A 144,179-nucleotide genomic window follows, 5' to 3' on the forward strand; every position below is an offset into this window, starting at 1 on the left:
ATTGGCAGATTAATTTGTTTTACAAAAAATTCACTTAATTTAGAATTATTTCTGAAAACTGAACAATTTTTGTACATATTTACTAATTTGATTGATATGCGAGTATGTCTAGAAAATGCTTACTGATTTAGTTTGATTTTAATTTAAATAGATGTTTTAAGTTATTTGAACTACAAAATACAATATGAATTTTTTTCAGTATTAACATTTATATCCAATTAAAAAAATGTATCTTTATTGTCACTATGTTTGTCTGTTTGGCAGCGTCTTGAATAATGATAAAAATAAGTATGTTATTGGCTACTTTCAGCTGCTTTTGTTTCTGCCAGCCCATATTAATGTTTTGTGTCTAATTATTTAGATTTGTGGCAAGTAGTCATATAAAAAGTTGGATCAATAGGAAGTTGTTTCTGCAGAATAATATTTAGAATTGTCTTAAAACATATATTTTATGATGTAAGCAACACAGCTACAGCGAATAAAATCGATAATGTGTGTTTTAAATTTATAGTGTGCGAATTATCAAGGATTGACGATAATTTGTCATATTGTTTGCACCAAGGGGGCCCCAAATAAAATCCTGCTTAGGGCCCCCTGGAGGCTTGGGCCGGCCCTGACAAAACAGCTCCAGAATCTCTCCCAGTTCAGTGCCTTAGTGGGCGGGGCTACAATCCATCAAACTTTTTGACAGGTAGTGCCCCATAAGTCTCTCTCTGATGCGCAGTAACGAACTTTTGTGATCTCACAGGGGGCGGAAGTATTTTTTGTAGTCCCCAAAATTCGTTCATTGTAGGCATTGTAGCTAACTCTGTAAAAACCAAGGTCTCCCTTTGCATTGAACTTAGAACTTTTTACATTCTGAGATGTTGTTTATGTTCACACAGCTACATTACACATCAACTAAAGTTTAAATTATGAGATCGTAGTGGACCACCCACTAAAAAAGGCCAATAAGGATACAGAATGCGGCACCATTAGTTGTTTTCCGGATTTTACACGAGGTGTTTCAGTGAAGTGTAGCAGCGCGATCTCTCGCATGGATTTGTGAACTGAACGCGGTGATTAAGTGAAGTGCAGCGGCGCAGCGTGATCTCTCGCATGGATTTGTGATCGAGCACGGTGTTGTGATCTCCATGGAAACGATATATAATCTTTTAGACTATTTCTATCGATGGATTTATGTAAGTAAAATCAAAACTTTAATTTGCATTGACTACAAATGCATTAGACATTACAGACTAAGTTTATTGCACTTTTAGTTAAAGTTGCTAATAGATATAGCAATCTACATATACACTATTAGCATTGGAGTGTTGCTAAAATATTTGCAGAGTGCATTTTTAATTTAAAAAAAAAGGAGACTGAGAAGGATATGAAGTGAGAGATTATCTTTGCCTTTCTGGAACTTTCTGTGAGTCAAAACAATCTCCTTGGTGAGTAAGTTTGCTTATTAAAGTTGCAAATTGAATCCTTATATTTGTTCTAGGAAGAAAAATAAAAGTAATTAAATATATAAGTGTAATTTGTGCATAAAATATGTATGTAATGACGTAATTAAGTAAATGGAGGAAGAAAATAACAGCCAAAGACATTGTATAAGTAAATAAATGTTCTTTTTTTTCCCTGGATTCCCTTGAAATATTCAAGTCATGTTAGTTCTTTATAAAATGTGTAAGGTGCTGTATTAACAATATGGAGTTAATGAGTTTAATGTGTTAACTATATTGTATTGTGTTACAATGAAGATATTATTGATTGTTTGTGACCTTGTCTGTTCAAGGTCAGTTTTTTTTTTATTATTATTTTTTTTTATGATTTGATACATGTTGGTGACGTCTGTTGGATGCGATATCTGGATCTGTTCGGGCCTTCCATAAATTCTGAGGAGGGTTTGGACTGGCAAGCCTCCCCTCATGAGTCTACTCTAGGATTTTCTGTGGAAAAAGACTGGTTTGTGTGCTTTAAATCGGTTAGAAAGTCAAGTGACATTTCTCATTTCTCTATTTTCTCTATTTTTTTCTTCTCCTCAATGATTTAAGAGACATTTAACTCTCTTCATGGACATTCTATTGAACTGGGTTTTTTGAAACAGAGAAAAAAGGAACTATATTCTGCATCGTTGATCTATTGCTCATATACAAGTGACTGTAAAACTCATTTTGAAGGTTTTTCATTTCTTTCTTTGGAAATCTATTCTGTGAAACAAAAACAAATCTGAAAAAATAACTTTAGGGGTTATATGATAGTTTTGATTAAAAAGTTGAAGATTGTGTGGTGGGAAAGAGCTTAGGTTGTTGAAAAACAAGGATTTTATACCTGAAGAACACAACAATTGAGATTCAATACCCAAAATTTTAATTTTAGTCTCTTTATATACATTTTTCATTTTTATTTTATTGATTTAATGCAAATGGTTGTGATTTGAAAAAATACAAGTTTTATGTTACACTAATCCTCAGAGTTTGTCTGTTCACTGTTGTTGTGGCATCTTTCTCAGTAGTCGAGTCTATTCTTCTGGGTCGTTGGTCCATAAAACTAAATCAGATTTCTTGTTTCCGCCCAGCTGGTGGATGCTGTGATCCTGTAACAGTTCATCACCCGCCTCGCCTCCCGAACATCGGAGTGGGTCCACTGCCACCAGCTAGACGATCTGGAGACGGCCTTCTGGCTGGCGGAGGATCACCTGGTGGTGAGGTCCAGGGTCGGCGAAATAACCTCTCTCTCTTCTCCCTCTCTCTCTTCCTGTTCCCAGACGGATGTGAGTGCACTGATTTGCATCTCCGCCACACCAATCGCCGCCCCCGGTTGCGACGGGCTACACCGGATACCAGTGAGTATAAAAGGGGGTACAAATCAAGCTTTGGTGGATTCGGGGTGTAACCAGACCTCCATCCACCAAAGCCTGCTTTAAGACCTGGCATTGGATACAAGCTGCTCGGTAAGGGTAAGATGTTTGCACGGGGATGTAATTTACTACCTGCTAATGGCAATAGGTATTCAATTTCGGGGTAATAAGCATAAAGTAGAGGTAGCGGTTAACCCGCACCTCAAACACTCACTAATTCTGGGAACCAATTGGCCTGGATTTAATAGATTATTAGGAGTCTTATGTGCGGGAGTTTCTTGGAAAATGGAATCGGCGGATAGGGGGTGTGTCACTCAGCTGGGAAAATCCCAAGCAGTGACATCACGTGCTGACTCAGGGGAAGGGCTGGGAATTTCCTGGTGTAAAAGACTTTCCCCTGGAGCAGTCGTGTGATGACATGCTAAAACATGCACTTGAAAGAGTGCAGGTTATAGATGGACAAAACCTCCAGTCTGATCGGCCCCTCTCCTATACGTATTTTGCGATCATTAATGACAGGGAGTATCGAGTGACCCAAGAGACTCAGACAAAAGAAGATACAGCCCAATTATTAGTACCAAAGAGTCGTCGGGAAATGCTTTTCCAGGCGGCTCATACTAATCCTATGGCCGGACATTTAAGGCAGGCGGCCACACTAGATCGCCTCATGACCCGATTATTTTGGCCGGGCATTCACGGTGATGTCAGCAGATTGTGTGCTGCATGCTGTGAATGTCAGCTGGTGAACCCACCGGCCACCCCAAAAGCGTCATTGCGCCGATTTCCAATTATGGAGATCCCCTTTGAGAGAATTGGTATGGATCTCAACGGGCCATTAGAGCGATCCTGTAACGAAGTGGCTGACACAGAGGGATCCATTTGCAGTATTTTTATTAAACACAGTTTAATAAAGAATAGCACACAGATGTTGTGCGTGTGCAAACTCACATCAATCACTGTAGTATGTAGTCGTTTGGCTGGCGGCAGGTTAACACAGGATGAGTAAGCAGGCATGGGTCAGAGACAGGCGAGTAGTATCAGAGTCGGTAAGCAGGCTAGAGTTCAGAGGCAGGCGGCTAGGATCAAAGTCAGGATTCAGGCTGAAGTGCAAGGCAGGCGGCAGGCAAGACTGGGTCAATAAACGAAGCAGGATCACAACGGGAAGGCAGACAAGGATGAGAACGCTCAGTTGTGTTAGCCGGGGCAAAACAAGGCTTCGCAATGAAGCATTCTTCTTCTTCTTCTTCTTCTTCTTCTTCTCATGAGTTTTATTGGTGGTTGGCATTCAACTTCTAAGTGCATTACCGCCACTTGCTGGTTAGGAGTGTGGACCATGATCGCACTATCTATCCATCTTTAGAAAAAAAAAAAAACCTACACCACTTATATCTATATTCTTTTATCTAATTTAGACATTTTTAAAAAAAGAATTAAAAATTCTATACTGTCCTCTTCTGACTTGTTGTTTAGTATTTTAAAAAAATTAAAATTCATATTAACTCTTTTCAAATTTAAAATAAATTCTCTCCTTTCCTATTGTATTTTGGACACTTCATAATAATATGCTCCACGGTTTCTTCTTGCCCACAATAATCACATTTTCTAGTCTGATGTTTATTAATTTTGTACAATGTACTGTTAAGTCTTGTATGTCCAAATCTAATTCTTGAAATTATCCCCTCTTCCCTCCTACTTACTTGTTATTCTTCCTTTATCCACATTTCTTTGTATATTAAACAGCCACCTACCATTTTTTCCTTCCTCCCATTGTTTTTGCCACCTATTTTTTCAAATTTGCTTGATTAAAACCTTCATCTAACTTTTACTATATTTTATTTCCATGTCTATAATTGATTTTCTTGTAGCTTCTTTAGCGCCTTCTTCTGCCAACTCATTCCCTGTTATTCCACTATGCGCTGGAACCCAACAGAATTTAACATCTAATCCCATCATCTGAATGCGATATAGTGTTTGCAATCTCGATCAGTATATATTTTCTGCTTTCAGAATTTCCACTCTCTACACTCTTAAAAGAAACGGTTCTATATAGAACCAAAAATGGTTCTATCAAGCGCTTCATATATGGAACCCCAAAAAGGTTCTAAATAGAACCATTTTAAGGGTTCATTAAATAGAACCCCAAATGGTTCTTTCACTCTTAAAATAAACGGTTCTATATAGAACCAAAAAAATGGTTCTTTCAAGCGCTTCATATATGGAACCCCAGAAAGGTTATAAATAGAACCATTTTAAGGGTTCATTAAATAGAACCCCAAATGGTTCTTTGAGTTCAAGTTACATGGTTCTATTTAGATCCATTTGAGGGTTCTTTAGTTATTATTGAATTAATGTTTTTTATTATTGAATAAAAAATAAAACCAATGCAGAAAATTCAAATTGTTTAAATTTATTCAATTTGCTTAAAAAAATAAAGTTTTAAATAATGTTTAAAATTGCACCTCTGCGTACTTTGTATAAGATCTACCTCTAAACATTTTACATTTTTACTATTTAATTAGTAAACATAATTAACAGCTTAATGACATTCAACAATCTAATTCTAATGATTTCACTTATTAATAAACATTTGTAAGCTTGTTTACTGATTGAACAAATACAAAACTTAACTTTCAAACATCTCTAAAATGTTGAAAAATATATTACAATGCAGATCTATTGAATAACACTACAATTTCAACAAGTTGACGGTACTTGTATGTATTGGTCATGGCAACATCCATTTTTATACATAATTTTCAATAAAAGTTATTGAACAAAGAGCTTAATCGCACACAAAACTTTGCAAAAGACAAAACATTGAGAACAGCCATTCCACAACCTGTAGCATGTCCATGTTTGCCGGCCTCTCTTATAAATAGTTTTGTCCATGGGTGGCACAGTGGCTCACTGGTTAGAACTGTCACATCACAGCAAGAAGGTCACTGGTTCAAGTCCTGACTGGGTCAGTTGGTGTTTCTGTGTGAAGTTTGCAAGTTCTCCCAGTGTTTGAGTGGGTTTCCTCTGGGTGCTCCAGTTGCCCCCACAGTCCAAAGGCATGCGTACGGTATTGGTGAATTGGCCACAGTGAGTGAATGTGTGCAGGTGTATGAGAGAGTGTATGAGTGTTTCCCAGTGCTGGGTTGCGGCTGGAAAGTGAAGAGTAATTGCTAATTCATTCTACTGTGGTGCCTCTGATAAATGAGGGAGCAGAAGGATAGTGAGCGAGCGTTGGCCATCGTAATGCTGACACTTCAAGCCTTGACGGAATCAGGAGAGCTGTTAGGACCTTTGGATTTCTGTAAAACAATATTTCAATTTTGAGTACTTTTAACCAACGAACATAAGTCAAATAGAATTACAGTTATAATTAATACAATTAAAGTGTGTGTGTGTGTGTGTGTGTGTGTGTGTGTGTGTGTGTGTGTGGGGGGGGATTCTGGATTTTGTGTAGTGTAGTTACCTTCTGTGGTTTCCTCTGCTGGTCCAATGAGACTAGCATGGAGCACTTCATTCTTTCCTTCCCTTCTTTTGGGCCATTTCTTTTAAAGATGTTTATGTGTTCTTCACTAAGTCCTTATATGCAGCATCCTAAATTAAAACATTTTGTTTACTTTGTGTAAGTTTCCAAGTGACACATTTTCAGCAATACACTATACTTATACTTATACCGCAATACAGTACTTTAAAGTCATCAAAAACACAGAAATACAGTGTAGACAGCTGTAATATACTTTCTATTTAATCTGCATTTCATTTGTTACAGAATTTAATGAAATTGACATTTCTGAGTGACCTCAAATCAGTATGTACATTAAATAAAACATTACAATTAGAATTAGAATAAGAACAAAACAAAATAACTGTATATCAGATAACATACATCATATTTGGCAGATACTTTTATCCAAAGGGACTTAGATTGTGTTTAATCTATACATTTATTAATATGTGAGACCTGGAACACATTTGGCATTGCTAATGCATTGCTTTACCAAATGAGCTTTAAAATGTCATATACACAGATTTTTCATATCTATTTGGCACACAATGTAACAGTGTTTGGTTACTCACAAGCTGTGGCACTCCAAGAAGAAGAAACTGCTCTATTAGTTTTGCAGACCCCTCCATAATCTGTACTCTGGAAAATAGTGCGTTTCATTTGGTTCTTGACTTATTCGTAAACGGTGTCGCATTCTAGGTCCATCACAATCTGAGGTAAGAGGACAGCATTTGTAGAATGTGTAAATATGAATTTAAATCACAGAATTATTCTTGACATAAAATGTATTGAAATGAACTTACCTTGTGTTAAGTCCCTCACAGTCCAGTTCACTTCCTTTTGATCCCATCATTATGAGCTCACCACTGAAATCCTTTAATTTTTACATTTGTTTTGAAGACATTGCAACAAGGTATCCTGTAGGCAAATTTACACCTTTCAATACATATTTCTTCTCTGCAGGACTTTTTATTAAGCAACGACCTTAATATTCTCACTGTATTAAAACAGCAGCAATAAGTAATAGAATATTTTTGTGATAAATATATTATTTCAGTGCACAACAACCAACAAGTCTGAAATATGCATGTTATAAAATACAATACTTTACCAGGTGTGCTTGAAGATGATGTCAAACAATTATGGATGTGACACATTTTCTTTAAGCTGGGATCCTTGTTCTTCAAAGCTACTTGTGTCCTGCAGACCAAAGTTGGGAACTTAAAATGGGTCCCATGACACTTTTCTGTAATGATAAATACAATCTTGAAGTATTTTATAATATTCATTTCATTTTACTGACCACAATACAGTTTGTTCGGATTTTAAAACATTGATACATACCAAGCACAAGTTTTATGATGCAGTTCAGTTTTCAGGCTGTTTGAGGAAAAATAAAATATACATTAAAATATTTCTTTTAAACTTATTTAGCACAATATATATATATATATATATATATATATATATATATATATATATATATATATATATATATATATATATATATATATATATATGCTTAAAGGTTTAATATTTCACAATACAATTAGCCTGCATTTTTGTGTCCTTTATAAATAACACCTGATCTTTCATCTATGGATTGTTAAAATATGTTAGGCTTTTTAAAGGTTTCAATAATATTCACCGTGACTGGCCTCCCGCGCGTGCACAGACTCGGGCACGAGTTTGCACGTGCGGGCACGAGCACTGCTACCTTGCGATTTTATGCAGACTAGCCGGAATGTCTCAACAGCGGGCAGTAATGTCCACTACTTTGCAGAGTTTAGCTCAATCACTGATAAAACACACACGAACCAAGCTAAAACTGAGCGCTTGTTCAAGGTTGGAGCTAAAAACAACACGAAAAACACGATGAAATCGGCTCATATCAAGTTACTTTTAAAATAGCGTGCACATGCTTAATTCACGCTCTCCCTCGAAGCTCGCCTTCAAATAACACAGCTGTGTATTGTTATCGGTAATTGAATTAGTATTGACAAACAAGTATAGCTGTATTGTAACTTATTTTTAATAAAAAGCAGAGAAAATTCAACTTAACACAGATTTCTGAACCGAAGGGTGACGACCGAGGTCATCAAGCACAGTGTTTATTCATATTAATGCTAAAGTTACCCCCATTCAATCTGTATCACCATATTTTCTATCAAATAGAAACATTAACGTTACTTCATAATACAAAATATTTCACTATATATATATATATATATATATATATATATATATATATATATATATATATATATATATATATATATATATTAAATGTACTTACATACCTGAATGATGAAGCTGAAATAGTGGACTTCTCCTTTCGAAAAATTAACCATCACTCTCGAAGCTCTTCGACCAGTCCATGACGATGTCCTTGTCAATGACGTCACCAGAGGGCTTTTTTATGATTATTAGTTTAAAATAATTTTTTAAACCATAACAACGTGTTGCTGCAGAGTCTAAATAAATTGGTTATTTTATTTATTTCACAAAATAATTTGTCAAAAATGTTAAACATTGAGTATATATAAACTAGGCTATAAGTTACCTATATAAGTTACCTATAAGTTATATTTTAATGTACAAACCTGCTTTGTCTCTCTGTGTTAGCTTATAATTATTTTATAATCTTTACTACATAATTATGTTATGATAAAAAAAATTATAGAACCATTTTAATCAAAAAGGTTCTTTGCACTCAAAGGGTTTTAAATGGAACCATTTTTTGGGTAAAAGGTTCTAATGGCCAAGTATAGAACCCCAAGGTTCTATATAGAACCTCAAGGAACCTTTTTTTTTTAAGAGTGTAACGTCATCAGTGAGGAATTTGAGTCTGTACATATCAGTGCTTCTAATGGTCTGTTTTCTTCAACCCATTGAAGTGCCATTAGTATTGCCACCATTTTTCCAGCATAAACTGATAGATCGTCTGAGATTCTTTTAATAACTTTTATTCTAAAATCTATTACTGAGTATGCTACCCCCACTCTGTTTCCACTATCTTTAGATGCATCTGTATATATTAAAACATGATTAAAATATTTGTCTTTAAGATACATTTGCACCAATTGAATATTAAAATTGCCCTCTGCACTCTTATCTCTTCTCTTTAACAATGATGTATCAACATTGGGTTTTGGTAGTAACCATTCAGGAGTAATTGACCAAGGTACCGTTGGACTGATGAACATGTTTTTTAATTTCATTTCTTCCGCCTCTTTTGGTACAATCCACCCAAAACTCTTGATTTCTGAATTTTCTTTTTCCCAGCAGGGTTTTAACACTTCCTTAACTGGATGATCAAAGTTATGTCCCTCTATATTGACCCAATAGTTCATTGTCAATTGAACTCTCCTAAGTTCTAGTGGCATTTCCCCAGTTTCAATCTGAAGAGCTGCTGTAGTGGTAGACCTTATAGCCCCTGTTATTAATCTTAATGCCTTATACTGAATTTTATCTAGTTCCCTTAACATACTTACATTAGCAGATTGAAATACTATACATCCATAATCCAGTACTGATCTTATTAAACCATTATATTTTTTTTTCATTGCAACCCTTTCAGCTCCCCAGTCTTTACCCAGCAAACATCTCATTACATTCTGTGCTTTCCTGCATTTATCCACAAATTTCTCAATGTGTACTTTAAAGTTGAGCTTCTCATCATACCATACCCCTAAAAACTTAAAACATGAAACTCTTTCTATATCTTGTCCATATAACTTTAAAATTATCTTCTTATTATACTTTTGCTTTGAAAAAAATACTGTCTTTGTTTTTTCAACAGAGAATCTAAACCCCCACTTATATGACCATTTTTCGACCACTTCTATAGCTGTTTGCATTTTCCTTACCACAAAATCCACATTCCTTCCACGTTTCCAGATTGCACCATCATCTGCAAACAAAGAACAACCTATTCCTTTCTCAATATCTAAGAATACATCATTAATCATGAATGAAAATAGCAAAGGGCTAATTATGCTTCCTTGAGGAGTACCATTTTCAACACACTTGTTCTCAAATACACTTTCTCCAATCTTTACTTGTATAGTTCTTCCAATTAAAAAATCTTTAATCCATCTTACCATGTTTCCATCAATCCCTGTTTTCTTTAATTTAATTATCAACCTCTCTCTCCACATCATGTCATAAGCTTTCTCGATATCCAGAAAAACAGCTACTACCTTTTCTTTATTAATCTGTGCTCTCCTTACTTCATACTCTAAACATACTGTAGAATCTATAGTACTTCTGCCTTTCCTGAAACCATTTTGATAATTGATAATATATTGTTTAGTTTCCATATAGTATGTTAACCTTTTATTAATCATTTTCTCCCTGATTTTACATATATGAGAGGTTAGTGCAATTGGTCTATAATCAGTTGGCTTATCACCTCCTTTCCCTGCTTTACGTATTGGAATGATTATTGCCTCTTTCCATACTCTAGGTAATTTACCAAAACTCTCCCAAACCTTATTATAAAAATCCAATAAAATATCTTTAGATATCTCACTTAAATTAGACATCATTATATAGCAAACCTGATCTTTTCCTGGTGCAGACACTCTATTGTTCCTTAGTACATAATTTAACTCATCAATATTAAAAGGTAAATTCAATATCTCATTTACATTTTCATGATCATTACAATCTCTATATTTTGAAAATGTTTCCTCACGTCCTCTTTTTTCCTTTTCAGTAAGGTTTTCTGTACTATGAATTTTAAAAAACGATTGCGCTAGCATTTCTGCTTTTTTGTTTTCTGTAACAGCTATTTTTTCACTATCAGTTAACGTTGGGAAATTATACTCTCTCCTAATACCATTCATTTTCCTAACCATACCCCAAACCCTTCGAATATCCATTTCTCTACCCACAGTATTACAGAACAATCTCCAATACTTTTAGCTGTCTTAATTGTTCTTCTAACCAATGCATGTGCCTTTTTAATAACTAATTAATTCCTCAAAATTAATGGTTCTTTTTAGTCTTTTAAATGCTTTGTTTCTTTCTTTAATTGCTTTTCCACATTCATCTGTCCACCACGGAACAATTCTTTTTTTCTTATTTCCTACTCGCCTTGGAATTGATTGCATCGCAGCTTCTATTATAGCTTCACTTATACACTGATTAATTTCTTCTATTTCTTGAGTACTGTTGATTTCCACCATCAGCTCCTCACTAATTTCTCTAAATTTAATCCAATCTGCTTTATTAAATATCCACCCTCCAGGTTTATTTATTTCATTGGACTTCACTCTCACTCCTACTTCCACAAAAATTGGGAAATGATCACTCCCAACAGTGCTTTCTTTTTTAACTTCCCACCAACAATCCCCAGCTAATGATTCAGAAACAAGAGTAATATCTACCGCAGATTCTTTCCCATTTCTAATGTTTATTCTGGTACCATCTCCATTATTAACGCATACTAAATTTTTCCTATCCATTATTTCCTCTATAACCTCTCCGTTTATGTCATTATAATTATCCCATAGAGTATTATGACCATTAAAGTCTCCACAACAATAACTTTACCTTCAAGTTGGGCAGTGAGTTCCTGTAGATTTTCTAAAGTAAATTTTTTGCATGGATTATAAAAAATTGCTATTTTGAAATTACCCTCCTCTGTCCAAACCTCCATTAAAATAAATTCTAGTTCTTTACCTCTTTCCAGTAACCTATATTGTATATTTTCTTTAATAAATATTGCACATCCTCCTCCACTACCCTTATCTCTATCTCTACGTATGCTCTCATATCCTGCAATTACATAATCTAATGATGGTTTCAGCCAAGTTTCCTGAATGCAAATTAGATCCGGTTTTATGTTTAATTTATTGATGAATCCTTTGAATTCTTGACCATTAGCTATTAAGCTTCTGGCATTCCATTAAATAATCAGCAGGTCCCTTGCCAACCCTGACTGGCAGCTTTACTTTCCAGCTCAAGTCTTTTATTGATATGTTTCCATCCAATGTGTTTGGCTGATAAAAATTTCTTAGCACCTTTCACTATCACTTTAATTTTCTCTTTTTTATGTCTCACCTGATCAGCACAATTGATGACATATGATATGAACAGGATTAAATTCTCCACACTCACTGAAATGTCTCTCGGTTGCTTTTGTTCACCCATCCTGATTCCTTCACTCACCCCTTCCATATTTCCACCTTGTTCCTGACTTTTTTTTAATTGCCTCTGCATAGCTAATGTTGTTCTTCGTTTTGATTTTTTTAACTTTCACTGCTCTTTTCCTAACCTCACATCCCCCATATGCTACATTATGGTCTCCTCCACAGTTACAGCATTTTGGTTTAACATTGACTCCACATTCTTCATATCTATGTTCTCCACCACATTTTGGGCATCTTTGTTTACCTTTACACAGCACAGCTATGTGCCCATATCTTTGGCATTTGTAACACCTCAGTGGTGGCTGAACATACTCTCTTACTGGGTAACTGACATAACCCACCTTGACCCTTTCCGGAAGTGTATCTTCTTCAAACTCAATTAACACAGACAAACTCGCAACTCTTTCTCCTTCTACTGTTTTATTTAGTCTTCTTATATTCTTTGCTTTTCCTCCTTGAATGTTCTTTTTAAAGCTTTCAAAATCCTCTTCTTGTGGAATACCTCATATTACTCCTAAAGTTCCTTTCCTTCCAGTTATTACTTTTTTATCCACTACCTTCTTTTTGCAGATAATCCCCCAGAAGAGAAGTGCCTTCTTTCTTTGTTCTTCAGATTTACATTTTATCATAATGTTTCCATCTCTAAGTATTTTTGCCATTTCTATTTCACCAAGCTTCTTTTTTAGTTCTTGTGTAAGTGCAACTGGGCTTACACGAATGTGTTCATCTTACTTCCTAAACATAATGATTACTTTGAAATCTTCCTCATCCATTTTCCTTCTCACCATGTGCTCATTTTCCTCACTACTATTTTCCTCCAGACCCCTCTTTTGGCTTATATTAGTCCTTTCATTGACCCCATCTCTATTTTTTCTTCCTTTACCTTTCCCATTTCCAGCTGCCACCCAGTCATCACTATCCCCATTGTCCTCATTTTCATATCCAGATCCTGCCATCATGTCCCATTCACTAACCGGCTCATGCCAACCGCCTCCTTCTTTCCACTCTCCGTCTCGATTCAGCTTGTCTTACTGAATCTTTAGTTCAAATAAAGTCCAGATATCCAAGCAAAAAAAAAACACTATAGAAATAGTTGGTGTTTTGCACCAGAAACCATGCGTCTCAACACAAGCGTACGGTCTACTTCCGCCTCCCCTTCGCAATGAAGCAGCGTGTGTGTGCTGCTTATATGTGTGTGGAGTGTGATTGCTGGATGCGTGTCAGGTGTGTCTGCAATCAGTATAGATGGATTATGTAATGTCAATAGTCTGGTGATGATTACCTTTGCTGGCCAGCAAGGGGAATGACTGGGACCGAGTCGGTGACAGATCCGCACACAGGCACCAGTTTGCATTAGTCTTAGTGGATTATGCAACCCTGTAGCGAAATTAGCTCAGTTTATGAATTATTTGAATTATTATGTTATTATTAAATAATAATATTCCGGTTTAACCTTTAGTCAGTTTGGATAAACAAATAACGTTATATAACATGATTCCACCTGTTTGTCTGAGCAGACTCTCAGATTATGAATATTAATAACGAATTATTATTAATCATTAATATTCTGAATTAACTTATTGTTAATTTGACTAAATAAATATAACCAGACCTCGCCCGCTCGTCTGAGCAGACTCTGTAATGATCTATTTACTTAGAAAGGGAATTATTACTACTCCTTGTGAAGTAGATTAATCATATATAAGTTTTAAATAAGTGTCATGAAACACCAAAACACATTTTTTGAGCTGTTGACAGTCGTATATGTGTCCCACACTGATAAAAACACTATTAGGACACCTATATTTCACTAAAAAGTGTAAATTGGTTGTTTTTGCATTATTTGAAGCAAATTCGTACTTCCTGTTTGAAACGAATTTTTGAAGGTGCGTCACGGTTATGACATAATATCGTTGTATTCCAGCGTGCAGACTGGGCGTCTGTGCCAGAGTGAGTCTTATTACGTCTAACAGTGTGATGCATTAATGCATGAGTAAGGCTTGGTTCAAACCAATCAGCGCGCTCTATTGTGCAACTTCATTAATATTCATTAGTGTCACCGTGTTTACACCACAGAGACGCCACGTTGTGTTGGCAAAACAAGCGTGAAGTGTTGCTTTTATAGTTTGCTGCCATTAAGTTTCGTTTTCATTTTCTCTCTGTGAGAGCTCATCTGGATCACGTGTGGATTAAAAGTGTACGCGACGCTCGACAACAATAACTTACGTGTCTAAGGAGGATAATTGTTTACCTGAGAGCTGTTCTCATCTGCAAACGCTGATATCCGGATTTGCTTGTAGTATTCTCTACATAAAGATGCAGCTCTAGTTGCTGGGGGTTGTCCTGTCTCTACAGATTTGGTAAGTGAGCGACCAGTGCTCTTTGTTTATTCAGTTTGTTCGTATCGAATTAAGTTAACTAACATTATTGCACTGAGTGCAAACATGTTAGCACCGCATTTTGTGACAGGAATAACACACGCGGCTTTCTGAAGCTACCTGCAGTGTGCATCTAAGTTTCCGGGAAATGCTGAGTTTTTTTTTCTCTCATTCGCCGTGCGGTATCAAACATTGCATGAAAAATACACGCTTAGAGCAGTTCCTCGAATCAAATATCTCGTTTGTTGCGAGGGGCATGAATGAATTCCCTGAATGAAAGAGCCAAACTGCAGTTAAAGTCCAACATTTAATAATTTGGCAAATAATTCGACTACAGATGTCCATGTAGGTTAAACACCATCCCTTTCTCCTGTGTGTATTTTGACTGAAACTCGCGCGTGCCCAAATAGACACTCCCACACCCTCCCACTTTAGTTCCTCCGACACTCTCCCCTAAACAGAGCTGGACACGCCCACTTTTCTGACTTTTTCCAAAGTAGAGGTGTGAAAACACCCTGCTGAAACGAGGGGGTTTCATGGCCCTTTAAAATCAGCTTGTAGCAAGGAATCAATCATTTCAGGGACTTTTTCTGTGAGGCATCCAACGTGATTATAATGGGATTTATTGACTAGTCTGACATATAACAAACATAACATCAAACAGAACAAACGTATACTGAATATCGATAGGCTATATATGGATCTATAGAACATCTAACAAACAAAAAGAAACAAAAGCGAGGAAATAGAGCGTTTAGATAAAAGATTGGCAAATCTACCTCAGTTCCACACACTATTAAGGATCACCAAGAATATAAAAACACCTTTTAGAACAGGGGCACAGCGTTAATGCATAACCAAACACCTGGTGCTTCATGTACGAAGACTTGCGTGGAAATCATACTAAAACATTGCGTACACACAAAGCTGTAAATGTGCACTGTTTCATACATCTGAATTTTTTTCTGCGTACGCTGAATCCAACGCATGTTATTTGTACATCCGAATGAACGTGAAACTGAGCGCAACATGCATGAGCGCAAAACCCCTCCCTGCCTGCTCTCCTGTATGAATATGCTAATGACTCTACTTTGGCAAAACCAAACGAAAAAGTAATGTCAAAAGCAAGCAAGAAGAGAAACTTTGAACAGACTGTAAATTGGAGGTGCTCCTTTCGGAGGTAGACCGGAGAAAAACGGTGTTATTTGCAAGTTAGCCTGCGGAATTAATAACAGTAGAAAAAAAGTGGGAGAGTTTAGCTGATGCGGTTAACACAGTTGGGTCTGAACATCGCACCGAATGGATTAAAAAAGAAATGGTGAGATCTATAGGTGTAAACTGTTGTAGTGTTATTAACAGCCTGATTGGTGCAGCTCGTAGAAAGCATGGTAACATGTTTTGACACGTTTGAGCATGAACTGGTTTGAATCTTCTTCTTTTTTCCCCCACTACATATCAGATTTTGCCTACTATTTATCACGAGGAAAACAAGTAGGAATCAATAATAAGTCTGTGCATCATATTTTATTTGCACATTTATTGAATGGAAATGTTTCTGATTCATGTATGCAAATTCATCTTCAGATGGTGCCTTTATAGCAATGTGTGAGCAGTAGATTGCTCCGATTACATTGGGAAAACAGGCGACCGCTGCAAATTGCACTTTAATGTTTGCCATGTCAACTACATGGTGTGGAAACCTTATAAACCTGCTAGACATGCAGATGAACCCGTCATACAGCTGCCATAGCAGATTATTAGGAGTTGATACATGAGGCCCCTGGAGTTTTAGGATTTTTCTCTTTTTGTGCGAGTCTCTCTCTGCTGCGTTAGGAGATTCTTTGGAGTGCTTTGATGTCCTTTCTTGATGCGTGGAGTTTGCAATGCAGGTCGGAGGATACGCGATCACAACTTTAAACTTTGAGTTTTACTTTGCCGGAAAAATAAGAAAACGTGGGCTCGGGCGAGCCACCCGGGTACAGAAATGCGGTTTGCCACCTCAAATCGCACCTCTCGAAAAGCTTCTTTCGGATCTTCTGCGCAGAGCTGTGCGTGTAGTTTAGTTTTAACTGTTGGTCAAGTCACACCCATCTCTTACTAATTGACCTATGGTTTCGTAGCAAAGTTTTAGCGGGAGATTTTCTTTGTCTCTGGACCGCTCCTATACATAATGAGTGACCTCCTTCAACACACAGATTGACTTTAAATATGAGCATTAAATAAATGCAAACCGTACAAGTTATTATCATGCACTCAGCATCATGTTTTGTAAAATAGCAGGAGAAACATGACAATGATAGTATACAAGACACACTAAACACACATTAGCTAGCATCTAGGCATTTCTACAGTGTATAAGGCTCAAAAAGGACTTTATAAAAGCATGAATATAATGTTTTAACTATTTTCGCCATAGGGTAGAGTATATAGATTGTCAATACACATTACATATGATTTGGAGTGAGTTTTTGACTTCTAATAGTTCCTTTCAATAGTGTGTGTTTGAGTTTGTGCATGTGGGTGTGAAAAAGGTAGGGGTAGTCTGTCTCGGGTTGCACAGATGCACCCAAGGGACAAAGGTCCTCCCCTCTCCCCATCTCCAACATCGGCGAACTTTACAGATTATTGGGCGTTAAATCTATTCGCACCAGCGTCTAACACCCACAAACATATGGGCTGATGGAAAGGTTTAATCACACGCTTAAATCAATGATCCGTAAATTCGTTCATGAGGACACGAAAAATTGGTATAAGTGGTTGGAGCCCTTATTATTCGCTGTGCGGGAGGTTCCCCGATCCTCCACGGGGTTTTCCCCCTTTGAGCTTACCTACAGCAGACAGCCTCATGGGATTTTGGATGTTGTTAGAGAGACTTGGGAGGACGAAATTTTGCATAGCAAAAATGAAGTTTAATATATCCTGGAACTACAAGCAAAACTTCACAAACTGGAGCGGCTCTCTACAGAGAATTTGCTCAAGGCCCAGGATGACCAACGCCGGTATTGTGATAAGGGCTCTAAACTACGTAAATTTTCACAGGAAGATAAATTCCTTGTACTATTACCCTCTTCCAGGTCCAAATTACTTGCCAAGTGGCAAGGGTCGTTTGAGGTCACACGACGAGTGAGTGATCTCGATTATGAGGTAGTATGTTCGGATGGGCTGGTTGACGTCAGATTTGTCACATTAATCTGCTAAAGCAGTGGAGTGAGCCGGAGGAGGTGATGCTGGCTACACTGGTTACAAATGAGGAGCCATAGAGCACCAGGCGACAGCCGCCGGGTGCTGTGCTCACTGGGGGCGATCATCTCTTGGCTAGCCAGCTCATCGATATCCGGCACCTTTAACGTTAGTTTTCTGATTTGTCTTAATTTGATTCAGCGCCATATCAAGACCGAACCGGGCATGGTCGTTACGACCCGGTCGTATCACCTGCCTGAACACAAGAAAAAAGTGATTCAGGAAGAATTGAGTAACATGTTGAAAATGGGTGTAGTAGAAGAATCCCACAGTGAATAGGCCTGCCCGATTGTCTTGGAACACAAGATGGACGGCTCGGTCCGGTTCTATGTGGATTATAGAAAAGTCAATGCTGTGTCGAAACACGATGCCTATCTAACGCGTATTGACGTTTTGCTCAACCGGTTAGGTGCTGCTCGGTATTACTCGACATTGGATTTAACAAAGGGATATTAGCAGTTCCCTTTATCTCAAATATCCCACGAAAAAGCAGCCCTCACTATGCAGTTTGGATTACACCAATTTGTGACAATTTGTGGGCACCGGCAACGTTTCAGCGTCTGATGGATAAAATACTCGGCCCTCACTCAGCATATGCCACTGCTTATTTAGATGACATCATCATTTACAGTAATGATTGGCAGCACCATATGCAACATCTGAGGGCAGCATTGTCGGCGCTGAGATGGGCCGAGCTCACGGCCAACCCACGGAAGTGCGCAATTGGGCGAGTTGAGGTAAGGTATCTGGGCTTCCACTTAGGTCACAGGCAGGTGCAGCCCCAAATTGATAAGACTGCAGCTATTGCAAACTGTCCGAGACCTAAGACCAAAAAGAAAGTGAGACAGTTTTCCGGACTGGCAGGATATTTTAGGCGTTTTGCTCCTAATTATTCGGCCCTCGTCAGCTTATTGACTGATCTCACTAAAAAGGAGGGACCAGATAGCGTCCAATGGTCAAAGCAGTGCCGGACGGCTACCCGGCCTGAGGCGGGCAGTGGGTGTATGTGGAAAGGTGAACATGATCGAACACCCAATTGGGGGGAGAGCATGCTCAGAGTCCGGCAGCTAATCATCAAGTCAGTCAGAAATGATATATAACACCTGTCTTTCTAGAGATTGGGCCAGAGAGACTCCCTTCTTAAGGAAAACGAGAGGAGCAGTCGAGAGAGGAGAGAGCACACACACACAAGCAGCTACAGTGTTGTGGTGTTAATAATTTAAAAAAAAGACATTTACTTACCTGAATCGCCAACCCTGTCTTCTTCCTACAACAACAACAACGAACCTTACCACACTATTTATTTAAATCAGAATTTACAACTGTCAATAACCAAAAAGACACCATCAAAATCTGCTTTAAGTTAAGTTTTACATGCGCAAATTACACCTTGAAAATAAGATATAATTGATTCACATAGGCAAACAGATATGAATAAAAGCGCATACTAATATATTTCTTTTAGATAATTTAAATAGAATAGTAAACAGTGTTGAGTTTCAATCACTTTTCATGATGCACTGCATAAACAATTTAAACAATAATATTTTAGAAATTTAAAACTATTCTTTTTTATTTACACATAATCACAGAATTATTAGTTGGGTAAGTATAGACCTGTACATTTTTTTTTCAACACCCATGGTTCTTTATAATGTTAAGTTAACTCAGAAATAAAAGGCACATGTTTTGCCATGTTAGTGTTAATGGATTCATCTACAGAAACTATTTAACATAATGTTAACATACACACCAATTCGTTCCAGTCATGTTTCTTTAAAATAATTAAAATAGTTTTAGTTACTAAACACGGTTGCAATCTAACATTGCAACCAGATCTTTGTTTGTAACATAACGTTAGCATACACATCAATTAGCTTCAGTCTTGTTTCTTTAAAACTGGATCAGCTGATACCAGAAAAATCTACTAAAGTACAGTAACAAAGTATTTGTACTTCGTTACTTCCCATCTCTGGAAATAACAAACTTCTTGAGCTGATAATAACGTGCGATTGATTATTGATTATTGCTTTTGAAACCCAATCCTATCAGAAACTGACAAACGCGAGAGTGACATGCGAAAAAACACAGAAGAAGCCGGAAAAAAGGAGCACATTATTTTTTCAGCAAACGTGAACTGCCATGTTTAACTATTACCATTACATTTTGGACTATTATAAACTCAGAATGATGGAATTACTCTCTAACAGAGGCTACATGTGCTGCTGAAGATTAAAGACACAAATGAGAGGTCTGCTCTGATTGTGGGCTATATTTTGTGTTGTTTTTGAACCTAAATAAGGACTAAATTTCATCAACTGAAACTTTTTGTCATACAACACGCACACCAAAATGGAACCCTTGGTAGTGGAAACACAAACATGATAAAGGTGACCCGTACCAACCCGCACCGTAACGTACTGTACCAGTCAATGAAAACATGCCATAACCCTACCTAACAGTAAAGTTACTAGCTTCATTGAGTGCATTGTGTCTGACATTGCATCTCTGAGATATGCAGTCGGAGGCAAAATGTAAACATTTCAACAAGTAATATTAGGCTAATAGCTTGCACACAGACCAAACAGTTTCAGCACATTCTGGTGACACACAATACCTATTGTATAAATTTCAAAATGTAAAAATAAAAGAAAAAGAATAAAAAAATAATTAAATGAAACAAGCAGCATCTCTGCATATGTACAGTCTGCTGTACCTTGCTCTCAGACCTCTCAACCCATTGGTCCCCTCTAGTGGACTCCATGGCTCTTGACAGCGAACTCAAGCTCCTCAAAACCATGTGATCCATGACCAGACTCCTAGTTCTGGAAGCAGCCTGCTTCTGCTTCTGTTTTTTTTTTATTTTTATTTTTTATCCAGAACCAGAGCTTGAAGCTGCATTTGTAACAGAGACCTATCCACACACGAGAAGAGGTGTGAATGATTTTTTTTTTTTTTGATGCCCTGTTCTAAAGCTTCTTGCTGTGAATAGATCAGATCCACACAGTGCTTTCTGCAGTGACTCACAGCTTTCAAGTTTATGTCTGATTTTCATTTACCACCAGAATTAGGTTATCTTTGAGGAAAAAGAAATAAAGAAAATAAAAGATTATATTTTTGCATAAGTGCAGAATCAATAAGGAAATTATGTCTATTTACACCATGCTGCTTGCCCGAACAGGATGATGACAACGGAGTGAGCTGATACAACAGTGAGCTGAATGATAAAACTAGAGTCTCCTGTTGGGGGTATTTACCACTTTGAACATTTCAGTTAATAAACTGGTTAATTAATTGATTATTTAATTAATTTAGGTGACACATTGGTGCAGTAACGTGCCTAAAGGAATAGTTAATCTAAAAAATGTTATCTTTGTTCTTAATCTGCTTGACTTTTCTTTTTTTCTGTTGAACATAAAAGATGTTTTGAAGACTGGTAACTGTTGATTTCCAGAGCATTATTTTTTCCTATTATGAATGTCAATAGTAAGGGTTTCAGCTTTCTTCAAAATATCTTTTGTGTTTAACCGAATAAACTTGAGAATGAGAAAATAGGGTGTTTTTATTTCTGAACTATCCCTTAAATATACTTCAAATAAATACTTTAAAGCTAAGCATAGCTAATGACTCGTAAATGACAATGGCAGAGAAATTGTGGACTATCTAAATAACGATTTACTGGCAATATACTATTTAGTGTTTGATTGAGATGTGTAAAAGAGGCAGTTTAAATGCATAATTAATACAAAGACATTCAACTTGCCTTACTGTATAGGGTTGATTAATGGTATATTGGATATCATTCCATTTCCCTATATTTAGTTCACCAGCACAGAATCCTGGTATCTTTCAATGTTACTCAAATTATCTGAACATTTGCTTTAATCCAGGGATTCCCAAACTAGGGCCACCGGGCCAAACCTATCTAACATAGTCATATCATGACATATCAGTTGTTGTGTTGAACAAGCTCTTTCTATCTTCTTTATTTTTTAAAGTGACCAGGTAAGTGTAGTTGTCATGGCAAAACTCAGTAGTTCTTTTTCATATTTATTAAGTGATATCATTGAGAAATGAATGACAACTAAGAATTTCATATTTGAAAGCACCAGAACAAACACACTTATACCAAACAAAACCAAGCCTCTTTTTGATATATTTTCTATAGTATCTACATGCGCCTTACTGCTAATTGGCAACAAGTGTCTTTTGGGACTGAAACCAACACTGTGGTTAAAAGCATTTTTTTTTTCAAATTAAGCTTACTGCTACACCTTTAAGAGACCAAATGGAAATCCTCCATCAAATTAATTTACAATACGTTTGTTTGATAATAACATAATTTTCTATTTAGTCTGCAAACTTAAATTAAATTAAAAAGGTTGTCGGCACATTTTAGACATGTTTATATTCATTATAAGACAACACAATCCTACTAAATAAATTCATATTATGTAGAATAACCTACTTAACTGAACCTTGAATCTTTTTTAATGGTTTTTGTCTCTTTAAATGTGGTGTAAGCGTAATACTACATTTAAGAAAAAGAACACCATACCAGCAGTAAAATGTGGTGCGGTAGTATGTTGTCTGGTGCTGTTTTGCTACTTCAGGAGCTGGAGCACTTGCTGTAATAAATGGAACCATATATTCTACTGTGTACCAAAATATCCTGTAGATGAATGTCCGGCTATCTGTTCATAACCTCAAGCTGAAGCAAACTTGAGTTCTGCAGCAGGACAATGATCCAAACACAACAGCAAGTCAATTTCTAAATGGCAGTAGACAAACAAAATGAAAACTGTGGAGTGGCCTAGTCAAAGTCCTGACCTGAATCCAATTAAGATGCTGTGGCTTTACTTTAACCCTTGAAACCCCTCAAATGTGGGAATTACAACAATTGTGCAAAGTGATTCAGAATGAGAAATATCATCCTGAGAAAATTCCTCTACAGCGCTGTAACAAACTAATTTCAAGTTATTGAATACTCTTGATTGCAGTTGTTGCTACCAATGGTGATCCGACCATTTATTGGTAATATTATGGGTCAAAAACTTTTTTCACAAAGGGCTATCTAGTTTTGTATTTTGTTTTCCCATAATAATAATCTTAATTTCAAAATAGTGTTGTGTGTTTACTTGTGTTTTTGTCTAATATTTCAATGTGTTTGATGATTTGAAACATTAAATTGTGACAAACAAAAAAAAAAATTAATTAAGTGGCAAACACTTCTTCACTCCACCATATAAATGACCTTATTTTTATTTGTATTTAGACATAGAATAAAACAAAGTTAAATATTTTACTCAAAGCCCTAATAGATGCATTTAATGCATACAAATTGAACATTTCCAATTGGTCTTTTAATTTCCTAAAGGTATCTTAACACTGACCATAACTCAGCACAGTATTTAGTAAGACTTTGGTTAGACAATGGCAATTCGGACTAGTTCAGAATGAAACAGTTTAAGGAATGTAGCCAGTTATCTACCTGAGAAATCATGCAGTCATTTACTCCCACACCTCATGCAGTTTTAGATTAGAATGAAGCCACTTTATCGAGTATTCCATGTTCACTACATATTTTACTAGATAATTATAATGTAGGGTGACGCGGTGGCGGAGAAGATAGCACGTTCACCTTACAGCAAGAAGGTCGCTGGTTCGAGCCTCGGCTGAATCAGTTGGCATTTCTGTGTGGAGTTTGCATGTTCTCCCCATGTTTGTGTGGGTTTCCTCCGGCTGTGCTGTTTCCCCCACAGTCCAAAGACATGTGGTACAGGTGAAATAGGCATGCTAAAATTAACCATAGTGTATGAGTGTGTGTGAATGTGTTTATGTTTCCCATGGGTTATGGATGGAAGGGCATCCGCTGCGTAAAAAAATATGCTGGATAGCTTGGCCGTTAATTCCGCTATGGCAACCCCAGATTAATAAAGGGACTGAGCTGAAAAGAAATGAATGAATTATAATGTAGCTCAGGCAGTTGGAAAATGATCATACTGTCATGCTTTGGCAAGGATGATGAGGTCATGTTACAGATAACTAAATTAAATTTTACACTTTACTAAAACAGATATTTATTTATAAACAGGCTACAGTGAAAATATTTCTATATGAGAAGGAGACCTTTGTGAACAGATGATACACAATCTTGAAAGACAACCAATTGTATTATCCCCCCAAATAATTATATTTGTGTATTCATAGCAAAAAAAAAAACGATTTGGACATAATATAGTACAAAGAACATCACGTACTTTCCTGCGTGTATATTTATTTAATTATTTGTTTATTTATTTATTTGCTTGCATACATTTCTGATGTGAACAGACTCTTAGTGTCCACTAGGAGGCTTGACTAACAAGGTATTTGTCTGGACGCAAACATTTATGGCGTAAACTGAAAATATAGACGAAACCATGCATTAAAGGACACGAATCGTTGCTGTTGGAGGATTCGGCGTTTGTTGGGTGAGACTGGGTCGACATGCTCATATATAATCTGCAAACTTCTGTAAAAATGACGGAAAAACAAACAAACACTTGGACGAGCTAGGCTAAGCTAACACGGGTTTGCCGTATTATCCCGTCTCGCCATTTCTGTTTTAGAATAGAACTGTTTGTATGCTGCACAAAATAACAATTTTATTTTAATAGACAGATATATGCGCTTTAAATTATATATTGAGGATGAACATTTTAGATCGAATATTTTTTCTTTAACCATAAACAGTCCGTTAGCCGTCATTAGCACGTTAGCTCTGCCCAGCGTTGCGTGCTTAATAATAAAGAACACAAACGCTGCCAGGAGCATGAAAATAACGGTCGTTGTCGAATAAAAAATGTCTAATAATACTTTTTTTGTTCTTAGCCATAAAATATCAGTTACAGGTGGAGTTGACAAACATTAGCGCTGATAGTATCAGTTCTGGTGATTATAAGGAACAGATTCAGGCTGCGTCCCAAAGCCTTATGAGCTTCCTATATAGACAGCATTTCGGGCGATATGGGCGTGTTCCAAGTTTCGAACATAGTGAGCTGCTTACCTATGCTGTAGTATAGGACTACTATTGATTGATTTAAAACGTTTGAATGCTATCGTAATTCCGCAATATACTGTAAAAGAAGGCAGCTTATTCGTTTTTTGTGACACAGCCTTAAACATCGGCCTGAACTACAGAAGGATAAATAAAACTGTAAAAGCAGACAAAACGTTACGTTTTTTTTTCTAAACTACACATCACGATATATTTTCCATATTTTCAGAGATATTTAAGATGAAACGCTTTTGAAATGGTGGATATTGTGAGTATGGCATATGCTTTTTTCCATTCTGGCCATTTTGGGATTTTAATGACATATGAACGAATATGACAGAAATCTTTTAAAACTCTCAGCGTATCTTGTCTATAAGTTCCTCTTTGTGTACATTTCTCTTTTTCAGAAGATAATCAAAGATCAACAGTCTCCCCTGTATTGGCCAGTCTAGTGTGCATCTATGAACTCCTTACCGCCCTCCACTTCTGCCGTCAGTAGCCCTGTCAGCTCCGTAGATTCGCCACTGTCAGCCGTCAGCTCGTCCATCGGCTCTCCTGGCGTTCCCGGCACCCCATCCATCGGATATGGACCCATCAGCAACTCTCAAGTGAGTTGCATGTTTAAGTTCTTCTAGAGATCTAGTAGGGATGTCCCGATACAACATTTTAACTTCTGATACAATACCGATATTGCAGCCTTCAGTACGAACCGACACCGATATAAATCCGATATCAGCACAAATCATGAATACTTTTACCTATTTCGCTGAGTTGAATGTAAAAACGGCTAGATCAAACTTAGAACAAAAGTCAGCAATAGTATGGAAATAAACAACCAATTTATTAACTACTGGTTGCATAAATGTGAACCTTTTACATAAGAATACATTTAAAGTAATTAAAGAATAAATATTAAGACCCTGAAAAATATCCTAATTGAAGAAACAAAATATTATTTTTTAAAGTGCAAAATACTAATTAAAGGTCACTTCAGTTATTTACTTTTTTACCATCACCAAATGGTAGAAACAGCTGAGAGCAGGAATAAATAAATAAATATGGGCAGTATGGTTAGTACAAACATTTACATGATCAGATCAGATGTTTAATCTGTGTTTGTATCATAAGAAGATTATGGCTGTATCAATGTTCCCAAAAAAAACATTATAATTTTATAATAAATTATATTCCACATATTATCATTTATATAAATATTTTTACAGTAGCTGGATTGAAACACACCTTTTGCCCACAGCACATACAATAATGTGACTTTAAATAATAATTTTATTTATTAATATGCATTTTATTTGCATAATATATTGCACAGATTAGAACCTACTACCCACATGGGTAAAGTAGACAATGTAAAGACAGACAGAACTGTAAACTGATGTGCAAAGCTGACACAGTTTATCAGAGCACTTTATCTTTCTGAGATTTTAAAGGAGAGTTAAACATGGGAATGCCTCTAATTAAATTTTACTTCTGCCAAAAAGTAATACCATTCTTTCTTTTAAACTGTAATGGCCCTCAGCAACAGAATAATTTCTTATTCTTATTTAATAGACAATTAAAACAACAAAAATGTTTAGCATTTAACACCTTTTACATGACAGCTATAGAAAACGAAAGCAGAACCTGGGACATGTTAGGCGATTTAGAAATCCTGGCTGAATGTATTTTTAAGTCTCAAATAGAGGACATGTCCAGGAAAAAGAGGATGTATTGTCACCCTAAATAATGAACTGGGTCAGTTTATTTATTAAAGTCTTTTCTTCGCGTGTCATCGCGCTCTTCTTCAATCGACTACCAAAGTCAGAAGTCCAGCGCGTCTCTAAAGTTTGAAGCAGCAGAGCACCCGAGTCTGTTTAGTTTCTCACGCACACAGAACCGGGCCACTGAGGTAAAGTCTTGTATGTAGGAAGCGCTGGTGTTGAATTGAGTATCACACTGGATGAACCACGATATGCCATGACCGAGTTGTAACGTAAACGTTTTAAATGAGGTTCGCATGCTGTGCGGTTCATCGCCATTCAGTGCATTGCTTAGCAGCGTATACAAAACAATGTAACTTAAAGATCGCTAACGGAGTTTAGAGAGTATCTGAATGCTTATATCGGAGATTTTCAACGCAGTCCTATATAATTTTTTGGACTGATATCGGACAAATTCCCGATATCAATATCAGATCGGGACATCCCTAAGATCTAGTCATTTTCCCTGTTGGATAAACAGCCTGTTTGCTAGTATTTTATTGTGTTTCTGGTGTTTTGGTTTTCTCATAGCTATCTGGGATTTTCTTTCTTGCAGATAAACTCCTCGATGTCGGTGTCTGCATTACATGCTGTCAGCAGCTCTGATGATGTGAAACCCCCCTTTGGCTTAAAGTCTGTCAGTGGCTCTGGGCCAATGCTCTCCCAGAAACGCATGTGTGCAATTTGTGGGGACCGATCTTCGGGTGTGTACTAAGTAATAGCCCCTTCAGATTACCCGTCCAATATTTGAAACTGAGATGAACAATTTATTTTGTCTGAAAAACAAATGTTTTTTGTTTATTAGTTTAACAGATGTCTATATGCTCTTCAGGGTGACTTGGTTTGCAAATGAACAAAGTTTACATTTTGCTGCTGTAGCATAAATTTTGTTTATAATTTGATTAGATTTGATGAAGAATAATTTGGTGTATATATATATATATATATATATATATATATATATATATATATATATATATATATATATATATATATATATATATATATAGCAGGTACAGTACATTATAACACATTACACAAATAATACATTACACAGATACAATACAGTTAATTGTTACCATATAAACATTCAAATGATGGCTCTAATAATAAGCAGTTTTCACAACAACTTCATTCAAATATATAAGAAATAATGAGGACATCACTCAGGGATGAGAAAAAAACATAAGAAATATTTTAAAAAGTGCATGTATAGGGATCTATATTTTTTTGGACACCATTTAATATAGTACATTTTAGAAATTAAAGCATAAAAAGCATGCAGACTTTATAATAAGTATGCTTTTTGCTCCTAAATATGTACAGACTTCAGTGTATTTTAGCTTTTTGATTATGTGTGCAGCACTACTTTTGATTTATTTATGTAAAATTGGCCAAATTCTGTGACTGTTTTCAGGGAAAAAGCTAATTCCAAAATTGCATACACGTTTGCAAAATTTTGAAACGATAGCGTTTTCTATTTCAACACTGCAATAAAAAAGTCTTCCTAAAATTGACATTTCATATAGAATTGTGTAATGTAATCTGGCTTTTTTTTCTTATAAATGTATTCAAACTGCAGGCATACAGCACTTTTAGCAAAGCAAACAATTGAGTAAAATGAAATGCTAATCACGTGATGACATTTGTGAAATAATACCATATACTCTCAAAATATACATAAATGCCATAATCTTTATACTAACAGTAACTGTTATTGAAATGGATAAAAAAGAAACTGCGCAATAATACAATTAATACAAAGAATAAATTCCGAAACTGTCACAACATTTTAGAAGATACTTGCCTTTTTTATTAGTACTAATTTTATAATAGGGTGATGTGGTGGCGCAGATGGTAGCACAATCGCCTTACAGCAAGAAAGTTGCTGGTTCAAACCGTGGTTGGGTCAGTTAACATTTCTGTGTGGAGTTTGCATGTTCTCCCTGTGTTCACGTGGGTTTTCACCGGGTGCTCCGCTTTCCCCCACAAGTCCTAAGACTTGTGGTATAGGTGAATTGGGTTTGCTAAATTGGCCATAGTGAATGTGTGTGATTGAGTGTGTATGGGTGTTTCCCAGTAATGGGTTGCAGCTGGAAGGGCATATGCTGTGTAAAACGTGCTGGATAAGTTGGTGGTTCATTCCGCTGTGGCGACCCCAGATTAATAAAGGGACTGAGCCAAGAAGAAAATAAATGAATGAATAATTTTAAATTATTTTTATACACCCAAATACCAGGTTTGTAGAGTGGGTATTTTTGTTTCACAGTGAATGTTTTAAATAGTAATCACAATAATTTTATTGCAGCTCAGAGATAACGTGAGAATGATTTGTGTGTGCAGGGAAGCATTATGGCGTGTACAGCTGTGAAGGCTGCAAGGGTTTCTTCAAACGCACAGTCAGAAAGGACCTGAGCTACACCTGCAGGGACAACAAGGAGTGTCTGGTTGATAAACGTCAGCGCAATCGTTGCCAGTACTGCCGCTATCAGAAGTGCCTGGCCATGGGAATGAAAAGAGAGGGTGGGTACCTGTCAGTCTTTCAATGAAGACACATCACCTGTAACATGATGAACTAGGTCAGCTCTCTAAATTATAGGTGGAGCCATGTAAAAGCAGTGTCATTTAATAAAAATAGTGTGTTCTTAATGGGAAGGTGGTGTCAATCTTAGCTCGTATTGGTGATCATCTGAAGCAACAGTGACAGCAGAATAATCATTGGGTTTAGTTAAACAATGTACAAACTATGGGTGGAGCGAACCCGAATACTCTATTCGTGCCTTTCCGAATTCCATGTTTTTACAAATACTTATTTCGAACAAATACTTGAAAAATTATTTGTATTCGGGACCAAGAAAAACACTGTATCAAAAAGCAGCGTTTCCTCATTAGACCACAGTGCATGCCCGCGTGAGTGAGTGAGAGAGAGTGAGTGAGACGTTTAGGAGTCAGAGGGCGGGGTGGAGGTAAAAGATGTCTGGCACAGGCTTCTCCACACAGCAACAGACATAGAAGGCTCGGCTGAGCGAAAAAAAATACTTCACTGCATCACTATTTTTGTTAAATAGATTTTTGTACCTTAATTGGGTTTCCAGAGGCAGTTTATAAACTGTAGCGGAGTTTGATCAGGACATTCCATTACGCTGCATTTTTGACAATTGCAATCGGGTGCTCTCTGTTTACGTAACATTAGCTCTGTTAGCGCAGTAATTTAGACGATAGACTGTTGACAGAGTAACGTCAAAGTTCATTAATAAAGGTTAAAACGATGCTTGTGTAGTTGTGTCGAATTGTATGCACTTATGGGAGTTATATGGTACGTTTAAATCACTGTCTTTTGCAGACAGCAAGATATATGGCTATAGGCTAGTTAACCTTAGCATAGCTTCCCGTCACTTTTTGTTAACTTGAAACTCCTCAAATACATTTGGGCACCCAAATAGCCCAAATGTATTTAAGGAGTAGCCAAATAGCCATTTCTTGGTCCTCCACCAGTCAAAAAAAAAAAAACCTTCAAGTTCTGTGTGGAAGCATTTTACAGTCAGTGGTGCTGCAGATAAAACAAAGTAATACTGTATGTAATGTGTGCAAAAGCGAAATCAGCAGAGTCAGTGATATTAAACATCTGTCAACATCTTCTATGCATAATCATTCATTAATTTCTTTTCGGCTTAGTCCATTTATCAATCTGAGGTTGCCACAGTGGAATGAACCACCAATTTATCCAGCATATGTTTTACGCAGTGGATGCCCTTCCAGCTGCTACACAGCACTGGGAAACATCCATACACTCTCTTTCACACACATACAATAGGGACAATTTAGCTTACCCAATTCACCTGTATTGCATGTGTTTGGACTGTGGGGGAAACCGGAGCACCCGGAGGAAACCCACGCCAACATGGGGAGAACCCAGTCGAGGCTCGAACCAGCAACCTTCTTGCTGTGAGGCGACAGCGCTACTCACTGTGCCACCGCGCAACCCTCTATGTAATGTATTATCACATGCACTAAAAGCATCCTCTCCTGATACTGTCTGCCAACCCCTCACATACATCAATCGCCTCATCAGCTCAGCTATGTTCTGCTAAATCCTCCACATGCACCAAACCATCAACACAGCCACATTCTGCCCCACCAAGTCAGTTTCAAACATTAAAAAAAAAAAAGTAAAAATAACAAACAAACTTTGTGTCTGTTTTGTGGCAGGCAGATGACAATAGCAGGGCTGTATGTTTTAGTATTATATAGAATACTTTTGTTTTGCCAGATCTCCCAGTCAGGGGTTTATTTAGATTTATTTAGTTAATTTTAGTTTTTGGAATACTGTGCATTGGAAAGAAGTTCTTTCAGAAGAAGAACAGTTTTTTGAAGTATTATTTGTTTTTATTCTGTCTATTCAGTGTCCTTCAACAAGAACGGTGGTGGTAGGGTTCTTAATATTCACAATGGTTTTTTATTAGTTGTTGGTTTAACCATGGATGAGGTAATGGCTTCTATGTTATTTTCTTTTCAATGACGTTTCTTGTCACATGTTCAAAAACAACAACCAATATTGCATATCTATAATTTATATAATGGGTATAATTAAACAATCCAGTCATGTAGCTGGAAACAGCTATATGCCGGTCCCAAGCCCGGATAAATGGAGAGGGGTGAGGAAAGCAATGGCAAACTACCTCACAATTTTTGCCAAAAAACTTTATGGATCACAACTCAATGCTTTCAAATATGGTGCTGGAAGGTAGGCCCCCTGGGCTGGAAGGCATCTCACGACCTACCAGGGAAGAACAAGGGTGTTTTTCAAGTAGCTCGGGCATTATTGACGCGGATTGGACAAAGCCATCAGGTCGCCGACTTGCTGATGCTGCTCCAGTTGAAAGAACTCATCTGCGTTTTAGGAAGGTTCATAGCATCGGAGCTTGGAATGTCCGTGGCATGAGTATGGGCAAACTGGAAATCGTGAAATCTGAAATGGAACGTCTCAACATCGACATTATCGCCATTAGTGAGCTCCATTGGACAGGCAATGGTTTTTTTAACAGTGATGACCATACCGTCTACTACTCTGGGAACAACAACATAAGACGCAATGGAGTAGCTGTCATCTTAAACAAGAAAATTGCTAAAGCTGTTCAAAGCTTCAATGCTATAAATGGCCGAGTCATATCCATCCATTTCCATGGGAAGCCTCGCTCGCTCACTTTCCTGCAGGTATACGCGCCTACTACTGATGCGAAAGTAGAGGATATCGAAAAATTTTATGCGGATCTCCAACAAGCAATTGATCAAGCACCAACAAAGGACACCATATTTATTGGTGGGGATTTCAACGCAAAAGTAGGCGCTGATGAAGAGCAAATGATCATAGGCAATTTTGGTTTAGGGGAACGGAACGAGGCTGGTGACCGCTTGATCCAGTGCTGCCAAGAAAATCAATTAGTGATTGTAAACACCTGGTTTGAACAGCCGAAGCGTCGGTTATACACATGGACGGCCCCAAATGGATGTCGCAACCAGATTGACTACATCCTCTGTCAAAAACGCTGGAAGAACTCAGTACAGGTAGTCAAAACGCTTCCTGGTGCAGACTGCGGCTCTGACCACCAGCTACTCATTGCAAAAGTCAAATTTCGATTCAACACCATCAAAAGGCTTCCTACAATGCGCCGTTTTGACACCAGTAAGATCCCAACACAATATGCAGTCGAGGTAAATAATAGATTTGAGTCACTCGCTACAACTGAAAGAGCTCCAGATGAACTATGGGAAGAGATAAAATTGATCATAATGGATACAGCAAAAGGATGCATCCCGTATAGGAAATCAGCAAAAAGACCACCATGGCTCTCAGACTCATCGATTGAAATAGCCAATAAGAGACGGAACAGCCAAAGCCACTGGCAAGAGTTTTGAATTCAGATCTCTAAATGCAGAATTTCAACGGGAAGCAAGGCGGGACAAGGAGCGCTACTGGGATGAGCGGTGTTCAAAACTGGAAGCTGCTAGCAAGAAAGGCCACACCTGTGAGCTTTTTGACCATGTGAAGCAGGGGCGGGCATCATTTGCGCCCCGCAAAGCAGCAAATGTCAAAGATCGGAATGGTAAAGTACTACAGAATGAAGACCAAATCAAGAGAAGGTGGCGAGAGTACACAGAAGAATTATACACGGGCAATCAACTGAGTCATTCAGCCAATCAGGAAGACCCCAAAAGCGAGCAGGAACCAGATATTCTGGAGGAGGAGGTAGCCTGGGCCTTGAAAGAACTACCAAACAGGAAAGCCCCAGGCATTGATGGCATACCAACTGAATTACTCAAACCAATTCCGATTCATGTATTAACAACGCTGTGTCGACAGATATGGAAGACCAAATCATGGCCTAAAGATTGGACAAGATCAGTCTTTGTCCCACTCCCTAAAAAAGGCGATGCACAAGAATGCTGCAACTATCAGACAATCGCGCTCATACCACACGCAAGCAAAATCCTGCTGAAGATATTTCAACAACGCATGGCCTCATACATCGAGAGGGAGCTTCCTGACGTCCAAGCCGGTTTTCACAAAGGACTTGGAACCAGAGACCAGATTGCAAACCTGCGTTGGTTAATGGAGAAGACGCGTGAATATCAAAAGAACGTGTATATGTGCTTCATCGACTACAGCAAAGCTTTCGACTGTGTCAATCATGGCGAGCTATGGAAATGTCTGAAGCAGATGGGCATCCCGCAGCATTTAATAGATCTGACACAATCACTCTATAAGAATCAAAAGGCCACGGTCAGGACAGCATTTGGCAACACTGACTGGTTTGGGATTGAGAAAGGTGTTTGACAAGGATGCATTTTATCGCCTACCCTGTTCAATCTGTATGCTGAAGTGGTCATGAGGCTATCCAATCTGGACGAGTCACCAATCGGAGTTAAGATCGGCGGGAGAAACATCAACAACCTAAGTTACACCGATGATACGACCCTGATTGCAGAAAGTGAAAAGGACCTTGAATATCTGGTCCGAAGAGTAAAAGAAGAAAGTGAACACATGGGACTGTACCTCAACATCAAAAAAAACGAAGGTAATGACAGTAGCATGCAGTGGTACAGTCCACATAACAATTGACAATGAGGAAATCGAATCAGTCCAAGACTTCATCTTACTTGGATCCAAGATCGACCACAATGGTGAGTCAGGGCCGGAGATCAGACGAAGAATCGCACTTGGCCGCAGTGCAATGCAAGGAATGGTGAAGGTATGGAAAAGCAAGGACATCAGCATTGTAACAAAGATCAGAATAGTCAATGCCATTGTTTTCCCAATCTTTATGTATGCATGTGAGAGCTGGACACTCAAGAAGAAAGACAGAAGGAAGATCGATGCTTTCGAGTTGTGGTGCTGGAGGCGAATGATGCGCATACCATGGACGGCGAGGATCACAAACAAAACAAACCTGCAGCGTGTCAAACAAAATGTATCGCTAGAGGGCAAAATCACAAAGCAACGGCTCTCGTTCTTTGGTCACATCATGCGAGCCAACTCTATGGAAACAGCTTTAATGCTCGGTGCAGTCAGTGGATCAAGAAGAAGAGGGCGTCAGAGAACACGATGGCTGGACAATATCAAGACGGACTTGAACTTGAACATGGAACAACTGAAAGAAGCGGTCAGAAATAGGAAAGCATGGCAAATCATGATCCATAAAGTGGCCGAAAGTCGGTGTCGACTGATTGGCTAATCATCATCATAATTAAACAATACTTACACTATAACGTAAATTAGAAGTCTAATAGAAAAAAAATATGTATTTTTACACCATTTAGAATTTTACTCTAATACAAATACTTTCCCCCCCTCAACAAATACAAATTCAGATACAAATACCAGCTGTTCCGCACATCCCTAGTACAAACCAATAGTCCATGACAGTTCATTGAAATCTGTCGAATGTGTGCAGAAAACCACTAGCAAAAAAAATGGGGTATACATTTTTGATTGTATATCTTTATTTAACATCTCACTCCACTGAATCCTTTGTCTGATTCATGAATTTTTCACTGACTAACTGAGAATTTTGCTTCATGATGTGTATTAGCTTCATGTATAATTACTGTTAATTGCAGACTGCTTAGTGCTTAACAAAAATGACAACAAACAATACACTATTCTAATTATTAGATTTGCAATGTTGGTAATTTAAGTGAAAACATGTTAGATCAGTCGATTAAAAGGTTCGTTGTTTTTTAAATAAATAAAACAAATAAATAAAAATCAGTTTATAGCTGACATGTATAAAAATGGTTTTATACATTATTAATTAACATTTTTTAATTAAATTTAACAAGCATGGACACTCTTTAAAGGGTCACGAAACACCAAAACACATTTTTTGAGCTTTTGACAGTCGTATATGTGTCCCACACTGCTAAAAACACTATTAGAACACCTATATTTCACTAAAAAGTGTAAATTGGTTGTTTTTGCGTTATTTCAAGCAAATTCGTACTTCCTGTTTGAAACGAATTTTTGAAGCTGCGTCACGGTCATGACATAATAGCGTGTATTCCAGCGTGCAGACTGGGCGTCTGTGCCTGAGTGAGTCTTATTACGTCTTACAGTGTGATACATTAATGCATGAGTAAGGCTTGGTTCAAACCAATCAGCGCGCTCTATTGTGCAACTTCATTAATATTCATTTGTGTCACCGTGTTTACACCACAAAGACGCCACGTTGTGTTGGCAAAACAAGCGTGAAGTGTTGCTTTTATAGTTTGCTGCCGTTAAGTTTCGTTTTCATTTTCTCTCTGTGAGAGCTTATCTGGATCACGTGTGGATTAACAGTGTACGCGACGCTCGACAACAATAACTTGCGTGTCTAAGGAGGATTATTGTTTACCTGAGAGCTGTTCTCATCTGCAAACGCTGAAATCTGGATTTGCTTGTAGTATTCTCTCCATAAAGACGCGGCTCTAGTTGCTGGTGATTGTCCTGTCTCTACAGATTTGGTAAGTGAGCGACCAGTGCTCTTTGTTTATTCAGTTTGCTCGTATCGAATTAAGTTAACTATAGCACTGAGTGCAGAAATGTTAGCACCGCATTTAGTGACCGGAATAACACACGCGGCTTTCTGACGCTACCTGCCGTGTGCATCTAAGTTTCCGGGAAATGCGGAGTTTTTTTTTTCTCTCATTCGCCGTGCGGTATCAAACATTGCATGATAAATACACGCTTAGAGCAGTTCCTCGAATCACATATCTCGTTTGTCGCGAGGGGCATGAATGAATTCCCTGAATGAAAGAGCCAAACTGCAGTTAAAGTCCAACATTTAATAATTCAGCAAATAATTCGACTACAGATGTCCATGTAGGTTAAACACCATCGCTTTCTCCTGTCTGTGTGGGTGTGTATTTTGACTCTGAAACTCGCGCGTGCACAAATAGACACTCCCACACCATCCCACTTTAGTTCCTCCGACACTCCCCCCTAAACAGAGCTGGACACGCCCACTTTTCTGACTTTTTCGAAAGTAGAGGTGTGAAAACACCCTGCTGAAACGAGGGGGTTTCATGGCCCTTTAAATTTTAAGAACTGTCATAAATAAATGCTACTCATTAAGTGTGATTGGAATTTAAATCAAAACATTTAATTTCTTTATGCATTGTATGAAGATTCCTAAAAGGTTGGTAATGGTAGTTTTTATTAAAAACCAAGTGGTCATTTTTGGTGATAATCATTATTTAGAATTCACTTTTATTCAAATCAATTTGCAGTACACTTAGTTCAGAAACATTAACCCTACAGCTGCATTTCAGTCTTTCTAGCTTAGGGACACAATGGTGGTTGTTTTTTTTGGGGGGTTTTTCAGGTGAAATCTTGAAACTCTTGGCAACACCACCAAGTGTTGTGGAGCAGATGGCCTGGGCTGCATTACCTAAAAGCATTATAAGGCTAAGTATAACAAAAATTATTGTGAAACTGATCTTTATAAACAGTGTGTTTCACAAAAGCTTGAAAATTTGCATTGATCTACAAAGTGCTCCAGTGCAACTGTTGAGCCCTATGGGCATTATAAGTAAACTCTATTATTCAGACTCCTATATTGGACATTACTTAAAGATAACCTGTCGTTCTTTTATCATTTTTTTCCTAGCCTTTTGTACTTGAGTCTACAAATAGGTGGTTAATATAGACTTGTCTTGATTGCTAATCCACGAGAGATGACAGTTACTCTGTTATATGTTCAGGATACAACTCCATAAGGTCATATTTCAGCACTTTGGAAATGAACAGCGACTTCTATGTAGAACAAAGTTCTAACGCAATCCCTTTTGGGAAGCGTACGTGAAGTTGCCATGAACATTCGTAACCTTTCATGTACAGAAAGCTCTTACAAGTCAAGATGCATCATTATCAGGAAATCCGTCCCTGGCTGATTCCTTTACATTTGTGGGTTTGCTTTTTTGTTCCCCCAGCTGTTCAGGAAGAGCGTCAGAAGAATAAGGAACGGGATGGAGACTATGAATGCAGCAGTTCAGCCAATGAGGAGATGCCTGTGGAGAAGATCCTGGAGGCCGAGACAGCTGTAGAGCACAGAACAGACCTGCACTCTGATGCCACTGGTTCAGTGAGTGTGCCGCTTTGTGTCATGAGTTTTATTTAGAAATTCTACAAAACTAATAGTCTGGCTTCTTTCTGGAAGGAATCTGAAAGGGGCTTGGTATGGTAGTTGGTGTTGACAGTGTTTTTAAATTAACTGAAGCACCAGTTGTGTCACCTGCCACTGTGTCACCACCACCATAATTTTCATAAATGAAAAATCCCAGATACACTTTCTATCACAGATCAGCAGCAAGGTTCATATTTAATTGATCAGTAAAAGACGGGCCATTTTCAGACAGGGCGCAGGAGTCTGAAGACTTGCCACACTATCAACATAGTTATAATCAACAAGGTCATATTTGTATCTGCTTAAATCTAATTAGAATAGCTTGTGTTTCTTGTGTTGCTTTGACCAGTGTATTTTCTTGTCAGATACAGAATTTTGCACATAATATTTGTATTTTTATCTGGCAAGTACACTAGTATGTACACTCAAGCTAAATAATTGAGTGCCACAGACCAAAATAATAAAAAATATGAATTTGATTTTATAAGGGTATAATGATAATATAGGGGGAGCTGGTCATGTTACTCTTTTGTTGTTGTTGATGCAAGCAATTGACACCAATTTATTTTTTACAATGTCATTAATTTGAAAGTGAAAGGAAACAGCGCACAGAATTTATACAATATTTAAAAGCACCCAGTCCCCGGTGATGATGCTTTTATCGATGTGATCATCGCGTGCCGGATAATAATTGTGAAAAATATGTCATATTCACAACCCTAATGGAAAAGAAACTCTTTGTTTCATGAAAGAGTCAAAAAGCATTGTGATCTTTAAATGCTTAACACATTGTTATAATGATTGGTAGGGTTCTATACTATCTATGTAGATTTTGTTTTAAATATTATATAATAAAAAGTTGATTTAGTGACAAATCCAAAATATAATGAAAAATAATAATACAAATTATATCAAAATACTATTGAAGTTTAAGTCTAGTGTATCGGAATTTTCTGGACTATTGTCATCTTTACTGTCATTCACCCTGGATGTCCAGTTATTTAATCTGACTTGAATTAGTTTGGACCAAGCAACATTAAATGTGTTCTTGTTTTGTGCAGTTACATTAGAAGTGTAACAGCAAAAATGTAGGATCTGAAAAAGCAGTATGAGTTTGTATGTTTCACGTTGATAATTTGGAACACTTTGAGATTGTTCTTGCTTATTTCAACATCTCTTCTTAACTAACAAATGCAATACTTTGAAAAACAAATAATTACATTGTGACATAAAGATCAAAATATAGGGTTTACTAGTACAATGTGTCATTTTAGTAAACTGAAACATTAGAGCTATCGGTTTATTAGTATATCATGCTCTTTACCAGTAGCCAGTCTAGACACATTAAGATGATGGCTGCAGAAGCTGGTTAAAAAAATTAGAGACAACTCATTTGCCAAGTTTTATTAACTGTTGTCTGGCAAATTCAGTTTCCTGCTGGTATGTAAAGCTGTTTCAATTCTGGTGTTTCAGAGTTGGATTACAGATAAACAGATAAAGCATTCAGACATTTATCAGTTCACAGATTTTCTTTATGTTGTTTAGAAGTGCCAGAGGCCTTTGCACCAGCTCTCTCCTCCACTGACTCTGTGACTTCTCTGTTCTCCAGCCCAATGATCCAGTCACTAACATCTGCCAGGCTGCTGACAAACAGCTGTTCACTCTGGTGGAGTGGGCCAAGAGAGTCCCTCACTTCTCTGAGCTGCCGCTGGATGACCAAGTCATTCTGCTCAGAGCCGGTATGACTGTCTGACTTTTTCATTCACATTTTGCTGTAGTCTCATCAGTTCTCCCTGCATTCGCATGGGTTTCCTCCGGGTGCTCCGGTTTCTCATTCATTCATTCATTCATTTTCTTGTCAGCTTAGTCCCTTTATTAATCTGGGGTCGCCACAGGGGAATGAACCGCCAACTTATCCAGCAAGTTTTTACGCAGCGGCTGCCCTTCCAGCCGCAACCTATCTCTGGGAAATATCCACACTCATACACTATGGACAATTTAGCCTACCCAATTCACCTGTACCGCATGTCTTTGGACTGTGGGGGAAACCGGAGCACCCGGAGGAAACCCACGCGAAGGCAGGGAGAACATGCAAACTCCACACAGAAACGCCAACTGAGCCGAGGTTCAAACCAGCAACCTAGCCACCTTCTTGCTGTGAGGCGACAGCACTACCTACTGCGCCACTGCCTCGCCCTGCTCCGGTTTCTCCAGTAGGCTAAATTGTCCGTAGTGTATGAGTGTAAATAAGTGTGTGCGGATGTTTCCCAGGGATGGGTTTAGGCTGGAAGGGCATCCGCTGCATAAAAACGTTCTGAATAAGTTGGCGGTTCATTCTGCTGTGGCGACCCTAGATTAATAAAGGGAGTAAGCCGAAAAGAAAATGAATGAAGATTAAGTTTTAGTGTCCTATAAGTAATAATTAAACAGCTATTTATAATTTAATAGCTAGTGATTTAACAATTAATTTAAAAGATTTTTTGGAGAAATCTATTAGGGTGTACTCATTGATGATGAGCACTGTATACTTGAAAAATTAGGCTGAAATAATACTTTGAAAGATAGTAGTGAATAGAGCTGCACAATTTAGAGAAAAAATAGAATTGCTATATATCTAATCAAAATTGCGATTTACTATCGATTTACTATTTACTTTCATAAAAGAGCGCATTGACAGTGCAGTGACAATGCTTTCCATACACAATTTAGGCTTTTACTTCACAGCACAAGAATTCTTGTATTAAAATGTAGAATTTATAAAAATGTATTAAAATGTATAAATATGTAATATATTTATTATGTATTAAAATGTAGAATTTATAAATGTATTTATATATATAACATGTAATACAATCTTGTAATTTAATACAAGCAGTTAAATATATGAACTGTACCTTTAATTTTACAGATGTAATAAAACACTTTTTTAATGTATCAGACAAAACTTCAGTACATGCACAGAACAACATGTGCATTTATAGCAAATGAATAAATGTAAATAACATCCTAATTGCCTTTTGAGCTTTGTCAAGCAAGTTTTTAAACACCTGTGATTGATCGATCGGTCAGTCAATCGGTGGGTTCTGCTGTAACAGTTGTCTGCTTTGAAAGTAACGTTAGTTGGATTGTTTTAAGTACTCATGCTCACCTCCCTCGCCATAGTAATAATGGAAATAATGGCAGCTTTTGCGATATAAAAATCGCACCTTTTCAAATCACGATTTCAGTTTAAAGTCGGTTAATCGTGCAGGCCTAGTAGTGAATTATCAAACAGGATGTAAGAATTTTGGGGCTGAATTGTTCTTCATTTGTTTTATGCCATTAAATAAGTCCTGTTCTAAATATGCTTGGTTATTATTTTGACCTTTTTGGTTTACAAAAAACAAACAAACATATAAATATATATTTATATATACATATGTCCTTACAACAAAATTATACTGATATTAGTCAGCAAACAATTCAGTACTTTTAAGTATTTGAACTTGTTAGTTGTCATACATGTAGCCTGACATGATGTTAAAACATCCACAAACCAACCATGTGTGGCATGGTTTTTCTTCCAGGGTGGAACGAGCTGTTGATTGCTGCCTTCTCTCATCGCTCCATCAGTGTGAAGGATGAGATTCTGTTGGCCACAGGTCTCCATGTGCCCAAAGAGAGCACTCACAACTTGGGCGTGGAGGCCTTTTTTGACAGGTCACACTGAAGTCTTTGATTCCAAATGTTGCACAATAGAGTAATTTTAGTGGCTTAACATGTTTGTTTTGTCTGTACAGGGAGAGTTCACACAGTGCAGAGGTGGGAGCCTTATTCGACAGGTAATGCATACGATCACATCTTTGTTTTTGCTTTTGGAATTGTGACTATTCCAGTAGTTCTGATGCTAGGGTGATTTAGCCCTCATGGAGTCCTCAATAAGTTTATATCATATGCGCAGGGTTCTTACTGAGCTGGTCTGCAAGATGCGTGACATGCAAATGGACAAAACTGAACTTGGCTGTCTGCGTGCCATAGTTCTGTTTAACCCAGGTAAGCATTTATTTTAGCTTTATTTAGAAATGGTTCATTTTAAGAAATATAAAATTGTCAGTAGTACTACTGCAGATCAAATATTTCTGTTTCTGATTGAATGCTTTTTGAAGATTTGGAAAGGCTATTATTTAATTCATCTTTTTGTTATTATGAACCTGTTGTACAGTTTTTGTTTCTTTTTACACAACACAAAGAATAAATTTGTGTATTTGAATTGGCAGTTTAATAAAAGCCCCAAATATGACTCCGTATCACTGTACATAAAAAAAACAAACAAGCAAACAAACAAAAACGATCCTCTAGACATATTTAATTTTTAGACAAAATGTACTTTTGAAAACCTAAAAAGGGTGTAATATTTTATCATTGCCTTACCTTGTTAATTGTTATCAGATCATAAAGAATTTAAAGTGTTAGTTTATCCAAAAATGAAAAGTCTGTTATTAACTAATCACTCTCATGTTGTTCCCAAGAGCTTTCTGTTCCTCCATAGACCAAAACTTTCCAAAGTCCAGAAAAGGAACCAAAAACAGTCAAGACATTCCATGTGACTTCCGTGGTTCAACTGTAATCTTACAAAACTCAGAGAACACTTTAGTGTGCACAAATAAAAAAATAAAATGGACAAGGAAGATATGAACAAAGTAGCTTCATATGATAACAGTTTAACCTCACATGGAATGTTTTGACAATCTTTTTGGTTTTATATTTGTTGTAAGATGAATGAAGGTCACAAGGTATAGTAACGACATGAGGGTAAGTAATTAATGACATAATATTAGGGCTGCACGATTAATCTTATTGCTATCACCATAACGATATTTGTGGCCCACGATCAATAAATAAATATCGTCACGATTTTACAGTACAAAGACCAAGCCGTTATTTTAATGGATGGAGTTTTTGGATTGTACCTCATCACAAGCATGAGGTGACTGCGTCTAGCTTGCAAGTGTTTCTTTCAAGGAATGCAATGTTGATCAGGTAGCTTAGTCTAAAGTCTCCAAGGTACACGATAAACCTTTATTAAGTACATTAAAAGCCATCACAAAGTGGCTTTTATTAGTGAACTAATTAAGGTACCTGCAGAGTCTTAAAAAGTCTAAAATTTAAAAATCAAAATTTAAGGTCTTTAAAAGTCTTAAATTTGCTGTTCTAGGTCTTAAATATTTTGCACAGGTCTTATTTTTGCAATGTCCATGTAACGCTACATCTAATGCTAATTTTAATTATTTTTTGTTGTTGTTGCTAGGTTTTTTGGGTGTTGTAGTTGTTTATTTCACTAGTCAAATTGTAATTTGCGGTTACAACTACAAAAAGGTCAACTTGCAATAGCCAATCAGCTTTCTGTTATAAAGTGTGCATGGCGAATGTGATGTCATCGCTGTGATTGCGGAAGTTGATTTCGGCTGGCAGAGTATGCTGTTATTTCACCGAAAAATGACGTAGGCACAGTTTTGTAAGTCGGGAGCGCTGTAATACGAGAGAGCGAATCTCTGCTCACACACCGATTTCCTCTGTTCGTGGACAAAACTGCTCGTGAGCTCCACAACACTGACTGCTCACGTGCGAATGATCTGCTCTCGCTCCGTCGGACTCCTTTCATGCTTATGCTCTCCAGAGATGCTTCAGCATATTGTAGTATTAAGAATAGTGAACTGATAAAATGAAAAACAGTGTAGTTTTACTACAGTAAAGTGTGGTGAATTGTAGTATAATATACCCTATATTGTAAAAAAAAAAAAAAAAAAAAAAACTAAAGCACCGGGTAGTTTGTTTTATATTACACTTCTTGTGGTATTTTAGCAACTATAGTATTACCACAACATATTAATTGAAGTACTTTACTGTACTTTACAAAGCACTGTACAGCAGACACTAGTTCACTTTTAGTTGCCATGATAAAATGAGATTGATAGTGAGATTTATTTGAAGAGAATAGTACAGTAGGCTATAATACTTTATTAATGTGAGTCATGGGATGGCAAGATGGCGACAGTCATTTGTACCTGTGAAACGCTGCGGGAGATAAATATCAAATATCTGGGGTTTCAGACGTCTGCAGGTCTGTTTTTTACCAGTTTGACTGCAACCATAGTGTTGCTACTGTTTCACGTGCAACTGCGCCGTATAATATGGGACAACTATTATGTTTGGACAACAAAAATAACTCCAAAGACCATAGTGCTACCTATGCATGGCGAAAAACACCTATACCTGAACTGGCTTTTTTGTTTTGTTGCCGCTGTCGCCTACCTGCGTGGAATCCCTATATTGCACAATGGTGTTCAAGTCCCAACTAATGTGTCTTGCCTCGAGAGAGCAGCTGAGCCGGGTTACCTGGATCGGAGGTATGGCAGGGGCGTTGGAACAGTATCCTGGCAGATTATCATTCCAGCGCGTGAAGTACGGCCGTCTCGTCAGTTGTGCGGGACTGAGTCGAGTATACCCTGCATTACTATAACTGTGCCCCTGTCGGGAGACTCGGTGAAGGCGGCGATAGTTTCAGATGCATCGAGTGAAATAGCGTTACCCCCGAATCTGCGAGGGGTTGCTGTACCCGGTCTCGGAGAGCGAGCCTGCTTTTCCCGACAACCGGGATGTCTATTTTTCCATATATGGCTTAAGGATTTCCGGAGCGTGTCGTCCCGTCCAGTTTACATTCTGCACGATCGGGTAGTCATTTCAGCTCATGCTGTCGTCTTTCACCGGTGGGTTAATGACATTCATATTAAAGCATCTTGTTCAAAAGACACGACTAGTCGACGCCAATTTTCACGGCTTTTATTGATTGTGCTTTTATTAATTGGAAATATTGAACTGAATCCTGGTCCTGACAAAACTGTTTTTATGTCTACCTTTTTATATTATCTGGGTTTTTATTCCTATGTTTTAAATAATATGCTGAGCCTGGGTCCAGACACAAATGTGATAAATGCGGACTTGTCACAACCTTTAGGCATTCAACAGTCTTCATTACATTTTTCTGAGGCTCTTCCTGCTCCTGTCATTTCAGGTTCAAATTATAAACATGTCAAAGTTCATAAAAAATCAAAGACAAATCCTGTCACACTGAGTCAGCTTGGTAAATTTAGAGGTTTCAAAATTTGTCATTTAAATATGAGGAGTCTTGTTCCCAAACTGGATGAATTCAAAATCATAATTGCTAAAACTAAAGCTCATGTTATGGCTATATCTGAATCATGGCTAACCTCTGATATACCAGACTCATTTCTTTCAATAGAAAACTATTCATTGTACCGTAGAGATCGGACCGAGAAAATGGGTGGTGGAGTTGCAGTTTATGTAAACAAAAAATATTCTCATTCAATTTCAAAAATCTCAACTGACTCAGAATCGTTACAATTAGTTGTCAATCTATCAAACCAGCTTTCAGTTACTATTATTGTCACTTACAAGCCCCCAAATGTCAGTGCGGCTACATACTTAATGCAGCTTGCTGACATGATAAAATGTGTTAAAAATAAGGAGCTTGTAATTCTAGGTGACATTAATATGAACTGGATTGACAACTCATCCAAATCTTTGAAAGCCTTAGCTATAAAATTGGGCTTACATCAATTAATTAAGGCTCCAACTAGATTTGGTAAAACCCGTAATTCTATTTTGGATCTTATATTTACAAACCAGCCAACTAAGTATGGTATATCTGGAGTAATTCACACCTCTGTTTCCGACCATTCACTCATATATGTCATAAGGAAAACTTTTAAACACCCAAGAACCCATAAAAACAATTATACATCAAAAATACCAAACTCCAAATTACCTCAGTTTAATGCTGAATTTGGAGATACTGATTGGAGTAATGAGATGTTATTGTCAAATCCTGACTACATCCTGGCAAATTTTTATAGCAAAGTGGAGGAAATACGGCAAAAGTATACAACTACTTGCAAAATGTATGTCAGACACAACAAAGTACCTTGGGTAAATTCTGAAATTTTACAACTTTTAAAGAAAAAAGCATCCTCTCTGAAGGCATACAGATTTTCTAAAACACATGAAAATAGGCTTATTTTTAGTCAATACAGAAATAAATGTTACTCTGAATTGCGTAAAGCTAAACAACTCTATTTTCAAAATCAAATTAATCAAGCTGCTACCAACCCAAGAGTATTATGGCAAACTATTAAATCTATAACTGGTGAAAATAGTTTTAAAAATAACAATAACTTACAAATATCTATAAATGGTACTCTTCTCACTGATCATGAAAAAATTGCTAACTCATTCAATGAGTATTTTATTTCATCTGTACAAGAGCTGTCTTCTAAATTTTTAGCTTCTCCGGTGCTTCAAGTACCACCAAATACATGTCAACAGTTTTCTTTTTCTGAGATCTCACAAAGTGAGTTATCTGATATTTTGAACTCTTTTAGAATTTCTCATGCCTGTGATGTAAACAACTTAAACATGCATTTTATGAAAACTCATGCTAGTACTCTTATACCACTTTTCCATCATTTAGTTAATTTGTGTATTAGGCTCCATAAATTCCCTGACACCTGGAAAACTGCTCAGATTATTCCAATATTCAAATCTGAGGACCCAACTAGTGTCTCTAATTACCGGCCAATCTCAATTCTCCCTACATTTTCTAAGTTACTTGAAAAGGCATTGTATAATCAGTTAATTGTTTATCTTGAAGACAATAAGTTGCTTAGTGATAGCCAGCATGGCTTTAGACCATTGCGCTCAACCATGTCAGCATTGCTTTTATTTACTGAACATATACGTAAGGCACTAAATAAAGGACATGTCACTGGAGCTGTATACATAGACTTTAGAAAGGCCTTTGATACAGTTAATCATAATATTCTTTTAAACAAATTGATCTCATTTAATCTCTCTTCTTTTGCAATAGATATGTTTTCATCATATTTATCCAATAGATCTCAGGTTGTTAAAATTGGTACAACAATTTCTCAGGCATTAAGTTGTTCTATGGGGGTTCCTCAGGGAAGTATTTTGGGACCTTTACTTTTCCTGATGTATATCAATGACCTCCCTCAGGTAATTAAACATTCAGATTCTTTATTGTATGCAGATGACACTGTACTTTTTGTGTCTGGATCGAGTACAGACACAATTAACAATAAATTAAATACAGATCTTCAGCATTTACATGAGTGGCTGCAAGACAATCATTTGACTATTAATGTTAAGAAAACAGAGTGTATGTACTTTTATTCACCTAGGAAAAAATTATCCATATCCCATCCCCTCACTTTCTCAAATCAAAAACTTTCCATTGTATCCACATATCAATATTTGGGAATCAGTCTGGACTCTCACCTCACTTATTGTAACCATGTTCAAAATGTTTATAAAAAGCTGAAACAAAAGCTATTTGTTTATGGCAAAATTAGGACAAATTTGTCTTTTTTTGTTTCAGAAACTTATCTGCATGCCATAATCTTGTCTACCTTGTCTTACTGTCTGCCTATTTGGTCTCTCACAACAAATTACATCTTGGAGCCAATAGCTAGACTATACAATAGGGCCTATAAGGTACACAACAGACTTTCTGGATGGACACATCACTGTTTTGCTCTATCACTTTCTAAAGCTTTAACATTTCAAAACTACATTATGAACACAGGTATCAAACTGTACTATCAAATTTTAAATAGCTCTACCTCAGCAGCCCTTTGTGCATTGGTACCTAAACTCAACACAAGGACTGATCGTTCCACCAGATCTGTAACAAATGGATGTTTGCCAGTACCGGCTTTTAAAAACTGTTATGGACAGAGATCTTTCTTTTATGTATTCACAAGAGTCTGGAATGAGATCCCACAACATCTCAAAACAATACCAACACTGAGACTTTTTAAGAAATCCCATGCTCGTCATCTGATGGTCAACTATCGCTGTAGCCACTGAGATAGTAGCCTGCTTTTTTTCTTTATCTTAAATGTTTGGTGATTGTTTGTACTGTGTTGATGGATGAGATGTTTGTCTGTTTTTATGTTCTGCAGAGCAGGAACCTGCTGAAAAACAGCATTCATGCTGAGTCAGGCCTGATTATCTTTTAATCTTTTCCTGTTTAAAAATTAAAAATAAAAAATAAATAAATAAATAATTAAGTTCCCTATTTTCTATCACACTTACATTTCTGCTTACTTTAGTTATATTTACTTTTTTTTTTAGAATGGTGTACCTTATGAATGTCTAATATATGTTTTAAAAATAAAACTATTCTCTGTATCTTTTAGTGTTTGAAACTGGAAATTTCTCATCACGTAACATACTGGTTATTGATAATAAATAGTGCACTAATATAAGTCAGATCAAAAAACATAAAAGGAAGATTGAACAGTGTACTGAGAGTGCGCAAAAAAAATTGTGCATGAGCAGTGCATATTTGAGAGTGAGAAAATTTTAGCAATTTTGTCCACAAACAGGACATCGATGCAAGAGCAAATAGATACACTCGCTCGTAATACATGAATGCGCTTGACTTGTAATACTGGCTCATGACATTTGTCAGTGAAATAACGCCATAGCAGAGCTAAAGAAGTTTTTTGAGACTCGGGTGAACAGTTCGTGCGGCGCCCCATTTGATTTGGGTTGAGTATGAAACACTTTAAAGAGATTTTGTCTGAAACAGGTACCTCTGTACCGACGTCTTTATGATCCGTCCATGCGTGATCATAGGGAGAACCAGATGACCAATAATTCTTGGCTAGAAATTGCAACAGCCATGGGATAGGAGGAAAGTTTTTGTAAAAGTTTGGAAAAACCTGAGGTATAAGTTTGTTAAAAAAAAGATGCACCCAAAAACATCTTCAATGATAATGATTTTCTTTTTATCCATCTTATTTTACTGTCTGTTTCTTTTGACCACCCCTGTCATCTAAAAGAATATCTCAATGGTGAACGCGTCAAGTATGTGGAGCCAGGTGAAAGCATAAATCAGCATTAAGACGTTTGTTTTTTCTATAGTTCAATAGTGCATTTAACCTGTCTTAGTACTGTTCAATTTAAATAACTTTTTACCACTAATTTTGCGATTTTACATTTTCTCTCATGTGTTTTTGATATTGTTATGTAGGTCTCAAATTTAATACTTAATGGTCTTAAAAAGGTCGTAAAAAGTCTTCATGTTATCTGCAGATTCCCATGTTAATGAGCTCAGTTCAGTTTTGCTTTGAGTTTTTCTATGCATTACTAACATTACTAAACCAGATAACATTTTTTTAAAGCTAACCAAATACTCTCTGAGATTCTGCAGTTTTTTTTTCATGAAATTTTTTGCATCAGAAATTGGTAAAAACAAATCAAAATTTAAATTATATAACAAGTATCAGATTCCAAGTATCTAATGTGTATATATATATATATATATGGCTGATTCCAGCGTTATGGACGTGACATTTGCAGAAAAAAAATTAAACGTATATACTCGGAGAATGTATATGTTAACAGAATATTGAAATATCTGTTTATATTTTTATTACCCCTTAACCATGGAGTTTAGGCATCAAAAAAATATCAGTCTATGCAGGTGTTTTATATTTAAAATGACGGCAAAATGAATGCGTTACGGACGTGACAAAAAAAAGACATGAGTTTTGTGAGTCGACATACTTGGTTAAAATTCTGTGAATAAAAATGCAGAAGCCAAAAATATTTATAACAGTCAAAAGGATAAGGGTTGGCTCTGCATGGGACATATATAATTCATTTTATTTACTTTTTCATTTTTGCATTAATGAGGAAAAACTATCGTTACGGACGTGACTTATCTTCGTTACGGACGTGACTGCTCTGAAATTGACAGTTGACACATTATGAAAATCAGATAAATGCTTTCAAAACTTGACAAAAGACCTATTTGTGGATATCTGTTGGGTGTGTAAACCAATAAACTTTAACCTCTGAGACATCTGAATGGTAAGGTTGCACAATTTATCAAACTTAAATAGATATCACCTTGTTATATTTAATTCGTATTATGGCATGTGTGTTGTTAAAGGTTAACGCACGTTCGAATGTTCAAAACTCAATTCGGAAACAGTGGTGCATGCTAACATGGTGCTTTTATTCTCTGAATAATATAGAATTGATAATAAACATAATCAGCTATAATAGGCCTATGTTTATCGGGCTCCTTTCCAGACAAACTTGAATTGAATCTTTGCCCGACTGTTAGTGCGCAAGACTGTGTCTACGTGGCGAATATTCAAAATCTAGTTGTGTCACAGTTATGGCAGTATTATATTTGACAAAGTTTATTTTAGTTTATTCTAGTTAATGTGTTAGTCGATTGAATAAATAGCTTAATTTGTCCACTCGCGCTTGCTTTCTTTTTCTCGTCGGCAGTCACTTCAGGACAGGTTGAAAAAATTTAAACAGAGGACCAGGATGAGAGAGAAAACTTTATTATGAAAGGTTTTGTGAAAAATAGCCATTAATTGCAGGCATGTACGATGGATGACTATAATGTTTATATTTTTAGGCTATAGTTTATAACCGATTGTGTAAAATATTGAATGACATTACAGCTGCAGGTGCTATCGATTTACTAATAAATTAAATACTCCTATAATGTAGTTAAAGCTTAGATCAATATCAAGATTTTATTCTTATTTTGCCGCCTGTAAAATAATTTTAATAAGCACTCAAGCACATTTGCCGGGTGCTTGAAATCTTTGAAAATGTTTTCATTTTAATGTAGGCTATAGCCTATTTTCCAGCTTTGAAAGTGCTTAGATTTTGGATAAAGGGCTTGGAAAATTAATTGTGTCGCTATGATAATTTATCTTTATAAATAGTTATTTAATTAATAAAATAAAAAACATATTTATGCTCTGCATGAAATGAAAACTCCGCTGTGGCCTGTGCAAGTGCCTGCAGCCTGACCCACGGCGTGCGCATTTTGAGCAATGGGAAAAGACCAAATGCATGGAGGTTATTGATTTTGCGCTCTGCATGCGCGCCTCGCGTTTTGCCATTGCCCGCTTTGTGAGCTCCAGAGGAAAAGCATGTTACCTCAGTGGCGTCTTTCATTCTTCAATCAAATGAAAGCAGAGGCGGGGTTTCCTTTGAGGTGACAAAGTGTGTTGTCAAGATACGGCGAACTTTTTAATAACGGAGTAGAGACTTGTGGTCGCTCTTTTAAGTCATCCAAAGTTGTATGACTTTACAAATCTTGAATTTTATAATATTATTTTAAAAATTAAATTATGACAAAATTGACAGCAACATTAGCGCACAATAGACCAGCTGATTCAGTTGTTACCAATAGTGACATACAAAAGAGCACCGTGCTCCTTTTTTTCTTTTTAATATAAAATGCATTGCGGAGCGCCTCACGTCTCTGGAATAAAAAAGCGCGTTCGTTGTGATCGGCCTCTATGAGCAACACATATTTGTTAACTCGCAGAACAGTAACACGTGCAAACACGTGCTTACAGATGTATTTTGCCAAAGAAGCAAAATGAAAGAAGGATATTCTGGCCACAGTTTGACACAGGAGTTGACACAGGAGTTGACGAACCAGCGCTGATGCTGGTCGTCTGTGCAGCCTGGAGCCGCGTCATAAACTCAACAGCTTATAAAACATGTATGCAAATTAATACAGTATCACATGTAAATAACAAAATTGTTATATCCTTAGCCTATATTTAACAAAAAGTATAGGTTCAAAGCCTTATGGTTCATTGTCATTATCTTTCCTTATACTCAGCGCGCGCGCGCACATGAACCGCAAGTAAGACAGAGGAAATAGGCTAATAAATCATAATTAAGACATAATCTTTAAAATGACTTCTATTAAAAATGTTGACAGGCTTTGTAATATTATAACAGCGGAGCATTAATTGAATGCATTTTTTCCGTAAAGCAATTTATTTGAGCTAGCCTAATATTTTTTAATTGACGGAAGAAAAAAAACACGATTGGACAAACAGTCTATGCCGATTCTTAAAACGCATTCATTCATGTTTTCGTTTTGTAATCTTAATTTGTCATTTAAGTAAAAAGGTTTAGAGCAGGATTTATTTTATTATTTTTGTTAGTTTATTCAGTTATTCTGTGCTGCTAAAAAACACTGCAGGTGCGTGAAGATGCTCCTTCTGTATGCTGTTTGCATGTTAAAATAACCTAAATCAGTATTTTAAAATGCAATATTTAATGTGTCAGACAAAATAGGCACGTCAATTTTTTTTTATTAAATAATATTTTGATATTAATCTGTTAACGGTTAATATCGCTTAACGAGCGGTTGTTGATTGGCAAAATCAATCGAAATCAGCATCCTAGTTTGGCATAAATTGTATCTTAACTATTTGATCTATTATTTGACGGTCAGTTACCCTATCTACAAAAGAAACAAGAAGTGCTTCAACACAAGGTGCTGCATCGCCAAAACACCAAGATTATGCGCCAAGATTATGGCATGTAAAATGTTGTTCTCTTTATTAAACATTTATTTTTGAAATGTTACTAAAATGGTTCATAGCTAACTGAAATGTTCAGTTCTTGATATAACATATGGATGTTATGTAATGTAAGTCAGTAATTGTAATGCAGCATCATAATGAACAAATATGCGCTAGTCATTGGCTTATATTAATAAGGAGTTCAAAAATGGTCACGTCCGTAACGCAAAATTGTAGTTGTTTAAAGCAAAGACCTGAGATGAGTTGGCGATCATAATTAGTATGGACATATTTTGGCTTTGTATACAAAGTTTCATATTATTTGTTATAATATTTATTCCACAATATAAACTTTTTCATTAAATCGTTACGGACGTGACACGTGACCGAAGCTGCGTGATGTCTTAAATATGTAGCTCATAAATCAAAAGGGCAGTAATGTTATGAAAAAGTAAGGGTAATTATTTATACTACAGACTCCAATCCTTCTGCAGAATGATTACTGTTAACATAAAGCATGGAAAAGGTGAGTCTTTAATCCCTTATTCTAAACCACGAAATGTGGTTGGATTATAATGAAATTTACCATTGGCACAATCCTCATATTTCATGGATAAACAAACCAATTTCCTTAAAAATTCAACAAGAGCACATCATTACAATAAAATATAGACCTTAATGAGCAAATTTAAATAGGTTTTGTTATTTTGGTCAAAAGTTAATTTTTTCATGATAAGGTTGACATTTTCATGGAATTGACCATATATATATATATATATATATATATATATATATATATATATATATATATATATATATATACACACACACACAAACAAAGGATTAATTGTCATTATTAATCGTGATTAACAGTTTGAGCAAAATAATCATGATTATAATTTTTTTCTGTTATCGTGCAGCCCTACCTAATATTCATTTTGGGGTGAACTACTCCTTTTAGGAAAATAATAGACATAAATACACCTTCATGGGCATCAAAACAGAAGGACATCCCAAAGAATGCTTACATGTTTGTGCTGAATGTTTCCAATATGTTTTAGATGCCAAAGGTCTGACAAGCAGCAGTGAAGTGGAGCTCCTCAGAGAGAAAGTGTATGCGTCCCTGGAGTCCTATTGCAAGCAGAAGTATCCAGATCAGCAAGGGAGGTTAGTGCACTGTACTTGTATACAACACTGAATTGAATAGTTTGTGTTGTGTTAAAATGTTTAATTTACCAAGCAAATACAATCCTGTTTTAACATGCAGTTCATTCATTATTTAAGAATGTGGGTGGGTCTTTAAAACCATCAACCGTCTTTGCCCACTGCTCCGCTCTTCGCTCCGTCTTTGCCCACTGCTCCGCTCTTCGCACTCTTACTTTTATATCTTATACCCTAATTTTAACTTAAACCTATCAGCACAGTGCTCAAACAACACGGCTTGAAGTTCAGCATTGATTCTACAAACTTTCTGGAATATAGCTTTACTAACAAGAGGGAAATTATCGTCTAAACAATCCTCCCGCTACGAGCTACCAGCTGCTTACATTCCGGAGACAGGAAACCACGGCTGTAAAAATGCCTCTGGATCGGATTAATTCAGATTCTCACTGCTGTACAAACTGCCACAAACTTCTACAAAAAATTGCAGTTCTTGAAACGAAGTTGCTTGCGATCAGACCAGAACTTCAGCTTCATTGTGGATTTTCTCAGCACACAGCTGGTGAGTCCCATAAATCTGTTCCTGCTACTGTTTTGAGCACAGAAAAACAAAAAAAAACTGTTGAAAATGAGCATTGGCATAAACAAGGTGCGAGACCAAAGGGTACTCGAGGGGTCAGATCATACGCTGCCGCATTAGCATCTTCTACCCCAAATACAGCTCGGACTCAAATACAGCTTCAGAACAGATATGAAGTTTTGAGTAATATGGGTGAAGAATCCCCAAATGCAGTCAGACAGAGATCGCATGATTCAGCAACTAATTCTGCATAAAAAAAAACAGAGGCTCAAGGCCGAATAGACAGCGGCATTGTGCTCCGATCACACCTGAGATAAGAACACTAGTCGTAGGAGATATAATATCAAGAATTTCAGGAGCAAATCTACTATGACATACTGCTTTCCTCATGCAACAGTTTCTGATGTAAACAAAGAACTTGAGGAAATTCTGAAAAAGCACAGTACTGCAAAACGGATTATCATCCATGTGGGGAAGAATGATATTCGGAAGGAACAGTCAGAACTGCTCAAGAAAGATTTCTGTGAGCTCTTGGAAACAGTTGAAAGATTGAAGGTTCAGCCATTCATAAGTGGACCACTCCCTGCAAGAGGGACAAATATGTTTTCACGGCTTCTTGGTCTAAATGTATGGCTACAGAAAACATGTAACAAGAAAGGACTGAATTTCATCGACAACTTCAATCTCTTCTGGAACCAAAGACAGCTGTTTACATCAGACGGCCTTCATCCAAACAAACTTTGTGCAAAAGTGCTAAAGGACAATATTTTTTTCTCCCTCAATCATCCATCAGCTGTGTATGCCACTGAACTAAATTGCAAACACACACCTAGCAAATGTCCAGATGACCACAGGACCTCAAATCAGCTCCTGAGTGGACTTGTGGCTGACGAATCAACCAAGGACAGTAATAATGCCACGCGGCCAAAACACCCAATGTTGATAGAGACACTATCAGTTGCCCTCTGCTCAACACAGGCAGACTGTGACGCATCAGAACAGCATCAAGTCTCGTCACTCAAAAATGATCCTCAGGAAAACATATTTCTGCAGACAGAATCTCCAGATGCACAGCCTCTGTCACCGGACACGTTCTCATTGTCACAATGTTCACCACTCTTGGGTTTTTCAAAAAAGATGGAGGAACTAGTGTATGCTGGAACTAAACTTTCACACTCCATTGCCGCAAGCCCCCAGTTACCAACCAAAAAGCGGCCTGCTTCACAACCACAGCCCACCTGGAAGAGCCCTCCGATTTTTGCCACACCGCCAGGGCCCAAACAACAACGCCCCATCTTCAGCTGGTGAACACAAGAGCTCTCTGTGATGTGTGTCGGGGACCTGCTTAGATAACAGTGTCTTTATCAAATGTTTTCAGAACAAGCAGGAACCCAGTGTGTCTGTAGCTTTCTCTAAGCAGATATGTTGTGTTAAGTGACAAAAAACCAAAGACTTCATCAGGCCGTATAGCAAATCATTCAAATCTGGTGTCTATTAAATGTAGATCTGAGACTACTATAGAAAAAACAGCTAAAACTGTTAAGTTAGCGCTTTTAAACATCAGATCACTCAACAATAAGTCTCTTTTAGTCAATGATTTTATCAACACAAATTGCCTTGATTTTATGCTTTTAAATGAAACTTGGCTAGATGACAGTTGTAGCGCAGCAGTTCTGAATGAAGCAGCTCCTTTAAACTTTGACTTTTTGAGTGTTTGCAGAGTTAATAGGAGAGGTGGAGGCATCGCTGCCCTGTTTAAAGATGTGTATGAATGTAAACAAATGTCATTTGGTGACTATTTGTCTTTTGAATATCTGAGTATAGCACTAAAAGGTGCTCCACGCATCTTACTGATCATTATCTACAGACCTCCAAAATATTCTCCAGCTTTTATTGAGGATTTTACAGAGCTGTTATCAATTGTAACCTCTGAATTTGATTATTTTAGTATTGCTGGGGATTTTAATATTCACATTGATAATCCAGAAATCAATGCTGTAAAAGAACTGATGACTGTTTTTTACACTTTTGATCTGACTCAGCATGTTCAAGGACCCACACACAATCGTGGACACACCCTTGATCTACTTATAACTAAGGGTTTACACATTTCATCGACTGTTGTTAAAGATGTGGCACTATCTGATCATTTCTTTATTTCTTTAATATATTGATTACTCCAGCTATTTAAGACAGATCTGTCTCTGTCAGAAAGAGTTGCATAAATGAGAACACTAGTGAGCAGTTTATGAAGGCCATATCGCTAGCACCAAGCATATCTGCAGACTCTGTTGATTCTCTCCTTGATTTGTTTAATTCTAAAATTGAGAATGTCATAAATGACATCGCTCCTGTTAAACTCAAGAAGATGACTTGCAGGCAAAAGGGATCTTGGACAAGGTCATCTAGAGTACAAATGATGAAAAGACAGTGCAGAAAAGCTGAGCGTATGTGGAGAAAGACGAAACTAGTAGTCCATTATAATATCTATAAAGACAGTCTTCATGCCTTTAATATGGAACTAAACACTGCTAGACAGACTTTCTTTTCAAGCCTTATAAACAGCAACTTAAATAATGCTCATACACTCTTTGCAACGATAGAGACTCACAAACCCCCCAAGTCGGATTCCAAGTGAGCTCCTCTCTGAAAGCAAATGTAATGAGTTTGCTCATTTCTTCACTGATAAGATCAATAATATCAGAAAGGCAATCAGCTCATCCAATCAGTCAAGTTGTGTCGATATCAAACAAGCTTAAGCACAACTTAAGAAATCAGACATTATGTCTGATTTCATGGCAATTAACGGTAAAATCTTAGAAGAGATTGTGCAAGTTATGAAAACATCAACCTGCAGTCTTGACACACTCCCTACATCATTCTTCAAAATGGTATTTACCTGTTTAGAAATGGATCTTCAAAAAGTGGTAAATGCTTCTTCTTTCAGGGATTTTTCCAACCTCACTTAAAACTGCAGTTGTTAAACCCCTCTTGAAGAAGAGCAACCTGGATAACACCCTATTGAGCAATTACTGGCCATTCTCAAATCTCCCTTTCATTGGCAAAATCATTGAAAAAGTTGTTTTTAACCAGGTTAACAAGTTCTTATACTTAAAGGGGTGTTTAGACAAATTTCAATCTGGTTTCAGAGCACATCACAGTACAGAGAGCACTCTTATAAAGATAATCAATAATATACGCCTAAATACAGATTCAGGTAAAATAACAGTGCTGGTATTGTTGGATCTCAGTGCTGCATTTGACACTGTCGATCACAGCATACTTCTGGATAGGCTGGAAAACTGGGTTGGGCTATCTGGCACGGTCCTCAAATGGTTTAGATCTTACCTTAAAGATAGAGGTTACCATGTCAGTATAGGTGACCATAGGTCGAGGTGGACACCCATGACGTGTGTAGTCCCACAAGGCTCAATTCTGTCACCTCTCCTGTTCAACCTTTACATGCTCCCTCTAAGCCAAATAATGAGAAAGAACCATATCTCCTACCACAGCTATGCTGATGACACTCAGATCTACCTAGCCTTACTGCCTAATGACTACAGCCCCATTGACACCCTCTGCCAATGCATTGATGAAATGAGCATTTGGATGTGCCAAAACTTTCTTCAGTTAAACAAAGAGAAAACTGAAATGATTGTGTTTGGGAACAGAGATGAGGTTCTCAAGGTAAATGCGTACCTTGGCACTAAAGGTCAAACGACAAAAAATAAGGTCAAGAATCTTGGTGTGACTCTGGAGTCAGATCTGAGTTTCAATAGTCATCTCAAAGCAGTCAGTAAATCAGCATACTATCATCTCAAAAACATAGCAAGAATCAGATGCTTTGTTTCTAGTGAAGATTTAGAAAAACTTGTTCATGCTTTTATCAGCAGCAGGGTGAATAACTGTAATGGACTCCTCATCTGTTTAGCTGTGCCTTTACTGAATGAGCACTGTGCTGCGTCCGACAGATTGCACTATCATGTTTTTCTCTTCTTCTTCATTCTTTTATATCACATTTTACCTGTTTTTATGTTTTGTTTTGTTTTGTTTTTACGCATTTTTATTATTTGTTTTTATTTTTAGTTTACTTGTTTCTTTTATTCTTGTTTATGTAAAGCACTTTGAATTGCCACTGTGTATGAAATGTGCTATATAAATAAACTTGCCTTGCCTTGACATCATACCTAACTAACCAATAATAACCCATAGTGGGAATTTAGTTTTTTTTTTTTTTAGATACAAGTTTTAGTGTTTAATTTTAAAGATAATTAGTGTGCTCTTATAAACATCTGAAGCTTGCAGTTTGTCACTTCTGCCTAAATGGATCAATGTTTTTGTTACCTCATACTTCAGTTTCTTATTAAATGCTCTTTATTATCTGACAGGTCATGCCCTCTTTGAGACTCTTCTCGTTTGATTTTTGTTTGATGTGCTTGAGCTCACTGGTAGAGCTGTAATTTGTTCTGTTTAACTGTTTTCTTGCTAGTGAAGCATTTAGTTTTTCCACTTACAAAGTCCGCCATGTAAATAGCCAATGCGCTATGGCGCTATGCAACTGACTCTTAAAAAGAATGGGAGATGAGACTCTGATTGGTTTATTCTCAAAACACACCTATAACTCATTTAGGGAATAAGCTTAACCCTGTTAGACCATGCTCTGGGGCGCAAAGTGGATTTTTTCGTCCTTAAAATAGTAAGTTTATTTCTGACATGCCCTTAATGGTTTTGCGCCCTGCACTTTGGACTTTGTGCCAAGATCGTTAAAATAGAGCCCAAAAACTAAACACTATTTGCTGTTTTTTAAAGGGGAAGGGCTACACTATGTCCCACACTCTCCTATTTCAGTTGAGATTATGTCAAACATCAATGAAGCTGAATTAATGAAAATGAAGGTAATTGTATATGTAGTGCACAGAAATAACTTTTTAATCGTGCTCAAGAATCAAGCTGTTTCTATCTAAAGGTCAAATCTGTTAATACAGAAGTGGGCAACTGAATATAGTGTGGAACAGTTGAAAAATATATCTAGCGTCATGCAGAATACAAACTGATATACTGATGTTTTGTGTTGAGTATTGAACAAGGTAACAATTCCACTCATTTGCTTACTCGTAGGTTTGCCAAGCTCCTCCTTCGGCTTCCTGCATTGCGTTCCATTGGCCTTAAGTGTCTGGAGCACCTTTTCTTCTTTAAACTGATTGGAAACACCCCCATTGACACTTTCCTAATGGAGATGCTGGAGTCGCCCCACTAGTTGCGTCAGAGGAAAATTGGGAGATTTTCTGCCCTAGGTCCTGGAGATAACTGTGACTGCACTTTTTATTCCCAGAGGAATTACAGCAATTGGTCAGCCTCTGGTCTGGGGGTAACTTTTTTTATTTAATTTTTTTTTTGTTATTTCTTTTCATTTTTTTTTTCTCTTGACTATCTCTTAAGTGCACCATAGAGTCTAGAGACCCAAAACTTGCCATGAAAAATTATTGGTGCTACATTTGAAAAGTAAGCTAATTCTTCATATATATATATATATATATATATATATATATATATATATATATATATATATTAGACAACAAGTTTAAAATGTTTTTAAGTATGGAAGCTCCAGTTACCTGACTGGTTTAGATAAGTGGGGTTTACATTTTGATAGAACCATTTGAGGCTTTTAAAACACTGTGGATGATAAGCTTTAAACGTATGTAAGTGTGCTTCACCATCTCTTAAGTTTGGGTGCTTTCTTCCTGTAAGGCTAATTTATTTTGCCCCTACCTGTAAGGACTGGTCTTGTGGGCAGAGGATAGATAGATGAATGAATTGGTTTGGTATTTTAGGTTTAAATTGACATTTACTTTGCTAGCGAATCTGGCAAAGCAATCTATATGCAATGAAGCTTGAAACGATGCAAAACACGAAAAGACTAGATGTTTAATCTCCAAAAATATTTGCAATTTTTACGTGATATTGTGCAATGTTAGCCTAAATTCAGAGGTGGATGTGGATTTTATCACGTCATGAGTGCCTAACTGACATATGCTTGATATATGTTTTTTTATTTAACGTTTGACAGAAGAATGGAAAAACGAAAAGACGAATCTCTGTTCTTGTCATCGAAGCAGGTCGATTTTCTTTTGCTCTATTTTTGTTTTGCCTGAAGTATCCTAGGCTGAATTTGTCTTAAATCTGCATTGGTTTTAACTAGTTAACCGTCAGTTAATAATACACTCTCTTCTCTTATTGCGTATCAGGTAACTGTGTAAGAGTGATAATTCCTTAAGAAAACTGCACTACACACACAAAAAAAATGTCATTCCTTTTATTTTTTCCTTTTTTTTTCGGACCAGTGTCAGATTAAAAACAACAACAACAACAAAAAATAATTAAGTTGGTGCTTCGGAATCGACATTTGATATTACAACCCTAAAAAGTGCACAGGTAAAACTGCAAAAAGGAAAAGTACAGCTATCTTCAGCTTTATAGAGATACTAAATCCGAGCAATATGAGTTCATTGGTGTGGACTTGCTGTTTGTATTTGGAAAACCTTCCAACTTGAAATTTCTACAATTAATTTCCTCTAGTACTGTGCAGACCCTATTGTTCAGGGACATTGTGTAGCTATTGTGTAGACATAGACAGGATCAATATATATATATATATATATATATATATATATATATATATATATATATATATATATATATATATATATATATATATATATTTCTCTTGCTTTTATCACTTTCTTTAGTTTGTAGTCGACATACAACTTGCAGAAAAGACATAGTTTGCACTGGATTTTACCATGAATCCTAGACTTGGATTTTGTCTTTTATCTCCTTTCTGTGATCTAAGCTTATTTGCTTTTCGTTTTCTTTTGACCTACCATTGAGATTTGTTTTTCTTTCTTTTCTTTTGCTTTTCCATGGCATCTTTTTGTCCTTGCAGAGAAAGTTATGAGGACAAATGCAAACTCACTTTTGCCATAGATATATCTAACAAACAAACAAGGTTGTTTTTGTATGGTCTTGTACAACCAACATCTTTACTGCATTAGGCATGTTACATGTCTGTTGTTGCACTAAAATTGTCATACAATTATGATTGTAATGAGATTCCATCAGTTTCGATGTTGTCACAGCTCATTTTAGAGGAGCTCTGTGACACTGCAAGAAAACCATCTGCTGTACATGACCCTAAATAAAGGTGGTGATATGTCTAACAACTCTGTTCTTGGAGAGTTTTTTTTTTTTTTTTTTTGAGGATTGAAGAAAGTAAAAGCTTGGTGAGTGTAAAACTCAATTTCCATTGCAAATTTGCAAGCTAGTTTTTACATTAAAAACTATTATAAAATAACCATTAACCCTTGTTGTATGATTAAAAAGCCTCTTGCTATGAGTCAGGCAATAATATTCAGATATATTGGTTAAACGATCATGTGATTTGGAACAGGTAGTAGGTGCGTTCGACTTCATGCAGCGCTGCGCAGATCAATGTCGACTGTCACATGTGGCATCAAAGCTCTGAGATCAGACGGCAGACTTAGACCGTGCAGCATCTGAAGAGCGGCTGCAGGAGCTCTGATGACGACACCGATATTACACCATTGGCCGAGTTCACCACATGACAATAAACACGTGTATTTCGGGTTTATTATTGGACAAATTGCGATTCAAAAGTTTCAATACAAACAATTCACTTTTCATCTCCTCTCTATCTTGTACACATCATGCTTATTAAAAAACTACAAATATTTTACTGCAGTATCATCTTTTGTTAAATAATCTGGTTATAAAGGCTGGCTTGTTTGCAAAGGTTTATTTTCGACCTTTTTATACAGACTATTTACTGCATTCAGCTCCACAAACAATTTTAATTATATATTTTAGTGAATAACCTATATATGAACTCAAATAAGTCTTACAGACTATAAATAAAATAATTATCATCATTGATCCTGCCACCCTAAAGCTTTCTTAACAAAAATCTTAGAATTCTGAAGTTTTCCTCAGAAGTTATAAAGTCAGAAATAAAATTGTGTTTGTTTCATGCAATTCTGAGATGAAAACTTGCAATAACCTTTAAAAAAAAAAAAATTTGTTCAGTGGCAAAAACTGGCTTTCCGTACATTAATACTAATCAGCGCAATCTGAAACCAGGTGAGTTTTGAATTCCAAAATCCATTGCATTTTTGAACTCATCATAGCTTTTTGACACTGGCAGTTTGATTGTGTTGGCACAGGTGCTTGCAATGGGAAATTTAGAAGACCTTTCAAAAATGAGTCTGGGCTGTGGCACAATTGTTGAAGGAGGCAGTGAATCTAATCCCGTGGCAAACATCAAAATGTTCTGGAGGGAGACTCCTGTTTCTTGTTCTGAAAAGATTAAACAAAAAACAAAAGAATATCACAAAATTTGTTATCAACAACAATAAAATATAATGTTCAATCCTTTATCTCCAGTGTCAAGCAGATAGTCTCTCCAGTATCCCAGTATTCTTGTTTCTTCTTGTCGTCTGGTGCTACCAGGTTCACTGAGCTGTGGCTTGAAGACATCCTCCAGAGATACAGATGTTAGACTGTCAACACTGTAGCACATATAGGGTCTGAATGCAATAGGGTGTTGTTCCAGGGCATTAATGACATCCAGGGTGGAAAGCCCATCCCTAAATCTATAACCCAAATAGAAATCACAAAGTGATATCACTTCACTCATAATTATTATATTATCTCAAATTAGGAACAAGACTTACCTTTGTACAGAGTATTGGTTTCTGTATACAATGTACCACAGTATGAAATCCTTCACAATGTTGTCTTTGCCTTTTACACTTTGTGGGAAATCAAAACACCCAGCAGTCTGCAGCAAGCTTTCATACTTCTCAATCAGTGCGTGCAATTCATCTAGTGATTCTGCACTTGATATCTGGGGTAAATGGTTGCAATTAGATTACAAATAACACACACACACACACACACACATATATATATATATATATATATATATATATATATATATATATATATATATATATATATATATATATATAGCAAAAAAAATATATATTGTGCCTTTAAATAAACAAACAAATAAATTACTTAAAAGAAACTTGACGCACCTCAATTAAAGCTGCCTTCATGGTTTCATCTGTTACATCCTCAACTGTTCCATTAATGTCAGTCCTACCAATGAGGTAATCATACAGCATGTTCGATAAAAAGCGAGGACCTGGACCACCATGTACAATAGAGACTGCAATCATCCGGCCAGCAAGGAAGTACTCATCTTCTCTGAAAGCTACAGGAAAATATATTTTTTCTAGACTAAGTGAAAAAAGACAGTAATGTAAATTATTAAGCAGTTACAAGCTTGGAGTAAATAATTTACCTGCATTATTAAAGGTGAGAAATCTCCCGTTTTCTGGTCCATCAAAAATTCGCCGTGCTTTTAAACAGTCTATTAGGAGGGTTAGAAACTCACGTTTTGGACCACCTGTGTCAACTGCATCTTCAGTTGAGCCTTCATCACCTGTGAATTTGACAAGCATGTCATGCAATGGATCATATGATGCACGTTTAAAACCACGAACTGCTCCATCCCAAATATTTGCTCGATTTATGTTGAATCTACTGCAAGACGTCCTTATGATCTTCTGTGAGAGATCTGACACAATGTCTGCAGCAGAGATTGCATCTGAGCTGTAAAACACAGATTTCGATTAAGCCAATCAATCATGATGCTATAAAAATGGAGTGAATAATTTAGAAACAACATAATTAATAAATTACATCCATTCCTCTTCAACATGTTGTGTACTCTGGTCTGACCCTTCTGAATCACTTTCAATCACTATTGGTGCATACAGACGTGTGTAATTACTGTAAAGACAGCATAAAATGCATACAAAATAATTGTAGACTAAAACATTAAAATTAGTTTAAAGCAATTTATTTTTTAACTACAATCTAGTTAAAAAAAAGCTATTTAACTACAAACTTACGTGTAGCATTTTTGTTGGTCACGTACATGTTCTTGTATGTTGGTTCTGATTTTTCCTGCTTCCTTGATTTGTCAGAAAGAGAACACATTTTTAAATTAAAACCTGTTTTTAATTAATATTACATAAACCACATAAAAAAATGAATTTCGGATTTGTTGTAACAAACTAAAGGCTTGTGCACACCAGGCCAACTTTCACTCATGGTTATGACCAATGCCTTATGACTAAACAAAGGGAGACAGTTTTTTTTTTTTCTTTTTTTTTTGGTTTGCTTCACAAACTGCAGAAAATACTGGTCAACCAATGAGCTTTGCAATTTGGTTCCAATGCTTGGACCTGCTGAACTTACAGCAAATCATGACTTGTAGATCATCAAGCATAAAATGGTTTTGTGGCACTCTGCTCTGTCACACATTGAAAACTTGCCTGTTCCTTCTGAGGCCCTTATACACTCACAAAAAGTACTGCATTTACCCCCAGAAAAGCCTGATCTGAGGCCAGTATGCAGCAAGGACAATTCTGTTAATAATGCACAAGCAGTGCTTCATGCTTGCAGTGCAGAGCCCTGAGCGTATACTATACCTTTGTTCAATAAAAATTTGAAAAAGTGGAGTGTGTTGGTCTGAAAAGATGTTGGTAATGGGATATTGTTACACTGCCTGCCTCACTCCCATTCAAATTATACCACAGATAAAATAGGATTTGACTGCAAGTTTTATTTTACCTTTCTTTCATACACATAGGCTGACAAACAAGTAAATACATTTGACAAACATCAATATGTTTTAACGAATGAGTAAAAACTGTCTTTCTTCTGTATGACAAGTGATTGTCAGGTGTAATGGGATATTTCTGTTTTTCATTAAGCAACTTTTGTTTGCACATTCACTTAGCTCAATGCCAGCAAAAATCACTTAGGTATGAATACCTTTTAGGTATGAAAACATCTCGGAAATACACTAAAAATCGTATTGGTGTGCATCAGCCTTAAAGTTGTAATGTACATAAGTTGTAACATAGGTTAACTTACTTGTTCCTGAACAGGCAAAGAGTGATCAGGTGGTCTAAAAAAAGAACAACCAAAGATTATTTTGTGCAACACTTGCACTTCAGAAAATGTCCTCTTAACTTTACTAAGGTAATACTGGTGTGAGCTGCTTCCTGCTTCATCCGCACTATCCCATATCTGTGTAGAGAACAGAAAGCAGGAGTCAAAATGAGCTACAATTAAATGTTATATTTATGTTAGGAGATATGCAAATAAATGACCCACCAAAGTGTCATTCTCATCATGTTGACTGTGAGAGGTAAATTTTACTTGCACTACACTGTCTTCACTTGAGGAATCCTCATTACAGTCTTCAAACAACAAATATGAACATAGTAAAATTTTGATTCAATTAAAAAACATGTATATGTCATGTTTTATACATTATTTTTATTAGATTTCCTTTAAAATAAATATGCTCACCAGTGGCAAAAAAGTCTTCAACTGTGCATATATACAGTGTTATTCTTTGGTAAGCCTTCCCAATTGCCTCTTTGTACAGCTGTAGTTTAAAAGGGGTGTTTGTTCCTGGAATATTCTTAACCTCTGAACCATCTGGGTACAGTAAAACATAAGGCCCATCTTCCATGTCCTGATTAAAATCTTTTACTTTCTTTTGGCCAGCTATTAACACTTGCTCAGATGTCCAGTTTGTTTCAACTTCAAGAGGCAGCCGTTTCCCTTTCAGGGGCTTTAGGACACCACAATGTCTTTCCATACTTCCAATGTAAATCTACACATGAAAAGAATTAACACAAATGTAACAAACTGGACATTATAATAGGCTTTAATATAATTGTTATGAAAAAAAAACATTAAAGACTGATTAAAGAAAAAACATGATTTTGAAAGTAGTATCTACACTTCCTCAATCTAACCCTGAACTGAATTCCTGAGCAAACAGATATTCGTGATACGAAGTAACACTTTACAATAATGTTTAATTAGTTATGGCTTTGTTCAGCATTACAAAATCTTTTTCATATGCTAATATATGTTTAACCACTTACACATACATAAATGTATTTTGTTAATGAATTAGATATCGTGACCTAACTATGAACCAGACATTAATTCAACAATGCTAAACCTTTGTTCATGTAAACTTAAAAATATAATAATGTTACTTGATGCATTAGTTAACATGAACAAATAATAAATTTTTTTTTTAAATTACACAATCTAAAACTGTCATGTTAGTCATGTTTGTGGACTCTTTACAAACATGATTATTATCAGTAATAAAGTATTTGTTTAGGGAATTAGGAACCTTTTTGTTAAGTGTACACTACTCTGTCATTATGTAATGGTTTACTAACATTTGTAAATTCTTTACTAGCATTATCATTAACAAAGCATTTGTTAAAGGAATAATGAACTTTAAAGTGTACACAACAACAACACTAGCTAATGTATCACTAACATTTAACTTTTTTAACATGATTATTTATTGAAAAAGTTATTGTTATTATTTTATTATTAATATATTTTGTTTTACTTTTTTTATTTTTTATATTGTGTTCTTTTTAAGCTGTGGCCTAATGGTTAGAGTTGGACTTGGATAATCCAAAGGTTGCAGGTTCAAAGTGCCAGGACCAGCAGGGATTGTTGGTGGAAATATTCACCTCAGTACCACGGCTGAGGTTCGCTTGAGCAAAATCACTAATTACTGCTTTGTAATGAATCCAAAGATGTTTATATACAACTGAACATACAATTACAAAAGATTCCTAATGTGCTTAAGAAATGTTGTGTTACTAATCATGTTAGTAAAGAGTCCACAAACATAACAGCCAGGGACGTTTATGTTTATGATTAATAATGCATTAACACACACACGCACCCACGCACACGCACACACACACACACACACACACACACACACACACACACACACACACACACATATAAGTAATGCTTAACAAATGTATTGTTTATTATTAATTAATGCAAATTAACTAATACAAACGTATTGTAAAGTGTTTCTGATAATACACTGTATCCTTTAATTTATAGTAATTATTAAACAGAAGTGTCTTACTAGATCACTACTGGATGTATAAGTTACCTTTACTTCTTTATCCTTCTTTGAGGCATGACTTTTCTTTGTAAAAAAGGTTTTCCTCTCCTTCTCCTTTATTGCCCTGAACTTCATAAAGCAATCCACAGAACTTGTTTCTGTTTTTCCTGCTTCAGAAACATTGTCATAAAAATCTATTGCATGTCACATTAATCAGCTAACGAAAATCTGCATTAAATATTAAAAAGAATAAAACATTCTTTAGAAATAAAACAGCATGTCCAATTAACATAAATCCTCGGGATCGTGATTTAACGAGGTGTAATGTTACAACGCTATTTTAATATATTCATCAAAAAATAATAAAATTCCGTGACAAACCGTGTTATTCGATTTCATGACAGATACGATTTATGAAATTCATAGGACCCTACAAACAATACAGCATTGTAACTTACCTCCACTGGTGCTGGGCTCATTTCCATCAGGAACTTTGCCTTTCAGAAACGTTATGTTTTTTCCACATTTGCTGCAGAATGACGGGCAACTGTCAAGTGAAGCCCCGCAAAATGGGCAATACATGATTGCTACCAAGAGCAACGTCCGAAATGAAACGAAACTTTCGAACTAAAACTCTTAAGATGGGCACACTACTGCCCGTTACCTGCCACCTAGTGGTCAGGAGCATTTCCGTTGTGTTGTGATTTTAAAGTTGCAGCACTTTTCATCTTAGTGTTGCAGCATGATTCATCTTAGTGTTGCAGCGTTTTTAACTTAATGTTGTTGTGTTTTCATCTTAAAGTTGCTGCATTTTTATCTTAATGTTGTTGTGTTTTTATCTTAATGTTGCAGCATTTTTATCTTAATGTTGATGTGTTTTTGATCTTAATGTTGTTGTGTTTTCATCTTAATGTTGTTGTGTTCATGTTGCAGCGTTTTCATCTTAATGTTGTTGTTTTGCACTATTGGGCCACCGTAGGAAACGCCTCAGGCGTGACAGACTATGGAAGCACTAATTACACCACATCCTTCTGAGGACGGACAAATCACAGCTCGCGATTAGGAGCCCACCCTCTATAGTCCACTGTGATTCCCTGAATCAGCATTCTAGCACTCTTCCTCATGAAGACTTTCCTTAAACACCCAGGCTGCGCTGCTCTGTTCTCAAACGTACCATCAAGGCTAACGTTGCCGAACGCAGCTCAGTCATATTGAATCTGTCGTGGGTTCTTTGCTCGTTACGAAGTATTTTTTACTGCTTTTACTAGCAGCGACTGATATAGCTAACGCGTTAAGGCGAGCTAACTGTGATTTTGTCTCACCATGTCTAAAGTCACGGTGGAAAAGGGGAAGGAGACCTCTTCGCGCTCCTGTCCTTCAGCGTGCGGATTTATGATCTCGGGCCGGGATTCACATGCGATGTGCATTGCATGTATGGGTGTGAAGCATGCCCAGGCCTCGTTGGCGAACACCGAAAAGGCAATGCAGATGAGTGCACTGCCAGGCAATGCAGATGAGGATTTTGGAGAGAAGGCTTCGAGTGGCGGCATCTTCCAAGGACGATCCGGTTCTCTCTGCCGCTCTGTCGTCAACTAATGACGTCAAATCCTCTCCATGGGATCTTGCTTCATGGGCGGATATCATGGAGGTAGAATCCCCTGAGTATGAGCTGCTGTTCGACCAGCAGCTACTGGCGGGCGGTGATGAGATGGAAGGGGATGAGGAGAAGGATGATGAGAACATGAGGTCATCCAGGAGTTAAACGGGATGTTACGGGAAAAGGCTCGCTCCCCAGCAAAACAACTACTTCCCGCTCTCCCAGATTGCATCACGGAGATGAAGCTGTCATGGGATAAACCCTTTACCAAACGCGTGCCTGTCAAGTGTTACTCATTGCTCGACGTGAGTGAGATGGAGGGGCTAGGGCTCTTTAACCCTCCCGTGGTCAAGCAGACGGTGGCTCTTCACCTGCATCCAAACAGGCGGGCTGCTGTTTCATCGGCCACACCGTCCCTCCCTGGTAAAATGGAACGCTTCACTGCTTCCATGTACCAGAATATATATAAATCTTCGGCACTAACAGTGAGGGCTTTGAACATCACTTCATTGCTGACAGCCTATCAAGCCGAATTATTGGAGGAGCTTGGCACGCAGCTGGACGCCGGCAATCCAAACCTGGCGATCTGGGGAGAGATCTGTAACATTACAGACCTCTATCTGAGCGCCTCACGCAGGGCGAGCAATCACTGTGGCTGAATCTCTCGAGTATCGGGGACAGGGAAAAATTGGATCATCTCTACGCTCCCGTAGACTCGAGTGGGATATTCGGCCAGTCAGTCGTGTCGATGAAGCAGAGATGTGACCTTAAGAAGAAGGATGAGGAGACTTTTGACTTCTGCTTGCCTCGTAAAAGGACATCACGTCCTCCTGTTCCTGCTACTCGGCCCATTCCTCCGACGCAGGGCAGAACATTTGTTAGTGCGTCCAGACTGCCTAAACCCCACAGCACAGAGCAGAGGGCCCGCACCCCCGCTGATCCAAACGCTAAGCCAAGGGGAAAGCAGTGATCCGCTAACCCCTCTGGCAAAAAGAAGGGGGACTCCTAGGACGCTATGCTTGGAGAGGAGAGACGGGCAGCACCTAGGGTTTTCTGCGATGTCTTCTCCACAGTCTGCCGCATTTGTTTCCCCACCCGCAAAAATGCAGAGGAGGTGGAATTTAGGTGGAGAAATGGTTCAGAGTTGTGTTCAGGCCAGTTCAGCTTCCCCTCAACACACAATATTCCGTGGATTGCCGACGGCAATTCCACAAGTTCATTTGCAGAGCATTCGGCCACCATGTGGTCTGCCGAGTTCAGGCACGCGTTCGCAAGTGCGTTGTCACAGAGCACTTCATTCCCTGTGTCTGCCGCGATCGATCTCAAGGATGTTTACTTTCATATAAGCATTTATCCAGCACACAGAAAATATCTCAGGTTTCCCTTTCAGAATGAAGTGTTCGAATTTGTTACTCTTCCATTCGGGCTCAGTCTAGCTCCGCCGGTGTTTAGCAGATGCATGGAAGCAGCGCTGTCTCCGCTGAGACACAAGGGTCTATGCATATCCGCTTACCTGGACGATTATCTAATATGCGCTCGCACAGCATTGTCTGGGGAAATCCCAGACCACAGTCATGATCCTCTAAAATCCTCGCCAGATTATGGTCCGTTTATTACTTCAGGGTTTGTTTCGTTGAGTATAAGTTCTGTTAAAGTGCCAGTTAAAATCTTATGTGACACTGGGTCTTCTGAGAGTTTTATTTTTAAGTCAAAATTGCAGTTTTCTCCTGAGTTTTTTATAGGGAGTAGTGTTCTGATCCAGTGGATTAGAAATATTCATTGTTCCTTTACAAAGGATTCAGTTGGATTCTGAATTAGTTCAAGGAGAGGTTGAAATTTGCTTTACGACCATTGTTACCTGTAGAGGGTGTTGATTTAATTTTAGGAAATAATCTAGCTGGTGATCGTGTGTGGCGGTGTGTTGTTCCACCGGTCGTTAAAACCACTACTTGTTTGTCTTTAGAGACAGATCAGAATGATCATGATTTTCCTGACGTTTTTGTTTTTTTGCGCTGTAACCCATGCAATGAGTGTTAAAGCGGAAGTTGCCCAGAATGAAGAATTAGAAAAGCGTTAATTTGATCCGTTAGCTAAGTTGCCTGTTCTTCCTCCTTTTTCACGCGACAATTTAATATCAGCTCAGGAAAAAGATTCTGATTCAGCAACTTAATTTAAGGCTGTAAAGCCAAATGATGATTTTGAGAGTGCTTCTGCTGGTTATTTTATTAGAGATGGCGTTTTGATTTGCATCATGCTGTGGGTGAATCCATCTTTCAAATTGTTGTTCCCGAAGTGTTTCGTGACATAGTGCTTAAAACAGCTCATGGTGGTGTAGCCGGACATCAAGGGGTTAAGAAAACGTACCACAGTATAATGCACTATTTATTTTGACCTCGACTAAAAAGAGATGTGGCGAAATATATTAAGACTTGCCATACGTGCCAATTGGTAGGTAAACCTAATGAGGTATTAGCGCCAGCACCGCTATATCCTATTCCTGCTGTGAGCCATCCTTTTGAGTATTTGACTGTGGAATGCATTGGTCCATTAAGTCCGTCTAAATCAGGTTCTGTGTATCTCCTAACTGTGCTGTATCAGGTGACAAGTTACCCTGCCGCTTATCCTTTGAGAAAAATCACGACTAAAGCCGTTGTGAAAGCTTTGTCTCAGTTTATTTAACTTTTTGGAATGCCGAAAGTTATTTAGACTGACAGTCACTAACTTCATGTCTCGCGTGTTTGCTCAAGTGCTAAAACAGCTGCGTGTAAAACATCATATTAGTAGTGCATACCATCCGGAGAGCCAAGGAGCTCTCGAACGTTTCCATCAAACATTAAAACAACTTTTAAGAGCATACTGCAATGAGCTAATTAAAGATTGGGAAGAGGGACTCCCATGGTTATTGTTAGCAGCATGCAAGGTTGTGCGAGTTTAAGATTTAGCCCTTGTTACAATCCTATGTTTGTCTTGTCTCATGTTTGTTTTTTCTTGTTCCTGTTTTGCTTAGAACACATCCAATTGGCCACTTCCAGCTTGCTTGATCCTGATTGGCCTACAGTGTTTTAAAAAGCCATGACACCACTTCCTTGGCAGCCATCTTGTTTTTGGCCACTTGCTTGTGTTTGTTGAAATGTTTGATTGTGGTATAGTACAGAGTTTTTGGATGTGTTAGGACTGAGAATATTGAGATTTGTGAGTACTGTTTGTTTTGTTTGACTTCTGAGATTATATTGAGAATTGTGAGTACTGTTTGTTTAGTGTTTGCTTTGTTCATGATACTTTGTTCCACCGGCTTGTTTGACCTTTGTTGCCTGCTGACATTGATTTTGGATTGTCCTTCAAATATGGTTGCCTGTTTTTGTAAATAGATTGTAAATAGTGTATATATTGGGATAGTAAGGAGTTTGACGCCATTTTCTTTGTAAAACCTTTTTGCCTCTGTTTTTGTGTTAGGTAGTTAGGGAAGTGAATTGTACTGTCTTTTCTTTTGTTTGTGTTCAGGTAAGTTAGAGATTTAATATAAAGGAATTTTTGTTTGTTATTTTGGCCTTGTCAGCTCCCGAATTCAAACCCCAATAAATCTTTGAATTAATTTTTGTTGTCTTGTCTTTCATGTTGTGCACCATCCCTAGACGGTGCGTAACATGAAATTGGGGGCTCGTCCATTGGTTATATGCTCTATTAGCTGAATTTACTTGGCTCATTTGTTTTTGCATTTGTTTGCCTGGGGTTTTTCTTTTGATAAGGGAGGAAATATAGTGATTGGCTCAACTACTTTGATTGGCATGGCATCAAAATTTGAACTTGATAAATTTACAATTGCACCAACAGAGGAGCAATTAGATAAATGTCGCAAAGACGATTTGTTTTTGATTGCAGAATTTTTTGATATAGTCATACCTCGAAATGCACGGAAAAAGGAGATCAGAGAGGCATTGTACATGGAGCTTGTTAAACAAAAGATCTTACCTGATGCGAATGTGCAGGGTTTGGGTGTTGCAAATACAGTATCATCTGAAGAGTTGGAAGCTGCTGAGGCAGAGTTCAAACCTACGGATGTTGCGAGCATGGATCCCATTAATCCGCCTTCGCTAACAGATCCACAGCTGGCAATCCGGTTGAAAGAACTGGAGGTGGAGTTAAGTCGACAGCAGTATGAGAGCCAGCTTTTACATGTTCGAGCAGTTGAGCTTGAGACAAAACGAGACATCTGGCTGAAAGAGCTGGAACTTGAATCAAAGACTGGACAAAATCCATGTTCACCTTCTTCCCTGACAAAGGGAAGCACTCCAGTGCAGAGTCCAGTAAATGCCTCCTCTCCTCTTCCTGCAGTGCCATCTGTGACACCGGTAAGTCCTAACACTGATTTTGATATTAGCAGACAAATTTCGTTGGTTCCTACATTTAGAGAGAGTGAAGTTGACACATATTTCACTGTTTTTGAGCGTATTGCAGCCACGTTAAAGTGGCCAAGAAATATTTGGCCTTTATTGTTACAGTGCAAACTGGTTGGCAAAGCGCAAGAAGTATGTTCTGCACTGACACTTGAGCAAAGTTTGGAGTATGATTCGGTTAAGGCTGCCGTGTTAAGAGCTTACGAACTCGTTCCAGAAGCCTATCGACAAAAGTTTAGGAAGCATGTGAAAAACCCCAGTCAAACATTTGTTGAGTTTGCACGTGAGAAAACCACACTGTTTGAAAAGTGGTGTGCTGCTAGTAAAATTACCACATTTGAGCAGCTGAAAGAACTCATTTTAGTGGAAGAGTTTAAGAATTGCATTTCAGAAAAGATTGTAGTTTATTTGAATGAACAAAAACTTTCATCACTATCTGAGGCTGCGATTTTTGCTGATGAGTTTGTGCTCACACACAAGGTTGCATTCACGTCCCCCCGTTCATCTCGTGCTGTTATAGATCGCAGGGGTAGCGCTAGAACAGCAGTAGCTGTGCCAAAAGATGATCACATTGCTGAATCTTTAACAGGGTCCCGAGAGTGTTATTACTGCCATGAAAAGGGGCATTTAATTGCTGGTTGTCCTGTGTTACTGCGCAAAAATCAGAGAAAAGCTCAGGATGCATCTAAAACTGTGGCCTTTGCGAGTACTCACACTTCTGAATTAGTACACTCTATTGATCCCTCTTTTTATCCATTTGTGTTTGAAGGTGTAGTGTCATTTTCTGAATTAGATCAGGAGCAAAAACCAGTTCACATCCTTCAGGATACAGGTGCTGCTCAGTCTTTTATTCTGGCAGATGTGCTTCCATTCTCTTCACAGTCCAGCTGTAATTCAGATGTTTTAGTTCAGGGAATTGAACTTGTTGTGGTTAGGGTTCCTTTGCACACTGTTTATTTACGCTCTGACATTGTGACTGGCTTAGTTAAAGTGGCTGTACATACTCAGTTACCACTGAAGGGAATTTCCCTTATCCTTGGGAATGATTTAGCAGGGAACAAAGTTTCTTGTCTTCCTGAGGTTACTGAGGTACCTTGTGTGCCAGAAGAGGATGTGTTGACTCGAGAGTTTCCCAGTGTATTTCGTTCTTGTGTTGTGACTCGTGCACAAGCTCGTAAACTTGATAAGGAAATTGATCTTTCTAATTCCTTCATGAATTCAGATTTACCAGATGTTGAGAACAAAACTGAAGATGCTTGTTTACAGAATCTGAGTCTAGAATCTAAATTTGACTTTCCTTTTGACAAACAGCGCTTAATAGATGCACAACGTGCAGATGATACGTTGAAGTCATGTTTTGCTGCTGTGATTGAGATATCTGACTTACCCAATCATCCAGCTGCTTATTTTTTAGATGGAGGGGGACTTATGCGTAAATGGAGTCCAGAAAACATGAAGGGTGACTGGAGCTCTGTATTTCAAGTAGTCATTCCAAAAGATTACAGAGAATATGTGCTAAGTGTGGCTCTTGACCATGAATTGTCTGGTCATTTAGGTATTAGGAAGACCTATAACAATCTTTTGAAACATTTCTTTTGGCCTGGAATGAAGTCTACGGTGTCTCACTATTGTCGATCTTGTCACGCTTGTCAGGTTGCTGGCAAACCAAATCATGACTGAGCCATTTGAGAAACTTGTAGTTGATTGTGTTAGACCTTTACCAAGGACTAAATCTGGTCACTCCTACTTGTTAACTTTGATGTGTTCTGCTACTAGGTTTCCTGAAGCTATCCCACTGCGTTCCTTAAAGGCTCCAACCATTGTGAAGCCAATTGTAAAGTTCTGTACCACATTTGGCCTGCCAAAGTTTATTCAGTCGGACCAAGGGTCAAATTTCATGTCAAGAATCTTCCGTAAGGTCATGAAAGAGCTAAACATTCAACATTGTCTCTAGTGCGTACCATCCACAATCGCAGGGTGTTCTTGAAAGGTTTCATCAGACCCTCAAAACCCTTATCAGAACCTACTGTCTCCAACGTGAGAAAGATTGGGATGAAGATGTCCCACTTTTATTGTTTGCTATTCGCAATACAGTACAGGAATCACTTGGATTCAGCCCAGCTGAATTAGTATTTGGACATACTCTTCGCGGACCACTGAAACTGTTACAAGAACAGTTACTTTCTACAAGTCAGTCAGTCACTACTCCTAAGAATGTATTGGATCATGTGAGTTCATTTCGTGAATGTTTACATTTAGTGTGGAAACTAGCACAACAGTTGTTAGCAACCTCTCAGTCCAGAATGAAAAGCAGATATGATAAGAAGTCTGTCCAACGCTCATTTAAGGTTGATGATCAAGTTCTGGTATTGCAGCCTTTACCCGGCTCTGCTCTACAAGCAAAATTCACAGGCCCTTATGTGATTGAGGAAAAATTAAGTGAAACTGATTATGTCGTACAAACTCCTGAAAGAAGAAGAAAGACTCGGATATGCCACATCAATATGCTTAAATTGTATGTCTCTCGCCCTGATTGTAAAGACTCTGTCAGTTCTCCGGTGGTAACTCCTGCTGTTGTAACATCCATAGATGTGGTTTCTCCAGAGTATTCTCCTTGCCTAGATGATCTTCATTTAGGAAGTGCTTATCTTTCTGGTGCTAAATTGCAAAATTCTGAAACTTTAGAATCTCTTGCCTCAAAACTTTCCCATTTGCCAAGTTCATCTCAAAGTGAGCTTGTACACTTACTTAACAAGTATTCTAGTATTTTCTCAGATGTCCCAACTGTGACTAGTGTGTTGATGCATGACATTGATGTTGGTGACCATCGTCCAGTAAAGCAGAATGCTTACCGTGTGAATCCAGTCAAACGTGAAATAATGAAAAAAGAAACCCAGTATCTAGTTGAGAATGGTTTGGCAGAGCCAAGCTGTAGTCCCTGGTGTTCTCCATGTTTGTTGGTTCCAAAAGCTGATGGAACTTCCCGCTTTTGCACAGATTATCGAAAGGTGAATCAATTAACCAAATCTGATTCCTACCCTCTTCCCAGAATGGAGGATTGCATTGATCGCATTGGAAGTGCTAAATTTGTTAGACTTGCTTAAAGGATACTGGCAGGTGCCGCTCACGGAGCGTGCTTCTGAAATCTCAGCCTTTGCCACCCCAGACTCCTTTTTACAATACAAAGTTCTAGCTTTTGGCCTTAAAAACGCTCCAGCTACTTTTCAACGCTTGATGAATCAAGTATTGGCTAATGTAAGAAATTGTGAAGCATATCTAGATGATGTGGTATGCTACTCAGATACATGGGGTAGTCACCTACAAACACTGGAGGAAGTGTTTTCAAGACTTCAAGCAGCTAATCTTACTCTTAATTTAGCTAAATGTGAGTTCTGTCATGCCACTGTAACATACTTGGGAAAAGAAGTTGGTCATGGTACTGTTCGCCCTCTAGGGGCTAAAGTTCAGGCAATTGTTGAATTTCCTGTGCCCAAAACTAAAAGAGACCTCAGGCGGTTCCTTGGAATGGCTGGCTATTACAGAGATTTCTGTAAAAAATTTTCTGATGTTGTAAAACCTCTAACTGATAACCTTCGCAAAGATGTACCCTTCAGCTGGAACTCTAAGTGTGAATTTGCCTTTGAATGTCTTAAAAATTTGTTGTGTAATGCTCCTGTTTTAGTTGCCCCAGACTTCACCCGACCTTTTAAACTTGAAGTGGATGCCAGTGGTACGAGGGCCGGTGCTGTCCTGCTACAAGAAGATGAACAAGGAATCGACCATCCTGTGTGTTTCTATTCTAAAAAATTCAATCGTCATCAGGTTAATTACAGTACCATTGAAAAAGAAGCACTAGCTCTTTTGTTAGCATTGCAACATTTTAAGTATATGTCGGATCTAGTCCAAAACCCATTGAAGTATTTACTGACCACAACTCACTTGTGTTTCTTCAGCAAATGTGTAACAAAAATCAGAGACTGATGCGGTGGGTTCTCATTTGTCAAAGTTTTAATTTACAAATTAAGTACTGACAATATAATTGCAGATTCATTGTCTAGATCACATTTGTAAACTTGTAACCATGTTTACACTTATGTGTGGGGGTGTTACAATCCTATGTTTGTCTTGTCTCATCTGTTTTTTTTTCTTGTTCCTGTTTTGCTTAGAACACATCCAATTGGCCACTTCCAGCTTGCTTGATCCTGATTGGCCTACAGTGTTTTAAAAAGCCATGACACCACTTCCTTGGCAGCCATCTTGTTTTTGGTCACTTGCTTGTGTTTGTTGAAATGTTTGATTGTGGTATAGTGCAGAGTTTTTTGATGTGATAGGACTGAGAATATTGAGATTTGTGAGTACGGTTTGTTTTGTTTGACTTCTGAGATTATATTGAGAATTGTGAGTACTGTTTGTTTAGTGTTTGCTTTGTTCATGATACTTTGTTCCACCGGCTTGTTTGACCTTTGTTGCCTGCTGACATTGATTTTGGATTGTCCTTCAAATATGGTTGCCTGTTTTTGTAAATAGATTGTAAATAGTGTATATATTGGGATAGTAAGGAGTTTGACGCCATTTTCTTTGTAAAACCTTTTTGCCTCTGTTTTTGTGTTAGGTAGTTAGGGAAGTGAATTGTACTTTCTTTTCTTTTGTTTGTGATCAGGTAAGTTAGAGATTTAATATAAAGGAATTTTTGTTTGTTATTTTGGCCTTGTCAGCTCCCGAATTCAAACCCCAATAAATCTTTGAATTTATTTTTGTCGTCTTGTCTTTCATGTTGTGCATTATCCCTAGACGGTGCGTAACAGCCCTAATGACATCGTCCTTGGGCACAAGATTAAAGGTACTTTATCACTTTTAACGAATGACCTTGTTGAAAGGGAACCACCACTAAATCTTCTAGAATATGTAAATGGGTTTCGTCGAAGGTTATATCGGGTCGGTATGTTAGCGTCTGAAAATCTTAGTAAAGCGCAGGATAGGATGAAATTATGGTATGGTTGCCGGTCTGAGCGCCGTGAGTTTGTTCCCTTTGATCAAGTTTTGGTTTTGCTTCCTGTTACAAGATCATCTTTTTTTAGCGAGATTCACTGGACCTTATTGCGTTGTAAAGCGCGTGTCAGACCAAAATTATATAGTTTCGACCCCAGATAAAAGGAAATCCACTCAACTTTGTCACGTAAACCTTTTAAAACCGTACTTCTGTCGCACACGTGAGAGCACTGTCCTTGGTGCTGAAATTAAACCTGTCACTCTGGTTACCGAGGTGAGTAAATCTCCCGTGACTACGGTTACAAAGTGTGAAGTAGAGAGCGCTCCATCTGATTATATCGTTCAACCTCGACTCTGTAATTCAGAGCAATTGACTAAATTGGATATTATGTTACAACATTTAGTTGATGAGAACTGAAAGCAATTGATTCATTTAATAACTGAATTTTCATAGCTTTTTTCATATATTCTCTTATGCACAGGTTTGGTACATGATGATATTGATGTCGGCGAGTCTTTGCCTATACGACAAAGATTTTATCGAGTTTCTCCTGACAAGCAAGCATTTTTGGAGGCCGAGGTTCAGTATTTGTTATATACTGGCCTTGCAAAACCGTCCTATTCCAGTTGGGCGTCACGCTGCATTCTGGTTTCTAAGCCCGATAAAACATTTCGGTTCTACACGGAATAAAGGAAGTTAAACAGCGTTACCAAACCCAACTCGTTTCCGCTCCCGCGAATGGAGGATTGTGTAGATTCTGTTGGTTCAGCAAAGATCATATCTAAAAATGATCTTTTGAAGGGTTATTATCAAGTTCCACTAACTCCTCGTGCGCAAGAGTTCTCTGCGTTCATCACTCCATCCGGGCCCATTCCCGTTAAAGTATTTTCCGATCACAATCTGCTCACGTTCATGAAATCTTTGCGAAGTCCCAATCAATGACTTATCTGCTGGTCATTGTTGCTACAACTTTACAGCCCAGACATTCAGCATATTCGAGGGCGAGATAATGTTATGGCGGATGTACTGAATTAAAGTTGGGTAAGAGATAAGATGTGAGTGTGTGTGTGTGTGTGTGTGGAGGGGGGGGTATCGTCCTTGTGTATTTGATTTTTGTTTGTTGCAGAGTCCTTTTTGGGGCCTCTTTTAATAGGGGAGGTGTCCACTAGATGTAGGTGGCCCATTATCTGGTATTCTTCTGGAGTTTTGAACAGGTGCGGTGTTTTGCTGTGATTTATGTTTGGACCAAGTGTGGAGTGTTACCTGTGATGTGCGTTTGGATAAAGACCAAGAGAACAGGACTGCTGGTGTTCATCCTTCCCTCTTTAGCTTTGGAGTTTTTTTGTTTTTTTTTTTCTTTATATTTATGTATTATTTTACTTTTGATTAAATATATTTAAGTTGATTTGATTTTCTGGTTTGTATCTTTATTTGGTTTTGTTTCGACTTTCTTGAGCCAGGAGGTTGTAACAGAGCACAATATCCTGCTACGTTTTCCAGGGACGTCCATGCATATTTTAACAAGACAATTTATTTTATTTTTTTTTCAAACAAACTTTTATTTTGAAAAAAAGAAATTTACAATATAAATCAGGAAGTAATCTGAACAAGACTGGAATACAAGAATATACAATTACAAAGTAATAAGAACAGTAAGTAAAAAGAAAGGAGTAATAGAAAGAAAATAAAAAAGAGAACAAAATGAGGAAAGGAGAAGAACAAAATTAAATAAAATAAAAAAAATACAGAAAGCATCAATTACTAACATACTGGAAGCATGATATTTTCATAAGTTTCTATTAACTTGCATAATTTCTTGTTGTTAGATAGATGTATAGCTTTAAGCATGGAATCAATTTGATTAGAAAATGGGCAAACGAGAAAGAGGATTTAAGTAAGTTTTGTTTGTGGATAAAGAATTTAGCATATAATATAAAGAAGTTATTTTATATATATATATATATATATATATATATATATATATATATATATATATATATATATATATATATATTCTTCATTTTTATTCTTGGAATTAGAATAATAACAAATAATTTCTTTCAGTTTAAAGATTTGTTTTGTTGCTTGGGATTTATTCATATTTGTGAGATTTTACATGTAAAAAAACATGTGTCAAAGTTTCCTCATTTTCCTGACAAAAGGAAAAAGTATCTGCAATATCAGTAAATTTTGAGACTAATACATTGACTGGGTATATTTTGTGTAGAATTTTAAAATGGATTTCCTTTGCTATGTTTGGGATTACATATTTATATGGGAGAAGCCATGTTCTTTTCCAATTAATGTCCTCTATTAATGCTGACCAATATGATTTCCCTTTTAGAGCAATTAGATTTTTTTTGTTGGAGAATTCGAAGGATAAGTTTGTTGTTGCATTTCTTATCATATACACTAATAACTTCTAATAATAAGGAGGGTTCTATGTTTTTTTTTATTTGTATATAAAATATGTTTTTTGTTGGATGTATTAATTCTTTTGGGATAGCATTTACAATAATGTTAAATTTCTTAAATGGTATTGGAAATTGATGAATTTTCATAAACTGTTCATAAGTTAACAAGTTCCCCTAGTCATCAAATAAGGAAAATAAATGTAATATATCTCTGTCATACCAATTAGAAAAAAATAAGGATTTACTCTTAACTGTAACATCAGTGTTATTCCATAAAAATTTTTTATGTGGAGAAAAGTTATAGGAATAGCATATTTTCCAAGCCAGTAATGCTTGCTGGTAAAAAATTAGCTAATTTTATAAGGAGTTTATTTGGAGCAAAATTACATTTCAAAATAAATGGGAGACCGCCAATTTTATTAAACCAATAATTGGGAATAAAGAACCATATTGAATTTGAACTAGTTAAACATCTTTGAATCCAACTGACTCTGAAAGAATTTATAGAATTTTTTATATCAATAGCTTCTAATCCCCCTTTATCTTTGTTATGTGAAATTAATGCCTTTTTTAATTTATGAGATCTATTTTTCCAAATAAAATCAAAAAATTATTTATTTATATCTTTTTTTATTTTATCATTAGCAGTTAAGGATAATAAAGGATATACTAGGTGGGAGAGACCTTCAGCTTTTGATATAAGAACTCTACTGTAAATGGATAGATCCCTTTGTAGCCATAGAATGCTGTTAAATGGTATACTAGTAAAAAAAAACTGTTAAATATTTAGGTATATATATATATATATATATATATATATATATATATATATATATATATATATATATATATATATGTATATATATATATTTATATATATATATATATATATATATATATATATATATATATATATATATATATATATACCTAAATATTTAACAGTTTTTTTTTACTAGTATACCATTTAACAGCAAGTCACTGCAATCATACAGAGTTAAGATTTCACATTTATCTAAGTTTAAATGAAGACCTAAAGCAACCTAAAATGTTTTTATTGATTTTATGCTTTGTTAATTTGATAACTTTCTTTTAAAAATAAAGTGGTGTCGTCCGCTAGTTGAGAAATTTTTATTTCTCTTTCAAAAATATGTATACCTTTTAAGTTTTGGCTATTAATAAGAGATATAGAGAGTAATTCTGTAACTAAAATAAATAAAAAAGGGGAAATAGGACAGCCCTGGCGGACACCTCTTTCTATTGTAAATCTTTGAGATGTAAACATGTTAATAATAACCGAATTTGATATATCTTTATAGAACATCTCTATTATATTAATGAATGTTGAGCCAAAGCCAAATTCTTTGTGAGACTGGAAAAGAAATTTATGTTCTATTGTATCAAACGCTTTGTAGAAATCAAGAAAAAAAATTATAGCTTTAGATTGAATAAAATCTGCATAATCAATTAGATCAAGACCAATCTTATATTGTTACTAATATGCCTACCATTTAAGAAGCCAGATTGAGATTCTGTAATCATAAGATTTAATTTAGTTTTTAATCTGTTAGAAAATACCAATGCTAATATCTTATAATCTACTGTTAATAATGTAATGGGTCTCCAATTGTCGATTAAAAGTGAATCCTTTTCTGGTTTTGGAATAACGATTCCTTGTTTCATAGTAGTTGTCACTTCTTTTTCAGCAATACATTCATTATACAGCATTAATAATATGTCTTGTATTAAGTACCAGAAGTGTGTATAAAAGTCTACAGAGAACCCATCAATACCTGGGGATTTTTTTTTTTCTTCGAGAATAGAGCAGCCTGTATTTCCTTTTTAGTTAAATCATCATCACAAAATTTGGCAAAATCTTCATCAATCATGGGTATGTGTGTATTAATTGTGTGAAAAAATTCTTCGCATTTATGAGCATCAAACTTCGATGAGTAAAGATTTTTTATAAAACGCTGACACGAAAGATGAGATTTTACAAGGTATTGTACAGGTTGAGCCCTCAATATTAAGAGCAGTAAGCGAATTTCTTTTATAATTTCATTTGTCTAGTGCAAAAAAATAACTTGAGTTAGTTTCACCCTCTTCAAGCCATTCAGCTCTTGATCTGATAAAAAAAAACCTTTAGCTAGGTCTAAAAAAGCATTGTCTAATTGAGCGTTTAAACTTTTTAAGAGCAAATCTTCATTAGGGGTCAACTTTTTTTGCAATAGTGAATTTACTTTGTCTAAAAGATTTTGAATGTTTTTATTTATGTTTTTTTTAAGGTCTTTACTTCTTTTAATGGCTATTTGTCTAGCTTTATATTTGAAATATTCCCATTTACTTTTACAGTTATTACTAGGTAATTCAGAAAAAAAATCGGAAAAAAGCTCTTTTATTTTGTCATTAAACAATTTATCTTTATGTAATGAGTTATTAAACTTCCAATAACCTCTCAGTTTAGAGTTGTTATCTGTATTACATAGCAATTGTAATTTAACCAATTTGTGATCAGTTAAAGGAGCAAATATATGTAATGACTCATATACAATTGGTAGGGCTGAAGTAGAAATTAGAAAAAAAATCAATCCTAGATTGCAATGACCTGCTTTTATTAGGCCATGTAAATTCTGTTTTGTTTGGATTAAAGAAACACCACGAATCGATTCAATTAAATTTAGAACACAAAAAAGCAATATTACTATTGAGCAATTGGTATTCTGCAGCTTTAAGGGGAAATCTATCTACTGCATCATTAACACACTCATTAAAGTCACCACCTAAAATTATTAAAATATCTGGATATTTAGAAATTATTTTTTTAAGTTCTATGGTTAATTTATTAAACATTTTACTATTATCGGTTTTATTATTATGTCCATATATATTAGAAAGAATAAATGTAGAATTGTCCTTTTTAACTACTAAAATAATCCACCTGCCCTCTTCTGCCAGTTTAGATTCCAATATATTGCCATTGAATTTGTGTAATAATCATAACTCCTGCTGAATGATTGGTGCCGTGGCTACAGAAAATAGAATTACCCTACTGATATTTCCAGAACTTCACATCAGTTTCACAAGAGTGACACAAAAGATTAATACTGCTTCACTACTTTTACAAAATAAAAAAATAAAAAATGCTTTCATTTTTATAGTTTCTCTTTAAACCCCTTACTTTTAAAGATGATACAGAAAATGAATTAAACATGTATTCCATAACTAGAACTAACACTACAGCTAAACCTACTAAACAGTAATTAGAGTAAACAGGAATAGGAACAATATGCAACTAACAACGCATTATAACATTATAACAAGAATTTGCAACTTAACATCTCAATGTATGTATACATACAAATATAAGTATGGGCTGTGGATAGTTAAATTATTGATTCATTGGAACATTATGCATATACATAACAACATTGCTGAGAATATCAACTGTCACTCCTCAGGTGTTCTCTCCCTCTTTCTCCTTGACACCATGTAATTTCAGGGTCCATTTCCAGCTGTATCTTTTGCATTCCCAGAGTTCTAGCTTCATGGATTTGGTCGTCTTTTGATTGCTTGAATCTCAGTGGTATAGCAGATAAGGATTCTTTATGTACAGCAACGTCCGTTACAAGTTGCGTCATGGTCGAAGATAAAGTTTAAATCTGTTTCGCTGTTGCTCTGGTAGATAATTCAATGGCAGATATTTTTTTTGGAGCATTTTGTCATATTTCCCGGAGAGTTCGTGGATCGCAGACAGAATCTCTGACGAGCTGTCATGGTGGTCTAACGGATCTCTTTTCGTATTTTTTGACGGGGTGTCCGGTAAGGGTGTCATGAGTAGATCACTTACTTCTGGATTTGAATCAAACCAGTTGCTGTCCTCAAACTTATCTGAAGTCTCCATGTCCTGGAGTTGTGTGTTGATAGCATTGTTGTTAGCTTTGTCATCTGAAGCCATCGTGTTAACATGTGCGGTTTTTCTACAAATCTGTTTCATTTTCTTTTTGCCCATAAATAGACCAAGGCAGTTAAAGGTGCAAGTTCAGTTCTCATTTGTCGCAAAAAACAAAAAATCGGAATTCCAGTTACATTATTGTCCTATTCCAAAGTTCCTGAAGACACCCACTAACACGCGACTACATCGCACGCAGCCATCTTGACCCCTCATTTTAACAAGACAATGTAAAACCTCATTCTACACACATTACATAGTCCTGGCTGCAGAGGAAGAAGATACAGGTGCTTGACTGGTCTGCCTGTTGTCTCAATCTGTCTCTAATAGAGAATGTGTGGTGCAGTTGCAACAGCAATGACCCGGTACTGTTGGCCACCTTAAGACTTGTTTGAAAAAATACACCTGAAACACTTCATCACTTGGTGTCTTCAGTACGTAATCATCTTTTAAGAGTAGTGAAATGGAATTGCAACATTTCAAAGTGTTAAATACTTTACTGTTTTATTTAAAACAGTAAAGTATTTAACACTTTGAAATGTTAAATACTTGTGAAAATGTGTTACAAGAACTAAAATTGGCATACATATTTTGAAAAATAAATAATAAATTAAATGATGTTTTTTGTCAGGCACGTGCACACATAGGGCTCAACCTGTGCAGTGCACATGCCCTTTTTAGTCTTGGATAGAAAGTGCCCTTCCAAAATGATCAAAAGTGCCCCCGCGACGCGGCACACCTTCGGTCCCGCCCTTCAGTAGGCGCGCGACAACGCCGCTCTTCAGTACGCGCGCATCCCCCCCCCTCCCCCCGCTCTTCAAAAAATTTATCCTGCACATGCCCTTTAGACGGTCTCTGCACGGGCCTGTTTGTTGTATTGTCTGCAATTAAATACAAGTTAAAGGACATTTAGAAATCACAACTTTATTTTTATTTGCGTTTTCCATACTGTTCGAACTTTTTCTGTGTTGGGGTTGGAATTGCAACATGACCACTTGTATAGTTATTTTATTCTTCACAGCTGGGACATATTGGTAGGGGCTTCAGATTATTTTTATAATTAAACCTTTAATAAAACCAGCCAAAAATAAATATACAGGGAACTGTTTATACAATTAAACTGAAACACTGGCCTATTTAGTGTTGGGGGTTTCATGGCTAAATTTGACCAGCCTGGTGGCTGCACATTCCACCAGTAAGAGCAGATTGTGAAGGTTTAATTAGTAGAGTAATAGCACAGTTTTGCTTAAAGGACCATAAAACCCCCTGTTTGAATGAAAATAGGAGTTGTCATTTGAGCATGCGCAGGGGAGAAAGACAGTGTGTTTAATGACGGTGAAATGTTTGATCAGTGCTCGCGACGCACGGCAGAAATGCCTTTGTTTGGACCATTTTTTACTCGAGAGTATTTCTCATCAATGGTGAGATCCGAATTTGCTGCTTGTCTCCTTTAAAAAAAGACGCAGCTCCAGTATGTGGTGATTGTCCTGTCCACAGATTCGGTAAGTGTGTGCTATCAGCAGGGACGTAGCACCAAATTCTGGGCCCTGTACCCTCTCAATGTCAGTGGGCCCCCTACACATTTTTTAAAAATTATTTGAATATAAACATGCACAAATAGTGTTTTAATCTATGATCAAATCAGATTATAATAATGACTGGTTCTTTCATTTACCACCAAATTGATGCATTTGGCCTACTTGTGCTCAAATACCTTTAAACCGTAGGCTACATCGGGTTTGTGTACTGACATTTTGATCCATGATACTGATGCAAGTTTTGATTTAAAAACATTTATTTTTGAACAGGAGAACATGAGACAACTGTACCCTCAGAATCATTAGCTGGCTTGGCCCATAATTTACTTACAGCAACAAGCACCCTGGTTGACAAACTAAGCTAACGATTTAACATTAGCATACATACATTAAAGGGCTCGAAATTAACTTTTTTACTTAGTAGCACTGGTGCTCCCAACTTCAAAAAGTTAGGAGCATCCCAAAAAATTTAGGAGCACCCATTTTCTTTTTAGTTATGCGCCAATCTTAATTCTTAATGGCTGATTTTGCTTAGCACACGTACATCTCGGAGATGTCGGAGACGTCTGCCAGACGTTTGTATGCAGCAGGTGCTTTCCAGATCAAGAGATCTTTAACAGACATCTTGCAGACGTATACAGACAAAAAATATCTAATACAATGGCATTTCAACCTTTATACCATTAAAAGGGATAAATCAAGTATATCATTTCTTATATTAGTATTACTTAATTGTTTAGATTTTTAAAAGGCACATTAACTTCTTTCACATTTACACATGGATCGATAATTGCAATAATTTGACCATAAACAGCTGAAAAAAATTTATTGGAAATAAAAATTCATTCTGTCACAAGGGGGCGCTTTAAGAGCGCTGAAATATTACGGTTTCCCTAGTAACGACTGTACACAAATCAGCATTATATGCGACCAAAATGGTCGCAATTTTGAGCCCTGCCTTAGCAGCAGCTGTCTGGAGTTGACTATGTTAACTTTAATTAGATGTAGTTTCATAACAAGCAAACTCAGTTCACCTTTTGAAAAGAAAGCAGTCATCAGTTGCTTCCCCTCATTCTTCCTCCTTCCTCCTTTCTTTTTTTGAAAGCCCGATTTGGCCTTTTTGCGCAGCATGATCAGGCTCTACTCACTGCGATACTTGTTTGCCGCCGGCTGCCGTCTATGGGCGGACTAAACCATTTCGGGGGTTGGGGGTTAGGGGGGGGTGTTATCAATATATTTTGAAATAAATAATGACATTGACATCAATTGGAGGGGCCAATTAATTCGAAGTAGGCTACAAAAAAAAAAAAAATTGGTGGGATTTCAAAGGGCCCTCTCCCTAGACGGGGCCCTGGGTAGTCAGGTCCACTTTTCCCCCCACTACCACGCCCATGGCTATCAGTGTCCTTTCTTTGTTCATTCAGATGGCAAATTTATAGTTCGTATGGTCAGCAGAATGAATGCAACACTCAGAGACGTAATACGGGACACCCAGGTACAGAAGTCCAGTCTACACGCTGGAATACATGCTAAGATCTCATGGCCGTGACGCAGCTTCAAAAATTAGTTTCAAACCGGAAGTATGAATTTGCTCGAAATAACGTAAAACAACCAATTTTCACTTTTTAGTGAGATATGTGTCCTAAAACAGTTTTTAGCAGTGTGGGACACATAGACGACTGTCAACAGCTCAAAAAATGTGTTTTGGCGTTTCGTGACTCTTTAAAATACTGCAAGCATGCATTATGTTTAACATATCAGAGTTCAAACGAGGACAAACTGCTGGTATGCATTTTGCTGGTGCATCTGTGACCAAAACAGCAAGTTTTTGTGATGTATCAAGAGCCATGGTATCCAGGGTAATGTGAGCATAACACCTGAGAAAGGTATGGCCAGGTGTCAAACTTACTGTATCCAAAAACATAAACCTACAGCTGCCCAAATCTCCTGTTTCCAACAAAACTGTTCTTGGGGAGCTCCACAAAGTCAATATACATGGCTGGGCTGCTGTAGCCAAACTTTTTGTGAACCATGCCAGTGCCAAACGTCAGTTTGAATAGTGCCAACAGCAAACATCTTGGGCTGTGGACAATGTGAAACATGAGTTATCTTATACGTCAATGTCTTTCCCACATAAAAAAAAAAGAGTTAGAGTGTGGATAGGCCCCAAAGAAGCATACCACCCTGGCTGTTGCATGCCCAGAGTGAAGCATGGTGGTGGATCAGTGATGGTTTGGACAGTAATATCATTGCATTCCCAAGGCCAAAACTTGGGCTAGATGGGTGCATCAGTGCCAACGACTACCGAACCATTCTGGGGGACCATGTGTACCAAATGGTTAAAACATTGTATTCTGAGCGCGCTGTCATGTATCAGGATGATAATGCATTAATACAGCAAGACTGGTGACATCATTCTAATGAACATGAAGGTGAAGTTGAATATCTTGTATGGCCTGCACAGTCATCAGAACTAAATATTATTGAACCACGCTCTTGTGTATGTGATTTCAACAACTAGATGCATTTAGACGTCATTTAGACAAGTTTTAATGCAGACCACCTCCTGAAGTTGTGTGAGTGATCAAATTTAGATGTCTTAAATACATTTTGGGTTGGATTTAAATAGGTGGCTATGCATATAACTGCTATGCATATAATTAACAATAGGGTGGCTATGAAATCATAAAAAGTCATGAAGAGGTGACTAGGTACAAACAGCCTCTATTTCAATAATGCAACATGGTTAGTGTGCTGCATTTGTACCATGCCTTGTTCGTAGATTACACAAATCATAGCTTGTCCACTTTAACCCACTTCTAGAGAAAGTCAAAAACCTTCAGTATAATTTCTGACAAAATGTGATTGTGAGCACACCAAATCAAAATTGTTGCAGACTACACCCTTTTATTCAATTGCTTTCCCACTTACTTGTAAGCTGCATAGCATTGGGTTTCTTCATTTGGGTGTTGCGTTAAGCACTCCTGCAGAAGTGATGACAAAATCACATAGAGAATGGTCTAAATAAAGTTTAATCTCAAAAGAGTTGTCAGTAGATTTTAACTGACCACTTGTTATTGTATCAGAGAACCTCAATTGGCTCAGTCACGCAGTTACAAAGAAAAAGTCAGACTCTGAGTTCTAGGAGTTGCTGTAAAAGCTTTTTATTGCGAAGTACAGTAAATGCTTGTCCTTTTAGAATTTAGAATTCATGTTTTGTTTTCTTCACATTCTTGATCTTTTATTCAAAACCAACTTGTTATGGCACTTATAGCAGTGGGTGAAACTCTGTATGCAAGTGCAACAATAATAGCAAAGGCCATTTGAGCAGGTCTGATTGGTGCATGACAATGTTTCAAGTCTGTGCTGCGTAAACACATGAAACACAAAAGCTACGTTCACAGGGTATCAAGACATCACAGGCTCTATCCACGTATCCCCAAATATAATGACACGACCTGTCGACGTTTGTTATTTAAACCATGCATGGCTTGCTTTCTCTTAAATTAGAATTTTCACAGAATAACACTGCATTTGACCTATAATACACTATTCTATACAAAATACAAACAAAACATGAACACAACATCAAATAAAAAAGTTGAAGTGACATTTACACAATTTTACAGCATCTGTCTCATGTTTAGCCTCTACATCGGGGTTCTACTTTACAAGTATCTAGTCTCTTATCCACATAACTCAGAGTAAAAATCTGAGGGAAAGGTGAAAACATACTCTATAACACTCCATTTTGCAATTCCTTTTGCGAAATTGCATGCTACACATGATAAGGTGCTAAATGGTTCTACTATCACAGACACTGGACGTGTCTCTGTGGTAAATTGTGGAGAAAAAACAAAACAAACATCAACAAAAAATGTAGCAATTAACTTAAACACAAAGAAAAAAACAAAAAACAGGAAAGGGTTTGTTGACCAACTATTGCTAACGTTCTGTAACATCCTGGCTTCAAACCAGGATTTAGGATTTTTCAGTAAAAAAATGTTTTATGAAGAATTGTCATGCAGATCTTTTCACAATCGTTTGTATTGATCTATAGCTGTTAACAAGTAAAAGCACCAAAAAGTAGTCCAATGATTTCAGGGCTATATTAAAAGTCATATGAGTAATATGATAGCTTTTTGCAACAAACACATTAACTGTTTAATTTGATCTAAATAGAGCTAACTATTAACTCACAATATCCATTTTCCCCCAACAACAGAAAATTAAGTGAGTTTCAAGGTTTAATGCAAAATCAAAATTGTGATTTAAGAGAGCTATTCTTCTAAAATGCCAGAAAAAAAACCCTAAATGTTTCCCACTTACTTTTCCTGAAATGCCAATAATCAGATTCTGATAGAACCACATTTCTTCAAGGCACTCTTGATAAAAATGCTATCACTTTTTTTTAACAAATATGGCTAAGTCCTTTTAGTTAAATTAGAAATCTGTCTACTTTTGCAGCTCAAGTTATGACATGAACGTATTGTTAAAGAGAAAATGCATGAAGAAATTGAAGCTGGAGGGAGAAATACAGACTTTTTGTTGGTTTGTCATTATTTGTGTGAAAGTAAGTTGATTATCTTAGAGTTAAACAGGTTTTGATCACACAAGGGGAAAAAAGAAAACATTTTAAGAATTCCCCTAAAGCATGTGTCCACCAAAGCATTTTTTTCATAGCTACTATTCATATAATTATAATTCTTTTTAATTATAATTAATATATTAATATAAATTAATTCTTTTTTTTTCAACTTTTTTTTAAAAATGACAACAAACAGATGCACTGAAGTCACTTTTTCCACTGCTCGGTATAGTTCCACTAACTTCGGTTTGGTTTGATTTCCACAGCAGTTTAGTACCGCTAATTATCGCTATAGTTGTGTCACCTATGCTTCCATAACATAAACGCAACTTAAACAAATGAGCACACAGTATCTCACATTGAAAGTGATGCTGGTAATGATGATTCTCTCGAACTAATCAGCAGTGTTTATGAACCTCACCGTAGGTGGTTCTAAAATAAGGACTAAATAGTATGTATTATCTTGAATGCAGTGGAAAATCTCCAAAAACAACATAGCACCATGCAGCATTCAATAATTTTCTTTTCGGTTTAATCCTTTTATTAATCAGGGGTCGCCACAGCGAAATGAACCGCCAACTTACCCAGCATATGTTTTTTGCAGCGGATGCCCTTCCAGCTGCAACCCAACACTGGGAAACACCCATACACTCTTGCATTCACACTCATACTCATGGGTGGTTGTGGGCTGCCATCGCATCATCCAGATGGATGCTGCACACTGGTGGTGGATGAGGAGATCCCCCCCTATGTGTAAAGTGCTTTGAGTGTCCAGAAAAGCTCTATATAAATGTAAGGAGTTGTTTATTATTATTATTAACATGCAAACTCCACACTGAAAAGCCAACTGACCCAGCCGGGGCTTGAACCAGCGACCTTCTTTACTGTGCCCCCATGACGTCCCACCATGCAGCATATATGTTTTATTTTATTTCTTTCTGGTTACCAGAGATTTGACGAGAAAGTTTAAGAATTTTGGTTGTAGGACAAGGTATATCTTTTACAAATGATCTGTGGAAACAGTTGCTAGTAACTGATGCCTAGACTAACCGTCTCAAGTGAAAAACAAAAAAAAGACTAAAAGCACTGCACTGTAGGCACATTTCAGACTACAAATTATTGAGTGACCCGAAATGATAATTTACACAATTAGGAAAATAGGAAAATGAATACTATAGAAGTTGACAGTTGGTTCTGATGCTTTAACAGAAAAAAGAAAGTCGAACGGGATTGAAAAGATGACAAGAAGATGAGAGAAGTTTAATTTGTGGGTGAACTATAGTTTTAACATTTTGAATCTTGATTAAAATTGAAAATAGTTCTACATTAAATGCTTTTTTAAAGATGTTTAAACCTTTAGGACTGGGGAAGAGACAGAAATGAGAGAGAGAGAAAGGATCAACAAAGGACCTCAAGCCTGTAATTGAACTTGGGTCACCATGAGCACCTAAGTGCTATATGCCCACGCACTAACAACTAGGCCATTGTCGCCAGCCAACTTGGTTATTTCTGGTCTTTTAACCTTGTATCAGTTGACATTTTGACAGCATAATGCGTGAAACACTCTACAGCTAGGCATTTTGAAAAGAGCTACAGTAAAATACTTTAGTGGACACACAGCTTTCACAGCTCAACTGAAGCTAACCAGACATGTAACACAAACCCTGCCTTTTTTAAAACAGGTGAGACAAACAAATTTATCACAGTGGTAACCTATAAAAATCACCACTGATTTACATAAGATGTGATCGCTAAAGGTGCTACTACTTAATGTCATCTGAATTAAACCAAACAGCCAGTACCAACAAAATTATTTTGGGTTCATTTTAAAGGCCACAGCGGTAAGAGATGGATATTTGCCTTTGTACTGGAGAACTAGACAAGCATTCTCTGTGTATGTGTGAGCGTCTAGAAACATTGTGCATCAGGAAGTTGCGCAGCAACTGTGCTTGTTTTCTTTCAAAAATGCATTAAAATAACATTTGGGAACTCAAGTTAACAGTCCACTGGTAAAGAGCAGGAACGGTGGACGTGCACCTGAGTGGTTTCAATCATTCCACGCTGGGACAATATGCAAATGCAAGTGAAGCTAATAAAGGTTTGACTACACGCCCCAGGATAAGCATAGTATGATGGGTTAGTAATTATAATCCCTTTCTCCTGTGAGAATATCAGTTGTCCACAGTAAAAGACAAACCCCGAAACATGCACCTGCTCCAGAATCAAGCAAACATGTGTGTCCAGCTCATATTATTTGTCCAGACCCTGAGCGTCTGCTGTCTCACACCTGCATCTCAGAGCCGCTGGCCAAACCCAGAGCCTGTGCCTCCTCCGGGGTAAGACCGTTCTTCAGTGTTCTTCTCACTGTCGACAGATAGAATAAGTGTGAGGCAACTGTGGAGAATGATGCCATTTTTTAAGGGAGATCAGAAAATCATATATAATATTAAACACCTGCTGTTTTAAAATGGTAATAAATGCTATTCAGACTAATACAAATTATAGTAATAAATTATATATTTATTAAATATTTTACAAAAATTCTATTTAAATAACAATCAATGTTTGTGTTTTTTAAATTTGTACAAACATATTGAAGATATTTTAATAGGTTTTAATTGTAATTATTTCCTGATAAATTTGAGTAACATTGTAATCACTACAGTCTTGTAAAACTTTTTTGTTCAAATTTTGTTCTGAAGGGGTAGTAGTTGTAGTAGTGGAATAGGAATAAGTAGTAGTAGACATTGTATCAGTCATTAAAAAAAATAAAAAATTCTGAAAAGACGCTTGAAGACTGAATAACTGAAAGGATATGCCATCACAATAGTACATAACATTTTAACAGAATACAGTTATAAATTGCAATAATATTTTACAATATTTCTTGCTTTTACTGTATTTGATCAAATAAATCAAGCCTTCTTGAGCAGAAGACCTGATCAAAATATATTACGTTGGAAAACTTAGTACTGAAATCGATACTTTAAACGACTCTAGTCCAGACTTTACTTGAAGGTGCGCATATCAAGATTGTTTTTATTTGCAACCTTTGTGAGGTAATTTCTATTTTCTAGACAAGCCAAGTTTTTAAATGAGACCACAGGTTTAAACCATGGACATCTATTTGTAATCAAATCAACCAAAAAGCATTTAAATCAAGGTGTATTAATTAGTGTTTGAGACTCACAGGATTTGCGGTTTGCTCTGGAACGTCTCCTCTCACGAGGCTGTGTTCTCTGACTGGGGCCCTGAGTGGCTGATTTCACAATCCGCTCCATGATCTCATCTGCTGTGTCATTTGTGCAATTAGAAGTGTCTTCATTTGCAGTGGACAAAAGTGCTGTATGACCTTGGAAACAGATGAGAAGACAACAAGTTTCGATTTAGTCTTAGTAAATATAGCTTGGCAGAAATGACAGAACACTGTAAGCCAAAGCAAAGTTTAAAGGGAAAGTTTACATCAAAATGAAAATTTACTCACTATTTACTCTCAAGTAGTTCCAAATCTTTTTAAGTTTCTATCTACAAAAAATAAAATATTTTGAAGAAAGGTGAAATTATGAACTACTGAATTCCATTATACTACTTAGGGTCAATGGTGTATGGGGTCAACGGATTGTTCCAGAACCGAACAAGTCACAGACCATATTATTCTTAAAAGATTGGTTGGTACCTACATGTCTGAGCTTTGATTTCATTTTCAAAGCAATCCAAAGGCACCCAGCAAAAGGTTATCCAGAGGATGACTTGCCATTCACGATCACAACTGCGTGCTAATTAACTCTACACCTTAAAACAATAAAAGAGGCTCTACACTTAAAAACCCTCCAAACCGGTTTTTGAGAAGTGCCTTTTGATTCACACCTGCGACCCGCGTCTGAGAGGAATACACATTCTAGGCAGACCAAGAAGCGATCAGAAAAGCTTTTAAAGTTTAAATGGACATTTAAGTAAAACTGTGTTTATTTGAGTAATGTATGTTTGCTTTATGTTTCTGTAGGTTTTTGTGTGTACATGTTCCATGTGTTTAACAAAACTTTTATGGATAGTTACTGAGCTATAGCCCTCAGTGACAAATTCAATCTAAAGAATGTTTGTGAAATACTTCATCTTTGGTATTGATTAAAAGCTCGGAAAGTTTCAAATTCATTGGTTTATATGAAGAAACCATACTATAAAAACTGTCCATGTTATGATTCTTTATTTTAACAACTTTGCCATCAAAGCAGCACCAACACAATTTGCCAACCCAGCCTTCAAGAGGAGGCAACTGCAGTGTGACCCCACCCCACAGCTTCTCTGATTGGACACTTATTGTGTAGACCCAGCCTCTACAAAAGCCTATAAAACTTTGAACAAAGGAAATTTCTTTGTCATCTTTTGCCGGTCATCTCTGCCAGTCGTCACCGCTTCAACAACAAGCCATCGGGTCAACACCATAACTCTGAAACAACAGAAACCCCAGGAAGGACTTTGAACTTCGCCTCGTCCAACATCCGTATCTCTAGCAACCGACTCCAAGGCTGTAGCTGTTTCTCAATATGCGTTCTTTAGCGGCTTTGCGTCCTTGTGTTCCCCTTCGGTTGGGGAACTTCAGTGCTATTAAGTGGATTTGATCTTTCTGAAAATCCACAAAATGGGAGGATTCGGTTCAGAAGCCGCTTGTCTGAAAGAGTATTGAACGGGCCAATGAATGCAATTAATTGGCAGCGTAAGCTTGCACAGGTGTGCCTCATTGCCAATTATCCCAGCATATAAGCACACCTGGAGCGAACAAACGCCATCCTTTTCGCTTCAGAGACTTTCTGATCGAGTCGATGAGGGTTCCTCCTGCTGTGACCAGCCGTTCTGAGCGAACGAGAGCATTCTCCCGGTCCAGAGTGTGTACACGCAGTGGCAGACGGTCGAGCTGGGTTTCTCCCTTGCCTGGCGTTCTTTGGGTCGGGTCCTCCAGAGCGGTGCGTATAAAGTTGCAAACTTCACAGAAAGAGCAACACAGTCATGCAGCACGTCCTTTTCAGGACGGCGCTGCGAACTGTGCGTTTCTGGATGCGGTGGTTTCCTGTCCTCGGATGATGGGCACGGGCACTGCGTTGCATGCCTGGGGGGTCCAGCATGTTAATGCGCTGCTCGCGTGGAGTTCATGTCGTCATTGCGATGCCATGACTGTTGCGCAGTAAATATCGCGGCTAGCTTTTGCAAAAGGGCGAACCACCCCAGTGGTCCCCTGCTCTGCAGCGGGCACTCGGGCAGATCTGAGAGTTTCAGCGAGAGATAATCCGTCGCCCACGGCGCCGCGGACACCCCGCTCCTCTAAGCGCTCCATCCAAGCTTTGGGCGGGGGAAGCGATCCGTATAACAGATGGTAGCCCTTACGCCCGATGACACCGGAGACCAGACGTCCACCGCGGCATCGGAGGGTGGGCTTTTATTGTCCGATGATCCAGACCCCTCCGGGCAGGTGAGCGCTGTCACTACGGATCCTGAAACGGACATGTTAGCGGTGCTTTCCCGGGCTGCTGAGCCTACTGTGCACCTCCGGGAAGAAGGGAACACCCCTCTAGTCGGTTCGGCCGCGGAGCTGGGGGATAAACCATCTCCAAACCGACTAGAGGGGTGTTCCCTTCTTCCCGGAGGTGCACAGTAGGCTCACGCGGTCTTGAAGAGCACTTTTCTCTGCTCGTGCTGCGTGTCCCTCCACCCTCACCACTCTTGACGGTGGAACAGCCAGGGGGTATGTGGCGATTCCTCAGGTTGAGTGCGCGATGGCGGTCAATCCGCGCGGCGCCTCTTCTTGGCGGGGTCCGCCTCGTCCCCCATCCAAAGCCTGTAAGTTATCTGCCTCCCTCGGAGCTAGAGCTTACATAGCTGCGGGCCAGGCTGCTTCCGTCTTGCATGCAATAGCCACCTACCAGCGCTACCAAGCGCAGGCGCTGGACAAGCTGCACGAGGGTGGGTCCAACCCAGGCTTACAAGCTCCGCACTGCCGCCAACTTAGCTCTTCGGACTACTGAGTCCGCTGCGTGTGCGTTGGGGAGGACGATGTCCACATTAGTGATCCAGGAGCGCCACCCCTGGCTGATATGCGCGAAGTCGACAAAGTCCGCTTTCTTGACTTCCCCATATCCCAAGCCATGTTCGGCGATACCGTCTGTAAATTCACCCAGGAATTCAAGGCGGTGAGAGATCAGTTGATGGGTGATGTCTTATCGGCGGTCCGTAGCCCGCTCCGCCCGCCGTGCCATTCATACCTGCTCCTCGCCGAAGGCGCCCGCCTACGAGAGCTGCTCCGCCCCCGCACACGCCTCTGGCGAAGCAACCGCGTCGGGCACCTTGGAAGCAGGCAGCCCCCCCTGCCCAGAACGCCGCTAAGTCCGGCAACGGACCTCGAAGTGTCCCTGGGACAGGCCATCTGGAAAAGAGGGAACTTGCTCTTTCCCCGCTGGAGGGCGGGGCCCCATTTCCAACGGCACTTTTTACTGCCATGAAAACATCATGAAAGAGCACTTTTCCACTTCCCCGGATGTGACAGCCCGAAATCTGCCAGTCTGGGACGCTATGCTGTCTAGCTTGCAGATTTGGTGCGTTTTGCCAGTGGCTCACGAGCGCTGGGAGGACGGTCTCCTTTCTCCCACCCCTTGAGCCTCCCCTCCGGAGATTGGGTGCGGAGTGAGAGCAAATATCTCACCTCCAGCTTTTCCGTGGGACCCGCGCACTTCCGTTCACCTGACCCTTCACCTGAAGTTTATCGTTATCGGAAGAAACACTTCAATTCAACATTAGCTAATGACTTGCAATTGTGCCATTATGTTATGACTTTACTTTTTGAGGCACATGGCTAACTAATTCAAAAGCCATAACAACAATAACATATTACTTAATGATTAGTTAACAGTCCTGTGCCTCAACACTCAAGTTGTTATTTAATGCACATTTCTACCATTATTGTAAAGTGTTACATATTTGTAAGTGTTAAATATTTGTTTTTCAAATATATAAGATTTTTTTACATTTTATTTCAGGTTGCAAAAAGTTTTAACCAATACATTTAAAATAATATTTTGTTTAACCAATAGTTTTAGTTTGCAAAATTAATTTTGTTCAATATATTTACATAACATGATTGTGAATGTACCTCGAGTGGCTCGGGTCCGTGTGCGAAGGCCAGGAAGGACAGAGGATGGACTATCGCCACCCTGCAGGCTGGTACAAAGCACTGCGGTCATCTGCTCATGCTCAGTCACGTCCTCTGTGTAGCCCAAACCCTGCGGTTGACACTCCTGACCCTCCATAGGACTTCCTGCAAACTTCCCACTCTGACAACACAAAGTCATCGATATTAAAAATATGAGCACAAATAGCACTCCGCTGGAAGATTTTTTTTCACGTTTTATTATTAGTTATTATAAGTTTCACTCCAAACAGTGCACTTTCATAAATATGCTTCCAATGTACAGTATGATTAAAAGTAATATTCCCATAATCAATATAAAAAAAAAAACATACAAACAAAATCACATCTGAACATTCGTAAAGATCAGTTTATAATGGTTTAGTAGTATAATATTCACACATTAGGGGATTATATAGTGCATCATATAACAGAAGAGGGGATCCGGAAAAACTTAATTGTATCACTATTTTTTTTAAGAAATTGTTTTAATAAAACAACATTGCAAGTTAAAGTTAGAAGAAATAATAATAAAAAAGGACAAGACAACAAAAAAACATTTGTTTAAACTGAACTGACAACAAATGAGAAAACATATGTTTTAAAGTTATTTGTTGGATCTATATAAACAATCTATTTTCAGTTTATTGCTAAATATGCGGCCATCGTGGTGGCGCAATAGGTAGTGTTGTTGCCTCACAGCAAGAAGGTTGCTTCGAGCCTCAGCTAGGTCAATTGTTATTTCTGTGTGGGTTTAGCATGTTCTCCCCGTGTTCATGTGGGTTCGTGTGGGTTCGCGTGGGTGCTCCCGTTTCCCCCACAGTCTAAAGACATGCGGTACAGTTGAATTTGGCAAGCTAAAATTGTCTGTAGTGTATGTGTGTGAATGAGTGTGTAAGGGTGTTTCACAGTGATGGGTTACAGCTGGAAGGGCATCCGCTGCATAAAACATATGCTGGATGAGTTGGCAGTTCATAATGCTGTGGCGACCCCAGAATAATAAAGGAACTAAGCCGAAAAGAAAATGAATGAATGCAAAATATGCATTTTAAAATAAGTTTTAAATATTCTGCAAAGCATTGTGGGTAATGTAGATTTTTAAATAATTTTTTTTAAATGTTTTTTTTTTTGTTACAGCTAAAATCAATTTCCGAATAGAAAAAAAAATGTTTTACTTCCACAACAAGAATGTTGTGCTCTAATCGAACTCAAATCAAAAACCTCTTATACTGAAAAATGCATTTACATTGTATATCACAGGATTTAAGTTTAATGTGAACTACTAAAATGATGTTTAATCTATAAATTATACTGTTTGTAAAGCACACAAAACATTTTCATATGTTCAGCTAAATGGAGAACTTTGAAAATTGCATATACAATGAAGAGAAGATTAGATTCTACAGCCTCCAGTTGTTGCAACAGGAACTAACATCAGGTGTGGTAATATTGTACATGCTAAACAATACAGGTCAGTGGAGTTACAGGAAGAAAACATTAAGCCATTCATGCTCAAGTGAACCAAAGCACACACATTCAGGCATACCTCATCCTCCTCTTCCTCATCACTCTACAGAGAAGACAACACACAGGGGGAAGAACATAAGAGCAGGTAATATTAGGGTGAAAAAAGGGTTTGGAATTTGATTTGACACAACTACACTAAACTTTACTTCCAATGCACTTCCAAGTCAGGTTAGCTTTCTTTCTTTCTTTCTTTCTTTCTTTCTTTCTTTCTTTCTTTCTTTCTTTCTTTCTTTCTTTCTTTCTTTCTTTCTTTCTTTCTTTCTTTCTTTCTGAAAAAAATGCATTACATAATTGGATTAGATCATGTAATCCAATTTTGGTTTTGATCAGAATTAAACCTTTAGTTTTGGTTTTTCAGACTTTCTTTGAAAGATTTGGTTCACTTTGATCCAAAAAAATCTGGATTTAACTATATATATATGAGCAATATATATGAGCAATATCACACTCCCAGTGCGATATGGCTGTATATTGGAACTGGTGGGAGGCGTGCAATGGTACGAGGCCGCAGGCCCATTCAGTGCCAATATACAGCCATATCGCACTGCTAAGAGTGTGATATTGTGTTTATACAACAGTTTGATGGCATAGTTGTGTATATAAAAACTAAATCAAACACAAAGAGTTTCAAAAACCCTTTTGTATGTGGAACTACTTTCTTCCACATTGGATTCAAATTATAAGCTGACAGTTAAACAGTTGAGCAAGCATCTTTTGAACTTTAGATCTATAGTGTCTGCTTTTTGCTGGTTGTATGTAGGTGGAGTAATACACAAAGGGTAAAGAGGCTGTAGGAGTTCTGAAATTGCAGAATATTGCATGGCTATTAACCAATCAGATTTGAGAACCAGACAGAACTGTTCTATAAATAAATAAATAAATATATAACCAAGGCCAGACTTGAGATCACCTCCTAAAGGCTATGCTCAGACAAGCTCCACATCAGATGAGGAAGTCTAAAATTATTGTGGAGTTTTTGACATTAAGTCTTTTTTTTTTTATAGTATTTTAAACTTGTTATAAATATCCTCAATGGACAGTGTTTGTGTTTTAGGCATCAGATGAGCGGACTGCTGGAAGAGGATGGGGTGGGGTTTTTCTTGTCTTTTGTTTTTTTTTTTAGTATTTTTTAAAGTTATATTGACCCCACACTGGCTATTCTACTCGTTGCTTTTTACATCTCTATAGTTCTACATTGTGATTTCCTATTCTGTTTGAGCACTGGCTATCCAGATTTAGTGATCCTGAAAAGTTTCTATCTGGATCAGATTGATCCAATCCAATGTTGCTTTGAAAAACTGGCTCAAAAAGTAAGCTGGAGTACTCGATCATGAATCGCAAATAAAGGATTACTAAATCCAGATCAATTTTAATCGGATTAAACCTTTTGAAAAACCAGGCCCAGCTGAACAAATCATTATTAAACTGGTAAGTGATATTCTAAATTGATCTCTCTCTTTTTGTATGTTGTAGTGCTGTATTTACACCATATAATTGTAGTGTATTGAGTGTGAGTGTGGGACTCCGATATCAGGAATGTGTGTATTTTTAGTAGAAAGAACGCAGAAATGCCCGCGTGTGTTTAGCATTTTCCTTACTGCAAACACAACAGCAGTCTGGTAGTGATTGCGCAGCTTTTTTCTGGGTTAATTATTGTGATATACTGATTGCAACAGAGAACTATTGAAACTGTAATAAACTGTGATATTATAGAACATATCGCTGTAGACAGATGGCATTTTATGTCACGTTCAGCCTAATAAACTTAAAGTGTGAGCAAAATTATCTGTTTTGTCATTACTTCAGACATTACGCTAGAGAATCATTTAAATACTAGCTTTAAAGTGATGTTGGTGAATTAATAACGGCTTCTGCTGTTCTGACATCAGCTGCAGATGTGAATAAGTGGTGGAAAATAGTAGTTGCTAATACAAAAGGGTTTTTAGACTCTCCGTGTTTGATTTTCTTTTTTATATAAAAAAATAATGCAAAATTAACACAATTAATGCAATTGCTGTTTTTTCCTGTTGTGGTCAACGTGTGTTCAACATGCAAAGAAATATGGATAAGGTCTCATATATATATGAGCAATATCACAAGAGTAGCAGTGCGATATGGCTGTATATCGGCACTGGTGGGAGGCGTGCGTTGACACGAGGCCGCAGGCATAATTGTGTATATAAAAACAAAATCAAACATGGAGAGGCTCAAAAACGCTTTTGTATGAGGAACTACTTTCTTCCGCGTTGGATTTAAATCATAGGCTGACAGTTAAACAGCTGAGCAAGCATCTTTTAAAGATTCCAATGACACTTTAGATCTGTAGTATCTGCTTGTTGCTGGCTGTATGTAGGCGGAGTAATACACAAAGTGTAAAGATGCTGTACAAGTGCTGATAATACTTAAATATATCAGGGCTATCAGCCAATCAGATTCGAGAACCAGACAGAACTGTTGTGTGTGTGTGTGTGTGTGTGTGTGTGTGTGTGTATATATATCAGTTCTGTCTGATTCTTGAATTTGATTTGCTTATAGCCGTGCAATATTTTGCCAGTAACATCACACAAAGGGCTCTCCACCGTTCACCTCTTTGTATTACTCCGCCCACATACAGCAAGCAACAAGCAGAGATGCTACAGTTTGACAAATATTACTGTTGTTAGACAACAAAATGTACTTTTGAGGCTTTTTTGTCAAGAATGTAGTTTTTTAGATTGCAACTATGCAGTTTATTTGTAAAAATAGTGCCTATTTTAAAATATTTCGAATTTCAAAAGAGCTCGTCGGCGGCCAAAGACGGTTGAAGTTGTCTATCTACAAGATAGCGCCAGAACTGCATAATAAGCCCTTGCTCAGTGTGTTCTCTTGAGCGTGATTAAAAAGCTAAAAAAACGAAACTTCATGGTTTTTAAGGTGGATAGAGTCAATAAGAAGCTGCAAAAAAGAAGCTGGATTCAGCCTCGTCCCTCCTTATCGCAAACACAACAACAGTCTGGGAAGTTAGTGATTGCTCTGTTTTTTTCTAGGTTTATTATTGTGATATTGTAACGGTAACTTAATGTTTGATATGCATTGTGTATTAATGTCCCCTTTAAGTGGACTATTTCTGTGGTTGTTTTACCTATTAGATGTAAGTACGCATGTATGGGAGTTCAGTTTAGTTCAGCTAGCTCTGATGAGAAGTGTGTAATGGTCGCACTAGCGTAGTATCATTCTTTTATTTTAATAATGTAACATTTTATTTTGCAATGGATGTTTGAGTGTTTTTTTCTTTTCCTTTTGCCTAGTCATTGTCGTTGACTGGCATATATGTAGTTGACAGCACTTGGAAAAAACGCATAAAGGCCATATATTTATTTTTATATATACCCTAAATGTTTATATTTGGATTGTTTCTCTAAATGTTTCATTTAATATTTTGTTTATTTTCTTGTTATACACATCCATATAAAATCATTAAGTTTATTTCCTTATTTATTTGTTGTTGTTTATTTGTTGTTATTTATTGAATTCATTAACATAAAATAGTCATAATCATAAAATATTCATTTTAGTTGTTATGATGCATCAACTACAAAATAACTAATTGAAGGGAGTTATTTTTTTCTCTCTCTCATTTGAAAGACCTTTCAGACTTCATTTGCACTCTAATGAACTACAACAACCCTTACCATAGTACCATGAGCAAACATTTACAAAACATAAAGCTACACGTCTGTCTATAACCCACTTGGGCTTATAGTTTTGCAGCAGCACGAGAAAGCCTGTGATACTGAGCTTCCTCCTCTACCTCAGCTCTACCTCTCCAGAGCCAGATCTTCCACATAGACCCGTCCAGGGACATCCAAAGGTTTGCATTTTCACACAGAGATTGAATTAGCCTAAGGAAGACCCCCGCCAAGGATAACATGCCATGGAGGGCTTTCCTGGCTACAACATCCCCCATGAGACGGGAACACTGGCCTCCTGCAGAAACAAACACCCAGGGCAAGTCCAGAAAGGCAAAACCCACGACAATCCATGGGTTTTATTTTTTTGTAATTGTAGTGTTTTAAAACACCCAGAGACGGGTTGCTTGGGGGACATGAAATATACCCGTGATAAGGATCAGACCTTACTGCTCTCAGGTAGGCAAACAGCAAACATCTGGAGGAATAATCACTCCCTCTAGTGGAGGAATGACGAAACAGAAACTAAAAGGCTTGATCAGGCATTTTAGCTCAAGAGAGGGGAAAATGAGTATAAGGTTGAGCATTTTTTTTTCTGGAATTTTAATATTATGAATAATTACTAATCATCAGTGGTGTGACGGAGCAAATTTAAAAATATTCAAATTACTGTAATTGAGTCATTTTTCTCAGTAATTTACTGAGTATTTTTAGAAATGTCTATTTTTAGTTTCTTTTGAGTAAATTTTTTTACTCTACAACTTTCCTTCAACCTGCAGTCACTTATTTTTTCCTGTCTATGGGGATTAGAAAAATCAGTTATGTGATTACTGTCCAACCAAATCGCACAAAGAAAGAAAATTACATCATACTGAACTATCTAAAGACATGCAGCAAACGTAGCATAAAAAGTGTTCAAGAAGATGTCCAAAATATTTACATGCAATGACTGAAATGGCTTTTACAATAACTAAAAGCACTACAAAATGTTACGTACGTACACACACGTACACACACACACACACACACACACACACACACACACACACACACACACACACACACACACACACACACGTAATTACATGTAAACGCATCAGCTTTTTACAGCGTAATACTCACTACTTTTAAAGGGGCTACTTTTTACTCCTACTTTGAGTCTTAATTACAATACTTTTACCCTACTTGTACTACATTTTTGGGCAAGTAACGGTACTTTTACTTGAGTAGAATTTTACAGAACTCTTTCCACCACTGCTGATCATTATTAATGCTCTTTTTATAGTTTGATTGTTTTATATACAAATATACAAAGTAAAAAAAAGCACAAATATAACATTTAAATAAAAATACTTCATGTTTTTTGGTGGAGTTTACCAGTATTGAAGTATAGAAATCCACATGTAAAATAAAAAATAGCGCTGCAAATATATTTTATTGTATTAAACAATTAAACACACATAATCTTTTTGAGTTTTGAAGTGAGAAGGTGTGGTTGTGTTTGTGTTGCTTTAGAAAAGAGTGCTGTGTTTAGATATTGGGGAACATATTGGGGGAGATATTGGGGAGAAAACGTTTGTGAAATGTGTTTCAGCGTTTAAGAAAAACTGTATTATGTTTTTTTTACATAACAGAAACCTGACATTTTAACAAGGATGTATACACTTTTTTACCCAGTCAGTCAAATCTGGTGTAGACTTGATTAAAATGAGCCCTGTTTAGAGTGCCGAAGCTGTTCACACTCACCTCTGTGATCATTTTGCCGCGGGTCTTGTTCCTCTCACGATGATTGGCTCGTTTCTGTTTCTGCTGCAGCACTCGCTCTCTGGTGGTTCGGTACTCAAGAGCAAACTCACTCAGAATCTTGCTGAAGCGGTGGACGCTCACTTCTCTAATGGCGTATGGTGGGTGGCCCAGAAATAGCAGGAATGAGTGAAACCTAGAAATCAAACACACCAGTGAGAGGGAAATCAATTGAACGACTGCTTTGCAAAATGATTCATTGTTTTGAAGTGTTTGAAACAGTGAGACCAGAGGGGTATTGCACAAAAGTAGAATAAAGAAAGCCAGTATAATAGGAAAATTGTGCCTTGACCTAGTTTAAATTAGTCTGTTGCAAATTTGCTGATTCAAGATGAAAATCTGCTGCTATGTCATTTCATGTGTTGTAGATTGCTGGGATAAATGCACATTCATGACATTCTTAAACAGACTACAGGATCTTTCACATAATTAATGATGCAAATAAAACATTATGTGAGTCAATCAGATGAGTAAAATAATGGCCCTTTTGCCCACCAATCTGATAACTCTCACTGAGCTGGAAGCCAGAGAACCCAGAGGAAACCCACACGAACACGGAGAACATGCAAACTCCACACAGATATGCCAACTGGCCCAGCCAGGATTCAAACCAGCGACCTTCTTGCTGTGAGGCGACAGTGCTAACCATTAAGCCACCATGCTGCCTGTTTTATTATTATTATTTTTTCATCTACGTTGTCTTTTTATCCCTTATATGGAAATCTCAAATGCTCATATTTGAGCATTTTTAAAATTTAAAAGTTGTCCCCTCAAAAAAACAAGACTTGAATTGTGTTGGTTTGGCTCATTTTAAATAAGTAGTTTGAACAAACAGCATTTTTTTGGGCGTTATACATTTGAATACGTACATATTTTAATTCTGTCACATCACAGCAAGAAGGTCAGTGGATCGAGTTCCAGCTGTGTTGAGTTTGCATGTTTTTCCCTGTTCACGTGGGTTTCCTACAGGTGTTTCGCCCCCCACAATACAAAGACATGTGCTATAGGTCAATTAAATAAAGTAAACTGGCCATAGTGTATGAGAGTGTATGTTTAAATGAAAATGTATGGTTGTTTCCTAGTTCTGGGTTGCAACTGAAAGGACATCGGCTGTGTAAAACATATGCTGGAATAGTTGCCACTTAATTTCGCTGTGGTGAACCCTGATAAATACAGGTAAGGGACTAAGCCAAAAGGAAATTAATAAATAGTATTTTTAATTCTAATGGTTGATAAAATATAATGTAAACAAAGTGACTGTGAATACAGTAATTCACAAGGATCACTAGGATTAATCTCAGACTGATTGCTAGCCTTCTCTAAAGAGGTTAAATCTCTCTAGGAATTTAATTTAGCCTGCTTTTGTGCAAAAATTCCACCAGGATTGCTTAAAATGGAATTAACTTGCTAACAAAGGTTCGGCAGCAGGACCATGCCTCACTTTGCCTTCTTAATCTACTCCCTAAAACATATTTAAGGCAGACCAGCTCTCTAGCACTGTTTCTCTCGTTTTCTTGAACACACCCTCCCTCCCTCTATTTCCTTGCCTCCCATTAACAATCCTATATACCTCTCTCCCCTCCTAGGTTGAATTGGGGAGTCCAATCACTCTACCAAAATATTACAGAAATGGTACCCTTTCTGAGTCTCTGGGCATCATCGTAGTACGTCCAATCAATCAACAGTACCAACCTGTTCACTGTTTATCCTCCTACTTCCTTCCCCCTTCATCCCACTGTTCTCTTATCATCCCTACATCACTACAATAAAGTCTGTCTCAAAGTGTGGAATGGTCCATGCTGGTGACATCTTAGCTTAGCTGTTATCTTGCTTTTGTGCAAAACCTGTCTGCTCATCAAAACTGTAAATGCAACAAAAAACAAAGCAAAACACATCAACATTTTTTTTAAATGATAATAACTGAAAGTATAAACTATTATATCTGGTTCTAAATCTAGTAAAACACTTTTAATGTCACATTCTGCATACTTTATGTTAGATCTCAAGTGTATTTTTTATAAACAAAGATTGGATTTGTAAAACTAATGAGATTTTGTAAAAAGCACCTGTTTATGATACGACGATGGACAATTTTAAGGATGATAATTCTTCCTGCACAGTCTTTGAGGAAGTCGGACATTCGCTGTTTAAGGGCTGGTTTAATCTCGTGTTTTGAGATGACCTTCAGGTGGTCCCAGGATGCTTTGCAGCGCCGTTCCATTTGACACAGGTTTTCCTGAAGCTGATCAAAGTCAACCTGGGAAAGACAAAACAATTAGTAATTAACATCTCAGGACCAGTCATTTGCTCTTTGGCATTGTTTGTACACTGGAGTCTGACATAATGAAAATCTGGAACTTAATATTTATTTTAATCTGTTTTGAAACATTTTAAAATATTTTTTTTCTTATTTTTTCTAGGTAATTAATTTAATTAGCAAACTTTATAAGCAAATTTATAAGCAAAATAATCTTGTTCTGGTTTACATTGATGCACAGCATTCTCTTAGAAACTTTCAGTTGAACATTTTATTCAAATAAATACAAAGATAATATATTTTATAATAAAAAAGGATATTGTTTAAATGATAATAATAATAATTAATGCATTAGTTTGGACATGCATCAAGTAACACATTAAGAATAAGCAATTTTATTTTTGTTAATTATTTGTTATCAGTATTCTTTTTGTACAACAATAATTGTTTAATTATTTCAATAATTAATTAGTGAATGCAAACAGTGCCATTAAGAATAATTAGAAGTGTTTTGGTTGGTTCATGTTACTTAATGATAATTAATGTAGTCAACTAATGATGACAAATAAAACCAGGAATTAAAATGACCATGAAAACAGTATAAAAAATGTTCAATTAAACTTTTAGACTTTTAGATTTATTTTTTATTACTATATTATCTACTGTTTAGATGTTGTTGTTTTATTGATAGCAGTGCTTTCATCTCATTTTCTTGTCTTCTCCTAACCATGTTAATTTAAAAAAAGGGTTCTTGCATACAGGATGTGTTAAGATAATTTCCTTTACCTTAGCAGAGCGAGTAATGGCTCCAATCTCAGAGTAAAGATCTGTGCTCTCCGGAAACTTCTCCACAACAATCGAGCAGACATGATGCAGTAGAGACTGTTTGTGAACCGTGTCCTTCACTTCAGGAACTTTCTCTAGATAACTCAACTCAAAGCCTTTAGCCTGAAAATAAATAAATAAATAAATAAATAAATAAATTTAAGTAATTAAAGAAGTAATTAATTAATATATATATATATATATATATATATATATATATATATATATATATATATATATATATATATATATATATATATATATATATATATATATATATTATATAAATATAAATGTTTGATGTGTGTTTGGCATGCATGTGTATCGAACACACCGTTTATTTATTTTTTAACTACTGCACATGCATTTGAATTTTATCTCCATTTTAATAAATTGCTTCTTAAATGCCAAACTTAATCTATTAATCACAAGAAAAAACTGGACTCTTGTGTGATGCGAGTCAAATCTTTCAAATTCTGTTAATTTTATCAATAAGTTCTATATATGAGTGGAGTATTGACATTTATGTTGCATCATTGTATAAATGCCTCAGTTAAAATGTCAGCACAACACAAGTGAATGTGATCATACAAACTTCTTTACTTCTATTTATAACACCAATAAAACATAAAACATTATCTGGTTTCAAACATGAAAAAGGCTTGTAAACTATATGTCATACAGCATTAATATTTCCTCATGCAAGTCATTCAGGGCTCTATTTTGATGAGCAGGTGCAAAGTCCAAAGCGCAGGGGCTTACAAGCAGTAAGGGCTTGTCAGAATCCACTTTTGCTATTTTAAGGTTGGAAAAATTGACTTTGCGCAGTGGCGCATGATCTAACAGGGTTGAGCATATTCTCTCAACCCTGTTATAGGTTGTTATAGGTGTGTTTTGAGAATAAATCAACCAGAGTATCATCTCCCATTCCCTTTAAGAGCCAGTTGCGTTGCGCCATGGCGCATTTGCTATTTACATGGCGGCCTTTGTGCGTGGAAAAACTGAATGCTTTACTAGAGAGAAAAGAGTTAAACGGAGCATCTACTGCGCGAGAATGAGAGATGAGCCTTCTCATTCTTTACTTTCAAAGTGTTGTACACACAGACGTCTATACCTATACATAATTAATTTAGTTTATTAAGCGCAAATATTTGTTTCAAAACTATTTCTAAACTCAGTTCTAATTTCCAGCAAACAAATAAATAAACAATAATAATAATAATAATGAAGTGTGTTAACAAAACTGAGTTATTTCCAAATAGACATGCTGTGCCCCATATGGTATAAAACCTGACAGGTGGGCAAATCTAGGCTTGTTTTTAATGAAAAAATATATAAATATGCAATATGCATATAATAAATAAAACAGCTAATATTAATAACATTATACAAAAGCAAATTGTCATGAATGAACTGAAAAAGCCCCCGAGATGAAGGCATGAAGGCAGTGGTTTTTATATTTATGTAGGGTACAAAAAAAATGTAATATTTTAATCCTTTAATTTGTAAAGTTATTTGCGTATTGCTGTTCATCCTGTGTGTATTAAGCAATGTTTAAGCGACGCGCACAACTAGCATGCTTTGCGCTGGACTTTAGACCTCCTCTTCGCTGGTCTATTGAACAGTTTATTTTAGTTTTTCAAAATAGCAACGTGCCAGCAATGTGCGTTAACCCGCCTCCTTTTTTATACCAGATGCCTATGGGCGCACAAATGAGTGTAAATGCATTTGCTATTTAACAGTGTGCAGCAAAACATTAGCTGAAACTAGCAAACTAGCACCGAGCTGAAACTTGCAAACAACAATAGCATCGCACCTTGCGCTGCATTCCACCGGGTGTATGATAGGTCCCTCAGTCTCCATAGTTTAATTCACTGTATTTTATTTCACCTGTTAATGATGTCTGAAAGTAGCAGTATGTGATGAATGCACTATCAATTCAAATGTATGTGCAGAAGACATTACAGAAGTTGAAAAAAAGGATAATGTATACTTTAATTGCTTTGTGTGATCCTTAATAATATGAGCTATAAAAAGTACTTTTTACTGAGGGTTCAAAAAAATCTGAAGGGTTAAAAAATCTAAGGGTGCTAAAAAAAAAACCAAAAAACTAAAAAAAAAACTAAATGATGTTTAAAGTTGTCTAAATCAGTGCTTAGCATGTACCTGTACATTGCTGGTCAATTTTATTATTTATTTTTTTGTTATAAAAAGTTTTATATATTTACAGTAGAACATTTACTAAATGTCTTTATGGGCCCTAATCATTACTTGAAATTCCAATGCTATTTTTTCAAAAAAAAAAAAAAAAAAAAAAAAAAAAAAATAACAACATAATTTTGGCCTACACAATGCAACCCCCATGCAAAAATGGACTGAATTTGTGGTCCAGTGTATCTGTCTGTGTGTGTGTGTCTGTGTGTGTGTGTGTCTGTGTGTGTGTGTGTGTGTGTGTGTGTGTGTATGTGTGTGTGTGTATACAGTTGAAACCAAGCACCAGGCACATTACCATTTAAAACAAAGTCAGAATTTAATGTGACTTAACTTTTTCTCTTTAAGGAGAGTTAGGATTATCAAATTTGTTTCTGTTATGCTTAATAGCAGAATAATGAGAAAGATATTTTTTGAGAAATTGTTTTTCTCGAAAGTCAAGTTTAAATACAGTAAGATTATTATACCTCTGAAAAAGCTCAGATGATAGTGTCAAGGTTTTGAAAGTTTCTGTCTGGCTAATTGACAACATTTGAGTAAATTGGAAACACAACTGTAGAATAGTATTCAAGGAACACACTACTTCCTTGTGTGACAAATGGAAAAAAAACAACAAGCCTGAATAAAAAAAAAAAAAAAGACAGATTACAATTTTTTTAAATTACACTGGGAAAAAAGAGTAATTTTTGGAGACATGTCCTGTGGTCTGATGGAACTAAGATTGAACTGTTTGGTAATAATGACCAGCGTTACATTTAGTTAGGACAAAGGGGACAGCTTACAAGCCAAGTACCACCAATCAACTGTGAAGTATGGGGGTGGCAGCATCACACTGTGGGGCTGTTTTGCTGCAGGAGGGACTGGTCTACTTTACAGCATAGATGGCATCATGAAGAAAAAACATTATAAAGAAATACTGAAGCAACATCTCAAGACATCAGCCAGGAAATTAAAACTTGGCCACAAATGGGTCTTCCAAACAGACCATGACCCCAAGCATACTGCCAGATTAGTTAAAATTGGCTTTAAGGACAACATAGTGAATGTTTGGAGTGGCCATCACAAAGCCCTGAATTCAATCCTATAGAAAGTTTGTGGGCAGAGTTGAAAAAGCTTGTGCAAGCAAGACAGCCTACAATTCTGACTCAGTTACACTAATTCTGTCAGGAGGAATGGGCCTTCAAACAATTGTGTGAAGTTTGTGGAAGGATACCCAAAACATCTGGGCAAAGTTATACAGTTTAAAAGCAAAGCTAAAATTCCAGGGAAATGTATGTAAACTTTTGATTGTCTAGAAATTAATAAAAAAAAAATCTTAAAAACATTGTCTTATTATTCTGGCATCTAGCAAACGTAAATCATTTAGATATTCTAACGGACCTAAAATAAACTTCTGGTTTCAACTGTGTGTGTGTGTGTGTGTGTGTATATATATATATATATATATATATATATATATATATATATATATATATATATATATATATATATATATATATATATATATATATATATATATATATATATATATATATCAAAGTATTTTGGCTTCCCTGTAAAATATAATGATGATACAAAATGTTGTGGTGGGACCTAAATGCTTTCTTAGGATATTAATTAAAGGCGTTTTCTGTCACTGTTTGTTTAGCTTGCATCAATGCATTCACTATAAAGCTGCACAATTAAAGATCGTAATCTCAATTCAAAACCACGCAACATCAATGATAAAAGATAATGATCTGTATATGTTTATTAATCCTTCAAAGCGCTGCATTCAAATCTGCGTTTGAGTGAGAGAGATTTAGTTTTTACACTTTTTCAGTTAGTTACAAACAATTAAATAACACAGAAGTTCTGGGGAGCAGTTTATAGTTCAGATATAAACTCTGATATTCATGGTAAAGAATAAAACCACTGGTTAATAGAACTTGATGCTGGTGATGTTGGTTGCAATTACATTGTGTAAGCAATGGGTGGTTAATCATCAAGGGCCCTATCACCCACCCGGCACAATGTGGCGCAAGGCGCAACGCAATTGTTGTTTGCTAGTTTCAGCTTGGCACAAGAGTCGTTTTGACATTTTGCATCACGCTGTTTAAATAGCAAATGCATTTGCGCTCATATGTGCGCCCATAGACGTTCTGGTCTAAAAAGGGAGGCGTGTTGAGGTGTATTGATGGTGCGTTGCTATTTTGAGAAACTACAATAGATTTTTCAATAGACCAGAGCAAAGCCAGTCTATTGTCCAGCGCAGAGCGCGTTAGTTGTGCACCTCGCTTACACACTGCTTAATACACACAAGATGTAAAGCAAAACGCAAATATCTTTACACATGAAAAATAATTAAAATATTTAAGGATATATATATAGGATATAATGAAAATATATATAGGGTATAAATATAAAGAATTAAAATATTAAAAAACATTATTTTCTAGCCTACATAAATATAAAAAACTAAATTACTAACTAAATAAAAAAAATTTAAAAACTAAATTAAATATAAAATACTAAATTAATTATTTATAGGGTAATTGATGTCTGTGCGTAGAAGATTTCCCTATCCATGAGAGCGAAAGTGAAAGTTAATAATTTTTCTCTCATTCTCGCGTTGTAGATGCTCTGTTTAACTGTTTTCTTGCTAGTGAAATGCTCAGTTCCCCTTCGGTTGGGGAACTCCAGTGCTATAGGTGGATTTGATCTAGAAAATCCACGTATGGGAGGATTCGGTTCAGAAGCCTCTTGTCTGAAAGAGTATTGAACGGGCCAATAAATTGCGTCTGGTGCGTCTGGCGTCACAGGTGTGCTTCATTGCCAATTATCCTAGCATATGAGCACACCTGGAGCGAGCAAACGCCATCTTTTTTGGTTCAGAGACTTTTTTGATACGCGGCGGCAGACGGTCGAGCTGGGATTTCCCTTGCCTGCCATTTCTTTGGGTCCGGTCCTCCAGAGCGGTGCGTATAGTTGCAACTTTCCTAAAACAGCAACACAGTCGTGCAGCACGTCCTTTTCAGGATGGCGCTCCGACTGTGCGTTTCTGGTTGCGGGGGTTTCCTGGCTCCGGATGATGGACACGATTACTGCATCACATGTTTGGGGGTCCAGCATGTTAATGTGGTGCTCGGGGGCGGTTCATGTCGTTATTGCGATGCCATGACCATTGCGCAGTTGAGATCGCAGCTAACTTTTGTAAGAAAGCGAGCCACCCCAGTCGCCTCCTGCTCCGCCTAAGGGCTCGCGGACCTCCCGCTTCTCCAAGCGCTCCATCCAAGCTTCGGGTACTGGGAGTGATCTGTCTAACCAGATGGTAGCTCTCACGCTCGCTGACATCGGAGACCAGATGTCCTCCGCAGCATCAGAGGGTGGGCTTTCACTGTCCGACGATGATTCAGACCCGCTCGCCCCCTCTGGGCAAGCGAGCGCCGTCAAAACGAATCCTGAAGCGGACATGTTAGCCGTGCTTTCCCGGGCTGCTTCGGGCGTAGGGTTGGAGATGGTTCATCTCCCAGCTCCGCGGCCAGCCTTCGAAGCCTCTCATCCCCTCTTCCCTGAGGTGCACAGTAGGCTCACTCAGTCTTGGAGGGCACCTTTCTCTGCCCTCGCTGCGTGTCCCTCCGCCTTCACCACCCTTGAAGGTGGAGCTGCCAGGGGGTAATCTTTGTCCGTGTGGCGCCCCTACTTGGCGCGGTCCGCCCCGTCTCCCGTCCAAAAAGCCTGTAGGTTATCTTCCTCCCTCGGAGCTAGAGCTTACAAGGCTGCGGGCCAGGCTGCTTCCGCCTTGCATGCAATGGCCACCTATCAGCGCTATCAAGCGCAGGCGCTGGCCAAGCTGTATGAGGGTGGGTCTAACCCAGGCTTGTTAACAAGCTGCGCACCGCAACAGACTATGCTCTCCAGACTACTAAGTCTGCCGTGTGTGCGCTGGGGAAGACGATGTCCACACTTGTGGTCCAGGAACGCCCCCTCTGGCTAAACCTGGCTGATATGTGCGATGTTGACAAAGTTCGCTTTATTGACACGCCCATATCCTAGGCTGGCCTGTTCGGCGTCAGATGCCCATATTCCAACGGTACTTTTCAGTGCCACCAAAATTTCAATGAAAGAGCACTTTTCCCCTTCCCCAGATGTGACAGCTCGAACCCTGCCAGTCTGGGACGCGCCGCTTCCCAGCTCGCAGGGTTTACATGCTGCTGGGGGACGGTCTCCTTTCCCCCAGCCCTCGAGCCCCTTCTCCGGAGTCAGGGTGCAGAGCCAGAGCTCTCTCTTCCAGCTCTTCCGCGGAACCCTCGCGCTTCCCGGATCAGCACACCCGCTCTGCGCTGCCCCACCACTGGTACGTCAGCGGTTGTAGCGATGACGCCATTAGCGAGGGCTCTGCCTGCCTGGTCCCACCACTGGTACGTCAGTGGTTGTAGCGATGACGCCATTAGCGAGGGCTCTGCCTGCCTGGTCAGCGCGGGCCAGCCCTTCATGGTGGCTCATACACACAATCAGCCTCGGCTATGCGATTCAGTTCGCGAAACGGCCCCTCAAGATCACGGGCGGGTATTTCGCCAGGGTCAACCCCCTGTCCGCCCCTGTCTTGCGAGAGGAGATGCGAAGGGTGCAATCAAGCCGGTCCCTCCAGCCGTGATGGAGAGCGGGTTTTACAGCCCGTACTTCATCGTACCCAAAAAGAGCGGTGGGTCACGGCCAATCCTAGATCTGCATGCTTTGAACCGCTGTCTACACAAGCTGCCGTTCAGAATGCTTACGCAGAAGCGCATCCTCCGATGCGTTTATCCTCAGGATTGGTTTGCAGCCATAGACCTGAAGGACGTGTATTTTCATGTCTCCATTCTTCCACACCACCGCCAGTTTCTGCGGTTTGCGTTCTAAGGTCGAGTGTGGGAATACAAGGTCCTCCCCTTCGGGCTCTCTCTGTCTCCGCGGGTCTTTACCAAACTCGCAGAGGGTGCCTCAGCGCCCCTTCGGCTCGCGGGCATCCACATACTCAATTATCTCGACGACTGTATGATTTTATTCAATTGACTATGCACCTTCGCCTGTTGGGGTTGCAGGCCAACCGAGAAAAGAGCAACTCGCCCCGGTGCAGAGGATCTCTTTTCTCGGGATGGAGCTGGACTCGGTCACCATGGTAGCGCGCCTCTCCGGAGAGCGCGCTCGCCTGTTGCTGAACTGTCTGAGGGAGCTCGACAGCAAAATAGTGGTCCCACTGAAATACTTTCAGAGGCTCCAGGGGCATATGGCATCCGCTGTGGCTGTTACGCCGCTCGGATTGCTCCATATGAGACCACTTCAGCACTGGCTTCTAGATCGAGTCCCACGCACATGGCATGCGGGCACACACTGAGTCTCTGTTACTGCGCTGTGTCGCCGCACCCTCTGCCCTTGGAACGACCCCTCGTTCCTGCAGGCCGGTGTGCCTCTGGGACAGGCGTCCAGTCATGTTGTTGTCTCAACAGATGCTTCCAACACGGGCTGGGGAGCCGTGTGTCGTGGGCATGCAGCTGCTGTCCTATGGAAAGGTGCCCAGCTGTATTTGGCATATCAATCGCCTAGAGCTGTTGGCAGTTTTCCTCGATCTCCACCGCTTTTTTCTGGTGTTGGAGCAGCAACACGTGCTGGTCAGGACGGACAATACGGCGGCGGCAGCATATATCAACCACATGAGGGGTATGCGCTCTCGCCTCATATCTCAGCTCGCCCGCCGTCTGCTCACCCGTGGCTGAAATCGCAGCGTGCCATTTACATCCCAGGTATGCTCAACCATGCAGCCGATGCGCTCTCACGGCAGCAAATTCACTTTGGAGAATGAAGACTCCACCCCGATTCTGTCCAGCTGATATGGGCGCGATTCGGGGAGGCCCAGATCGATCTGTTTGCTTCCCCCAAAAACGCTCATTGACAGTTGTTCTTTTCCCTGACCGAGGGCTCTCTCGGCACAGATGCACTGGCCCACAGCTGGCCTCGGGGCATACGCAAGTATGTGTTTCCCCCAGTGAGCCTGCTCGCGCAGTTATTGTGCAAGGTCAGGGAGGATGAGGAGCAGGTTCTGCTAGTTGCGCCCCTCCGGCCCAACCGGACTTGGATATAAGAGCTTTCCCTTCTCGCGACGGCCCTCCCCTGGCGGATCCCTTTGAGAGAGGACCTACTCTCTCAGGGACAGGGCTCCATCTGGCACCCTCGCCCCGATCTCTGGAACCTCCACGTGTGGTCCATAGAAGCGAGAAAGACTTAGGTAGCCTACCATCTGCGGGGGTTGATACCATCACTCAGGCTAGAGCCCCCTCCACGAGGTGCGCCTACACCCTGAATTGGAGTCTATTCACTGAATAGAGAGATTCTCGCAGAGAAGACCCCCGAACTTGCCAGATCAGTTTTGTGCTCTCTTTCCTTCAAGAGAAGCTGAAGAGCAGGCTGTTGCCCTCCACTCTCAAGGTTTACGTGGCCGCCATCTACGCTTATCTTGACGCGGTAGCTGGAGACACTGTGGGTAAACACAACCGCATCATCCGGTTCCTCAGAGGCGTGTCCCCCGGGAGTGCGTGCGCACTCCACTCGGAGCGTTGCATCCTCTTGGGCGCATGCACGCGGCGCCTCTTTAAAAGACATCTGTAGAGCTGCGGGCTGGGCGACACCCAACACATTTGATAGGTTTTACAATCTGCGAGTGGAGCCCGTTTCCTCAAGGGTATTAGGAAACCCTTGGTGAATAAGGAAACAACTCGGTGGGGTGTTGTAACACGCTTGCGGTGTCTTTTTTCCCTAACACGGAGAGATGTGCACCTCCATGTCTGTCAGTAAAGTTCCCCGTTTGGTGAGCCCTGCAGATTCCTCCGTGGCCCCCAGCACTGATTCAGCGGAGGAGTCACTTGCTGGCCCACTACGTTGTAGGTCTGCCCGCTGGTCAGCCCGCGTTTTGGGTATAGGTGCCGGCTGTGTGCGATCCCCACTAGGCGATCCCATATTTCTTTTCCGCCACGGTTCAGTCCCCACTCTTGGGTGGACCCATGCCTTCCCTATCCGCTAACCACCTTCTTATGCACACTCCCCCTTTTAGGGCTAGTCCATATTTATTTCCATTTTGTCTCCCCCATTGGGTGCGGATGGTCTCCGTAGCGTCCTCCCTACCGGGATTGCATGCTTCCCAACGTACTGTCGTATTTCCTAGAATTATCTAGATGCTAGCGACTCCCAAAAAAATATACCTATTCCGTAAAACTTCCTTTGAAGTGGGGATAAGTTAGGGCCAAGGGCACGTTGGAGGACCGCGCCTTCCATTATTTGGGTACGTCACGCTTGCTTGACTGCCCTATCATCGGAGGGGTTGGTAAGGTGCAGTCATTATGGCGTTTTCCATAGTCTACCATACGTGGATTTTCTAGATCAAATCCACTTATAGCACTGGAGTTCCCCAACCGAAGGGGAACGTTCAAGGCTACAGAAGTAACCCTTCGTTCCCTGAGGAGGGGAACGGAAGTGCTATATTCCATTGCTATAATGACTGTCCCTTAGCTGTTAAAAGTCTCTTCAGCTTAAAAGGATGGCGTTTGCTCGCTTCAGGTGTGGTTATATGCTGGGATAATTGGCAATGAAGCACACCTGCGCAAGCTTACGCTGCCAATTCATTGGCCCGTTCAATACTCTTTCAGACAAGCGGCTTCTGAACCGAATCCTCCCATACGTGGATTTTCTAGATCAAATCCACCTATAGCACTTCCTTAGGATTACTTCTGTAACCTTGAACGTTTTTCCACTTACACTTACTTTACGTCATGTAAATAGCAAATGCACTATGGTGCGACGCAACTGACTCTTGAAGCGAATGGGAGATGAGTGTTTTGAGATTACTTTATTCTCAAAACACCCTTTTAGACCATGCACCACTGCGCAAAGTAGATTTTTCCATCCTTTTATTAGGAAAAGTGAATTTTGACACGCCCTTACTGCGTTTGCGCCCTGCGCTTTGCACTTTGTGCATGGACCATCAAAACAGAGCCCCAAAATTATGTCACTAATAGGTTTTCAAAATGGATCCACTTATAATGAAACATGTGTATGTAAATTAAACATTTCATGTGTAAATTGCCAAATCATTAATTAAATAAATATGATATGTTGTTCAAGATGTTAGATTGAAAAGCAATTGACGTTTGTCTCCTCCCTTTTTTCTGATTCGAAAAATAGTCCAATCTGTGACTCTAAAAACTGTAGTGTGACATATATATACACACATACACACACACAAAATAAAAGTACAGCCATGAGATAAATCTTACTGGAAAAGCATGGAAGCTTCATATCAGATAAATCTAAATGTCTAAATATGTGCAGATGAAATGACCTTTGGTGAGGAAAATCACATGCACCTTGAGAGCATTAGTCACTGGATCTGGTCCATCCTCAAATCATTTCCTAAAAAAGGGCTTATTTTGATGTTATTCTGATGCAGTTTAGTTGATTAGCATCAGTTGCATTAAGATAAGAGCACTTTGAACATGTGCAGCGTCTATGCGCAGCTCCCATGATGATTCTGGCCAATGCTTCATTAACACATGCTACACAAAATCTCAATCCTGACCACAGGTCCACAGGGCATGGCACAGTTGCAGAATGGAGAAATCCCCACAGACGTGACATGACTTTCTCTCACTTTGTTCTGCTGCCCATGTTCAATGGTTTACGGTAACAAATGAAATTTCATGCCAAACTCACCACCTTATCAGGTTTATCTCCTTCAGTCTTTTTATCGTGATTGAGATCTAAGTGAATTCGGCAGACAGACAGATGGAGATGGAGAGATTAGAGCTTGAAAGAAGAGACTTTTCTGGCACTCACATTGGTCCCATTGAGAAAGTTGCCAATAGCTAGCAGAGTCGAAAGGATAGAGCGTAACGTTTTATTCTTTTCTAATTGGTCCATGCCCTCTTTTAGGTCCTGTAGTGGTTCTGCTACTTCCTAAAGGAGAGAGATAGGCAGAATGGATTAGAAATAGTCTCTAGAAAAGAAATTATGTATGCAAACTCAACTTTAAATGCTGTGCCAACAACGTAGTAAAACTATTCACCATACAATAAAAAACCCCATCCTCTTAACATTGATTTAAAACAAATAATAAATAATAAACCACGAGCTAGGACTTATGCTGGTATATTATAGATCATTTGATATATATTTTTATAATGCTGTAAGCTTTATTTAACAATAATGATGATATACACAATTGTGTTTTCTTCTTTTAAAAGAAATGTGTACTTTTATTGAACAAGGACATGATGATATGTTTAAAAGTGACACTAATAAGAAAATATATATTTAAAAAATTCTACAGTTCCTTTTAACTTTACATCTATTAAAGATTCCTAAAAATGTGGCTGAGCATGTCATATGAACTATGTTTGATTGGAAAATCTTAATGATGCATGACTGCATGGTTAAGTTTTATTTTATTAGTTGCAATTAGCATTGATCTATCAGAACAGACCTTTAAGGTCACAACCCACTAGTTAAGATTCCTTGCTGACATTGGAGCATAAGAAAGGTTAAACACAATCAACCCCAAATCATCATGATGTCATTTCATTTGCATTAAGCCCCGGTCACACTAAATTTCTATGGATTCCGCAAAAGTCAGTTGTTACCATGCCATTCACACAGAATGCATCTTTGTGTTTAAAAACACAAGATGCAGTGCTTATTTTTTTTTAAAAAGTGGTGGAGGTCAAAGTCCCTACAAGGCAAGTCATTTGTCTTGGTAGCCATCTTTCAAACACCTCTCAATCATGCAAGTGCAGCTCCTATCTCTTTTAACAGGAGAAACATCAAACTCTCTAAAACAGTTTGATAAGCTTACAATTAAAATTCATATTTGGAATCACCAATGAAATTTAATTAAATTTCTTTTCAAAATGTGGAAATCATTTAAAAAGTATTTATTTTTTATGTTGCCCAAGATAACGTGCATGCTCACACAAAGGGAAAGAGTTCACCAACCTGCAACCCCTTTTATGGCTGTTTCTGAAGAATGTGATCAGATGTCATGCTGTTAATCAAACTAAAGTATGAAGCAACCATAAGAATCAATATTTTCCATGTTACATAATATCATCCTCTGAATAATCGGTCTTGTTTTCTGATGCATTTTCAACTTTTCCTGATGTTAAATCTTCCCCCAAAATTACATTGACCTATTTGTTTACAAGTTTGTGGCCATTGTCAGTTGTTTTCATTTGTAGCTGGCTAATTTAAAAGTAAAAGAGATTTCAAGCCTTTTGTGTATATGTTTCTCGACATATGTCTATAAGGCAAGTATTCACTAAGATTTCTGTGTTTGCTGACCGCAGCTTACATAACAGTGAAGCTGCACAAACTACTGTAAAGAACACACATTTGGACTTAGCCCCACATCCAGAGAATCGTCAGTCTACTGCAATTAATGATTGGCTCCTTCACTAGACGGAACTTATTTTGCTACAGGGTCTGTTCCTTCTTCCCCATTTCAATCTGTACTAGTGATGTGTCTGTATTGTATTGTCTTTGGCTGCATCAGAAATACTATTTAACTAGGTTACTCGTACACTTGAAAACAAAATACCATGTGGTTTTATAATCTGTAATAAAAATTATTCTTTACTGATCTCATTATTTTAAATGAGTAATTGGTTCCACCATTCAAATGCAAACCACAAGACTGTAACCACTCGAACAAATTTGTAAAATAAAAAATACATTGTGATTATAAATATGATTATTTAGAAATTTAGAAGATGATAATGTGTTACACATGAGTTATTGAGTTTTTTGGTATCGCACATACATATAAAAACATAAAAACAGCATATTGAAATTGGGAAAATAAGATGTTCTGTGTGAATAGCTCCCAATGCTGCAATACTGTAGATTTAAAGATTACATTGCTTTAATTCAGCTTAGACGAAATTATCAAACTTGGAATGCAAAATAATTTCACTTCCACTTGTTTTTCAGGTCTCTAGCATTCAAACATGTATTAATGGAGGTCAAAGGAATGAAAAGTGCATGTATAGAGTGACTAGCCCTTCAGAGGAGAATCAGAACACATGGCTGACCTTCTCTAAAGCATCATAGTCCATCTTAAAGGCCCAGAGTTGCAGGCGGGCGGACAGCTCACTGATGGAGGACAAAATGAGGAGGAACTGCTCTGCGCTGCCCAGCGGAGTGTCGGGGTTCGCCAGCTGGGCCTCCTGAATCTTCTGTGTCTCCTCCTCCGTAGGAATCATGGTGAGGATTTTCTATGAAAGAGCACGAGACCCAGCAGGGAGTGTTAGTATCACTGTCAGAAACCATTGTATATGGAGCATCACCTCTAGAAAGGCATTTGCTCCATGAATCATCTTCGTGTTGATGAATAACAACACCTAGAGAGACAACTGCACAAAAATGTATAAAATGCTGACTATTTTATGGGCTAGGGGAAACCTCATAACTGAATAGTGAAGCAAAAAGGTAATTATGTGGTAAAAATGTGTCGGTGAGAAAGCATCGCTCTCTGCAGAGATGAAAAGGATGAAGAGAAACACTCTAATTCATTTCTTATGACGAAAGATTAAATTAAAGCTTTTATAACAAAATAGGAGCTCCATTATTCATGTGTTGATATTGAAACATTTACCTCAGATCTTTATCATAGGCTGCAACGGCCTAAATAAAGCTTTTGGTTAACGTTTAATCTTTGAGATGAATTATATGGTCGCTGTCAAAAATGCTTCAGTTTGCAGGAAACCCACATAATAGTTTCAGCTGCCAGCCAAACCAGCTTGCTAAACATTAGTTTTAAGTGTAAAAATCTATTGGTTTTGCGGAAATCCAAAGTAAACGTAAATGCACTCAGGGCAGAGAGGTCAAGGTATTTTGGACAGTTTTGACTAGATGCATTAGTTTGCCAACACAACTACAATCGGTATGTCTCTGTCTTGTTGAACACAGTTGTAGAAAGCCATGCATTTTGTGGTAAAAAAGTGCTTTCATGTAGCAGTCTGTGGATGATCATAAATGCCTGAATGATTGATGTAACAAGAGAGAGAAAGAGAAGGAGAGGGAGAAAGCGAGCCGTAGAGAGGTTCAAGGAGTATGAGACTCATGTGGACTCAAAACAAGGTTAGTATTAAGTACAGATGTGTTTTCTGCATTGTAACCAGTCTGGCGTTCTCACAATTAAAGTACAACCATGCATTGTACTAGCTTTATAACTTCAATGTATGTATTGAGTTTTATTGTAGCTTTTCTTAATAATTTCATCATTTGCTTCATTATTTCTAGTGAGTTTTCATAATTTGCAAAAAGGAATGTGATTGTAAAGCAGTGCAGGATTACCTCTATGCCCTCTTTGCTCAAGGCGTACTCATCAAAGTTGAGGATGGCTGTTTTGATGGTGCGAGGAGGCGGCAGGACCGTCAGGCCAATGTTGATAGCATTACTTCTTTTGGAATCCAGAATGATGATCTCCTGACGCTTACCATCTGCTGCTGTTTTCTGAAATCACATATATGAACAGATTAATCATCAGAATTATTCACACTGATTATCAAGAGGCTGAGGTTTGCTGTTTATATTCAATAGACAAAATACAACTGTATTTTCTTATCATTAATAGTGTTTTTATTTCTGTTCAGTACAGGGTTTTATGTGTGAAAATAATTTTCTATAACCAAATTAACTCCGAGGTGGCACAGTGGCTCAGTGTTTAGCAAGTTCATGCTGGTTTGAGCCCTGGCTGGGTCAGTTGAAATTTCTGTGTGGAGTTTGCATGTTCTCCCTGTGTTCGTTTGGGTTTCCTCCAGATGATCCAGTTTCCCCCACAGTCCAAACACATGCGCTATTGGTGAATTGAATAAACTAAATTGACCGTAGTGTATGTGAAAGTGTATGGGTGTTTCCTACTGGGTTGCAGCTGGAAGGGATTCCGCTGCATAAAACATTTGCTGGATAGTTTGGTGGTTTATTTCACCGTGGCGACCCCTGATAAATAAAGGGACTAAATCGAAGGAAAAAAAAATTAACGAAATTAACTTCTAAAAATTCACTGTGTACTAAACCAAAAGAGTTCAATGTAGTATAAGTATAACCAAAAATAATGTTTAGTTATTAGTAATGTATTTAAATGCATTAATCACAAAATGTCTCTCTTCTTGACTTGGGTGTTGACTCATTCGTGACAACAAGTCCAAAATATTCATTTTAATAGGTCCTTACCGTTGATTGATTTATAAGCTTAAGCCTGGATAACAAATTTAAGGATGTTTATAGTAGCATGAACATCATATGCTGGATACTTTACTAGCACAATGTATTAAAAGTACAGATGCAAAAGCCTCTCAGTATTGTCTACATTTTTAGTTTAATATGAAAATTTACTCAGGCTACTTCACTTTAAAGGCAATGAAGAACCTTTTCATAACCAAAAGAATTAAACAACTCAACCTACACACTGGAGAAAATTGTATATAATTTACAATGGTTTAGATAAAACAAAAAGCCACTAAATATTGTATAAAAAAACTATTATTAATAATTTACATGTCAAACATTAAGGGTTCTATTTTAACAATTCAGGTGCAAAGTCGGATGTGCAAGGTGCAAAAGCATTAAGGGCGTATCTGAATTCAATTTTGCTATTTTTAGGGATGAAAAAATAGGCTCTGTGCCGCAGCACATGGTGTAACAATTATGAGCTTTTTTTCTTAATGAGTTATGGGTTTGTTTTGAGACTAAACCATTCACATGTCTCATCTCCCATTTCCTTTTAGAATCAGTTGCGTCGCCCCATGGTGCATTTTCTATTTACATGGTGGACTTTGTAAGTGGAAAAACTGAATGCTTTACTAGAGAGAAAAGAGTTAAACAGAGCATCTGCAGTGCGAGAATGAGAGATAAGCTTCCTCCAATCGGCCTTTACTTTCACTTTCATTTTCTCTCTTTCGTGGATAAGAAAACATGTTGTACGCACAGAAATCCATTAGCCTACATAATAATTTAGTTTGTTAAGAGCAAAGATTTGTTTCAAAACTATTTCTAAATTTAGTTTTAATTTCCAGCAAACAATTAAATGAACAATAATAACGAAGTGTGGCAGGTGGACAAATCTAAGCTTGTTTTTAATAAAACAATTATAAATATGCATATAATAAATATTACTGCTAATAATAATATTATACAAAAGTAAATTGTCATGAATAAACTAAAAAAGCCTCCCAAGATGAAGAAGGCATGGAGGTAGTCTTTTTTATATTCATGTAGAAAGTAATAATTATTGCAATAATTTCACTATTTAATTCTTTTTAATTTGTAAAGATATTTACCTATTGCTGTACATCCTGTGTGTATTAAGCAATGTGTAAGCGTTTAAGGCATATAACTAACGCCCTCTGCGTTGGACTTTAGACATGCTTTGAGCTGGTCTATTGTGCAGTCTGTTTTAGTTCCTCAAAATAGGAATGCGCCAGCAATGCGCCTTAACACACCTCCTTTTTAGACCAGAAACCTATGAGCGCACATATGAGCACAAATGCATTTGCTAATTAAACAGCATGGCACAAAACGTGAAAATGACCATTGTGTCAAGCTGAGACTAGCAAATATCATTTGCGTCGTGCCTTGCACCACATTGCACCAGGTGTATGATAGGGCCCTAAGTGTTTACAGTTTCTATGCTCTTTTATTTATAAATTTTTTTTTCATTGTTATAGGTATTTATGTAACATATTTATATAGCATTATTTCTTTTTCTTTACAGCTTAGTCCCTTTATTAATCAGGGGTCGAACCAACGACCAGTGATGCCCGATATGACATTATTTTTTTTCATATTGGGAAAGACTTTACAGTACGAGACATGTAGTTAATGTATTTACTAACAGGAAAAATACATATGTTACAGTATTTATTAATCTTTGGTAATGTTAGTTAATGAAAATACAGTTGTTCAATCTTTATTTATGCTATTACATTTCGATCTTTATCAATTAAATATTGTTTTGTCACATAATGCTTTGTTGGTCTGACCCTGTGATTGAAAAAAACCAGTAAGTAATAGTAATAGTAAGTAAAAGCAATACTTGTATTGGGCATGGATGCATTAAAACAATCAACAATGAGAATAAAACATTTTTCATTATTGTTAAAAATATATATATATATATACACACACACACACACACACACACACACACACACACACACACACACACACACACACACACACACACACACACACACATATATATATATATATATATATATATATATATATATATATATATATATATATATATATACTTTAATTTAGCTAATATTCCTGACAATATAACGATTACGCACCACTGTTTTCAACACTAATAATAATAAGAAAGGATTCTAGTTCCCACAGTGAAGCTGCTTCAACCATTGCGATACACATCTACTCTCACACACCCAATATGAAATCTGGATTCTCAGCCTGTTCTAACTGACCACTAAACTGAATAGGAAAGGCATTTCTTTAATGTGGATAATTACCTCAAAAATGGCTTCCTGAGATATGAACACGAAGCTGGGATGTGTTTAGTGTTTACTTGCTGAAAAGGCACGCAAGCACCTGAAGGCTATTTTTGTGACTTTGATGAAGAATATTTCTGGAGGAGCAGAGCCACGATGGTCCTCTGCCTGCTGCAAATAATGGGAATTGAGAAAAAAAGAAAGGGAGAACGAGCCGAAAATGAAAAACAGCTGGGAAAGGTTGCTCAGAGCAGAGAGGAGAGAAAACCCCATGCAGGCCACATTTCTGAGACACCAACTAAGAGTGAACGAGCCAAAATCCATGATAGACCTTCATCTTAAAAAAAACATCAATTCATCTTCAGTGCATGGTGAACACACAACGGTCATTCTGTTTAGTCATAGATTTATCTATGGACATGAAAAAAAGAGTTGAAAGAAGTATGTTATACAACGTGGAATGATAGCGTTCACCACACATACAAACTCTGGGATCTGCACAACAGGCTGCTCTGATTAGGTTGGTAATGTTTCAGATAAGCTTGACTTGAGTTTGTTCAGAGTGACAGCAGGTTTCATGCATCTCAGAAAGCACTTTGATGAAGCTTTTAGGTAATACAAGAATCCATTACAGCCAATCAAGCAGCCCATTACCATCGTGACCTACGTTCTGCAGGGCTCCTCTAAACACATGCAATCATGTAGAGAGAGAGAGAGAGAGAGAGTTGTTTGCAGGCCGGTGGAAGGTGTCAGAATTCATACCATGTGTTCAAGAAGCTTGGAGAAAAGCTGGGATAAAAAAAGCTTTAGAAAGGACCAAAGTAACTTAATAACAGCTTTGCTTTTGATTCACATGTGCTGACTAAAGCCAGGTAAAAATAAAGTAGAACAATAAAATATGTATATATTTTTTTTACAATATAAACTTTGCCACTTTTATGCTAGGCTGTTGCTTGCCAGATCTAGACAAGGTCTACTTTTAAGGATGCCAGAACAATAGACCAATAAAAGAAAGAAAAACAGAAAAAATGTGTGCATGTAGTTTGTTGTGGATAAGACATAAATAGCAGGTAAAATGTTAATTAAAAAAAAAAGCTTCTTAAAAAAATAATTACATTTAAATCGACTGATCAATAATTGAATTTCATTTCTATGAATCCATTTGTTGTGATGCCCTTATTTATGTTAAAACTGGATCATATTGTTGGAATAATTCATTTTTCATGAGTTAAAAATTTCATGACTTAGAAATTGCTTGATAATAATAGCAGGTTTGGCATGCTGTCCCGGGAGAGTAACTAGCCGCATTTCCACTGTCGGGCCAGTGCGAGCCAGGGCTTTTATCAGGCCGGGAGGTTTAGTAGTGAGGCCAGAATAATGACGCGTTTCCACTGTCAGACTAGTAGCTCGCAGCGCGTCACACAAACCCTGCCCCCAGAACATCCCCCTAATCGAACGTCACACAACCTGTCCACTTCAGTGGGAATCAGGCAGATAAAGCACACCCCTCGCATCATCACGAAACGAGTAAAATGAAGACAACCGAAACAAACACATTGCACGTTACTGTACAGCATTATATGTCTATACGCACATGCCTGTGTGATCTCATTCATTAAATATATTTACTCGCTGACCAACTGTTGGCATCGTGCATCGAATGGTCTCGCCACTAACAGAGGGACCCAACGTAGTGAGCGCATCCATCCATAATATAAAAGCACAGAAATTCACCATTAATAACTTGGTAGAAAATGTATTTTATAACATCCAGATTTAGATGGATGACAGAAAAAAGGGAGCCTGCTTTTACTCACCCCAAAAATGTTCTGTTTGCACAATTTGATTAATTTCATCGAATCCAAATACATTATATTTTTTTTTTAAACCTTCTCTGGTGTTTATTGTTTTTAGAAAATATCTAAAATCTTTTTTTTTTCAGATAGGCCTTTATAAAATGTAAGTTTAATATGGCTTTAAAATGATTTGATTTTTGTAATGTATATGCCTATATTGTTACTGCTAGCTTTTGTTTGTTTTATATTGGTTTATTCATTTTATGCAATTTTATTATATCCGATATTTGTAATTCTTTTAATTATTTCAATATAGCTTAGGCTATTTTATCGAGATATGACACTAATAATTTGAATCTACAAAAGTAGACAGATAATTTGTAAATTTTTGATGTCTTTCTGTTGTATTCCTAGTGTATTATCTCCAAAAAAAAAAAAAAACAGAATAAAGCCGCTCACGGCATCAACAGAGCTGCAGGGAGCACTCTTTTGCTTGGTCTCACATTCACATACAGGCACCTAAACGTGCACAAACACACCTTTTAAACTAAAAAAAAAAAGAAAAACTCTCGAAAACCTTTACTGTCTGCTATCTTTTATAAGGTGCAAAGATTATAATGCATTATTTAATGAGGACGCAGCAAAGAATGTCACTTATAAATTAAAACTTTTTTAATGCAACAGCCTTACATTTAAAAGAGAAACATAAGGGCGATCATAAGCAAAAAGACCCCAGCCTATAAGGCTAGAAGTGGCCACCCCTGGAAGTGACAGTGGAAATGCGACTGGCCTTGGGTTGCTCGCTTTAGGCGCGACAGTAGAAACACAGCTAATGAGCATGTAATGGGGTCCAAGATTAGGTAGCTCTTAAGAGCTCCCCCTGATAAAAGATGAAAAGGTGAGATGGGGTAAAACCAGCTTGGCTGTTAGGCTGGGGGATGACCAGCTTAAACCAGCTTGACCAGCCTAGCAGGCTGGGAGCCCAGCCAAAACCAGCTATGTCCAGCTTAAACCAGGCTGGTCAAGCTGGTCTTTGCTGGATTTAGCTGGTCATTTTCCAGCCTGACCAGCTAAGACCAGGCTAGAAATGGCTGGAAACCAGCCTGGAAGTGGCCAAAACCCCTCTAAAACCAGCCTAGTCACCCAGCTAAAACCAGTCAACCAGCCTAGGCTGGTTTAAGCTGGATTTTTTTAGCAGGGATAAACCTAGATATGATCTTGTTTTTAATATTGTCCTGTACCAGACTTTGTTCAGCAAATATGGAAAGTTAAAAAACAAGAATGTTTCTTTGTTAGGTATATCAGTACTAGTTATGCTATACTAGTTATACTAGTTATGAATGACATTCCATTTTAGATAAGACCTCTAAAATGACTGATGCCCCCCTGCTTGGTTTCATTTTTTCCAAGTCTATTAGCACACATTTTCCAATCCACAAGTGAAAATTTTAAGTGCAAGAAGACAGTAAAAATCTTTTATTGATACCTTTGTAACTGGCAGCTCCTTAGATTTCGTCTCAAAGAGGTTTTCCAATTTGGCTGTGTCCAGTTTGATGGGATCCAGTTTGGACCAGAGTGACTCCTTGCATCTCTTGTGGTTGGTGTACTGCCAGTCAATCGGTCTCACCTCATTCCAGAATAGCCTGATGGTCTTCTTCTTCTTTTGGAAGAGCGGTGGTTCTCCTCGACTAAGCTGAGGAGATCCCAATTGTGCTGGAGGTTTTGACGCCAAAAAGGGTGGTGGAGGGGGCATCATCATGCCAGGGACTGGGGGAGGCAGAGGGCATCCAAATAAAGGTGGCGGGGGAGGAAGGTTGGGCAAGCAGGGCGGTGGTGGAGGAGGTGGAGTGAGGTCACCTGACCCAATCATGTTCCCCACGTCCAAAATATCCACATCGTCCTCCTCTCCCAAGTCTGTGAAATCCAGCTCTTTGATACGAAGCTCCCGTGGCGTTGCCATTAGCTGGTCCCATATGTGGTCCGACTCCTTTTTTGGGGGTGCTGGTGATGGAGCAGGTGGAGGCTTTTCCTGTGTGTGCTGCTTTTCCTTCCCACAATTCTCCAAGTCATGAGGTGATAACATGCCTTTGACCAAATCTCCAAATTTCTCAGCTACAGCCCGCACGCTGCCCTGGTTTTCCAGATGCTCCACTTCCAGTTTCTTCAAGTTGTCCTCACATGTCTGCCGATGTGATTCCAGAGTGGAAATTCGGCTAGCAAGGCTTGTCACAGTAGAGTCCTGACCTGAACATTTCTCATTTTCGTTCTCCTTTTCTTTCTCATCTTCCTCTCCTTCCATGTTTTGGGCATACAGCATGTCCAGCATGAAACGTTTGCTGTTAAGAACTTTGTTGCACTGATCGTTGTTGTCTGCTGTATTTATACAGTCTGCCCATTGACCTAAGAGTCCAAATTGTAAGAAAATTTCAAGAATTAGTGGAATTTTTACACACACCTCTTCACAAACATGCCATAGCCTAGCACTAATAAGAAAAAAAAGCTTGAGATATACTGTAACCAATGTGTACTTACAACACAAACACTATTTATTGTGTTTGTGTTGTATTGCCCAACATTTTTGGTGTCATTGAGGTGGGATTTGGGTAAGATTAGTGGCAGTTTGGTCATTACGGGTAGGTTTAAGGCTGGGTTAAGGTATAAAGAATGGCTCAACAGTGTAATTATACATGCAATTACAGAAATCTATTACAATAAACAATACAATATTACAAACAAAATTACTTTTTAACTTTGGAGATCTCTTAGGCTCAATCCCAATTCTACCTCTTAGCCCTTCCCTTTACCCCTACCCCTTGTTTTGCTCGTTCATGTGAAGGGGTAAGGGCATACCAAATCACTTTATCTTGAAGGCGTAGGGCTAAGTGGAAGGGCTAGATAGCCCTTGAAAGAGAGACTTTTCAGGACTACACTCGAAACAAAGGCACAAGACAATTTCACAGAATACACTAATCGCAATGGCTGCATAGCTCCACCCGGAAACACAAATTAGTATTTTTTGTCATTATTACAATTTTTTTGATAAACAAGCATATGTTCTAATACAGGGGTGTCAAACTCAATTCCTGGAGGGCCGAAGCCCTGCACAGTTTAGTTCCAACCCTGCTCCAACACGCTTACCTGTAGGTTTCAAACAAGCCTGAAGGACTCAATTAGTTTGATCGGGTGTGTTTAATTAGGGTTAGAACTAAACTGTGCAGAGCTGCGGCTCTTTTGGAACTGAGTTTGACACCTGTTCTAATACATTCATATCGGCGTTTGTGTTTTATCGTCATGCTTAAAAAAAAAAAAATTTCAAAAACTTAAATAAAAACCTACATATATATACACATATATATATATATACATATATATATATATATATATATATATATATATATATATATATATATATATATATATATATATATATATATATATATATATATATATATAAAATCCCCAATAATAACTCCTGTACAGCAGTCCCACAACATAATGATACTCGATGACACTCAAATACCCTGTCAGAAAAGTCTATTGGCTGAGATGTCTGGTAAATTGTTAATGTTGTTACATTAATGAATTTGGTCACAGTGTAAACGCACAGTACAGCTACAAGCTTATTGCCACACTAGATCGTTATGATAACATGATATCGTTGCCCTCAGTGATTTTATGAAGATAAATACAAAAAAATAAAGCAACTGGAATAACTACAGCTGTGGCGATCATCTGATCTCATATGAAGCAAGAGATCGCAATGACATATGATGACATGTGCAGGCGCTGTAGTGCTGTCGCTTTTCTTAGCGGTAAATTTTTAAGCCCTTCCCCTTCACACTCTGTTTGTAGGGCTAAGGGGACTGGAAGGGTTAGGGGTACAAAATAGAATTGGGATTGGGCCTTAGTATCCCTTTTTGCTTGCCACAAAAGTAAAATCATGAACAAAAAAACACCAAATCACAGATGATCAAAATCTATAGTGTTTCAAACTTATATATCACGTTTTATACAATTGTTTAATGGTTTTGTTTGTATTTTTCTATATACAACAAAGCTAAACATAGATCCATCGCAGATAATAAATATATGGCAGGTGAAATCTTCATTTTGGTCCATTAGCAGACTCTCTGTTGAACTCATACTATAATATTTGAGATTTCTGTGTAGTTCTCACCTGAGTTGCTGTCACTGACATGTTTCTCCTCTCTTTCTTCTCTCTCCAGAGTGCTGCTGGCTGAAGAGATGCTGGAGGCAGAGCAGTTATCTTTCTCATTCAGTTCTTCATTCTGCTTCTCCTTTTCACTTAGGATGGCACTCTCCTCTACTTCTCTATCCAACGTCTTCTCCCTCTCACAGTCTTCTGCACCCGTCACATTAGTCTCATCCTCAAAGTTTCCTTCTGGTTCTTCCTTCTTTTCATCTTGCACTTCACCCACCACTGTTTCCTCACACTCCTCTGCTTCAGCATCCTCTTTTTTCTCCCCTTTCTCTGTTCTTTCTGGTTCAGAGTTTGTTGGAGATAGAGATAGAATGATGTCGGATGGGTCGACAGGTCTCTGTTGCTCCTCTGGTTGCGATGGGGACACTGGTGGAGATGCAGAGGGAGGTTCTGATAAAGAACGCACAACTGCTGTCTGCACCGTACAACTTTTCTCAGTCACAGTTCCTGAAAATCACATACAAAAAAAGTAAGATTGGTCTGGTGCCAAGTTCAGATATGGGGTTCTATCATACACCCAGCGCATTAATGCCCAAGATGTGTATGGCACAATTTGCTACTATTTTCAGACCAGCACAACCCTAAATTTCATTTTTTGCACCACATTGTTTAAATAGCAAATCAATTTGCCCCACTTTGTGGATTTATGGGAGTGCTGGTCCATAAAGGAGGTGTGTAAATGCGTATTGTTGGTGCATTGAGGAACTAAAAAAAGACTGCGACATCGACCAACTAAAAGCTGATCTGCAACTTTTATATTTTGAACTTGCAAGTTCAAACACTTACAGATTGTTTAATACACACAGATTGTACAGCAATGCACAAATATATTTACATATGAAAAATAAATAAAGGATTCAAATGTTACAAATAGTATTATTTTCACTATATATATATATATATATATATATATATATATATATATATATATATATATATATATATATATATATATATATATATATATATATATATAAAACACTGCCTCCATGCCTTTAGGTTTGGGGGCTTTTTCAGTTTATTCATGACAATTAGCATTTCTATAATGTTATTATTTTATTACTTATTATATGCATACTTATATTTGTTTTATTGAAAACAAGTTTAAATGTGTCCATCTCCCAGGTTTTGGAGACTTCTGCGTCACCATATGGGGCACAAGAATAAGACGTGTGTTTTGATATAACCCAGTTTTTGACCACACTTCGTTATTATTGTTCATTTATTCATTTGCTGGAGCTGAATTTAGAAATAGTTTTTAAACAAATTTTTGCGCTTACCAAATGAAATTAAATATGTTGGCTAATGGATGTCTATAGTGGAGTGCGTACAACACAGTTTTCTTATCCAGAAAAGTAAAGGAGTAAAGTAAAGAGTAAAAGTAAAGTAAAGAGGCCAAGTACAGGCTCAAGGCTGATTTATACTTCTGCGTCAAACACCAGCGTATGCTACGGCGCTGACGCATAGCCCTTCACCGTGGCCGTTGGCGTCGCTGACGTGCACCTCTTAAAAATTTCAACTACACGCCGCAACGTTGCGTAGCGCAAGCTCTGTGATTGGTCGGCTTCGTAGCGCTGACGAGTCTGGGCGGGACAGAGAGCCGCGCGAATGGCGCGAGCTGGACGCGAGCCCAATGGAGCGATTGTTTACAAGTGTGGAGTCCCGTGAAGGAACTCCTGTTTAACAGTTTTCTTGCAAGTGAAACATTCAGTTTTTTCAATTACAAAGTCTGCAGTGTAAATAGCATTTGCTCCATGGTGTAGTGCAACTGGTTCTTAAAGGGAATGGGAGATAAAACTCTGAATTAAACTCTGGTTTAATGCACATTATGCTTAAAAGACACCCATAACTCATTAAGAAAATAAGCAAAACCCTCTTAGTTCATGCGCCGGGGCGCAAACTATATTTTTCCATCCTTAAAATGGCAAAAGTGAATTTGGACATGCTCTAACGTTTTTGCGCCATGCACTTTAGACTTTGCACTTAAATTGTTAAAGTAGAGGCCAAGAGGTTTAAACCACATGAAACAAATGACCTTTCTCTTAAGACTTCCATAGGTAAGATAAAAAAAATGAAATGAAATAATAATAATATTACATAAATAAATAAAAAACAGTTTACTAACGTTAAATTAAAATAATACACATTATTGATAACAGACCACTGTCTGATGTAATTGAGATAGATATTTAACATATATATATATATATAATTTGTAAATGCAATCCTTAGTTTATCTATACATTTTATGTAATATTGGCACACATATCAATAAATTTTAATTGTATTTTATTTCTCTTCTTTAGATTTATTTATATATCATTTGAATGTTTTCATTTGTTTTCTGAGGATAAATGAACTTCTTGCAGGTCTTAAAAGACGGGTGAGTAAATGATCACAGAATTTTCAAAGATCAAAGAATCCTTGAATACATATCAGTACTTTTTTTTTCAGAAAATCAAGAGTTATTATTTTGTATGCTCCATCATTTAAATTATGTGTAAGCAGTGCTGAAAAACACACACACACATCAGTCTTAGTAGTTCTTTTACTGAACAAACTGTTTAAGCAAAATATTTAATAATCTGTCTCATTTGTAGAAAAAGAAAACAAAAATCCTGATGATGTTATGATTCATGCAAAAAAGTTCTTTGCATGCAAAAATTTGATGCATCCCTCATCCTTCACATGCGTTCTGCAATCAACATCCCCCTCTCTCAGTGTCTGTGTTACGATAACCCACATTACATAACCAAATCTACTCCTCCATATTTGGTAAAGCAAATAAATATACAGGAAATGTGATCCTTCAAGTGCATCAGGAATAACACAAAATTCCTTACAACCTTACCATCAAATGTTTTATTTTGGACACAGGAAAATATAAAATCTGAACGACTGAGATCTGTTCAAACTAAAGTCTTTATGGACAGACATTATGGATACAATACACTGTATTTGATTAAACTGCAAATTTGTTTCCACTATTAAAAGGTCATTATGATTTGAATGTAACTTTTTTTCTTGCTAGTCTATATCTCACAATTCTGAAATATAAAATTGATGACTGCAAGAAATAACGACAGATTTCAAAACCAGCTGCAGGACATACTTACATTTTTGAGGGAAAATAATTAAAAGACTTGCAAGATATAAACTTTATGAAATAATAGCTTTTCTTAAAATGCTTAGTTTATGACTTTTTGTGATTGTTGGTGTTGATGACATTGTTCCTTGCAATTTACAGAAAAAAAGTCAGAGCTGCAAAATTTAAATGTGCACTTGTCACTTCTTTTCTCAGAATAAAATTACATGCATTCAATTTGCAAAATGTAGACTCATAATTTTCACGTAATGGGTTTTATGGGTATTATTACAAGAAATAAAGTCACAATATCAAGAAGAACTGTGTGGTAAAATAAAAATTGCAACATGCAAAGTAAGAATTGTGACATTTCTTTTTTGTAATGCAGTTTTAAAAAATGTAAATGCACAAGGCACAAACTTTCATACAATTTCTCCACAGTATAAGAAAAAAGTCAGAACTGTTACATCATTAACCCAAAAGGTTAAGTAACTCAAACCATTTAAGGAAACCAATTGCAAGAAGCAATAAAGTTCAAAAACTAACCCTAATGAGTACTTTGAACTTAATCCATTTGAGTAAATGAAGCAATTTGAGCACAGTAAAACCCAAAAAATGAAGTTAACTTAAACCAACTGAGTACTGTAAAATCTAATAAGTTAAGGCAACTCAAACTGTTTGAGGAAACCGATTGCTACAAACCATTTGATTTAAAAAAAACTAATCTATATGAGTACTGTGAACTTACACCATTTAAGTTGAAGTAATGAGGTATTTTGTTAACTCATACATTTAACATTCAGTTAAAAACTCTTTTCAAAAGATTAGAATTAACTTTCAGTCATTTTTTGAGTTAACTACACTCATTTCATTTCATAAAAATGACTGTTGGATTTTACAGTGTACATAAAAAGTCATAACAAAAGTTTGCTTTCCCATGAAGGAAACTGGCTGCCATAAATTACTTCTGAAATCAAAAAATTTTAATAAGCATATCAGTGTTCATCCTTTTAATTTAGTCTCTGTTTTGGGGGGGAAAGCAGGAGTCAGAGAATGGGAGGAGTGCAGACCTCTGAAACCACAGTCTGATCCACACTGCTATCCTTTACACACGGCTTGTCATGTTTTCACTCACTGACCAGTGTGTGACCAACCCTCTGGCTTTCAGAAACCACATGAATGTGACATAACCAGAGCCTCAGTAAACGGACAATCTCAAGCCATTCCACTCAATTATCATGTCACGGCTGATGGATGTCTTTCTTTCTTTCTTAGCTTTTGTACTATAATCAAATATCACCCTGTTATTGGAGTAAAAAAAAATCTGGCACACTGCCACACTGTTACAGATATAATTCTGTTGTCGCTCCTGAAATCAAAATCACATCCTGCAGGGTTTAAACCTTTATCAAGTGGGTTCCAAACTCGTGTGTAATAGAAAAAAGTAATAAAGTAATAGAAATATATCCAGTAAAAAACTTTTAGTAAACAAATTTTAATTTGTAACCATAATGCAAACTATAAATAATTCAATTCATTAACAGTTGCCAATAGCAAATTTCTTTATAGGACTTTGACCTCTGCTCTAACAAGTTTAAATGTCTGCATGAAATCCAAAATAACAATGTTTATTTGAATGGCGTATATTGTTAGCCATAAGATAAACAATAAATATGGCAGTCTTTAATTAAAATCTACTCATTTGCTTCCGCTCTGAAATGACATTTGTTCAATAATGACATCAGTTTGATGGCTTACGCAAAATATGCTTAGTCTCCCCCTCCAACAGTAAAAGCCTTCATACTTAATAGTTTGTTTCTGTCGGGATTTTTTTTTTTGTGTGTGTGTTTTCTCTGTCTCCCTCTTGTGTATTGTCATTTGTATGCAGTTTCACCTGTTATCAATTCTCTTGTTTCCCCATCCCCATTGCTCTCACCTGTTCTCCCTGATTATTTGGCTATTTAGTCTCCCCTTCTCCCTCGTTCTGTGCTTGTTAATTGATTCTGTGTTCAAAGAGCTACGTGTGTTACAGGTTCTCTCTGTTCAAGATATCTACGCATTTTGCAATCCGTCTAGTCCTGTATTGTTTATCTTACAACTTGTCATTCGTTCATCTGTGCTCTTGCTCACCTCTGCTCTGCCCACAGTCCTCGCTCGAGTGAGGTCTCATCTTCTTGACTCCCTGAGGTCTGTCCCTACTTTACTACTGCTAAACCAAGAGGGTCTTTTTCGTTTGATCAGTCCTACAACGCCCAGAGGAGGGTCGATTTTAGACTGCCTGTGTTATCTATGATATTTTTGAGTGATTGTTTTCTTACTGCCGAGGAGAGCAGAATTGTGTTTTTTTTTTTTTTTTTCTGTTTAATAAATCCCTTTGAACTTCTCCCTTGCGCTTGGGTCTCCATATCTTGACAGTTTCTGTTGGAAAAACATCATTATAATAAGAGAAGTTTGCAGCATTATTTTATCATTATTTATATTATTTAACTCTATAGTTTAATAAAGTGGCTTTTATTAAATCTTGTAGTAGTTCAAAAACAATTAATTGTATAAGATACCTACTTAGAATGTCAATAAACGTCACTTGCGATTAAGGTCCCATAATATACCATTTAATAGTAATATAATATAAGGCAAAACACAGGAAAGTGTTAATTACTGTTTCTTAACAGTTTTTTGTTTAATTATAGTATGCATTTTAATATTGTCCATTGAGGATTAAAAAAAAAAAACTTTTAAAATTTAGTTGAAATCCTTAACTTCCATATTCAGATTCAATCTTACTGAAAATAAAATGTCCAAACACAACATAACACAATAGAGGAGAGTCCTTATAAAGTATTCTTACAATTAACACCACTTTGCTAATGCTATAGGACATCTGAAATTTGATTGCATTGCAGTGATGGCGATGTTCAATGTTATTTAAAAACCACAGCAAGTTCAATTAATAAGAACTAGATTTTAGACATAGTAGATCTCTGTGGTGATTAAAGGTGCAGTATACAGGATTGACAGTATTGGTTTTAGTATTTCAGTCCAAATCCTAAATAATGGATAGGGTTTTTTTCACCTGGCATCTGCTCACTTGATGCACATAGGTTGCCAGATTGACACCAACAGGAGCAAGCATTGAGTATCACACTGTAAGCTATTCAGCTAATGTTTATGTTAGGAATATTTGTATCGTTTGCAAAAAAAAAAAAAAACATGTTTTTTTTAAAACTCTGAATCTACAACTCATTTGGAGGTTGCTAACTGTCCTTCATATATTAAGAAATCCTTCAAGACTGAAAAAAATGCTTTCTTTTTCACCAAGGTAACTCTGGGTGCTGAACTATAACCAGATAATCAGGCTTTGGGCAAAGTTACACCCAAACTAAAACTAACATTACTACATAGAATACACATTTTTAAAGGGAAATAATGATCTAAAGCATTGTTTTTTTACATAAACAAGTATGTTCACTTAGCATGTTTCCTAAATATCTGCAAACATATAATATTCTTATGCTTTACAATCATTAGAATGTACATCGAGCACCTTTAAAGACCAATTGGAAAGATATTTGAGCTACGTTCACACTGCAACCAAATGTGGCCCGAATCCGATTTTTTTGCCCATATGTGACCCAAGTAAAGACAGTCCAAACCTCATGGAATCTTTTCAGTTCAGATTTGTGTCACTCTCATATGCAGTAATTAATCAGACACAGATCTGATGTTTTGCAATGCGACCGCAGTTGTGAATGGTTATGTCCGATTTCATCTGACCTTTACATAACATATATATATATATATATATATATATATATATATATATATATATATATATATATATATATATATATATACTGTATTAAAAAGACGCAACAGTGAATCACTCTGCAGTGGGACTGAGTGATTGACCAGGCTCCAGTCGTTCAGTCTGTTCATACCAACTAACATTCATATGTTGCTGCGAATGAAAGGCAGGCTGACCACTGACCCAATTTCTCAAATTGTGGTTAATATTTGAGGTCGAAAAACCTCAAATAAATGTTGTTTTTTCCTAATAGCTCACTGCCCTAGCAGCTTTACATTGTTTTCTGTACAGAACATTTGTGTGGTAACCACTTTAAAGGAAAATTTAGGATCAAATAATTTTTTTTTCAGAAAAGCCACACTGTATTACTGAACACATTGAGAAATCTCACCTTGTGCTGTATGTGAGACAGGGCGTGTCTCCTCTTGAGCATCTACAGTCAAAGGGGTGACGGAACGAGACAAGGAGCTGCTGGAAGTGCGTGAACTCAGACTGAGGGTGATTTCTGTTCTACCACGTGTTCTCGGCCGTTCCCTTTCTTTTTCCTCTGCTGTCAGACGCTCCACTTGCTTGTATCTGAATATACCACATAAAACATGAATACATTCTAAATCAAAAAGAAATCTCCTTCATCCATCAATGTCCAGAAACATTTAAAGTTAAAAAAAGAAGCAAAAACATTGTCAAAATATTCTATGTGATTTAAATAGTTCAACTATAATCATACAAAGCTCCAGGAATATTTTTGCATGTCAAAATCTGAAAAATATGACAGATATTTGCTCCTCAACTCAGGCTCATTAGGATATGTATCCCTGTATACAATATACATAGTGCCATTGGAGCCTGCTCTTCTTGTGTAAACCCACTAGAGGACACTGTAGACTAACTGACTGACTGACTGAGAACCCCACTCACCCATCCCCTCCTATAAACCCAACCAATAGCATTTTCAACAACAATAAAAAAAAATAAATAAAAAATAAATCCACCTGATTGTACCATGTTTTCAGAGCTTACTACGTTTTTAACCTGTTATTTACTTGTTTATTTTATTTTATTTTTTGCCTTTTTGTTTTAGCTGCTTTCTGGAATTGTTCTTCGCTGTACTCAAACCCCATTAACATGGTCAACTCCACTTTGCATCTTAAGTTTGGCACCATACACGGCAAGTCACTGCACTTAGCGTTCGTTTTAATGACAAAATGCAGCCATACTACATACTACTGGCTACATAATTTGCACTCTTCAGAAATGTATATGGGGGTATGTATTCACAATGTGTCTTTGTTGCTTCTCTTCATCATCAAGTCCTCAGTGTCCATTTGCTACCAAAATGAATAATACTTGGAAGTCAGCAGCATGACTTGTTGACACTGATCATGACAGATCACTGCCCATAGTAAATGCGCACCCTGATCTGATGTGAAATAAATAGGTGAACAAATTCATTTTAGTTTAATGGTGCACACAATTGTTCATAGAGCTTAATATGATTACATTTGAACCACTGACATCACATGTTTTGACAATATTCTGCATCCTTTACTGGACTTAATTGTATAATAATGTTGCTGTACATGGAAGATAAGGGAGCTCACAAATTTCATTTAAAATATAGTAATGACAATCAATCAATCAATCAATCAATCAATCAATCAATCAATCAATCAATCAATCAATCAATCAATCAATCAATCAATCAATCAATCAATCAATCAATCAATCAATCAAACCAATCAAACCAATCAATTAATAATAAATAAAAAAAACTACAACAAACATGTCTAAGTCAGTAAGTCTTCATTCCTACATTTTCCTTTTGCTCAGTCCCTTTATTTATCAGTGGTTGCCACAGCGAATTAAACCGCCAACTTATCCAACTTATGTTTTTCACAGCTGGTGCCCTTCCAGCTGCAACCCAGTACTGGGAAACATCCATACACTCCATCAAGCTCTCTGTCAGTTACATTCCCGATATGTTCAGAAAAAGAAACATTCTCAAAACAGCCCAAATGCCTTAATTGGTTCAATCGGAAAAAAAATATGCTGAATAAATGGAATTGTTTTCCTTATAAATGAAATTATTATTTTTTTTTATTTGCAAGTAAATGTATTTTCATAGCCTGATAATACTCTGGCTAAACCACTAAAGGCATATGAACTTTTTTGAGATACTTTTTGGTACCTTTCTGGAATTTGAATGAGTCAGGGCCAAGGAGGATCAGGAAGCTTTCAAATATCATCTAAATATCAGTGACATGAGGGTGAGTAATTATTGACACAATTATGATTTTAATTCAATTTATTATTTTTTTCAGGCCAGGATTGGTAACTGAAATATTGTTGTTTTAAACTTAGTGGCAAACTAACTATTTCTCTCATATTTGCTCCTTGCAGGGGAACTGTAATTATTGGCATTAATGGCATTAATGTAATATAAGTTGTTTTAAATAAAGTTGAGTTAGCTATTCTAAAGGGTGGAAGCCTAAAATAGCATGTGAATTAAAATAAATGGCTTAAACAAAATAAATTTTAAAACATTTTCCCTACAAAAATGAGCTTGATTTTCAGATCCTTTCAAACCAAAGCATCCTACCATGTTACGTTAACAGGTGGCAAAACACTCTGGTTACTAAAGTAACCCTCATTCCCTGAGGAGGGGAACGGAAATCCTATCAGTGGATTTTAATCCACGAATGGGGATTTCGTTTCAGAAAGCCAATTGTCTTAAAGAGTATATAACGGGCCAATGAATGCCAAATGAGTTGGTAGCGTAAGCTTGTGCACCTGGAGCATATTGCCAATTAGCTCCGCATATAAGCACAGGGAAAGCAAGGAAACACCATCCTTTTAAGCTGAAAAGACTGACACTTACAGCTAAGGAACAGTCATTATGGTGATGCTATATAGCATTTCCGTTCCCCGAGGAGTTACTTTAGTAACCAGAGCGTTCCCCTTTGGGTGGGGAACTTCAATGCTATCAGTAGATTTTAATCCACGAATGGAGAAATGTCTGGAAAACGCCATAATGACTGCACCTTACCTTCGCCTCCGATGAAAGGATAGCCAGGTGAGCGCCCCTGCATCAAAGAGAGGCGCGTTCTTTCAACGTGATCCCTGGCCCTTACTTATCCCACTTTAAAGAAGTTTTACGGATTTAGATATATTTTTTGGGAGTCGCAAGCATCTAGATAATTCTAGGAAAATACGAAGTACGTTAGGAAAGCGTGCAGTCCCGATAGGGAGGACGCTGCGGAGGCCACCTGCTACTCAATGGGGAGATATGATGGCAAAATATATGGACTAGCCCTGAGAAGGGGGAGTACGCATATACGCATATAAAGAGAAGGTTAGGAGAGAGGGAAGACACGGGTACGCCAGTGAGGGGGGACTGCACCGTGGCTGAATAAGCATATGGGATCGCCTAGTAGGGATCTCGCATAGCGGGCACCTACACCCAAAACGCGGGCTGACCGACGGGCGGACCTACAACATAATGGGCCAGCGAGTGACTCCTCCGCTGAGTCAGTGCTGGGGACCTCGGAGGAATCTGCAGGGCTCACCTGACGGGGAACTTTACTGACAGATGAAAAAGCGCACGTATCTCCGTGATAGGGAGAATGGCGCAGCAAGCATGTTTCAACACCTTAACCGAGTTGTTTTCTCAATCACTAAGGGTCACCTAATACCGTTGAGGAAACCGGCTCCACTCACAGATTGCAAATGTATTAGGTGTCGCCCAGCCTGCAGCTCTACAGATGTCTGTTAGAGAGGCGCCGCGTGCACACGCCGAAGAGGATGCGATGCTCCGAGTGGAGTGTGCACGCACTCTCAGGGGAAACGACTCGCCCTGGCTCTGGTAGGCAAGGGAGATGGCATCTACTATCCAGTGGGCCAACGTCTGTTTCGATACATCACTTCCCTGCTGCCGACCGCCATAGCAGACGAAGAGCTGCTCAGATGATCTAAGCTCTGAGTGCGGTCCAGATAATTACGCAAAGCGCAAACTGGAAAAAGTAAGAAAGGGGCTGGGTCTGCCTCCTCCAGGGGCAGCGCTTGCAGGCTCACTAACTGGTTTTAAAATGGTGAGGTAAGAACCTTGGAAACATATCCCGGGCGGGGTCTCAGGAACGTGAGAGTAAGCCAGCCCGAATTACAGGCACGAGTTTTCAGGGACAGAAATCTTAAGATACTGAGTCGAAGATCGCAGGGATCTGACTTCCCATGGTGCTGCCAGCCACCGCGTCATGAGAGCGGAGATGACAGCCACATAACCTTGAGTGTTTAGGGTGACAGCCAGCTTTCCAGCTTCTCTTGGAGTAAAGAAAGCACAACGCTGATCTGGCAAATTTCGGGGGTCTTCTCTGCGAGAGGCGCACCATTCAGTGAATAGACTCGACTTCAGGGCATAGGCGCGCTCAAGGAGGGGGCTCTAGCCCGAGTGACGGTATTAACCACCGCAATCGGTAGGTTACCTAAGTCTTCCTCGCGTCTAAGGACCACATGTGGAGGTTTCAAAGATCGGGGCGAGGGTGCCAGATGGTGCCCTGTCCCTGAGAGAGTAGGTGCTCCCTCAAAGGGATCTGCCAGGGAGGACCATCGCGAGGAGGGAGAGCTCTGACATCCAGGTCTGGTTGGGCCAGAGGGGCGCAACCAGCAACCTGTTCCTCGTCCTCCCTGACCTTGCACAGTAACTGCGTGAGCAGGCTCACTGGGGGAAACACATATTTGCGCATGCCCCGAGGCCAGCTGTGGGCCAGTGCATCCGTGCCGAGAGAGCCCTCGGTCAGGGAAAAGAACAACAGGCAATGAGCGATCTCAGGGGAAGCAAACAGATCGATCTGGGCTTCCCCGAATCGCGCCCATATCAGCTGAACAGACTCAGGGTGGAGTCTCCATTCTCCAGGACGTACGGCTGCCGTGAGAGCGCATCAGCTGCACGGTTGAGCTTGCCTGAAATGTAAATGGTGCACAGCGATTTCAGCCGTGGATGACTCCAGAGGAACAGACGGCGGGCAAACTGAGACATGCGGCGAAAGCGAATACCCCCCATGCGGTTGATAGACGCCACCCAGCCGCCGTGCTGTCCGTCCTGACCAGCACTGGAAAAAAACGGTGGAGAGCGAGGAACACTGCCAACAGCTCCAGGGGATTGATATGCCAATGCAACTGGGTTCCTTTCCACAGGCCCGCAGCTGCATGCCCGCAGCACACAGCCCCCCAGCCCGTGTTGGAAGCATCTGTTGAAACAACAACATGACTGGACGCCTGTCCTAGAGGCACTCCAACCTGTAGGAACGAGGTTCCTGATCCAAGGGCTGAGGGCACGGCGACACAGCGCAGTAACAGTGACTCTGTGTGCGCACGCGTGCCATGCCCGTCTGGGGACTCGATCGTGAAGCCAGTGCTGGAGTGGTCTCATATGGAGTAATCAGAGCAGCATGACAGCGGCTGCGGATGCCATATGCCCCAGGTTAATAATTTCAGTGGGACCACTATTTTGCTGTCGAATTCTCTCAGACAGTTTAGGATCAGCTAAGCGTGCTCTCCGGAGAGGCGCTTTCATGGTGAGTCCAGCTCCAGCCCGTGAGTGAGTCCAGTGCAGATCCTCTGCACGGGGGCGAGTTTGCTCTTTTCTCGGTTGACTTGAAACCCCAATAGGTGGAGGTGGCGAGGAAGAATGGAGACAAGGAAATACGCGCCCTTCAGGTCTATTGCTGCAAACCAATCCAGAGGACGAACGCATCAGGGGATGCAGCTTCTGCGTGAGCATTCTGAACGGCAGCTTGTGCAGACAGCAGTTCAAAAAGTTTGGCTGTGACCCACCACTCTTTTTGGGGACGATGAAGTGCGGGCTGTAAAACCCGCTCTCCATTTCGACTGGAGGGACCGGCTCGATTGCAACCTTCGCCAGGAGGACAGCAATCTCCTCTCACAAGACAGAGGCGGACAGTGGGCTGACCCTGGTGAATACACACCCATGAACT

The 144,179-nt window shown here is 37.8% G+C and overlaps 4 protein-coding genes and 1 long non-coding RNA gene across 17 annotated transcripts in view; 1 reads left to right on the forward strand and 4 right to left on the reverse strand.

Annotated features, from left to right (window-relative positions):
* Positions 1 to 5,228: 5,228 nt before the first annotated feature.
* Positions 5,229 to 9,220, reverse strand: LOC147840234 (uncharacterized). Its single transcript, XR_015511265.1, has 7 exons — positions 8,645 to 9,220; positions 7,689 to 7,724; positions 7,456 to 7,590; positions 7,148 to 7,262; positions 6,917 to 7,055; positions 6,306 to 6,433; positions 5,229 to 6,141 (listed from the first exon to the last, which is right to left on the reverse strand). It is a non-coding gene; the product is annotated as an uncharacterized LOC147840234 (long non-coding RNA).
* Positions 9,221 to 24,459: 15,239 nt separating this feature from the next.
* Positions 24,460 to 60,988, forward strand: rxrbb (retinoid x receptor, beta b). Of its 3 annotated transcripts, XM_087285102.1 has the most exons (12): positions 24,460 to 24,593; positions 25,389 to 25,427; positions 25,567 to 25,767; positions 27,473 to 27,620; positions 29,260 to 29,439; positions 37,384 to 37,535; positions 39,187 to 39,316; positions 41,144 to 41,276; positions 41,357 to 41,398; positions 41,518 to 41,609; positions 53,086 to 53,191; positions 58,884 to 60,988. In XM_087285102.1, exons 3-12 carry the CDS (start codon positions 25,621 to 25,623, stop codon positions 59,020 to 59,022), a joined length of 1,269 nt encoding a protein of 422 aa, XP_087141228.1. In that variant the 5' UTR covers positions 24,460 to 24,593; positions 25,389 to 25,427; positions 25,567 to 25,620; the 3' UTR covers positions 59,023 to 60,988.
* Positions 60,750 to 67,474, reverse strand: LOC110439008 (G2/M phase-specific E3 ubiquitin-protein ligase-like). Of its 2 annotated transcripts, XM_087286882.1 has the most exons (11): positions 66,880 to 67,474; positions 65,235 to 65,544; positions 65,037 to 65,122; positions 64,909 to 64,949; positions 64,794 to 64,827; positions 63,764 to 63,825; positions 63,552 to 63,641; positions 63,151 to 63,461; positions 62,882 to 63,060; positions 62,516 to 62,688; positions 60,750 to 62,434 (listed from the first exon to the last, which is right to left on the reverse strand). In XM_087286882.1, exons 1-11 carry the CDS (start codon positions 66,964 to 66,966, stop codon positions 62,185 to 62,187), a joined length of 1,623 nt encoding a protein of 540 aa, XP_087143008.1. In that variant the 5' UTR covers positions 66,967 to 67,474; the 3' UTR covers positions 60,750 to 62,184. The 2 variants fall into 2 exon arrangements, with proteins under 2 accessions (XP_087143008.1, XP_087143007.1); XM_087286881.1 differs by having other exon boundaries at positions 64,794 to 64,949.
* A 23,589-nt stretch (positions 67,475 to 91,063) lies between these two features.
* Positions 91,064 to 144,179, reverse strand: part of fhod3b (formin homology 2 domain containing 3b) — a 339,130-nt gene continuing 286,014 nt past the window's right edge. For 4 of the 9 annotated variants that reach the window (XM_087286867.1, XM_087286865.1, XM_087286863.1 and 1 more), the window contains 13 exons: positions 138,581 to 138,765; positions 131,255 to 131,746; positions 128,564 to 129,477; positions 122,124 to 122,282; positions 120,860 to 121,042; positions 118,611 to 118,730; positions 107,517 to 107,678; positions 106,540 to 106,730; positions 104,417 to 104,609; positions 99,022 to 99,045; positions 97,440 to 97,620; positions 93,492 to 93,653; positions 91,064 to 92,665 (listed from right to left, as the gene is read on the reverse strand). In XM_087286867.1, coding sequence (XP_087142993.1) covers positions 92,583 to 92,665; positions 93,492 to 93,653; positions 97,440 to 97,620; positions 99,022 to 99,045; positions 104,417 to 104,609; positions 106,540 to 106,730; positions 107,517 to 107,678; positions 118,611 to 118,730; positions 120,860 to 121,042; positions 122,124 to 122,282; positions 128,564 to 129,477; positions 131,255 to 131,746; positions 138,581 to 138,765 — 3,049 coding nt within the window. In that variant the 3' untranslated portion in view covers positions 91,064 to 92,582. Of the gene's footprint in view, positions 92,666 to 93,491; positions 93,654 to 97,439; positions 97,621 to 99,021; positions 99,046 to 102,283; positions 103,771 to 104,128; positions 104,610 to 106,539; positions 106,731 to 107,516; positions 107,679 to 118,610; positions 118,731 to 120,859; positions 121,043 to 122,123; positions 122,283 to 128,563; positions 129,478 to 131,254; positions 131,747 to 138,580; positions 138,766 to 144,179 lie in introns of those variants that run through there. The other 5 variants (XM_087286868.1, XM_087286866.1, XM_087286864.1 and 2 more) reach the window with 2 other exon arrangements.
* The window catches only part of LOC147840235 (uncharacterized), a 5,779-nt gene continuing 868 nt past the window's right edge, over positions 139,269 to 144,179 (reverse strand). Inside the window, exons 1-2 of one of the 2 annotated variants that reach the window (XM_087286888.2) lie at positions 142,366 to 144,179; positions 139,269 to 141,992 (exon numbers count right to left, since the gene is read on the reverse strand). The exon at positions 142,366 to 144,179 is cut by the window's right edge and continues 868 nt beyond it. In XM_087286888.2, coding sequence (XP_087143014.1) covers positions 143,904 to 144,179 — 276 coding nt within the window. In that variant the 3' untranslated portion in view covers positions 139,269 to 141,992; positions 142,366 to 143,903. The other variant, XM_087286889.2, reaches the window with a different exon arrangement.

This window comes from Danio rerio, chromosome 16 (assembly GCF_052040795.2).
Source record: "Danio rerio strain M-AB ecotype USA chromosome 16, GRCz13ab, whole genome shotgun sequence".
Classification (NCBI taxonomy): Eukaryota; Metazoa; Chordata; class Actinopteri; order Cypriniformes; family Danionidae; genus Danio; species Danio rerio.

Coding starts and splice junctions, on each gene's coding strand:
- rxrbb (XM_087285102.1), top strand. CDS start 25,621: ATGAACTCCTTACCGCCCTCCACTTCTGCCGTCAGTAGCCCTGTCAGC. Junction 37,536..39,186: donor ACTCTGATGCCACTGGTTCA/GTGAGTGTGCCG, acceptor TCTGTTCTCCAG/CCCAATGATCCAGTCACTAA. Junction 39,317..41,143: donor AGTCATTCTGCTCAGAGCCG/GTATGACTGTCT, acceptor TTTTTCTTCCAG/GGTGGAACGAGCTGTTGATT.
- LOC110439008 (XM_087286881.1), bottom strand. CDS start 66,966: ATGAAGTTCAGGGCAATAAAGGAGAAGGAGAGGAAAACCTTTTTTACA. Junction 63,061..63,150: donor TCTCACCTTTAATAATGCAG/GTAAATTATTTA, acceptor ATTTTCCTGTAG/CTTTCAGAGAAGATGAGTAC. Junction 62,435..62,515: donor AACCAATACTCTGTACAAAG/GTAAGTCTTGTT, acceptor TTTGGGTTATAG/ATTTAGGGATGGGCTTTCCA.